General features: G+C 36.5%; 4 pseudogenes across 4 annotated transcripts; 2 read left to right on the forward strand and 2 right to left on the reverse strand.

Annotated features, from left to right (window-relative positions):
- Nucleotides 1–64,801: 64,801 nt before the first annotated feature.
- Nucleotides 64,802–65,665, reverse strand: LOC309959066 (nucleophosmin-like; annotated as a pseudogene). Its single transcript has one exon. The product of its transcript is annotated as a nucleophosmin-like (transcript).
- A 19,622-nt stretch (nucleotides 65,666–85,287) lies between these two features.
- LOC309958927 (cytoskeleton-associated protein 2-like) lies at nucleotides 85,288–96,003 on the forward strand (annotated as a pseudogene). The gene is made up of 2 exons: nucleotides 85,288–85,361; nucleotides 93,955–96,003. The product of its transcript is annotated as a cytoskeleton-associated protein 2-like (transcript).
- A 5,370-nt stretch (nucleotides 96,004–101,373) lies between these two features.
- Nucleotides 101,374–101,632, forward strand: LOC309959028 (bolA-like protein 2; annotated as a pseudogene). Its single transcript has one exon. The product of its transcript is annotated as a bolA-like protein 2 (transcript).
- Nucleotides 101,633–125,250: 23,618 nt separating this feature from the next.
- LOC309959232 (putative large ribosomal subunit protein eL32') lies at nucleotides 125,251–125,683 on the reverse strand (annotated as a pseudogene). Its single transcript has one exon. The product of its transcript is annotated as a putative large ribosomal subunit protein eL32' (transcript).
- Nucleotides 125,684–130,391: the final 4,708 nt, after the last annotated feature.

The following is a 130,391-nucleotide window of genomic DNA, read 5'->3' on the forward strand; positions in this document are numbered from 1 at the left end:
ACAAGAATTTATAATTCAAAAGGGAAATTTACAATATCTACAGGTAGTATAATGGGAAAAGATTTAAATGTGATTAATTCAATATGACATGATAAAGTCATGAAAAAATTTGATCAATGAATGAAATTGTAAAAATATTTAGGAAGACTCTTATTCATTTAGTTAAAGAATAATGACAAAAACTGTAGTGATAAATTAATTCTCTCAAAAATCATTGCAGCATCATGGGTAGGTGATTACTTTTATTACACATTTTCAATGTTCATACAAACGTACACATGTAAGCACACATACACACACTTATTGTTTATTATTTCTAGTTGAATTTCAGCTGGTCAGAGAAAAACTTTGTAGGCTTTGAATTTTTTTTTAATTTATTGAGATTTGTTTAATGGACCAGAATATGGTCTATCTTGGTAAGAGTTTGTGTGCATTTGAAAATAATACACATTCTTTTGTTGTCGGGTAAAGTGTTCTATAAATATAAATTAGGGCAAATTGGTCGATGGGGTTCTACAAATTGTCAATATTCCTGCTGACTTTTTCACTGCTCATATTTTCAATTACTAAGCAAGGAGTTTTGAAGTCCTCAATTATAATTGTACATATATCTTTTTCCTTTTTTAGTTTTGTGATTTCGTTCCATGGAGTTTTAAGTTCTGCTATTTCACTAATAACATTTGGGATTGTTATAGTTCCTTGATGAATTCTTTTTATTACATAATGTTTTTTTTCTCTCTTTTATGATTCGTGTTTATATGGTATAAATTTTTCATCCTTTTACTTTTACTTTGTATGTATTTATAGTATAACTATTTAAAATGGGTTACTGAAGATAGCATATTACTGTTTCTTCCCTTTTATTAGCTTAAATATCTTGGTCTTTTCATTGGAGTGTCTACACCATTGATGTTTAATATAATTATTAATATAGGTGGGTTTATATCTACTATTTTATATCTACCTATATCTACTATATCTATAGTAGATATAGATCTCATCTGGCCTTTGTTCTAATTTGACAAACACTCTCTCCTTGACCAAACTTGAGTCAGGATCCTCTGAAGACTCTTTTTGACCATTTCACCTTTGAACTCTGTCCTTGGTCCATTTAGTCCAGTTTTAGTAAGACCTGGAGAAGACTGCTGTCCCAGCTTGACATTAAGCAGCAAGCAAATTCCCACTCCCTCCACCTCTTTGCTCTATTCAGGTCCTCAGTAAGTTGGATGAGGTTCACCCAAATTGGGGAGGGCAATCTGCTTTACTAAGTCTACTGATTTTACGTGCTAACCTCATCAGAGGCAAACACCCTCACAGACACACCCAGAAATAATGTTTAACCAAAATTCTGGGCACCCTGTGATCCAGTCAAGTTGACAAATAAAATTAACATTGCAACCTCCATTTCAACTCTACTATCCTTTAGTTATACATTTTTTACAAATGTCATTAAACCCCCAATAGAATATTATTTTTATTAAAATTAATTTTGCTTTAGAAAACTAAAAACTTGAAATAATAATTTATATTTGCTGATATGTGTCCCACTTTTGTATCTTTTGTGCAAGTCTATCTGGTATTACTTTCCCAAAATATAAAACACTTCCTTTAACAGATTTTATAAAAGAGATCCTTTGGCAATGAATTCTCTCAGCTTTCATTTTTGCCTTCATTTAAAAAAAATTGTTTTTAACATCTTTATTGGAGTATAACTGCTTTACAAGAAACAAAATTGATTTATTTATAGTGAGGTGGATGGACCTAGAGTCTGTCATACAGAGAGTGAAGTAAGTCAGAAAGAGAAAAACAAATACCATATGCTAACACATATATATATGGAATCTCAAAAAAAAAAAAAAAAGGTTCTGAAGAACCTAGGGGCAGGACAGGAATAAAGACATAGAAGTAGAGAATGGACTTGAGAACACCGGGAGTGGGAAGGGTAAGCTGGGACGAAGTGAGAGAGTGGCATGGACATATACACACTACCAAATGTAAAACAGATAGCTAGTGGGAAGCAGCCTCATAGCACAGGTAGATCAGCTCAGTGCTTTGTGACCACCTAGAGGGGTGGGTTAGGGAGGGTGGGAGGGAGACACAAGAGGGAGGAGAATTGGGGATATATATATATATATGATTCACTTTGTTATAAAGCAGAAACTAAGGCAGGTCTATTTTTAACAGATTTTATCAAAATATTTTACTGTATTCTAGCAGAAATAATGCAGCCAAAACTTATATCATTGGTGAGTACATTTCTGATATTTCTATGCTAGTACTCTCCAAACCTTATTATAAAATCATACCCAAATGCATAACTAATAGCTGCATGTGGAAGAAATGCACTTATCAAGCAAAATTCATACCTATTGGTAACAAAAATAATCAATATTTTCTAACATTATGCAGTTATAAAAATCATACTATTGTGGCTGTCTAAAATATAAACAATGAAAAAGATTTTTAGTATATTTATATTGTCTACCATGTTACATTTTTTACCCTTTGGTCTTCAGGGTTTTTTTTTTTTTTTTTTTTTTTTTTTTGCGGTACTTGGGCCTCTCACCGTTATGGCCTCTCACGTTGCGGAGCACAGGCTCCGGACGCACAGGCTCAGCGGCCATGGCCCACGAGCCCAGCTCCTCTGTGGCATGTGGGATATTCTCGGACTGGGGCACGAACCCGTGTCCCCTGCATCGGCAGGCGGACTCTCAACCACTCTGCCACCAGAGAAGCCCAGTCTTCAGGTTTTAATCAGGAGTCTGTAAAAATTTAGGGTTTCCCAATAACATCTGTTTTTACCTGAACTTCTCATTAAAATCAGCTTGAACTGGTTTTATATTACTTCAACTGGGAAAGTTGTAAATGATAAGTGGCTTATAATGAACAATCTTTAGGGGTTTATAAAAACTCAAATTATTTGCAAATGCTGTGTGTGTGTACATGTATAACAGTGAGGGGATTATTTAGGAGTAAGATCTGCTTTGATGAATGACATATTGGACCACTGATTTTTGTTAATATGATATATTGAAAGCTTCAAAGAAGCTAAGTTAAAAATAATTAAAAATCATTTAACCATTAACACTTTCCAACTTATTATTTGTTGTAAATTAATCCATGAGTGTTTTGTGAAAAGGCAAAGTTCAGTAAAGTTTTTTCTTTACCAGTCAATATCTACGGTTGAATGAAAATGTTTATTACTAAAACTTTATTCTCATAATAGGAATTCTATCACAATTATACAAATAAATACTTTTTACATGTAATTGATTTGAGATATGCAAATATGTCCTAAATTCAATTTATTTAATGTTTAAAAATAAATTCACATTAAAGGATAAACAAAAATCATATGCCTTAGTTCATAAAAGACTATCCAATAGTTTATGAATGTGGCATAATTTTTAAGATTGTCATCTGGAGATAAGAAATTAATAAACCTCTTAAGAATGGTAAATTGGGCTTCCCTGGTGGCACAGTGGTTGAGAGTCCGCCCACCAATGCAGGGGACACGGGTTCATGCCCTGGTCTGGGAAGATCCCACATGCCGTGGAGCGGCTGGGCCCATGAGCCATGGCCGCTGAGCCTGCGCGTCCGGAGCTTGTGCTGCACAACAGGAGAGGCCCGCATACTGCAAAAAAAAAAAAAAAAAAGAATGGTAAATTTTTCTAGTCACTTAAAAAGAAGGTGGCCCGCAAGAGACATTCAATACAAGTCTTAAGGCTGTATTTCTTGAAATTCTGACTAACTTTATACACAGAAAAATTAGGCATTTGTGGAAGCAATAACATATATATAACATTTATAACAGTTATGGAAAAATAAAAGCACACAAGACATGACTCATCCTTTGAAAGTCTTATGAAGTTATTTCCTCATACATATAAATATGTCTCTACAGCTGGACTTAATAATCACTATGTGTATCATGAAAATCAGTTGTGTTCTTGTCTGTTTCCACTTCTGAAGGATAGTTAGTAGAAATATCAAGCTCAAAATAGTTAAAATAAACTATGTTATGGCTCTTTATAATAAGTAATAATTAAAGTGGCCATATAATTTGTTATCCAAAGTGGGACAACTTTGAGAGTGACAGTGGGGTAAAAATTGAACCTGTCCCAGACAAACTGGCATATATGACTACCTTAACTACAATAAACTTTGATTCATTCAAATTTATTTCTTTTTTTCCAGGAAAAAAAAAAACTGTCAGTATATGAAGCTTTGGAACTTTCTCTACAGAAAAGATTCAGATGGCAAATTGGTTTCATTTCAAATGTCCCTTCTCATTAACGCAATGCTTGGCCCACTGGACTGATTGAAAGGCCATGTTGAAACTTAGCAGGAAGGCATGCCATGATCAGTTTTCAGTGGAAGAGGTAATGCTACAGGGGTGGAGTATTTTCTGATTTTGATGGAGGGTGTGTTTTACTAGTTTAACACTTTATTTTTCCTCCTGCTTTATTGGTTTCTTGACTAAAGAAGCAATAACAAAAATGAGCCAGTGTCTTTTCCACATGATCCATATTATTAGTCTTCAAAACAACTCTATATGAGATATTAACACTATTGTTCCCAATTTACCAATAAGAAAGATGAGATACTGAGAGTTTTAAAAACTTTCTAAGGTTGTACAGCTGATAACGAGTAGGTCTGGGATCCAGACGCAGACAGTCTGGCTCCAGATGCCCTACATTTAAGCAGCATGCTAGAATTCCTTTGGAGAGTGCTTGAGAAGCAAAAACAAAACAAAAGGATAGGAAATACTGAAGTATGGATAAGACTAGAAAAGTCAGAATCCACATAGAGCAGGCCTTAAAAATCATCTAAATTTTTTAATCCATTTTGCTTAAAACAATCACTTTGTTCACGTCTGTAACCACAGTAATAGAAGGACATGTTTGGCATTTTATGGTGCTTAATAAATAATTGTAAAATGAGTGACTCAATATTCTATAGTAAACATGTGAGCTTCTTCCTTGTCTTTTATTTCAATTCCTGTCCATAAAGGGCAGGAGAGGGCTTCCCTGGTGGCGCAGTGGTTGAGAGTCCGCCTGCCGATGCAGGGGACACGGGTTCGTGCCCCAGTCCAGGAAGATCCCACATGCCGCGGAGCGGCTGGGCCCATGAGCCATGGCCACTGAGCCTGCGCGTCTGGAGCCTGTGCTCCGCAATGGGAGAGGCCACAATAGTGAGAGGCCCGCGTACCACAAAAAAAAAAAAAAAAAAAGGCAGGAGAGGCAAGTATAAGGTAAAGTGACTCTGTTCAACAACCATAGGTATATTTAGCTGGGAATAGCAAAGTGAAATACCATGGGTGGTGCCTTGTAAAACAGTACTGCCTTGAGATAGGCCGTCAGTTCTTAGACTGCCTCCAACTAGTGGTCTGATCTTAAAATCTGACTTGAAAATATGTAATGTCCCATAAAGTTTTATAATTTTAAGTCCACGTTTTCATTCCTAGACTAGTGATTTATCGTTTCTACATATTAATAAGGACCCTGTCAAAGCGGGGATGGTTAAGGTCTTAAACCTTCTCACGCTGTTTTGTCTTTTTTCAATTATTTCTGCAATCTACTTTTAGAACATTTTGTCAAATTTTTCCCCCAATGGTTGTGATGCTCCTTAATTACTATGAATTCAGAGTATCTAATAATATTTTTAAATCTCTGTTAAAATATTTTTAAGAAAGATGTGCACTTGGCAGAAAGGTCCAAAGGATGTTACTACTTAAGAGGATTTGTGTATGGGTAAGTGACATTAGTGCTATATATCAATGTTAGTAATTTAGAGAGGTTGATCTGGCTGTTGATTATTATCTCCATATTGGTTTAAGGGTATCTCAATTAGCAAACAATGATCCAACTCTAATATTCTAATAGAATGAATAGATTTCCTCAACCTATTAGCTCTTGGAATAAACTCAAAACCCCAGGAAATCATTTCTAATTCACACAAGAGCTCCAATCAAAGATCTCCCATGTGGTCAATTATCAAAATCAAAGTATTTCTTACAGGGTCAGAGGAGGAAATTTTTCCATCTCGTACTGTTTCACATGTCCTAACAAGTATATATTATTTTTGCAATTTAAAAATGAAGTAAAGTTGATTAAAGACAAAATATTTTCTTTTAAGATTACAAACTTACCACTGGTAGATGCAAATTAATTACTCAATTGATTACCTCATACAACACTCCATAATGTAGATTCTCTTAAAAACTCCAATTTACAGGGGAGTTAAGCAAATCACACAGTTTGTATGTAGTTTTAGTGAGTATCCTTTCTGATATCTATTTGCATAATTGAGAGGTAGGAAATCTTAGAGGTGGAATGGCTGAGTCCAACGTTTACATGTTTTAATTTTCCAAGTTATTGGCAATTGGCCCTCCAAAAATTTTAATTCCATTTACACACCGACGATCAAAGACTGCTTGCCTGTTTTCTTACCAACATGCATCATTAGTCTTTTTAATTTACCAAACTTTCAGATGTTTGTTGTCCATTTTTAATTTATTACTGAAGACTAATTTCAAGGGAAGAAACACAAATTATCAAAAGGTACAGGCAAAATTCTTTTATTTTTCCCAATCCTGGAAGGAAATTTCACCAGTGGGATTGTATCTTTGCTAAATGAATAGGGTAAAACATCATAACTGACCCCATGAATTGTATTGCTAAAATTGGCATCTAAATATTTCAGTGATTATTACTGGCTGAGTGCAGTTCATATGATTTGAAGAGAAAATAACCTCCGTAAAATTTGAACATCCTAATCCAAAGATATAGATATTATTTCTGAAAAGAAACCAACAACTAGGTATTTTCTCTTTATTTTTCTCTAAATATTCTAAAACTCGGGTTTGGGTTCCATCTCTGCCTCTGAGGAGCAATATCAGTGTGGGCTCCTTACTCAACCTCTGTAAAACTTGGTCTTCTAAATTGCAAAATACAGGTAATGATAGTTCTTAACTCAGAGTATTAAAATAGTAGAGGAAGATCATGCTTTTAATGTGTTTGTCACATTAAATATTCTGAATAAATTGCTATGATTAAAGTCAGAAAAGCCAAGATCTATAGAAGGATTATAATGAATTACCTATACCCAAGATAAAATTTGTAATGAAAGTTAGAACATGATGAAATTGAAATAAACTAATTAGAATTTAAATGAAAATGGAGACAATGTGTCTCCTTTAAATCATTGTTACTCATTCCAGGTCTTTGAGAGAATGTGATTAAAAGATTATATAGGGAACAAGAAATTATTTGGAGGAAGTATTTCATCACAAAATAAAACATTACATGGTAAGAGCAGATTAATAAAATTCAAAATAAAAAGAAATAATTATAATTTTGTTCATAAAATACATTTTGTTAACTTGATTTCTCGTCCAAAATTTTTTATTGTGCTATGAATACTTCACATGAAATCTAACCTCTGAGATTTTTAAATGTACGATACAGTAATGTTAAGTACAGGCACAACGCTATACAGCAGATCTCTAAACTTACTCATCTTACATAACAAACTTTACCCATTGATGAGAAACTTCCCTTTCCCTCCTTCCCTCAGCCATTCTGCTCTCTGCTTCTGTGGGTTTGACTCTTTTAGATACCTCATATAATTGGAATCAAGCAGTATTTGTCCTTCTTTAATTACCTAATTTCACTTAGTATAATGTCCTCCAGGTCTATCTATGTTGTCAAAGCAAAAGAAGGATTTCCTTCTTTTTAAGGCTGAATACTACTCCATTGTACGTTCATGCTATAATTTCTTTATCCACTCATCTGCCAATGGACATGTAGATTAATTATTTCCATGTCTTGGCTACTGTGAATAATTCTGCAATGAACGCAGGAGTACAGATATCTTTTTGAGGTCCTGACTTCAATTATTTCAGATGTACAATATATCCAGAAGTGGGATTGCTGGTGCATATGGTAGTTCAATTTTTAATTTTTTGAGGAACCTCCATACTGTTTTCCATAACAACCTCATCATTTTACATTCCTAACAACAGTATATACGAGAGTTCCAATTTCTCTACTCTCTACCAACACATGCTATCTTTTGTTGTTGTTGTTTGATAATGTCATCCTAACAGGTATATGATGATAGCTCACTGTGGTTTTATTTGCATTTCCCTGATGATTAGTGATATTGAGCCTCTTCTCATTTATTTGTTGACCCCTTTTATGTCTTCTTTGGAGAAACATCTGTTCAAGTCTTCTGCATATTTTTTTTCTTTTCTTTTCTTTTTTTTTTTTTTTTTTTGCTATTGAGTTATAGGAGTTCCTTATATATTTTGAATATTAACTGTTTATTAAATATGATTTCAAATATTTTCTCTCATTCCATAGGTTGCCTTTTCATTCTGTTGATTGTTTGCTTCACAGTACACAAACTTTAGTTTGATGTACCCCCATTTTCTACTTTGGTTTTGCTGCTTATGATTTTGGTGCCGAGAAATCATTGCCAAGATCAATGTCATGAAGCTTTTCTCCTATGTTTTCTTCTAGGAGTTTTACAGTTCTGAGTCTTATATTTAAGTATAATCCATTTTGAGTTGATGAGTATAAGACAAGGGTTCAATTTAAGAAATAAATGCAACAGAGAATAGAAAAACAATTTTAAAAATCTATGAAACTAAGATTTTTCAAAGAAAAAGCATATTGATAAATCTTTAGACTAAGAACAAAAGAGAACACTCAAATAAGATAATAAATGAAAGAGGAGACATTACAACTGATGCCAGAGAAATAAAAAGAATCATAAGAGGCTACTATGAACAACTATATCCCAAATTGAAAAATCTAGAAGAAATGGATAAATTCTCAGGAACATACAACCTACCCAGGCTGAATCAGGGAGAAATTTAAAAAAAAAATCTGAACAAACCAATAGAGTAAGGAGATTGAATCAGTAATCAAAAACCTCCCACTAAAGAAAAGCCCAGGACCAGATGACTTCATTTATAAATTTTATCAAACACTTAAAGAATAATTAATGTTGATTCTTCTCCTCAAACTGTTCCAAAAAGTTAAACAGCATTGAATACTCCAAAACATGTATTATAAGTCCTCGTTACCCTGTTACCAAAGCCAGACAAAGACACCACAAGAAAATTACAAGCTGATATTCCTGATGAATACTGCTTCAAAATCCTTAAATATTAACAAAGTGAATTCAACAGCACATTAAAAGGATCATATAAAATGGCCAAGTATGGTTTACACCTAGAACACAGGGATGGTTCAACATACACAAATCCACTAATGTGACATACCAACAGAATAAAGAATATAAATCACATGATTTTCTCAACAGATGCAGAAAAAGTTTTTCACAAAATTCAAAACACTTTCATGATAAAAACTCTCAACACATTAGTTTCAGAAGGGATTTACTTCAACATAATAAAGGCCACATATGACAAACCCACAGCTAACATCACACTCAACAGTAAAAAACTTAAAGCTTTTCGTCTAAGATCAGGAACAAGGTAAGGATACCTACACTTGCTACTTCTATTCAATATAGTATCAGTATAGTACTAGAAGTCTTAGGGCAATTAGTTATGAAAAAGAAATAAAAGACATCAAAATCACAAAGGAAGAAGTAAAACTATCTCTATTTGCAGATGACATGACATGATCTTATATGTAGGAAACCCTAAACATGTCACAAAAAAGCTGATAGAACTAATAAACAAGTTTTTAAAAGTTGCAGGACATAAAATCAACATACAAAAATTAGTTGTGTTTCTATATACTAACAACAAACTATCTGAAAAGGAAATAAAGAAAATAATTCCATTTACAATAGCATCCAAAACAAAAATAATAAACTTAATCAAGGATGTGAAAGACTTGTACACAGAAAACTACAAAATATTGATGAAAAATTTTAAAATACACCAAAACTTTTTAAAAAATTAACATTATTAACTAGTAATAATTGACACTCTTGTTGAAAACTAATTTCTATTATTGTATGTGAATATGTTTATTATTTTCATCAATGGCCACTTTAATACTAACAATGAATAACTCAGGGAAAATATAAAATAATGATGAGTTTAAAGATATGGAAACAGAAAAGGAAATCATAAAGAAAACCTTTAATAGACTCTAATTATAAAGTTAATTTAAAATTATCCTTTCTAAAAATCAAAACAAAGTTGAAATATAGAGTATAGCTTATTTGTGAAAACAAAATAAATACACTCTAAAAAACAGACCTCAAAACAGTTTTTCTTTTTGTCACGAGATAAAATAAAATTATACATCTTGAGAGGATTAGTGACAAATTTGAGGAAGTAGGTCATATTGCTAGGAGTATCTTGGCAATGTATATCATACTTGATTTCACAGCAATGTTGGGTATCCAGGGTAAGGAGAAGGTATTTTAAAAGTACTGTGCACCAACTGTGTTTTAGAAACTCACAAATATTATGATTAAACATGAGAGATCAGTATCACAATAATCAAAAAATGCACATTAAAAACTAATCCAAGAAGAAGTTACTCAAGCTAATACAGCAAATTAATAGAAGAGAAAGCATTCAAACCCATCTCTGAGATTAGGAGGTGCTAGAATGTATGTTTCTTTATGTGTGGGCTTTAAAATCAGACACATAAGACATGAAATTTACACCAAAATTTCATTTAATTCTACACAGTTGACTATTGTTCTACTACCCTAATCCTCAATCCCAGTTCTGTTTCCAGACTTTTTCTTGTCAATCTCTAACCCACAGAGATTGTGTGAAGCTTCGAGTTCCCTCCTGAGAAAGGTGATAGTTAAAACATTTAACAACTTGCATAGCTTCATTACTACTCAATCAGAAGTGATATCAGATGCAAACCAGACCTTGTGAACAGACACTTGATGGATGAATTGAATATTGCTCCAAGATATTTTGGTCCTGGCTTTTCCTACTTACTCCATACATACATCTTATTCCAGCTCCTCTGTTTACATACCAGGCTACATCTCATCCAGCATAGATAAACTGGGGAGAGGGAATGTGTGGGCCAAACAAACAGGATTGGCAGGTTTAAAATAACACCTTAAAGTACTAAGACGACAGAAAATTTTCTTGATCTGTATCCCTAATTTAGAAAATTGTTAACAAAAGTAGTCACTTAATTGAGAAAGTAAAATAGAAACAGATTATGATTTAAATACCTTAAATTGGACTCAACTAAAAATATCTAAATATAACTCTGCCTAGCAAAGAAATACATTTATTTTCAATATAGGTTTAAATGACAAATCGTGGCAATTCAAAGAAAGACCAAAGATCAATGTACTTCAAAGTAAATACTGAACTTAGAGATAAAGCTTCAGAAAGAAAAGAAAAAGAAGTCTTACCAAAGGTAATGAAATCATGATATGTTTTTTCTTTTCTTTTTTTTTTTTTTTGTGGTACATGGGCCTCTCACTGTTGTGGCCTCTCCTGTTGCGGACCACGGGCTCCAGATGTGCAGGCTCACGGGCCCAGCTGCTCCACAGCATGTGGGATCTTCCCGGACCGGGACATGAACCCGTGTCGCCTGCATCGGTAGGTGGACTCTCAACCACTGCTCCACCAGGGAAGCCCTGAAATCATGATTTTTACACCAAGAATATAGGAATCGAAATGTGTTTAGGCTAAACTGTGTTCTGTCTATTATACTAGGTGTTTTTCATGTGCTATTTATGTGATTCTCCTAATAACTCTATATTAAAGGAACTACTAGTCTCCATTTTACAGTTGAAGGAACTGAAGCCCAGGGAATCTAAATAACTTTGCTAGGAATTAGCTGGCAGAGATAGTTAAAACAAGCAGGACCCCGTGGGGCTCCCGGGCATGGAAGCCTTTCTGTTCAGCCTCCATGACCTTCCCTGAGCTCCAAAGGGCAGGTTCAAACAGTTGCTAATCAGGGAAGGGAGGGGATGCAGAGACAAGGGAGGAGCAGCCAAGAAAAAATAGTGCAGCCTTGGAGCAGGGTCCTGGTTCTGTGGCAAGGGAAACACAATATCTTCTGAGCTCTTTATACAACTAAAACTCCCAATAAATGAAGATGAAGCAACCCTCATTTCAGAGAGAAGGTCACAGTTTGATAGCTTTGAGAACCAGAGAAGAGAAGCTTATCTGGAGACCACCTGAGGTCGGATTAAAGGAGTGCAGGCCCTGCATACACTCTAATCTTATCAGCAATCCCACCTTTGAACCACTGCTATAAAACTCCTCATCAAATCCTCCCAGGTTGGGACATACAGTGTTTCGGGGCAGGAGCCTGCTGTGTCTCCCTTTGCCTGGCAAAGCAATAAAGCTATTCTTTTCTACTTCACCCAAAACTCTGTCTCTGAGATTCGATTTGGCACTGGTGCACAGAGGACGAGTTTGCCACATCAGTAGGGCATGCTTTTTCTTTACCTTCTGGGGTAGAATTCCTAGGAGAAATGTGCTCTGACAGGAACTACTGTTCATAACCCCAATGGAATGGGAAGAAAAGAACAATTACTACTGGAGGGTATACATGTGGATATATCTAATATCTGAGGGTTTCACCTGGCTAAAAATTGAGTCCCAAAATAAACACAGAAATATACTCACCTGTAGAAAAACTTCCTGCTAAATTATATACTTAATAATTGAACTTTCCTCTTTAGGATCCAAACAACCCTTCCCTGCTTCCCCATCCCCGCATGTTATTGAAATCGCTGGCACTAATATCACTGGATTCCAAGGGTTGTAAAATATAATGACTTGTCATTATGAAATGACACATTTATATGTTGAAACACTGTATTTAACACCATCTCTATGTGTGTTTCAAAAACTCATGGTATCTTTGGGAAACCCAGTGTTTTGCAGTAAGTAGGTGGTTCAACCAAATATTCAGTGTTGCCAGAGCAAAATAGTGAAGTCCTACAGATAAGATTCATCTCTGTCTTATTTCTCTTTTCAAATTTTTCTTTAAGTCACAGAGTTATTAAAAATATTATCAGCATCTTGGGGAAAGGCCTTGAACCAGAACTTTCTTTGGACTCATTCTCTCTGAGCCTAAAAACTCATGAGTCCAGTCAAAGGCCTTTACAGAATACCCTACAATATTTCTGGAATATTTTGGAAAGTAATGGTGTTCCCAGGTTGTACTGATAACAAGTTGTGCATCAGGAAGGAAGGCAGCTTACTCTAACTGTTCTATAACTGGTTGTACTGATAACAAGTTGTACATCAGGAAGGAAGGCAGCCTACTCTAACTGTTCTATAACTGGCATGGCTGGAGCACATCTTTTCTAAGGAAAGCTTTAACTCCAAGTGAAACAATAGCCTACTTCTCACTTGCATCTATCTGTTGCAAATCCAAACAGTTTTTCTCTTGGCCTTCTTAAAGCAAATCACCTTTTGTAAACTGAAATACTAGGAGAGGGCTTTTCAGTTTCAATTTAACTGTAATTCTTAGAAGTATTTGATGTTATTTGTCAAATTTCCTTCTATTCTGCTGAAGCTGGGTGACAGAGCCTGATGCCAACTGAGTGAATGAGCAACCTTGGGTTCTGTCAGTCAAGGTCTGGAGTAAGTAAGCAGTTATCACCTGAGAAGAGCTGGAATGTCAGGATCAGTGTGATAAGCAGAGAGTGGAGAATTGAGAGCAAAGAATTGAGCTTCAACTCCTGGGCAAGGTCTAATTCCAAAGAATTACACCAAAAAATGAAAGTGAAAAATCACAGAGCCAAGAGTTTAGCAACGTAGAAAACAAGTGAAAGCAAAATAGGTTCAGAATTAGCTAATATTGGTTCTGTGTAATTTCACCCAAAACTGACTGAACTCAGCAACTCCTCTTTTAGAATTCCTAGGTGATTTCAGCTGATCTAAACACCCTATTCCTTGGCACCTTTTTCAGAGCCTTCCTGCCTTTCCCTGGAAGAAACGTGAGATATGTGTAGAACTTTTTAAAGCTCTTTGAAGTTATCATGACTGCCTTCCCGACATTCCTCTTTCCAGAGATTGAGATATTATCTCCCCTGTGTATTCTGATTCCCATCATGGGCTATTGGGGGTGAATTCACTAGTATGGAAACATGAAACCACTAGCATTCCAACAGAGATGCTAAGGAAGAGGAAAGATGATACAAGGGCTAGTAGAGGGTACTAGTGATTGGTCTGGTTTCTATGAAACACTCACTGTTTCTCCTGATGGAGTAGGTGATATCCTGGATGGACATATAGGATGTACAGAATCTGGACCCTGTGAATTCAGGGGTTTATCTTTCTCCAAAGCATCCTGATGCTTTCAAATCCACCACAGTGTAAAAGCCCACGATCAAATACCAACCACACAGAATTTCCAAATCACACATCCACTCTTTCTTCCCTTTTACATACACTTGATTTAGAGATGAGGGTTCAATAACTAATGGACCGGACCAAGCCAAGCCTTGGGCCCATTTACTCATAAGTTGACAATGCACCCCACTATTTGCTATTTGTGATCATAATAATCCCTTACAGGTAGTGGCTTCATAATCAGTAATATTTTCACCAATTTCATACATTGTAGAGCAGACTGATTTCTATTAATAGAAATAGAAATCTTGGTTGGGGACAAAAAAGGATCAGGGTAGCCATTTGCCAATTCAAGTTACAATCTGAAAGCCAGAGGGCCTCTCTTCCATCTTTTTGAGGAGATTCTCAGCTCTTGAGGGGCATACTGTGCAGAAAATCAGCCCAAGATATCATTATAATCAGGATAGAATTGCAAAGGAGACTGAATGCACAGTTTCAACAGGTCATTTGTCAAATTCCGATCCTTAATAGGAAATAGGAGTAGAACTAAGAAATATAAGATAGGGATATTAGTTAGATGAACCTGAGAATCTTGAACTCCCCAATTCTCTGAATCTTATGCATTAGTAGGAATAGCCTCACTTCATCCAGTGATCAACAACTTCTTGACTGGAAATTGTACAATGGATTCAGATGAGGCAGATGTCTCTTACAAAAATACTTGCTCTCTTCTAGATCTTCCCCAGTTCTTCTCATTACATTCAGGCAAATAATGTCATGTCTTAACACAGCTGAAGTGGTAATATAAAGTCCCTTCTCCAGTAAGAAATAGCTGGCATACCAAAAATATGTCGGTACTTGGCTAAGTTGTACTGGCAGGAAGCAGGAATACATATACATGAATGGATCTAGAGAGTTGGACTGGAAGGTGAAGTAGAATATGAGACTCAACGACAAAGAATTTATCGTCATGACTCCACTCACCCATAAGTTGATATTCAGTGTTCTGACAACACCTGGAGCAAGTCTTAATCATCTGCTGGCATCACTCTTTGGAGGTGTACATAACAATGATCTTCAAGAAATAAGTGGAGATACTGGACTTCCTTGGTATAGATGTGAGAAACAAGGTCAGAAGACTGGGAGGTGGCAATGTAAAGCTAAACCACCATTTGAATTTGGAGGAAGTAATGTCTCTGATTTTATCTCTCCACATTTGTAAAAGAGATCTAACAATACCCTAGATTAGACTATAAACTCCTAGACAGCAGAGACTATGTTTTAATTCACGATCATACCTTCTATTCCTTACAAGATAGCACAAACATTTGTTGATAGAGCAAATGAAGGAATAGGGTTACTGTGAGGATTCAAGTGACACAATGTACAGATGGAAAAAAATATATATCTGGTATATAAAAAAGCTCACTACCTCAAAGTAGTGAGCTTTCACTTCCTTCTTCACCTTCTTTCTTTTAAATCTGTCTCATAATCTCTCTCCATTCCACTCCCTGCAAAGAGAATCACATGCTCTGCCCTGTTTGGAACAATTATTATCTTCCGCCTTGTCTGTTAGAATGACTTTTTATCTATTAATCCCTGCTCCTCTGCCAATGTCTACAGACCTGTCTGCTGAGATAAGTTTTCTCAGTCTCAGATCTAATCATGCTAATACTTGCTTTCCACTTACTTTAGTACAAAGTCAAACTCCTTTACCCTGGAAATCAATGCTCTTTACTGATATGGTGGAAACAGTATGGGCTGCGAGTTAGCAAATGCCGGGGGCTTGGCCGCTAATTAGCAAACTTTGGCTAGATTTAATCTGTCTTAAATTCATTCCCTTATCTGTACAAGTTGTATACTAGTACATAACACAGAGGTATCACAATAAAAAATAAAGGGTTAAAATATGGGAAGCACCTAGTAATGATAGGCACCAGATTAGCTTTAAATATACATATAATCATCTCTCTAGTTATACCTCCTGTCATTTCCCTTCAACTTAAGATGAGAATGACTCCAAGTATCCCATTTGGGGAGACTGAGTTGTTGGTGAGGCTATCTAAAACAATCTAGTTTATATCTACAAAATAATTGTTTCTTTGCATTGCTCACGCCGCCCTTTTCCCTCTAGAATATACCACATTCCTTCTTTACCCAAAAACTTCTTCTATTGTATCTTAGATTAAATTAACCAGCTGCCCCATGAAATAGTAGTACTTCCTTTTCCTAATTCTATAAAACTTACTGGTTAATTTTGTTACAATACTGATACTACTATAAAGTAATTGCATTTGCCATTGCCACTCATCAGACTGTGTACTCTCTGAAACATCCATTTAGTTATTTCTGCATTCCTCCATATCTTCTGGCGCACACACTCATGCCTGGTAAATATATGAATGTGATTGAGTGAACGAATAAAAAACTTCAAATTTCATCAATTTAGAAAAAATGTTTTAAATATTTAATGACAGAGATCTATTTGGTCAAAACCTATGGGTAAAACACCAAGTATCCTCTATAAAATACTAAAATGAAATCAGTACCATGAAATGGGCGAGATATGGTAAATAAATTGTTACCTAGACATTAGTGAAGGTTTTACCAAAACCCTCATGAAAATTTTAGCATTACATGAAAGTGAAGAAAAGTACAAATGTTAAAAGTGAAGAAAATTATAGTAAATATGAAGTTTTAAAATGATTTACTTTAAAATATTTATGTTTGCCACTTCCTAAAAAGAGTTATTCTCTCTTGCTGTCTCATTGACTCACATCCACATGCTTATATTTTGGTTAACAGACAGGTCCACTGTGAAAGAAGAGAAGAAATTTAAGACTGGGAGTTACTGTCTATACTGAGTCCCATCGAGAAGGAATAGAGAGGAAAAATCAGAATATTAGATATAGAAAATATCAATTGAAGTGATATACATCATCCCTTAAAATTTTGCTGCCACTTGCTCAGCAAGCTTTCTCAAAATTTGACAGTGGTGAAAAGAATTCTTTAAAAAAATATTTCATTTGGCCATGGAATAAATTCTGTTCTTGAAATATTACATGGGGTCATCAATGCAGAGAAAGTACATGGTAAAAAAAGGAACTTAGAAGATTCAGTTAAAGGTGTGCTTATTAAAAGTTATATAAAGGATTTTGACACAGAAACTCAGTGGGCCTCTTCAGATCAATGCATGATAAAGAATTTTCCACATGTAAAGAAAAATTCAGTTCAAAGCAAAGGAAGCAGATTGCAAGTGCTTGGAGCATTATATATTTAACAAAATATACAAATAGAGCCTTTCAGATCTTTTAGATGGTTAACTCCTACAAATGTGGACAATTTGTAAAATAGACTTTAATTGGGCTTTGCATAGCACTTCAAGAAATAGACTTAATGCAATATTTTAAGTGCTAATAATTAAGAGCAGTAGTACAAACAGATTAAATATTCTAAACTTGCTTTCCAGCAAGTTTAGAATAAAAGTCTTTATTTTTGTTTTATTTCCACTGAACTCTATATTACAACTGTACATAGAAATTTCCAAGACAAAATTCTTTCCTGATTGACACTCAGTGATCAATTTTTCCTATAAATCCACTGCTCAGTAAATCCATCGGCCACAGACATTTGCATTCCTTCTTCTTTTATTTCCTGTGTGAACTAATCTCAATCATTTTCTTTAGATCATAAGCCTTTTGGGGAAGGAACATAATTTCTTTGCTTCAAAGCTGTTAAGGCCCAGATACATCTGCAGCTTCACACACAACAAATGACTTAGATCATCATTTGAAGTATGTTTGTAAAGCTAGTAAGACTTGAGGCCTGCATGCTGAAACACAATTTAATCTAAAGCGGGTGAACTGAGCTCTGGAATATTGTGTACCTGACCTTCCTGAATATGCAAACTGAACTACCCTGGGCTATTTAAGTATTTGTAGAAAAGCATTATCTGTAAAAGTAAAAATGATAAGCAGCTCCATTTTAAAGAGAGAAGACTACCAATCACGCTTAGCGATTCTTACCTATTTTGAATCATGTGAGGAGCCTGGTGTTTTGTGTATCAGTTATATGATGAGGGATAATATACCTATTCACTATATAATTCACAACAGTGGGTGCCCATTCTCATTAAACTCTCTCATACTCATTAAACTCTGTGCTGGAATCCCTAAGACATTCTAGGCTCCCTTGAATAACTGTGCAGATACAAAAATCAAACCTAGTTTGCCACAGATCTCTACCCAAACCTATATTTAAACTGTAACTCTGGATAGTTGAGAGAATTGGACTTCCACAGGCTGTGCCCAGGACAGTTAACCCTCATAGACTTCCTTCCTCCTGCTCCACCCCTATCCAGAATGCCTACAAGCATTCTGGGTCTTCCACACTCTAACAGTGATGTTTAAGTGGAATAATTGGTCCACTCCAGTTCTTTAAGGAGATATATAGGCTTCTGTCCCAGCTATAAAGAATTTTGGGGAGATATACCTAAGTTCACAGACATAGAACTGTAGGGTACCAATGATTCAACGGTGTCTTGCAACGTACCTTTACTTCCCTAAGCTTACAAAATTAAAGAACTCACAGATTGGGGTAGTTCAAGATGGTGGCATAGGAAGATCCTGAACCTACCTCCTCCTATGGACACATCAAATATACAGCTACATATGGATCAATTCCCTCTCAAAAGAACTTGAGAACTAGATGAACAACATGTTCCACAACAAAGGATTAAAAAACACATTGAGAGCAGTAGAAGGGACAAAAAACACTCTCACCCAAAACCCTCAGCCCCAGCATGGTGTCACACACTACAGAGGTATCTCACCAAATGAGTGCTTTTCCCAGAGGAAAGAGGGGTTGGAGACCCACATTAGGAACCCTGGCCCCTGGGATCTACACTGGAGAGACAAGCTCTCAAAATGTTGAGTTTAGAAAATCAAAGTACTAACGTCCAAAAGTTCCAAAGTGCTATAGGAAACTGAAACTCCTTCAAGGGCTTACATGTGGTCTCATTCACACCAAGACCCAAAGAATCATAGCAATATGAAAAGCGCCAAGACTATGTAGGAAGGAGAGGCATTTGCAAATCTAAAATCATTGGCTGGAGGGGAGAGAGTCACTGGAAATTCTCCCCTCTGTTCCGCATAGACTAAGGGATTGGCAGACACCACTGTCACATTCCCCCCTAACCTGCTAGCACAGGAGGGTAAGCTCAAACATGGGGATGAGTAATTTCAACACTATCTTGCCACCTTGCTGAAGCCAGAAAGCACTGGTAGTTGCAGCACTCCTCCATTCCCTGGCTGGGGCAGGTGGACACAAATGGTCATGGCATTCTCCTGTTCCCTAGCTAATGTCTGCAAGTATAAGCAGTTACAACAGCACCCTGCCCACTGACTGGAGCTGGGAAACATTAGTGCTCATGGCATTATTCCTCTCCCAGACTAAAGCAGAGTTGACATTCCCCTGTCCCCTGACTAAGGCCGGTGATTGCAAGCAATCTCAGCATTCTCCTGCTCCCGGCCTCAATCCGATGCACATGCACAGACAAGGCACTCTCTTGCTGCACTTCTGAAGCCCACAGGCACAAGTCATATTCCTTTTGTTTTTCTGAAGCAAGAGAGCAAGCCCTTCCCCCTAAAGTCTCCAGGTGCCTAGCTAAAGTCAGCAGCCATGCTTAATCCACACAAAGGATATCCCTTGATCATCTGGCACTGGCGTTCAAGGGTGTTGGTGTTCCTGAGCTCCACAGGATTCTAGAAGTCAGAAAGAGCTCTTCACAGGCCACCTCTGCCAGCACACTGCACAGACAGCAGACTGAAACACAACCCCAGTCTTCCTGGGATAAAGGCTTATTTACTTGATCTGGAATTTCATTGGGAGAGGCAGACTTCAGATTTCTCACACATCTAGAGGCTAAAGAGGCACTCCGGGGAACATAAGCAGGGAGACAACATCCTTGAGCACTGCCTTGGCCTCACTACATCTTGACAAAACTCCTCAAAAAGGAGATTATCTACTTACCAAAAGCCCCAGTTTTGGTAAACATTACCCAGGACACCTCCAGATTTCCTGGTCTGGAGGCCAGAGGGGAATAACACTTTAGACCCACAGGGCTTTGTATAGCTGCATACATCAAAAGCTGCTGTCTGAAGATCTGGCTTCCAGTGAGCCTGAAACTATGGGCTAAATGAGATTCCTTCCTTGGAACACTGACAGGTCTTGGCACACACTCAACCACAGAGGCATATCAAGAACATATCAAGTGATACAGATAGGCACACAGATTTGAGAGACAACCAAGAGGTAGGTCAGGTTAAACAAGAAGGATTATCACCTATATAAGGTCACTCCTTAAAGACTGCGAGAGGTAGCAGTTTTGCCTAATACATAGAAACAAACACAGAGAGACAAGCAAAATTAGGAAATAGAAAAAATATGTTCCAAACACAAGAATAAAACAAAACATCAGAAAAAGTCCTTAATGATATTGAAATAAGTCACCTACCTAGTAAAAAGTTCAAAGTAATGGTCATAAACATGCTCAATGAACCCGGGAGAAGAATGGAGAATTTCAACAGAGTTAGAACACACAAGAAGGAACAAATCAGAGCTGAAGAATACAAAACTAAAATGAAAAATTCACTAGAGGGAATTAATAATAGATTAGATGGTACAGGGTAGTGGGAATCACCCAATTAGAACAGGAAAAAAAGAGAATTTAAAAAATGAGGATAGTTTAAAGGACCTTTGGGACATCAAGCATACTAACATTTACATTATAGAAGTCCAGAAAGAAAAGAAAGAGAGAAAGTGGCAGAAACTTATTTGAAGAAATAATGACTGAACACTTCCCAGACCTGGGGAAGGAAACAGACATTCAGGTCCAGGAAGCACAGGGAACCCCAAACAAGATGAATTCAAGGAGATCTATACCAAGTCACACTATAATGAAAATGCCAAGAGAAAAATAAAGAGAATTTTAAAGGCAGCAAGAGAAAAACAATTACTTACATATAAGGGACCCCACCCATAAGATTATTAGTGGATTTTTCAGGAGAAATTTTCAGGCCAGAAGGGAGTGGCATGATACATTCAAAGTGCTGAAAAGGAAAAAAATCTTACAACCAAGAATATCATTCAGAAATAAAGGAGAAAGAAATTTTCTGAGTCAAGCAAAAATTAAAGGAGTTCTTCACCACTAAACCAGCCTTACAAGAAATGTGAAAGGAACTTCTTTAAGTGGAAAAGAAAAAGTCATAACTAGAATTAAGAAAATACATGAAAGAAAAATGTTTCACTGGTATCAGCAAATATATAATAAATGTAGTAAATCAAACACTTATAAAGTTAATATAAAGATTAAACAACAAAAGCAGTAAAATTCACTTCAACTACAATAAGTAGTTAAGGGACACATGAAATATAAACATGTAAAATATGACATAAACAACCTGTGGGGGGGTGGGTTAAAATGCAGTATTTTTAGAATGTGTTCAAACTTAAGTAACTATCAACTTAAAATTGACTGATTTATACAAATATTTTTATAAATAAATATTGTGGTAACCTCAAACTAAAACCCTATAATAGATACATAAAATAAAGAAATCCAAACATAACACACAAAAAAATCATAAAAACACAAGGGAAGAGAACAAGACAAGAAGAACAGAGAAAAACTACATTAACAACCTGAAACAATGAACAAAATGTCATTAAGTACATACCTATTAATAATTACTCTAAATGTAAATTGACTACATGCTTCAATCAAAGGACACACAGTAGCTGAATAAATAAAAAAACAAGACCTATTTATATGCTGGCTACTAGAGACTCATTTCAGATCTAAAGACACAAACAGGTTGAAAGTGAAAGAATGGAGAAAAATTTCCATTCAAATGGAAATAAAAAGCTATATTAGCAATACTTAGATAAAACAGACTTTAAAACAAAGACTGCAATAAAAGACAAAGAAGGTCTTTACATAATCATAAAGGTGTCAATTCCCAAAGAGAATATAACATTTGTAAATATGTATGCACCAAACATAGGAGCAAATACATATATAAAGCAAATATTAACAGATATCAAGGGAGAAACTGACAGTAAAACAATATTAGAAGACTTTAATACCCCACTTGTATCAATGGACAGATCATCCAGACAGAAAATCAGTAAGAAAACATTGGCCTTAAATGTCACATTACATCAGATGTACTTAATAGATATATACAAAACACTTCATCCCCAAACTGCAGAATATACATTCTTGAATCAAGAGCACGTGGAATATTCTTCAGTATAGGTCACATGTTATGCCATAAAACATGTTTCAATACATTTAATAAGATTGAAATCACTTCCAAGCATGACAGTATGAAACTATAAATTAAGGGAAAAATTGTGAAAAAAAAAAAAAAAACAGATGGAGTCTGAAAAACATGCTACTAAAGAATCAATGGGTTAATGAAGAAATCAAAAAGGAAATCAAAGAAATATACCTTGACATAATGAAAGTGGAAACACAACTTTCTAAAATCTATTAAACACAGCAAAAGCAATTCAAAGATAGAAGTTCATAGTGACACAGGCCTACCTCAAAAAGCAAGGAAAATATCAGATATACCTTTCAAATTTACACCTCAATGAACTAAAAAAAAGAACAAACAGTATTCAAAGTAGTAGAAGGAAAAATAAAAATCAGAGAAGAAATGGGTATAATAGAGACAAAAAAATAGAAAAATCAATGAAACTAAGAGATAAAACTTTAGCCAGACTCAGCAAGAAAAAAAGACAGCACCCAGATATAATGCATCAGAATAAAGAAAGGAAAGAAAGAAATCATAAAGATCACATAAGAAATAAATGAAAAAGAAATGAAGGAAACATTAGCAAAGATCATTAAAACTAGAAGCTGATTCTCTGCAAATTTAAACCAAATTGATAAACCATTAGTCAGACTCAACAGGAAAAAAAGGGAGAAGATTCAAATCAATAGAATTACAAATGAAAAAGGAGAAGTAAAAACTAACACCTCAGAAATACAGAGGATCATGAGAGACTACACAAGCAACTATATGTCAATAAAATGGACAACCTGGAAGAAATGGACAAATTGTTAGATAAGTACAACCTTCAAAGACCAAACCAGGAAGAAACAGAAAATATGAACAGACCAATCACAAACACTGAAGTTGAAACTGTGATTTAAATTCTTCCAAGAAACAAAAGTCCAGGGCCAGATGGCTTCACAGGTGAATTCTACCAAACATTTAGAGAAGAGCTAACACTGATCCTTCTCAAGCTCTTCCAAAATATAGCAGGGGGAGGAACACTCCCAAACTCATTCTACGAGGCCACCATCACCCGGATACCAAAACCAGATAAAGATGTCACAAAGAAAGAAAACTATAGGCCAATATCTCTGATGAACACAGATGCAAAAATCCTCAACAAAATAGTAGCAAACAGAATACAACAGCACACTAAAAGGATCGTACACAGTGATCAAGTGGGATTTATCCCAGGAATGCAAGGATTCTTCAATATAAGCAAATCAATCGATGTGATACACCATATTGACAAATTAAAGGATAAAAACCATATGATAATCTCAATAGATGCAGAAGAAGCTTTCAACAAAATTCAACACCCATTTATGATAAAAACTCTCCAGAAAGTGGGCATAGAGGGAACCTACCTCAACATAATTAAGGTCATATATGACAAACCCACAGCCAACATCATTCTCAATGGTGAAAAACTGAAAGCATTTTCTCTAAAATCAGGATGAAAACAAGGGTGCCCATTCTAACCACTACTATTCAACATAGTTTTGGAAGTTTTAGCCACCAATCAGAGAAGAAAAAGAAATAAAAGGAATCCAAATTGGAAAAGAAGAAGTAAAACTGTCACTGTTTGCAGATGACATGATACTATACATAGAAAAGCCTAAAGATGCCACCAGAAAACTATTAGAGCTCATCAATGAATCTGGTAAAGTAGCAGAATACAAAATTAATGCACAGATATCTCTTGCATTCCTATATACTAACAACAAAATATTAGAAACAGAAATATCAGAAACACTCCCATTTACCATTGCAACAAAAAAATAAAATTCCTAGGAATAAACCTACCTAAGGAGGCAAAAGATCTGTATGCAGAAAACTGTAAGACACTGATCAAAGAAATCAAGGACAATACAAACAGATGGAGAGATATACCACATGCTTGGATTGGAAGAATCAATACTGTGAAAATGACTATACTACCCAAAGCAATCTACAGATTCAATGCAATCCCTATCAAATTACCAATGGCATTTTTCACAGAACTAGAACATAAAATGTTACAATTTGTATGGAAACACAAAAGACACTGATAAGCCAAAGCCATCTTGCAAAAGAAAAATAGAGCTGGAGGAATCAGGCTCCCTGATTTCAGACTATATTACAAAGTTACAGTAATCAAGACAGTATGGTACTGGTGCAAAAAGAGAAATATAGATCAATGGAACAGGACAGAAAGCCCAGAGATAAACTCATGCACATATGGTCACCTTATCTTTGACAAAGGAGGCAAGAATATACAATGGAGAAAAGACTGTCCCTTCAGTAAGTGGTGCTGGGAAAATTGGACAGCTACATGTAAAAGAATGAAATTAGAACACTCCCTAACACCATGCACAAAAATAAACTCGAAATGGATTAAAGACCTAAATATAAGGCCAGACACTATCAAACTCTTAGAGGAAAACATGGCAGAACACTCTATGACATAAATCACAGCAAGATCCTTTTGACCCACCTCCTAGAGTAATGGAAATATAAACAAAAATAAACAAACGGGACCTAATGAAACTTAAAAGCTTTTGCACAGCAATGGAAACTGTAAACACAACAAAAAAGGTAATCTTCAGAATAGGAAAAAAAAAATATTTGCAAACAAATCAACTGACAGAGGATTAATCTCCAAAACATACAAGCAGCTCATGCAGCTCAGTATCAAAAAACAAACAAACAAGCAAACAACACAATCAAAAAATGGGCAGAAGACCTAAATAGACATTTCTTCAAAGAAGACATATGGATGGCCAACAAACACATGAAAAGATGCTCAACATCACTAATTATCAGAGAACTACAAATCAAAACCACAATGAGGTATCACCTCAAACTGATCAGAATGACCATCATCAAAAAATCTACAAACAATAAATGCTGGAGAGGGTGTGGAGAAAAGGGAACCCTCCTGCACTGTTGGTGGGAATGTAAATTGATACAGCCACTATGGAGAACAGTATGGAGGTTCCTTGAAAAACTACAAATAGAACTATCATGACCAACAATCTCACTACTGGGCATATACCCTGAGAAAACCATAATTCAAAAAGAAACATATACCCCAATGTTCACTGCAGCACTACTTACTACAGCCAGGACACGGAAGCAACTTAAATGTCCATCAATAGATGACTGGATAAAGAAGATGTGGTACCCATATACAATGGAATATTACTCAGCCATGAAAAGAAACAAAATTGAGTTATTTGTAGTGAGGTGGATGGACCTAGAGTCTGTCATACAGAGTGAAGTAAGTCGGAAAGAGAAAAAAAAATACCATATGCTAATGCATATATTTGGAATCTAAAAAACACCTAGTGGCAGGGCAGGAATAAAGATGCAGAGGTAGAGAATGGACCTGAGGACACAGGGGGACAGGGGAAGCTGGGACCAAATTAGAGAGTAGCATTGACATATATACACTACCAAACATAAAATAGATAGCTAGTGGGAAGGTGCTGCATAGCACAGGGAGATCAGTTCAGTACACTGTGATGACCTAGATGGGTGGTATAGGGAGGGTAAGAGGGAGGCTCCAGAGGGAGGGGACATGGGGGTATATGTATACATTCAGCTGATTCACTTCATTGTACAGCAGAGACTAGCACAACACTGTAAAGCAATTACACTCCAATAAAGATGTAAAAAATAAATAAAATAAAATCTATTAAACACAGCAAAAGCAATTCAAAAATGGAATTTCATAGTGACACAGGCCTACCTCAAAAAGCAAGAAAAATCTCAGATATACATTTCAAATTTACCTCAATGAACTAAAAAAAGGAAAACAAACATTACCCAAAGTTAGAGGAGGGAAGGAAAAATAAATATCAGAGAAGAAATAAGTGAAATAGAGACAAAAATGTAGAAATATCAATGAAACTAAGAGATAAATCTTTATCCAGACTCATCAAGAAAAAAATAAAGCACCCAGATAAAATGCATCAGAATAAAAGAGAAGTTACAACTGATATCACAGAAATACAAAGGATTATAAGAGACTACTATGTACAATTATACAGCAAAAGATTGGAAATCCTAGAAGAAATGGATAAATTCCTAGAAACCTATAACCTACACAGACTGAATCATGAAGGAATAGAAAACCTGAACACACTGATTACCAGTGAGGTGACTGAATCAGTAATCAAATACCTCCCAACAAATAAAAGGCCAAGACCGGACAAATTTATTGCTATATTCTACCAAACATTTAAAGAAGAAGTAATACCAATCTTTCTCAAACTCTTTCATGAAATAGAAGAGGAGGAAACACTTCCAAACTCACCTTATGAGGTCAGCTTTACCCTGATATCAAAACAGTCAAAGACACCAGGAGAAAAGAAAATTACAAGCCAATATCCCTCATGAACATAGATGTAAAAATCCTTAGCAAACTGAATACAACAATACATTAAAAGAATCATAAATCTTGATTAACTGGGAATTTTTCCTGTGATGCAAGTATAGTTCAATATCCACAAATCAATGTGATACATCACACTAACAAAACAAAGGCTAAAAATAATATGATAATCTCAATACATGCAGAAAAAGCATTTGGCAAAATTCAACTTCCATTTACAATAAGATGTCTCAACAAAGTGGGTATAAAAGGAACATACCTCAACATAATAAAGGCCATATATGATAAGCCCACAGCTAATATCATACTCTATGGTGAGAAGTTAGAAGCTTTTCATCTCCCCACTCTTACTCAACATAATACTGGAAGTCCTAGCTAGACCAATTAGGCAAGAAAAAGGAAAAAAAAAAAAAGCATCAAAATTGGAATGAAAGACATAAAACTATCATTGTTTGCATATGAAATGATATTATACATAGAAAACCCTAAAGACTTCATCAAAAAACTGTTAGGGGCTTCCCTGGTGGCACAGTGGTTGAGAGTCCGCCTGCCGGTGCAGGGGATGTGGGTTCGTGCCCCGATCTGGGAAGATCCCACACGCCGCGGAGCGGCTGGGCCCATGAGCCATGGCCGCTGAGTCTGTGCGTCCGGAGCCTGTGCTCCGCAACGGGAGAGGCCACAACAGTGAGCGGCCCGCATACCGCAAAAAAAAAAAAAAGTAAGTAGGAAGGGAAGAAAATCTTTTGGCAGTTTCTCTATTAAGGTAATGAGCCATGCTCCAGAGAGTATAAGGGCATTGCGATTTCGACCCTCTTTAAACTGATCCTCTGAAGGGACAATTTCTACTGTTGTCATTAAAAGTTTCCACATCTGCTGTCTTCAAAACACTGCTGGACTGGGTTTACTAAAGAGTAAACAAAGGGGTAAGGTTTCCATTCTCTTCTTTCAATCTTGCTTTGGATCCTACTGAAATACACTCCCTATCTGTCTATAGAATCCTAAGAGCCCACCTCTTTCTGGTTAGGTTAAAAAAAGTAGTGTAACTCTATTTAAAACTTCTAATCTCATATCTGAGGAAAAGCTCAATAACATTTATGCTCCCATTTACAAATGTTTACTTTTCTACTAAGTTAAAAACGGAGGATTATAAAGGGTAAAATTCTCTTTACTTGGTTGCAAACCACTGCTTTCAGAAGGTTATTGCCTCTTAGGCCATGCCCTCCGTTCAGCCAGTGTTCAAACACTCTTGAACGATATGTGGTTGGCTTCTCTGGAATGTACTTTGAGAGTTGAGACCCACAAAATTTCCTGTCGTAGGTTATCTGGATCTAGTTCAAACTCTTCCATTCATAGCTGTTCACATATAGCCCTCACTGATGGAGCTGTTTGTCCAGTAAGCGGGCCGTTTCAGTTAGATACTTGCAATATGACTCATCTGAGCTATTTTTAATGATTTCTGTTGCCGAGGGAAACCTCTCACATCCCGGACTCAAATACCAGCAGTGGAACCTGCATTACAGCTACCTCCTGTGCCATATCTCTCCATTCTCCTTCCTTGGTTCTACTCAAGCTGGACCAGTTCTAAGTAGATTTTCAAAGAAGTTGCATCCTAATTTCCCCTTCTTTTAGATGCTCCCCAAATGTTTTTAACTAGTTTTCCTAATGTTCTATTTTTCCCACTTGGCTTCAAGGAGAAGAAAGAACCACTTTCCCTCCTCCTGAGTGGAGGAAAATCTCTCAGCAATAATCCTATCCAGTCCACAAGACTCAAGAATGTTCCCTCAGCTTCTTTTCCCTGCAAGTCAAGCCCCTGTCTCCTCTACACTGATAGAAGTGCTAGGGTAGTGCTTCCCTCCAGGAGTGCCTTTCTGCTGCTCCTTAAGAACTTACACAGAAGTCTTTAAACCCAGTTTCTGACTGCTTTGACTCCATTAGAGTGAAGGAAGACTTGTTTTCAGATGTGGGTCTGGCAGCCAATTCTAGGCATGTAGAAGAGCTCCTAAAAGCCTGTTATTTACATCTAAGAAGAACATTTCTTCCCTCACCCCTTGATTAACCTCTCCAGTGATAAGAGTAGCTGTGTCTCCCCTCATCATGCTGGCAAAGCAGGACAGAACAATTCCTAGCTACTCTGATTTTAAATTAGCATATGCATCAATGAACACAATGCATACACTATTTTATTCCACTTAATTAAAACTCCATTAACTGTATTTCAAGATTATTAAAAATCTCTGTGCTTTAATGCCCCTGGAAGAAATAGCTACAAGGATCATTATGACGCAGAACACCAAGCTTGGGTCTAGAGATCACACAGAGAATCCTGGCAATAACCCTCTGCCTGTGAAGTTGGTCATTCTGTTGTTTTTATTTTTTAAAACTGCAGGTGACAAAGATCTGTTTGAAACTGATTAGACTAACTCCTCACCCCTATTAAAACCTAAGAAAGACTCTAGTTTTAGGTGCCACTATTTGTCTAAGATGGCTCAAACAGAGCCATTCAATGCTTATTTTGTGGCACTTTGTAATAAAACAATCTTAGCCTTAGGAACGAATTGAAATGATTCTTAGCAAAATATCAATGGTTTATTTTTCCTTCAATCAGTAGAATAAAAGCCAAAAAATAGAAAGCATTTTCATTTTTAAGTAATACTAAATTGTGTTGTATAAAAAAATAACAAAAATATAGGAATTACAAAGATGAGTTATCTTGAGAGGAGACTGATTGCAATCACACTAGTGGAAAGAGGGGACTACACCCCTCTCACTCCTGGGAACCCAAGCCACCCCTCTCCACGTCTTCCCTGCAAACTGACACACATTGTTTTAGTTGTGTATTTCATAAGGATGCTACAATTAAGGGCATCAATTCTAGCACAGTCATGTAACTGTATTGACTCACATAATGGTGTATAGATAGCTTCTGGGCATCTCTGATAAAGCCTAGAGCTGGAAGAAGAGGGAGCTTCCTACAAATCCTGCACCTGCACATTCAGCCATGCACACACTCCAACAGAGAATGTGTGCACACGTTCACCAGCACATCTGTGCGTGGGAGTGAGTCCTGTCCCTCCCATAGTCTTTGTAAATGCCGAGGTGGCTTTCTTCTCCCAAACCTGTCCACCCTTGTCTTGTGGGTATAACAGGGCACATGCACAGCCAGTTAAGGAGAAGAATTACATTTTAGAAGCTTTGCCTGATCCTTACAGATCCAATGCATATGCTGTAACGGTGGATTTAAAAAGGGTTTCCTTTGGAAAAATATTTATTTAGATTTTCTGCCCATTTTTAGATTGGGGAGGTTATAAATTAGGAGCTCAGGATTAACATACACACACTACTACTTATAAAATAGATTACCAACAAGGACCTACTGTATAGTACAGGGAACTCTGCTCAATATTCTGTAATAACCTATATGGGAAAAGAATCTGAAAAAGGATGAATATATGTATACATATATGTATAACTGAATCACTATGCTGTACACCTGAAACTAACACATCATTGTAAATCAACTATACTCGAATAAAATTTTTTTAAAAATAATGAAAAGGGTTTTCATATATGGGATCTTTCACATAAATATACACTAAATTTTACCAAGTACCTGAGCTCATGATTCCTCAGCCTCGTAAGTGAGCTGTAGTGTGTGGTTGTTCAGACTTTGCAATAGCATGCAAACTTTTTTTTTTTCTGTGATGGGAAGTTCCTTTCTGTAATTGTCACAGATATAACTTACACAGAGCCTTAACAAAGTCTATGCTTAAGGAAACTTGAGTCTGCAGAATAGGAGAAAGGAAATTGTTCTCAGTTTCCTTCAAGAAATAGGAATACCTTGAGTTTTCTGAGGAAGGAGATTTTTCATACCAAAGATGAGGATGAGAAATATATAAGGGGGAACCAGGGAAAATAGGTCACAGGAGACTGAAATAAAACTGTGAGGTTGTGAGAGCAGGAATATTTCACGCCTTCCAAGGGCCTAAACTCTCCACGCTCCTTCACCACTCCTGACCTCTTTTTGAAGCACATGGGAGTGAGTGAGTTAGGCTGCAACTGGTAATTGTACTCCTTGGTTTAGCTTTGAGATGCTGATGACTGTTCATTTAAAAATAACAACGAAACACACTTCAAATATCTTTCTGGGTTAGCAGTGTGTGTTCTCTTAAGGGAGGCTGAGCAAGAGATAACATCTGTCTCTAGTCACCTAGCTAGGGCCCATTCCCACAGTGTCTGTCCCCCTCATGTGTACTCCCAGCTGAACAAACCAGAGCAGCAGATGGTTCCCCAAGCAGGAGAGACCACAGGCCAGTGGTCTCTGTCTTCCTCTCAGAGCTCACCCAGACACCCCACTCTGGGAAAGACAGGACTGGTCCCAACACATCGATCCTTCACAAAATTAACAAATAGATCACTGAGGAAAGATTTGGAAAAAGTTATGTATTCTTTATAAAGCCACTAAACATAGTAAATAAACCAATCAGGATATGCCATTCAGCATGTAACAAGTCTGATAAAGAAGAGCAACCCTTCTCTCTGCTTCTTCCATCTTTCTATCTGCTGGTTCTTTTTCCAGCATGTGCAAGGTGCATGGCTCCCCAATTCTGGGATTCCTGGGTATGTTTCTCTACTTGGCTCTCATTTTCTTGTCCTCCTGGCTCTTCCATGTTTCTTGAAATAATCATCCATACTCCCCACCTCTTCCTCCTTCAGTCTCCCTCTCTTCAATCCCTTCCCTTTTCCCTACTCACTCTTCTGGCTTAGGCCATCACAGACCTCCATATTATCAAATCCAATAAACTAGGGGGTGAGGGGGACTTTATTTTTGTAATTGGTCCACTATCAAAATTCACCAAGGCCTGAGTTTCCCAGACTTTTTTTCACCTTTATGAATATATGATGCCAGTAACCTTTGTGTTTGCTGTGTTCACAGTGGGACCCCAGAATTAAGCCCTTGGCCTGTGCTTTTTGCTCTGTGGTTTCATCCAGGCTAAGGGTTTCCACTATACCACCCACGTGATGAATCTAAGCTCTAATGTGCACATTCAGTCATTGTCAGATTCACCCATCTGGGATGTCCTAAAGGATCATATATCAACCTGTCCATGTTCTTATTTATCATCTTTCATCCAAAATCTTCCTTTCTTTTATATTATTGTACAGTCTCTGGTTTAGTCCTTAATCCCCAATATTGTCCATAAATATTTTAATGAATGAATTCATAATGTTTAAGAAGAATCAAAGTAGCAGGATACAAAATTAATGCACAGAAATCTCTGGCATTCCTATATAATAATGATGAAAAATCTGAAAGTGAAATCAAGAAAACACTCCCATTTACCATTGCAACAAAAAGAATAAAATATCTAGGAATAAACCTACCTAAGGAGACAAAAGACCTGTATGCAGAAAATTATAAGACACTGATGAAAGAAATTAAAGATGATACAAATAGATGGAGACATATACCATGTTCTTGGATTGGAAGAATCAACATTGTGAAAATGACTCTACTACCCAAAGCAATCTATAGATTCAATGCAATCCCTATCAAACTACCACTCGCATTTTTCCCAGAACGAGAACAAAAAAATTCACAATTTGTATGGAAACACAAAAGACCCCGAATAGCCAAAGCAATCTGGAGAATGAAAGAAGGAACTGGAGGAATCAGGCTCCCTGACTTCAGACTATACTACAAAGCTACAGTAATCAAGACAGAAAGATAGATCAATGGAACAGGATAGAAAGCCCAGAGATAAACCCATGCACATATGGACACTTTATCTTTGATAAAGGTGGCAGGAATGTACAGTGGAGAAAGGACAGCCTCTTCAATAAGTGGTGCTGGGAAAACTGGACAGGTACATGTAGAAGTATGAGATTAGATCACTCCCTAACACCATACATAAAAATAAGCTCAAAATGGATTAAAGACCTAAATGTAAGGCCAGAAACTATCAAACTCTTAGAGGAAAACATAGGCAGAACACTCTATGACATAAATCACCGCAAGATCCTTTCTGACCCACCTCCTAGAGTAATGGAAAGAAAAACAAAAATAAACAAATGGGACCTAACGAAACTTCAAAACTTTTGCACAGCAAAGGAAACCATAAACAAGACCAAAAGACAACCCTCAGAATGGGAGAAAATATTTGCAAATGAAGCAACTGACAAAGGATTAATCTCCAAAATTTATAAGCAGCTCATGCAGCTCAATAACAAAAAAACAAACAACCCAATCCAAAAATGGGCAGAAGACCTAAATAGACATTTCTCCAAAGAAGATATACAGACTGCCAACAAACACATGAAAGAATGCTCAACATCATTAATCATTAGAGAAATGCAAATCAAAACTACAATGAGATATCATCTCACACCAGTCAGAATGGCCATCATCAAAAAATCTAGAAACAGTAAATGCTGGAGAGGGTGTGGAGAAAAGGGAACACTCTTGCACTGCTGGTGGGAATGTGAATTGGTTCAGCCACTATGGAGAACAGTATGGAGGTTCCTTAAAAAACTACAAATAGAACTACCATATGACCCAGCAATCCCACTACTGGGCATATACCCTGAGAAAACCAAAATTCAAAAAGAGTCATGTACCACAATGTTCATTGCAGCTCTATTTACAATAGCCAGATGATGGAAACAACCTAAGTGCCCATCATCGGATGAATGGATAAAGAAGATGTGGCACATATATACAATGGAATATTACTCAGCCTTAAAAAGAAACGAAATTGAGCTATTTGTAATGAGGTGGATAGACCTAGAGTCTGTCATACAGAGTGAAGTAAGTCAGAAAGAAAAAGACAAATACTGTATGCTAACACATATATATGGAATTTAAGGGGAAAAAAATGTCATGAAGAACCTAGGGGTAAGACAGGAATAAAGAGGCAGATCTACTGGAGAACGGACTTGAGGATATGGGGAGGGGGAAGGGTAAGCTGTGACAGGGCGAGAGAGAGTCATGGACATATACACACTAACAAACGTAGTAAGGTAGATAGCTAGTGGGAAGCAGCCGCATGGCACAGGGATATTGGCTCGGTGCTTTGTGACAGCCTGGAGGGGTGGGATAGGGAGGGTGTGAGGGAGGGAGACGCAAGAGGGAAGACACATGGGAACATATGTATATGTATAACTGATTCACTTTGTTATAAAGCAGAAACTAACACACCATTGTAAAGCAATTATACCCCAATAAAGATGTTAAAAAAAAAAAGAAGAATCAGTAATGGCTCATAAAAATTAATCGTATGAACTAAAGTAATTTACATGCTCACCCAAAACAATCAAGTTAACTGAGTGTATAGACATAACTCTTAAAGATTCAAAACATAAAATCACTAACAAGTCTTCTTCTATGAAGCATTTTGTGGCTCCTCTTCCACCCTGCCTCCAACAATCTGTAGAAAGCCAGAGAAAAAATGATGATCTGTGTGTCCTACCATAATACTTCACAAATAAAAATTGTAGAACTGATCACATTATAACCAAGTTATTTAGGTGCATGTCTTACTATAATTTGAGTTTCCTAAAGGCTAACATATCTAATTTTGTCTTATCTGTGACTGACATAGCAGGCACTTGATATTTTTGGACAAATAATAAAGTCCAGTAGACTTATCTTCAGTGTAGGATGTTCTTCTCACTTTAATTTGTATGTAAGATTCTATTTGATGATGAACTATTTGGTTTGAAATATCTTTTAATTAATATTTACTAAGCCACCCACTGTGCTTAAAATACAAAGATAGGTAAATAGTAACAGTACCAGTCTAAAGACAACTCCTTTGTTGATGGACTGTAGGCTACTAAATATTGAAATAAGTGTAGTACAACTCAATTTGAGACACAAGGATACAAATCTCAACTACTTCAGGAGCTTTTTCAATTGCCCACCTCAGACTCTGATGGACAATTCCAGGCAGTTTCTCTTTTACAACCCTCCAAGAGTCATTGCTAAAGGGTGACACTGTTACCAATTGGAGGGTGCTCTCTCAGGTGAATTAGAGTCAAAACACATCAAAACAACAAAAAAGAGAATCTCCATAATGTATTATTTTCATCTGCTATATATATATATATATATATATATATATATATATATATATATGTTATTTTATAGGAATATTCCAAGAATGCATGGTCACCCAAAATAAGTTTTAAACTTATTATAATTATCAGAGTATTTTTACTTAATAAGACTATTTCTATAGATCATATCTTAATCCCTAAATCAGTTTTGTGAATTTTGACCATGATAATGGCAACTGTTTACGAAATGGATCCTATTACCCTTAGTCTACCGTAATCATTTCATGATCAAATGGCACACCTTAAGAACCCTGCCTACATGATTTCTATTTTTACGTTATCTAAAGAAAACCAAGTTAATTATATGGCAACTTAAAAACTTAGTTAGCAATCTGTGATTCCTACAGCTAAAATACCAGACTGACAATTTATTTAGTGAGGGAGTTCAAATGATTTCATACTCTGAAAAGTTTTATTTATTTAAAATTTCTGTTTCATTTGTTGTGGTCAATAACCTGAAAATTGTTTCTGAATGATCGAATAATTTCATAATCTTAAATATAATATTTTATAAAGTGATACAAATACACTCTAGGAGCTTAAAGAAAAGCCAATATTTTGATTAGTAAGTAAAGCTAAAATTTTATTATTACAAAAATATAGCTGTCAGATTATTAAAAATATAACTTCAGAGTCTATCAGCCAAGAGGGTGATTATTTGCTGATAGAAATTTAGTTTTCAATATTTGCTGCCTGGAATAGACATAGGTCAAACTCCTCTGGATTTAAAAAGCAAAAGCAAGCCTTCCACAGAAACAGCAACTCAAGAGAAATGTGAAAGGTACAAACATGGTTTTATAAGAACTCTCTTGGCATGCAGTAAGAACTTATCTTGGATATTCACATAGCTCTACAACATTGTGTAGCTGAGTTACTCGCTGACTTTTAGTGTGAGTTGCTCTACAAAATAAAAACATAAAAAGTCATTATTTGCAATACCTCACATCCAAAATATGTCACATATATTCAGATTATTAATCTCAATTCCATTTGTGAAAAGAAGAGGAAAAATTATTTTCATGGCTGAAAAATGTTTCAGCATACTTGATTACTTAAATAAACCTTATGGCGGTCAAACTTACTGAACAAATTTACTTAATGCTGTATGGAAATATGGGCACATAACAATCTTCTGAGCATTAAAGTCAGAAGCTATGGGTCCTGATTTCAGTAGTATGAAATGTAAATGTACATGGTAAATGTGGTACAAGCTAACTTTATTTTAGCTTTCCATGTAAACATTAAGCAGCTCATGACTACACCATAACAGAGTATGCATAAACAGTATATTTCATGGCATGGGCTGCCAGATTTTCATTTCCTACTGTCTAGACAGCCAGTCTAAACACTGTATTCTGATGCCTACATGGAGTATAATTCTCCAAAGACTTCTTAAAGCTCCTGGTAGAAACTATACTAGACACTCCCATTTTATTGCCTTTGTATGGTACACTTTGTATTCAGAAAAACAAATTACAGGATTCCTTAGGAGTAGGGGGGGAAAAAAGATTCAGTCATTCTTTAACTTATAAAATCAATAAGGCCTTAACAACCAATCACCCACTCTCAGTCCACAATCTTCCTGATGGCTTTTAAACTGTGTTCAGCAGTCATGCTGAGCAGTTTTTAGAAGAGAAAATATTGCATTGTCATGAAATACACAGTGTATAAAATGTTTCCTGAGAGAAAACCCCCTGGAATTAAAATGAATGTTCTCTATAGATTATTATAATCTTCAACGTACTGACAAGCCTAAAATAATGTTTTGTAAAAACAGAATAAAATAACCTTGTCTTCAGTTTTAACTCCACATGGAACAGTCAATTATAATCAATTTTAAACCAAAACTAGAAGAAATGGTTTACATCTGAGGTTGACCAAAGTACAACCAGAGACAGTCAGCCAAATTCATGCAGGGCTCCCAAGGAAGTGCTTAATATCAGAATATAACTTAATAATCAGGCACAGAAACCAACCTGGGATCAAAAGTCACAGAAAAAGACAATGGGTCAGAAAGAATTAGAAAGAATCAGGCCATAGACACTGTCCAAAAACATTCAGAAGAGAATAACAAGACACTGAAACAATGTGAGCAATAGTTTGACATCAGGAGAACTTCTAAAGTTGTATGAGAATAGATTACATGGAAATTATTAGTTTGTGTTGGCTTTCCTACAAAATTATGATCTTTTTACATGCAGCATTTTTTTTCCCCCAAACCCTTATTATAAACCAGAGTTCTTGAAACTTAACAACATCCTCAGAAAAAAGATATTGAATGAAAGGAGGCACAAATGACAGGGAGAAGCACCAAAACGGTGCCTGATGATACCTGGTTCAGCTCACTTGTAAACGTCTAGAGTTTACAACTAAACCTTAGCCTGCACCCTAGAAAGAGAGGTAGGTTTGTAGTAGTGTAGAGCAGAAATGAAACAGGAAATCGTCAACTTAGAGCAGACAGATCCTGATGTAGGTTTTGACAAGTAGAATTAGAAGGACAAAGCACATGTTGCTGGGATTATGGTACATAGTGTAATCCAGCTCTTTACAATGTTGCACAGGCTAATCCCCTACGCAGACTCCCCAGTGGAAGCTGCAGCAGTCTGTCATTGTTTGTGTGATTTCATCCTGCATTCTCTCTGTCAAATACAAGCATGATATTATGCATTTTAAATGTTTAAAATATTTTAATAGTATAGTAATTAAAAATTCACTTGGCTTTAAGAATTCAGCATCATGTATTGCCCCAGGCCCAGAGAACCAAACTTTTTAAAATCTTAGAATTTTTTATATCAGAGGATTAGTGATGAAAATTTGTGTATTATTTATTAAAAGCAATAAGCTGTTAAAAAGTGTCCCTGTGTAACTTTATTTAAACAGACTTCACTGCAATATAATTTACATAAGTAAAATGCATCAGTTTTAAGTATACAACTAAATGGATTTGGTCAAAGGTATAAATCTATGTAATCAAGAAATATTGTCTAGTATTCAGTGTATATATTTTGTTAAACTCATCCCAAAGTATTTTATATTTGGGGATGCTATTATAAATGCAATTGTTTTCTTACTTTCATTTTTAGATTTTCCATTGCCAGTGTATAGAAATAAAATTATTTCAATCATTTATGTATTAAGACCTGTTTTGTTGCCCAGAATATAGCCTATCGTGTTAAATATGTTCCATGAGTGCTTGAGAAGAATATATGTCCTGCTGTTGATGAATGAAATGCTAAACATTTATCAATCAAGTCATGTTAACTGACAGTGTTGCTCAGGTATTCTTTTACCCCTAATTGTTGCATTGCTTTTCTATCAGTTTCTAAAACAGGAATGGTGAATCTCCAATAGTAATTGTTCATTTGTCCTTTTCTCCTTTCACTTCATGTATTCTCAAACAACTATTACTAGGTATCTATTTATCTATGATTTCTATGAATAATTAAACTCACTCTTTTATCATTATGAAATATCTCTATCTCTGGTAATATCCCTTCCCATGAAATCTACTTTGTCTTATATTAATACAGCAATTCCAGTTTTCTTAAGATTAGTGTTCACACGGTTTATCTTTCTCCATCCTCTTAATTCATCTGTTTTTATATTGAAATGAATTTTTGTTGAAAGTACATAGTTATGCCTAGACTTTTACCAACATTTATGCTTTGCTGCCTTTTAATTACAGTTTGTATCATTTACATTTACAATATTACTTAATATGGCTGGTTTAAATCTACCATCTTGCTATTGCTTTACTGTATTTCATATTTGTTCTTTGCTCATTTTTTCCCCTCTTTTCTGCTCTTTTTGGATTACTTGAGTGTTATTTAGCATTTTATTTAATGTCCACTTTTGGCTTATCAGCTAAACTTCTTCCTTTATTGATTTTAGTAGTTTCTCTAGGATTTATAATAGGCATTTTTCCACTTCTCTTGGTTGGAGGGAAAGAATATGTTTATTATCTGGACTATGGTGATGGTTTCATGGTGTATACGTTTATGTCTAAAAAATTATCAAACTGTATACCTTAAAATGTTTCATCTATTTCTTGTCAATTACACCTCACTAAATCTGTCTGAAGAACAGAAGAGAAAGAACATTAGGGTAATTAGCACTTGTAGTTTAATAGGGTTATAAGCCCATTGCATGGTAAGAAGTGTTGTACTAGACAAAATCCTGCCTTGTGTAATAATACCTATATTACAGTAATATTACAGTATTATTACTGTAATTATTACAGTAATATTACTGTATTATTACTATATATACAGTAATGTATATGTAATGTATAATGTATGTATATGTATATGTATGTATATGTATATGTATGTATGTATATGTATGTATGTATGTATATGTATGTATATGTACATACATACATATGCACATATGTATGTATATGTATGTAATGTATATGTATGTAATGTATAATGTAATGTATATGTATTATTACTATATATACAGTAATATTACTGTATTATTACTATATTACAGTAATATTACAGTATTATTACTGTAATTATTACTGTAATTACAGTAATTATTACTGTAATATTACAGTAATATTCCTGAGTTTCTCTTCTGTCTGGGAAATTGGAACATATATTTAAGATCCAAGCTAAATATCGGAAACATCACAAGTAACTTCTGAGCCATCGGTGCCTTTAGCTATCATAACCATAGGGGAAACTGGGGGAAAAAATGACCATAATTTCACAATCTAAAGGAACCAAAAAATTAAACATTCATCTGTGAGTAGTCCATTCCCGAATGTGCTTTCTTATCTACATTAGATTCATCTGTTCCATTTTTCTGTTATTTTGCCTCAATTATGCTTCAGAACATAAGTTGGCAATTTTTTTTCTGTGAAGGGCACAGAGTAAATATTTTAGAATTTGCAGATCACATACATTCTATTTCATATTTTTATTTATTTTCTTAATAAGGCTTTAAAAATGTGAAAACAATTCTTACCTCGAGGGCTGAATAGAAACAAGCCACAGGCCATAGTCTGCAAATCCCTGCTTTAGAATAAACTGTTTATTTACGTTCTTTGGGAACTCATCAATTGTTATGGACATTAAGTACTGCAAAGTCAGACATACAATATTGGGTATGGTAATATACACTCAGCATGTTTCCTTCTTACATTTCACCCAAATACATATGAGGTAAATATTCGAAATCCTTTGCATCTCTTCAGTTGGCAGAGAGTGAGAACTGACATGTTAACATTTTAGAGGCTTACTTGAATTCTAGGCTCTGCTTTTAAGTATTTGTAAGTTAATGGAAACCTTGAGAAACCTTGAACTAAGCTAAAAACAAGTCAGCCATTGTATATGTACATATACATATTTGTAAGCTAAATGGAAATATTAGATTTGCATAGTTTTCTTGTAAATTAAAATCCATTACTTCGTCAATATAAATGAGGTACAGTAAGTCCTCTTTTTTTCAGAAGTTACATGATTTTTTAAAATTTACATTAAGAGTGTATTTGTAAAGGCTAACAAATATATGTAAAACATTTACTCCTATAGTGCGCAAGTATTTTTAAAACTGTCTCACCCAACCTCATCTTATTTGGGTAAATGTGTCAGCGTTATTATTTATACATTCAGCAGATGTTTATTGACCATCTAACTTGTCTAATTAGAAGAGACTGGAAAACAAGATAGGCATGGGTCTTACCATGATCGAGTCTTTTTTTTTGTAAGACTGAGGTGATTAAAAAGATATAAATAACCAAAATAATTACAGACTATGAAAAGTGAAGGAAATAAACACGACAACCTTGCATAGATAGAGTAACCTCCAATATGAAAACAGGGAGGTAAAGTTGGAAGAAAAGGCAAACTTTGAAGACATAACCCTAACCCCAAGACTGAGGAGAGCCAGTAAAACAACATCAAATGGAAATATTTTAGTGTGTTTAAGGAATCATTAAGAGGGCAATTATCTGACGTAGGTGACCAGGAACAAGGGCATGAAATAAGGCTGTGGTAATTGGGAATAAGTCTCACATTGCTACTTGGAGACAAGACTGGAGGAGGAAATAGCGGAAGGACTAGTAAATTGGAAGAACTAGCGAAAGGACTAGTAAAGACTCAATATGCCCCCTTCCCCTTAGGGGAATTATTCCTCAGATGAGAGACAACAGTGGTTTAGAATATGTTAGTGGCAGAGGGATGAAAAGGAGTGAATGGACATATAGACATGGAGCAAAGGAAAGATTGATACTCTAGTCCATTTGCATATCTGTAGCAAAGATCCAACAGAGAGAGAAACTAATGAGGCAAAAAAAAGAAGAAATAAAGATTCAAAGTGCTTTAGAATTTAAATTACACTATCTTATTCAGCATATGATATTAGAATAATGAAAATGAGGGGGAAAGTTGCTAGTTGTTTAAACTCATGAAAAATTTAGAAGTGGTGTTTAAAACTTAAACCATAAACTCATCCTATTCATCAGATATAAGTATTTGCCATGTGCCAGGCCATATGCCAGATACTGAGAATACAAATATAGAGATATATAATCTTGACATCTCTGAGCTTATATTTCTGACATTACTTAGTTATCTTCAGTGAAACTATTTAATATTTTTCCTGTATGTTTTCTACTGTATATTAACCAAGTAAAGAAATAAGATGCTTTAAAACCATGCAAAGACGCTTCCTCTTCTTCCTCTTCCTCTTTCTTTCCGTTCCTGAATTATTCACTTGTCCAACTGTTAAGTGAAGCAGGACAAGGCATATCTGTAGTTGCGGTGGGGTTGCTGTGTTGGTCCAGCACAAGATGTTGGAATTAGAGCAGGATGACAAAGACATCTACCTAAGATTGAGGGTGGAGCTGGGCAGCTTGACATGGGAAGTCAGAGCTGGAGGAGGCAGAGGAGGGTACCCATGCACTGGGGCAGTCCAGTGCAGAGAGTCAGATCTCAAGTAGGATGAAGACAGAGTCCACGCTTGAGAGTAGCCCCATACAGGGTTTTGAAGCCCAAGTGTAGAAGGTGAAGTGACAGAGGTATCCACACAGGGAATAGCCCTGTGTGTGGAATCAGAGCCCAAGCAGAATATGGATGGCATCCATTCCAGGGTCAGCCTAGTTGGGGGTGTCTAAAAAGGGTAAGGAAGGATTCCACGTTTGGGGGCAGCCAGATGTAGAGATTCAGAGCCCAAATGGGGCAAGGCAGTCTGGTATGAGGTTTCAGAGCCTGAGAGGAGTAGGGAAAGCATCTTCATAAGGCAATACAGCCTAATGCAGTGAGGGCCAAAGCCATAGGAAACTAGCCAAAGCCTAGTTCAAATAGGGTTCAGAGGGGATGAAATGACCATGGAGATGGGAGACTCATTATAGACATGGGAACTGACTGACTAAAGGGTAATGGGAGCCAAGATTCTCACTCTTAGAGAAGAAATGGAAAGAGAAAAAAACTAGAACGAACACTGAGGTGTTGAATTAGAAGTAGAAACACCACTGTGAACTCATGCCATACAATCTTTATAGATAGACATGGAATACATATAAAAGTACATATAATTTGCCCCAAGCAAACTGTAGCACAAGAAAAGGAGTGCTTACAAAGTGCATGCACCCATACCCACACATCCACACACCCACACATATACACACACTAGCTTTGTCTACTGAAAGAACCTGGAAGTAGGAACACCGTACACATCTAGCATACCAATTGTGGCTTTTGAATGTATTCTCCTCTAAAAGGAACTAGGGTTCCTTGGAGACATGGCTAATTCCACTGCTGGACCAGGGAAAGTATGAAATAAACTTGGAATCCACCGCTGTGCCAGAAAGCAAACAAGTGCTTCAAGAAAGACACAGTCATGCCAGAAGGACACAGAGCCAATTTCAAGGGGTTTCCATTGGCCAGTTCAACAACCACATGACTATCACTTAAAAAATTAAGCATGGGATTATAAACCACTTAAAATGTCATAAATCTATACAGATATAAACAAAAATGTATAAATTTAAAGTGTGAAAAGGAAAGAGATATTTACATAGTTTCAAAGTACCTCCCCACAAAACTCATACTGTTTTAAAAGGAGGAAAGAGACCCTTTATAATAGAGAAACCAGGCAAATATTCCCTTAATCGATAATCAAGTGTTATTATTTTAAGTAATAGGGCAAATCAAAATTATGCACCATCTGGTAGGTTGAAATAATAAGAGCAAAGCATCACCCCTTGTGATATTCCTCCCAGAAGTACATAATCTGAATCCAGTCATAAGGAAACATCACAGAAACAAAAATTGAAGGACATTCTAAAAAAGAACAAATAAACTGGCCTGTAATCTTCAAAAGGGTCGAAGTCACCAAAGCCAGAGAAATGGTAAGAAACTATTCCAGACTGAAGGAAACTAAAGAAACATTACAACTAAATGCACTACTTGATTCTAAACTGGATCTTTTTTTTTTTGCCATGTGTTTTTATTGAAATAACTGATGAAATTTGAATGGGATTTGTGGGTTGGGTGGAAGTAATGAATCAATGTAGATTTCCCCAATTTTGGTGGTAATGTGGTTTTATAGGAGTATGCTGGGATGGCAGAGCATCAGAACAGTAGTTACTTTCAAATGGTTCAGGAAGCAAATATCCTTGTACAATACTTACAACTTTTCTGTAAGTTTGAGCATATTTCAAAATTAAAAAAAAAAAATAGTACCAAACGCAGTGCTGGGGTTTTGATTTCAAATCATGATCCCAACACTGTACATATACTATTTAAATTTTTTTAATTAAAAACTGAAACAGCCTATTTTGATTAATTCATTTATTCATTTATCTTTATTTTACCTATTAATGCAGTAATTTAACACCTACTCTGTGTGGCACAGTGTGGGATGGACGTTCAGACATTTTATATACATTTTTCATTTAGTAATTATAATATCCCTGCAAGTTATGAACTATTATTATAATTTGTACATGGAAATAATACTCAGAGTTAATTTGACTAATGCCACATACAATATAGGACAGCCTGAGTTTAAGTCCAAGCCTTACATATGCCACTCAACAGTTAACACTTGACTCAGTTAAAGACATTTAAAGACAAATCATTTATCCTTTTGATTAAATAGCCAATTAACTAATAATTGTGGTGTTATATAAACAGACCTTAAAACCATAGAAACGTTAATCTTCTTTACTCAGTATTACTGCTTCACAGTAACTCCCAGCAAAGAAATGTGACCAGGAAAAAACATGGAAGAAGCTGAAATGCTTATTATTATGTGAAAGTATACAATCTGAAAAGTCTACATAGTTTATGATACCAAGTTGATGACACTGTGGAAAATGCAACAATATGGAGACAGTAAAAATGATCAGTTGTTGCCAAGCGTTAGTGGGGAGGGAAGAATGAATAGATGGGGCAAAGAGGATTTTTAGAGTGGTGAAACTACTCTGTATGATACTGTCATCAGAGATACATGTTATTATTCATTTGTCCAAACTCATAAGATGTACAACACCAAGAATGAACCATAATGTAAATGATGGCCTTTGGGTGATAACAATTTGTCAAATGTGGGTTCATCGATTATACTAAAATGTACCACTCTGGTGAGAGATGTTGATATTGGGGGAGGCTACACATGGGGGTGGGCAGAGGGTATATGAGAAATCTCTGTACCTTCCATTCACTTTTACTGTGATCCTAAAACTTCTCTAAAATTAAGTCTCTTAAAAAAACTGTGGGGCTTCCCTGGTGGCGCAGTGGTTGAGAGTCCGCCTGCCGATGCAGGGGACACGGGTTAGTGCCCCGGTCCGGGAAGATCCCACATGCCGCAGAGCTGCTGGGCCCGTGAGCCATGGCCGCTGAGCTTGCGCGTCCGGAGCCTGTGCTCCGCAATGGGAGAGGCCACAGCAGTGAGAGGCCCTCATACCGCAAAAAAAAAAAAAACAAAAAAAAAACAAAAAAAAACTGTGATCGGAAACTCAACACAGAACTTCTGTAAGGTCACCCAAACACTGTTAAATCCTGATACTTTGGCCTCATATCTGCTGCTAGCTGCTAAGTCCCCAAAATTCTGAAAACACTACCAATATGAACCAGGCAAAGACACCGACAGAGATAAAGAAAAGATTCCCAACCAACTTCCCAGGAAAATTAGGAAAGGATCAGGGTGATACTGTGAGCTGAAGGAGACTCAGCTACAACAAATAAATGTCCTTAACGACTTTTTGCCTCTCCTCTGAGAAAGAAGTCATTGTGATACCAACTTTTTTCAGGAGATAAAACGGATTGATTGCCACTGAAAACACCAAGAATATAAGAATGACTACAATTCCCAGGCAGTATATGCAGCAATATGACTGAACTAGGGCTCAGAGACAGAAGGAATAGATGGAGGGCCTGGGGATGAGGGTGAAGTGCTATGTGGGGCTGTGAACAGATCTCTCCCTTGTTACCCACTGACATTCAGTAAGCTGGCAAGAGCGTTCACGGTGCTATTGCTGTTTAAGTTCTTGGGGAAGCTGAAAAGAGACAAAGAATGGTACCAGAGACAAGGGCTATGGCCAGTGACTGTAAGTTTCTGGCTCCAGTTCAGTAATTCAACAAAAGGCAAATCCATCTTGTTTCTTGCAGACAATATCAGAGGGTAAGAGAAAACTCTGCCACTGCAGGTATGCCTACACACACATACAGCCTAAATGTTAGCTGGGGCATTTCAGGCCCTCAAAATCAAGGTAAGATTATTGTGAAACCCTGTGCAGAAAAATTTAAGCCTCATCAAATTTCTGCTAAGCTGTAAGAATAACCCCTATCCCCAATTCCTATGGTTATACATGTGCTTCTCTTTCACATTATGGTTTTTCATTCATCTTAAATATGAGTGTCCTCAAAAAGGATAAATTTTAGTAAACTTTACTAGCAAAGATAAAGCATGGAGAAAGTGGCCTTACAGCCACCTGCCCTCTAAACATATAGACCCCTGTCTCATCTCTCTCTTCCCTATACCCTTCTCCCACTCAGGATTCAAAACAAAAATTCTTATCACCTGGAGCATAGATTCATGCCCTTCCCCATAAATGCAGGTATTATCTGACACTCAGGCTCACAACGACTCAAATTCTATCTCAGTGAGCTTACCAAGAAATCACTCTCAAATAAGTAGTGTGCACCGTAGGGGGAATTATTGTGAGTAGAATGTTCTCCATCTTATTACCTGTAATACATATAGATGTAAAGTCACATGTACTTCGTGCAAGTCTGAAAATCTGTACATGTATGACAACTAACAGGAACATTTTTGGAAAACCAGTTGATCTCACAAAGGGCTGAGCAGAGTCAAGAAATAAGTTTAACTCATGATTTCTGTCTCCAGTGAGCTTACTGACATGTAAGAGTGACAAAAGTGGCCTCAAGTTTGGTGGGCTGCTCTTCACACTGTATCTGTTCATTTTGGAAGCTAAATTTACTCAGTCTTTTATTTCCAGAAATACTGTAGACTAAATAATCCAAGAACATTCTCTTTGGACAACACCAATCAATATTGGTGTTGACACCCAATATTGGTGTCACCAATATTGGTTGTCAACACCAATATTGACAACACATTATCAATATTGTTAATGCCTGGCTGAGTACATGGGATATGAAAGGAAAACCTATAATAGCTATGATGTTCAAACACTCTATTTGACATTCAAGTGTTTATAAAATATGGTTCCAATTTGTCTTAGTGATGACCACTAAATAGAATTAGTGTCATGTTAGAGGGTGATCACCATTACCTTGGAATCATGCTTTCATTAGATTTTTCTAGAATAACACTACTGGCCTCTCTCTGCCCTGTTTCTAGACTCTGCTCCTGATTGGTAAGTTTGGAGAAGGAACTGAGTAAACCCTGAATGCAACTAAGAGCCCCTCTGTTTCTCCACTCTCCTCTGTCTGCTTGGTGCAAATAGCCTGCCCCAGAAAAGACCTGAAATTATCCAGTCAGGCAATAGTTTGAACATGTTTATGAGAGAAGTAAAGCATTAGGTGCCCATCTAATGCTTTTAGTGCCCATCTAAAATTATATTCTCCAGTTGGCTTCATATGTATAAAGTGGATAATGTTACACCTCTCTCCGTCTTTTTTATTGATGTGTTCAAAACTCTGAGAATCAGAGTAGAATATGAAGACAAGCTTATTGCTCTCTCCCAAATACCAGCATGATATAATGTAGATTCACGAAAAAAAAAAAAACACAACAATTTACTGTGACTGTCATCACTGAGCTGATGTCTGGTTTTAAGTATCCCAGAATTTTCGAAGTCTACAGGCTCAGTAAAATATATTTTATTTAAAAGCCAGGCCTAGCTTCCTACGCTCTCTAATCACAAACTACTCCTCTAGTGGATATTTGCCATGTTTAGTCATCCAGGGTACTTAGAAGATCCATTTTGTGTTTAGAGAATTTCCTAAATTCTAAGTTTTCGGGTTAGTAGGCTCCTCTTTGGTGAACCAATACCGTCAGCCTCTAAGCCTGGTTCTTTAACTCTCCTGAAAGGCTGTAACCTTTGCACTATCCTTTAATTGAATCCTTTACTACTTGAACTACAGTAGATTCTGTTAAACACAGCAAGAACCAGAATAAATTCTAACTTTTTCTAGGTAGAGCTGGCCAGAACTACCCTATCCCTGCCAGCTACAGCAGTCTTCATTAACCTGTGGCTTTGCCCCTTATAATATCATTAAATTCAAGAGAGAAGCTTTTAACTAAAGTTCAATATATATTAGATGTTATTTTTACTTTTCAAGTCTTAGAAGAATTTCTCATCTTCAAAAAGTTCTGCTAAATACATTGAACTCTCAAGTTTGTTTCTTATTTGAACTCTGAAAACACAAACTGCCTATACGATGCAATTGCCCTCGCTGAATATAAATTGCTTTTCCAAGGGAACAGAGGGAGCTGATCTTTACTGGGTATGCACTATGGGTTATAAATTGAGATAAATGCTTTATATACATTATGCCATTTGATTTTCCCATTTTAACTCCAGAAATGAGTTTTCTATTTTTATTTTATAGATGAAGCAAGGCTCACAGAAATTATTTAATTTTTCACACAGCCAGGACTCACACACAAGTCTGTGGAATTTCAGCTATTTTCATTCTATACCGCACAATACAGATCTCATTTTTTAGATCCATCTTATAAAATATTGAGTACTATGTCAGATGTAATATGTTATATTTCAGGCAAAGCCTCAGGGCAAGATAGTTCCCATGGAAACATGGGACAGCAGAAAAAGAAAAACTCTGAAGCTTGAATGAGCTCACACATTGGAATAGGATGGGTCTGGTTGGTAGGTCCTTAGCACCTGGCTCCTAGGTGTACTGCCTGACACATAACAGCCTCATTCACAGAGCAGAAAATGGTTTGCATTATTCTAATGATGGCCACGAGAGCAATTTTTTCATTGGGTAGCAGCAAGAAACCAGAATTATAGCAAGCCATAAATAAGCCATAAATGGACCATGAGGTCACTTCTTATTCATTAAACTATTATTAGGTACTGAGGATAGAGAATAATTGATGTTTGGGATTCTGACATCAGTAGCAGAGATCAGCCAATGAGTCTTAAAATCACAGCAGAATAAAATTTCTAAAATAAGGGGAGATATGGAGAATCAGAGTGGAAAACGAGTTGTAACCTAGAGGTAGGAATTTAGGTACAATATAGGCAAGAATTGGGGATGATGGAACAAGTACTTGTAGCACAATGATAAGATTCAGTAGTCACCATCAACATCAGGCTCTACAGCTAGATATACACCTTATGGGAATTTCAGTAATGACCCCTTTACTTAGTTCCATGGTCTTAGATTTTAACAGAATTCCAGAGTCTCAGATTCAAGAAGAGGACATATGGTTCTCTGTAGTGTGTTTCATAACTTTCCACTAAACTCACTATAAAAACATAGTACTGAATAATTTACTGTTCAATTCTGCTTCCAACTCTTAATGTACCTCCTAAGGCCAAGATTGTTCTTAAACAATATATCATAATATTATCTTATCAAACTACTGAATTTGGTCTTTTTTCTTGGTTGGGGAGAGTGAATATTTTATTTTAAATCTTTTGAATATAGGTTTCATATTTGGAAGTGGTCAGTTATCAGCATAGTGATTGGTTATCATTGGATAGAAGAGTAATCTTTTTGAAGACAAACTTTGTGCTTTTTAAAATAAACTTGGACCTACTATATTGATGTTGTGTGTGAAATTTGAGAAGACTGTAGAGCTCCTTATGGGTAATATGTATGCTTCTAATGGATTTTCACATACTTTTAGATTTTCTAAGTAGCTATTAAATTTCCACACAGATAGAGGTGTCAAAAATCTAGGAATCAAATTGAATGTTCAATCATCATCACATCAAATGGTTAAGATTTCTCTTAATTTATTCTTATCATCCCACCCTCAATATGCAGACGCCCCTTATGTAGACAATGCCCAATCACTGATTTTATATTGGTCCCTTTTTTTTCTCTACTCCTTTCTGTAGTGTATAGTGATTTCTGCAAAAATTACCAACATAGATCCCACATCTAAGACACATGCACCTTTCCTCGGTACATACAATACTCTAATTTTATGTTGTACTGAATTATAAAAGTGATAATAATAGTGAGAAATTCAATAACATGCAAAGAGAAATTATTTAGACCAAGGATCAGCAAACTTTGTTTATAGAGGTTCAGAAAAATAAACATATTAGGCTTTGCAAGCCATACAGTCACTGTCACAACTACTCAACTTTGTTGTTGTAGCTCAAAAGCAGCCACATACAATAAACAAACAAGTGTGGCCATGTTCCAATAAAAAGTTGTCAAGCAGATTTAGTCTGTGGGCCACAGTTTGCTGATCTCTGATTTAGACACCATCTACAAGAACATTGCAGTTTATTTAACTGTAAAAACTAAAATTACAGGTTGTTTTGACTAGGGATGAAAGAATGAAATCAAAAGTGCCAATTATTCCACATTTAAAGACTACTAAACATAATCGAGCCAGACACAATCCCTGAGGGTCTAACAAGGGTCAATAAAATCTGCACTACTACAATTATCCACATCTTCCTCTCTCATGGCTCCCTGCCACCACTTTACACTCCACTCCCTGACAAACTTAAGAGGAGGGGAAATAAAAAGGAGAGATATAACATAAATGTAAAAGCTTTCTCCTTTATGGGATCTATGTCAGTGATGAGAAAATGTGTCTCCCTGGATAAAGTAAGGAAGCATTTCCCATCTCCTCAAGTCAAGTTTCATGGTAGGAAGGTCTAGCTTAACCCCTCACAAAGATTTGAGGTACTAAGAAGAAAGGAAAATGATCACTTTATCCCTGGCTGGGTAACTCATGTGCTATAGAATCCTGAGTTCTAACCTGTACCACAGTTAGAGGGAGGTTGATCGTAAGGAGGTAGTTCTTAAGAGCACTTGACATATAACCATTGCAATTTGAGGCAGGATATAAACATTGAGCTCAGTATCCATTTCTAGTCTATAAATTTCTAGCACTTGAAACTTCTTGGAAATGCCTGGGTTAAAAAAAATGAATAAAGGAACCGATTATAGTATTCTTGTGAAAAAGTACAATCTTCCTCCCCATCTCAATCTTAGTTATTGGAAGCCTTCCCTCAAAACCTGCAGAAAAGGAACTTGGAACTTTTGTAAAAAGATCACAAACATCAGAAGAGGTGGCAAGCACTAGAAAACACCCAGGGCCATCAAGTCTATTGAGTAGACAATTTACCCAAGAATAAGCTGGAGACATGTACCTCCAGTGAGACTGAAGGAGAATCAACCAATTCTCTCTGAAAAGTTCCTCAGTAATCAAAGGGAATTGGATGAAATGGAACTCTATTCCCAAAGAAACTTGCCAACTTCCCACACAAAAACAATCACAGGGGGGCTTCCCTGGTGGTCCAGTGGTTAAGAATCCACCTTCCAATGCAGCAGACAAGGGTTCAATCCCTGGTCAGGGAACTAAGATCTCACATGTCATGGGCAAACTAACCCCACGCACTGCAACTACTGGGTCCACACACCACAACTACTGAGCCCACGCGCCACAGCTACTTGAGCCCACGTGCTCTGGAGCCTACGTGCCACAACTAGCGGAGCCCGTATGCCACAATGAAGTGAAGCCCAGCACAGCCAAAATAAAAAACAAACAAAAAAACCAAACAATCACATTGGTGGAGGTAGAATCCACCACAGAAGACGAACTCTGACAAATTGACACCTCCCCATGATCAATACAAATTTTCTTATATTAAGAACAATATTCTCTCATGTCTGTGTGACTCCAAATCTGGTAATAGCTGAAAGATATGAGAGATGTGTTTATCATAGGTGTCCATGCTTTCCCCCTTTACTCCAAGCAGAGATACAACTCAAGCCTATGATCAGGAAGAAAAGGAAGATAAATTTAAATTCAGTTCAAGACTAAACTCTCATAATGACTTAGACTTTTATTACTTAAAGAAGAAATGAAAATTCTTCTGTTAAGGGATATGAAAGGACATACTTTTTATGTCATGCTTGGAAACAAAAAAATTAATATTTCATATTTATTCCTAATAGACCAACTCAGTATAAAACCCACAGAATCATGGTCAGTTCATTCAGAATATTCAAAACAATTATAAGATGATCTACAGAATACTTGTTTCATAACGAGAAAAATTTCAGCTATAGTTAAGCTTAATATATATAATAGACATATATATTTTACCTAGACCACCAACACATAACATGGATCCCAAATATGTACATTGCTTTAGTGTGTTCCTTCAAGAAAGTAAGAAAATTGGGAATGTATTTCTGTTCCACCCATTTATCATGATTTCTAGAATATCCAGGATAAATTCCCCTGAAAATATTTCATTTACATAAGTCACCTAAAACTCAAGTAAGAGTCAAGGAGCAGTCTTTGAGATCTGGACATGCTTGAAGTAGCATTGCATTCTCAAACTATAAAAGTAGCTTAGGGCTTCCCTGGTGGCGCAGTGGTTGAGAGTCCGCCTGCCGATGCAGGGGACACGGGTTCGTGCCCCAGTCTGGGAAGATCCCACATGCCATGGAGCGGCTGGGCCCGTGAGCTGTGGCCGCTGGGCCTGTGCGTCCGGAGCCTGTGCTCCGCAACGGGAGAAGCCGCAACAGTGAGAGGCCCGCGTACCGCAAAAAAAAAAAAAAAAAAAAAAAAAGTAGCTTATTCTGTGACTATATAACTAAGGCAATAATACCATCATCATGTACCAAGGTGATGAGTATACCATAGCCGTTGGTTATTCACTATTTGGTAGTTCACAATGAAGTTTCAATTACTATGGGATCAGTTACTCAATATGAGGGCAGTAAAGGAACCAGACCTTTTAAGTACCATGTGAGTTTTAAGTACCTTGTCTCATAAAATCCTTTAACCAAACAGTTCTGTTTTAAGAGCAATGTTAATTCCAAACACTGCAATTTATTGCCCTTAGAACATGACATAAAAGTTATATATGGTACCCAGCAAGGAAATGAAAGATTTTTATAACACAATTTAATTCTATCAGTCAAGGGAACCATTTTAACATAAAGTATTATCCCGAAGGCATCTAGGAAAAAACAATCCTATGTTAAAAACTGAGAGGTACATAAATGCAAAAATACAACCTTATTTTTCAACATACCTCAATATTGTATGACTGTATGACAAGTATGGGTATTCTAGAGATTTGAGCAAAGATATAAGACTGAGTTCTAAGGTAAGAGTAAAGGACAATAATATATTGAGTAATCTGATAGATGAATGTCTTCTGAATACTTAGCATAGATATACAGAACACAAAGCAAGAAACAAAAAAGCAAACAACTTTAGCTACAAATGTAGATGCCATGTGATACAAAAACATTGTGATGATAATATATGGCCATTAGCATGAAGCTTTCAATAAATGTGATGGGTTAAACTTCTGTTTATTTCTGTTTCTTTCTATATTTAAAGGATATAAAGTTACATAGACAAAACAACAAGAAAGAAGTTGACAAAATGACAGGTTAAAGATATCAAAAAATGATAGCAGATTAAAGTTTTAGAAAACAGGAAGCAGAATAGCTAGAGATAGTTGGCAAACTCATATACATATAAACATCTTAAGATTTTTTCCCCAATTCCACCCAACACAGGACTACTTATCATCCATCCTGGCAGACACTTAGAAAGTCAACCTATGAAAGTCAGATCTAGGAGTTTTCTGGACTTGGGGATACTGGACACAACTGAGTATGAAGCAGCTATACTAAAATATGATAATTCATTGTAAATCTAGATTGTAAAAAGGGAAATGTTCCAATTCCCTATGCAACTCCTAAAACAGATTTATCTCCCAGGCTGGAAAATGAAAGATTTCCAAAATATCAGAGTGACCCATAATAGAATTAAAAAAATTAAAAGTAGTGTGATTATGTTAGGACCTGGCATGAGAAATTGTACCTCGTCCACTGTGACCCTCCCTATACTGTTGATGGCAATACTGACTATGTGATTTGATTTGTTCAGTAAGAAGTAACCAGAGGTAGCACTTCCCAAAGAAGTAGTTAAAGCCATTTCTTGATTGAGCATATTTCTTTTTCCTTTGTTGTGAGATCTGGCAGACTAGGTACCACAGTAAAGACAACATTGAGTAGAGCCACCCAAGAGCAGCTTTGGACAAGTGACAGGAGTGAAAAAATAAGGATATGACTTGCAAAAACAAAAATTAAAATAAAAACAAAAAAAATCCAAAAACACAGAGCCACACCAACTCACAGTACAATGATATTTCAGAATCCAATGAAAAAATGAAAGGTATAAAAATTTCCAGAGAGTAAAAAACGGAAAGAGGTGACTGCTAAATATCATACTAATAATCAGTTTTGTGAAAGGCATCTGATTATTCAACTAACTGGAACATTGAAAGCTAGAAGACAGTGAATCCATGCTTTGAAAATCTTGGTGGGAAATTATTTCCAAACTTGATGTCTATACCCAGTCAAATTATCCATAAAATGTGATAGAGAGATACATTTTCAGACAGTATCTCAGAAAAACTCCATTCTTCGGCTATTGAATAAAGCTTGTGCTGTTCCAGTCTCAGAATCGGTTTTTGTCACTGGCTCCTATGAACCATGGAAAGCTTCTAGAAGATGCATTCCACCAAAATAATATAATAAACCAAGAAAGAGAAAGACATGGTGTTGTATAATAAAGAATTTGACCTTTATCTCTGGTTCCTGAAAGGGAGACTAAATCCTTGGAATTTCTCAAGTAATAGGAATGTCTTTGTTAATCATGAACCCTTAGATCACACCTCAGTTTATGTTAATGAGATGAGTGCTGGGGGCTGGTCAATAAAAAGGCCAACCATGTAATCAGAAGGTTTGGGTTTTGAGACAGCCCAAACTCCCAGGAGGGAAAGAGTACTGGAAAGTGAATTCAACCATGTGGCCAGTGATTCAATCAATTATGCCTACACAATGAAACCAAAAAAAACACTGTACACCAATGCTCACTGGAATTTCCTGGTTGGCGAACACCTTGATGTGCTTGGAGGGTGATGCACACTGATTCCATGGGGAGAAGGCATGAAAGCTCTGGGTTTGGGACTCTCCCAGACCTTGCCCATTTTATCCTCTATAATTGAAATTTAATAGTAAACAAAACAAACAACAAAAAAAAGCACTTTCCTGAGTTCTCTGAGTCATTCTAGCAAATCATTGAAGCTACCGAATTTGTAGACAGTTGGTCAAAGTTGCGAGTGGCCTGGGGACCCCCAAAGTGCAACTGTTGTCTGAAGTGAGGACAATTGAGAACCACGTCCTTTAACTTTGGGGGTCTGTGTTAACTTTGAGTGATTATCAGAATTGTATTATAGTACAACATTTGGTGTCATAATGGCACCATGGCTGTTGCCCCAGAGTAATACCCCTGCCCCTCCCTTGAGTGGAAACCAATTACTCTTATCTAATATTCAGGAGGAAGCTGCAAAGACAATAAAACAAGAATTGGTTAGAACCAACAAGGCCCAAGATGGCAGAAGGTTTGACTTCCAGTAATCTTTGAGCCTCATTAGATGCTCACTATAATACACTGCCCTGCCAGATGACACACCCACCAGTACCACAACAGCTGACAATTGCCACAACAACAATTGGAAAATCCCATACAAGGACTAAAAAGGAGAATTGCATCAGTTCTAGGTTCAAACCACGTCCCTGTTCTCAGATAACTCATGAATATTCCTCCCACTGTTTCCAATTCCCTCCCTTTTACTTTGACCCTCCTATATATTTGGTGTCTCCACCCGAATTGTGTTGAGAAGTTGATTTGTGAACTCACTTCCCACTTCTCCATTCTTCAGCCATTGAATAAAGCTTGTGCTGTTCCAGTCTCAGCATCAATTTTAGTCACTGGTTGCATGCATCTGATTGGAAAGAGAGGCTCCCTGGCCGAGACAAAGGGTCTTGGCCCAGGCTAGAACCTCAGTGCAGGTCTAGTCAACCAATTTGGTAACAAGAATACAAAGGATTCAGAAAATACAAGAGACAACATAAGAATTCCAAGGTTGCTTATATGAGGAAACTCCAGGGTTGGCAGCTTGAAAAAGGTTTAAAGAGAAACCATCCCAGAGCATAGGATGAAGGAGGGCTCCAAGAAAAACCAAACTGATAGATGACCTGATGGTTTGGATTATATATAGAGGATATTCTTGATTCCTTGATAAATTTTGATTGAATTGGTGAAAGTTACATTAAAAAAATTAGCAAATAATAAAGGGCAATTATTTACTCCAGGTAAATCCTAAAATTATAGAGAATAAAAATCATATTATGTGTCTCAGTTCTAAATGATAAAGGCGTTAAATTTAATCATCTCCCAATCTGTTTTAGAAATATGGGGAGTAAAGCTTTGAAATGAGAGAAATAAGTGCCCATCTTCCACCTCTTTATTAGCAAATCAATATGTATTGTCCAAAATTAAAAATTCTATGGTATAAAGTACATTAGTTTGAAATATGAAGGTAAAAACCATAAATACTAAGTAAAAGTGCTGAAAACACCACCTCTGGGAAATGAGTCCCAGAACTGTGCTAGAGTGATTTAGAGCCTAGATCTCTGTAAAGATCCAAAATTCATTGGTGATTCAGAATTCAAAACTTAGAAATTTCCATTTAGAGAAGCAACAAGGTACAAAAATAATAAATATTATGTTACACATCCAAAGGAGTTTTGGGCAGCATCCTATAACCATACATATTCAAACTTCTGAAATAAAACATTTGAATGTTCACAGTTCATGGATTACAAAAAAAAAAGGTTACAAATAGCTTCCTGATTCTTTAAGCAAGGTTTAGGTATGGAATTAATTTTTAAACATCTTGCATTTTTCTAAGTTTTTTTGAAAATTAGAATTGTAGAAAGGAATTTCTTACCTGTTTGGCTGAAACTTTTATTTTTAAAACCATGTATCAATACATCCTATCATTTGCTAACAATTCAGATCTTGAAAGACAAATAGGTAAAGAGTAAATAATGATACAATTAGAAAAAATGAAAATGGTGTGGCTACTCATTTTCAGATAAACATGCAGGCTTATAAAATAGGGTTGGTGAAGAAATGAAAGGAAAGGCAAAGAAAAGGCTTGAGTTTTGTGTCCTTGATGCTAAAGGAGCCAGATAAAGCGTCAGCCCATTTAGTGAGTATAAAGGATAGACAGATAAAAAAATTTGAGTGTGTAAAGGTACATTTTTAGAATAATATAATAAGTTCTATTTGTCTTCAAAGAAAATATTACAATAAGTTAATTGCATTATATATATTAAACTTATAAAAGATTCCAATGATCAATATGTACACACCACTTGAACAACTTTACAGTGGTTGAGAGGAACCTGGTTTCAAAGAATATTTCTTTAATGATTTTAGTGTTCCTACATTAGGATAGCATAGTGTGCAGGAAAGGGTTAACCTAGCAGGCCAGAGTTGCTCAAACCCTGCACATTCTCAAGAAAGGCTTTCTTTTCTCCCCAGGACTGGCCCTTAACTGGCTCATAACTGCTGAGCTTTGGAAGATTTTGCCTGAGAACAGTGTTTTTGTATGCTTGTAGCTTCGGGCTATTCTGTACAAATTTGACCAAAGTGTTTATGCTAACAATGTGATTTATGGTAAACACCTGCCTGACCACTAATAAAAAATGGCTGGGTACCAAGGCTCAGGTGAGCTTCTCTGGTTGGCAACACTTCCCACATGTTGTCATACATCATTGATGGGATATACAACATCTATGGGATGATTAAGTGATCCTGTGAGACTTCACTTGGAGGATACCTAGAAGTTTATACCTGGTTTCTCCCAGACCTTCTCCCATGTGCTTTTTCCCTTTGCTGATTTTCATCTGTATCCTTTTACTGTCATAAACTGTAACTATGAATACAAGAGCTTCCGAATCCTTTGCATCCATCAAGTGAATCATTTAGTCTGAGGGTGGTCTTGGGGGTCCCCGACACTTGGGGTGTTAGAGATTATCCTAAATAACAAAAATTTGGCCATGCTTAAGTGTGTGTTTGATTCCAGAAAACTAGGTTAATATGACCTCTTTTTTTTGTTAAAGTTGCCAGCTACTGTTTCTCTTACTATAAATTTCTTTTAACTTTAGATATATTTTGCTGCTGCCGTACATACTAATAGCCTACTTGGAGTCTAAAGCGCTGTCAGTAGAGTAGGAGTCATCCATGAGCTATACCTCTAAGCAGATCCATTACCTCACCAATCTTCCAGATAAAATTTATTCCCAAGTTTTGCTATGATTCCTGATAAGTAATATGTACCATACAGGAAAAACTATTAAGCCTTCCAGCTGGGTTCGAGCAGAATCTCATTTTTGCTACAAGTAAGGTGAAATTGGTAGCAACCAGTACCAAGAACAAATAGACATTTCTTTTATCTAACTCATAGTGCTATTTAGAAGAGTGACCAAAATGAAGTATATGAGAAGGGCTTTGTAAACTCAATAATGTTGTTAGTTATTATCATTACTATGTGTCTATGGATTAAAGCAGTTGCCAACTTGTTCAATTGATCTCTTTCACTCACATTTGACTCCCTCTTTAGCTCCATAATGAAGAAAGGATCATCTGAGATTTGTGTTTGGATGATGTCCCAGTGACAAGGAAAAGGATTTTCAGAGTAATATCCTGCTTAAGAAGGTAGCATGGGTTTCCACCTTGTGCTAACAAGGTCTGCAACGAGGTTTCCCAGAGTCAGGGTCAATAAATTCCTCCTAAGCTGTGTGTTATCCGATGGTTGGAATGGCCCATGTTCTCAAAGGAATTTCTAATTTGAAGAGTAGTTAGAAAAAGATTCTGACTAATGAGCCTATGTTTTCAAGGTTGAGCCCAGAGTGTGGGGAGACTAAATTCTTATGTGTAAACAAAGCTGCATCTGTGTGATCATTAATTGAAACCCTTCTCCAATACATAATTGATGATTCATAATTTTTGTCTTTGAGCAGTTGTTTCTCCCAAGCATGCCCTGCCCCTTGCTGTGTTGTCTGATCCTTCAACATCTTGTTACAGTAACAAGAAGCAAGCCTGCAGGGAGAGCATCCAGTCTTTCCTTCCTGCTGAGCTTTCAAAGCCAGCTTCTATGAAAATGTATGTTACGTGTAGAAAACGATTATCGTAAACTGTGAAAATCATGCCTTGAAAATAATATTCTAAGTGAAATCACTGTTTTATTTTCCTAGATAAAAATAATAAATTGTAATTTGGAAAGGAAAACAATTCTAAGTTCTCTACAAAGCACCTACTCCTTTCTTTCTTTCTTTTTTTTTTTTTTTTTTGCGGTACGCGGGCCTCTCACTGTTGTGGCCTCTCCCGTTGCGGAGCACAGGCTCCGGACGCGCAGGCTCAGCGGCCATGGCTCATGGGCCTAGACGCTCCGCAGCATGTGGGATCTTCCTGGATCGGGGCATGAACCCGTGTCCCCTGCATCGGCAGGCGGACTCTCAACCACTGCGCCACCAGGGAAGCCCCTCCTTTCTTTCTTTACCTTGTATCTCACATATAGAAGCCTCTTAGCATTAAGGGGAGTAGAGTTCAGCCCACCTTCCTCAGCAGGACATAGAAAGGTATCCCTTATAAAGACAGATAAGAACGTGCTGGCATGAGTAAAATGGAGCAACAGAGCATTTGTCTGATCTTCCTCCTCTTCCCCGTATATTTTCTCCTTTCCTCTTCCTCTCCTCTTCTATTTGCATCCCGCAGGACTTAATTTCAAAAATGAAAGGTATTATTGTGGAAGACACAGAGACTATTACCAATGCAAATTCAGTGAAGAAATATGATCATGGATTGTTTACATCACTTAGGACTATCCTATTACCATGAAGAGTAGCCTAAGAAAAGCAAAACGAAATCAACTTTTTTCAACATGATTATACAAAGGTGAAAATCGAATGCTAAAAGCAATGTTACTGATTTTATTTTCCTCTGCCAATACTCTGTCATAAATTTAAAATCTTATTTTACTTCCAGAACAAATTCCATGTGTCAATTTGCATCCTATTTCGTCATTCAACAGTAGTGTTTTGTGTTGTGTCTACTACATGCCAGACACTCTTCTATGCACTAGGGATACAGCATTTAACAAAACAGACAACACTCTGTCATGGTAGAATCTGTTCTAAGGGAAAGATTAGACAACACACAAAAGGAATAAACAGGTTAGATAGTTTACTTGAAAGTAACAAGTACTTTGCAAAGAAAGAAAGCAGGTTGATGTACTGGAGACAGGAAGCGAAAGAGCAACAGGACCTGAGTCGAAGAAGTAAGGAAGCTCAGCTCACGGTGGGCTTTGCCAAGGAATCCTTATGACTCTGGCTTTTACTGTGAATCAAAGGAGACATCCATTGGGCTATTAAACAGGTGAGTAACATTATCTCAACTAAGAATTTTTAAAAGATCACTGTGACATGAAGTTACAAGAATGAAAATTATTTATAACCACAAGTCGTTTTTCCTTTTAGAAGCCTCAGGATCTAAATTCTTTATGGTGTTAAGTTGAATGTCACGGAATGCATCAGCAGACTGGATTCACAAAATCTGGAGGCAAAAGTTTTGGTCCAAAACTAAAGAAGGCTGAGGCAAACAAGTTATTTAGAAAAGTGTCCCTGCAGTATCAAGAAATTGCTTGAGGAAATAAAACACCAGTGGAATCATTCCATCTCTGCTTTCTTCCTAAAAGAGTCTCCTGTATATTTTATTCCTCTCACCTCACACATCCCCCTGGTGGCTGTCGTTCATCCAGGCTTCATAGTCTGAACACACCTGTTATCAAGAACATTCTGTGGGGGGCTTCCCTGGTGGTGCAGTGGTTGAGAGTCCGCCTGCTGATGCAGCAGACGCGGGTTCGTGCCCCAATCCAGGAGGATCCCACGTGCCGCGGAGCGGCTGGGCCTGTGAGCCATGGCTGCTGAGCCTGCGCGTCCGGAGCCTGTGCTCCGCAACGGGAGAGGCCACAACAGTGAAAGGCCCTCATACCGCAAAAAAAAAAAAAAAAAAAAAGAACATTCTGTGGTCACGCCACCTTAGAAACACATTATCCCCTCACCTCTGCTTCAGAACAACTTAATTCATATATTGCAGTTCTCTTTGATGCAGCCATTTTTCTAAAATGCTGTTTTAGAGACTTCTCTCGCTTCTATTCCACAAGTGTTTTGAAGTACTTATTGTGCCTTAACCTCTTCATAGATACTCTTTAAAATAGAGGATCTTAAGAAGGCACAATCTCAATTGCTAATATCTAGGATAAAGACATGCAGCATGCTTTTCTACCCTTCCTAAAAATGTTATACGAAATAAAACTATTTTATTAATCAACTAATTAGAAAAGCTTTTATGTACTGCTTAATAAATCTACATGCAATCACTGTCCAGAGTTTTAGACTTAAAAATGATGCACTCCTAGCTTTTTAAAAGCTCACAGTCCAGTGAAGTAGAAAGACAATAAACAGACAAATGTGGATCAGAGAGATACAGTCAGAGATGGGAACACATAGGATTAGTACAAGTTCCACGAGACATCAGACAGCTTAAAGAGTCTTTGGATTAAATTGTGCCCCTCTCCAAAATTTATAGATTCAGTTCTAACCTCAAATGTGACTGTAGTTGGAGATAAGGGCTTTTAAGGATGTAATTAAGGTTAAATGAGGTCATAAAGGTGGAACACAAATATAATAGGAGTGGTGTCCTTATAAAAATATGAAGACACCAGGCACATGTGCACAGAGAAAAGACCATGTGAGGACACAGAGAGAATGCATGTCTGCAAGCCGAGGAAAGAAGCCTTAGCAGAAACCTAATGTGACAGCACCCTGACCTCAGACCTCCAGCCTCCCAAACTGTGAGAAAATAAATTTTTCTTCTTTAAGATACAGTTTGTGGTATTTTGTTATGACAGCCAGAGCTGACTAAGACAAGGAGATCAAAGACAGCCAGGACTTCAGTAAATAAGACTAGAGCATAGGATGTGGGGAGACATTTGCAGAATGAGGACTGGCTAGCCTTAAGTCTGGTAAGATTGGCAGTTGTCAAATCATGAAGATAGTCTCTAAGTTTGGGCTGAAGCCTTAGAGAGAAGTCAAACCAAAACAAGTTTAGGAAAAGAGTACTAGTTAGTCGCAACTTGTTATGGATTGCATGCTTGTGTCTCTCCAAAATTCATATGTTGAAACTCTAACCCCCCGTGGCCTATTAGGAGGTGGGGGACTTTAGGAGGTAATTAGGTTTAGATGAGGTCATGAGGGTGAAACCCCATGATGGGATTAGTGTCCTCTAAGAAGAGGAAAAAGAGACTAGAACTTGCTCTCCCAGCCCTGGGAGGAGACAACTAGAAGGCAGCTGTATGCTAGGTAGGAAGGGGGCCCTCACCCAGCACCAGATCTGCTGGCATTTCCATCTTGAATTTCCAGCTTCCAGAACTGCGAGAAATAAAAGTATTTTTTAAGGCCTCCCAATGTGTGGTATTTTTGTTATAGCAGCCCCAAAATGCTATTGTTATGTGACTGAGACACAACTATTTATAAACATAATGTAAAAAAAAAAAAGTAGGCTTATTTTAGATAATTCAGTTCTATAACCTGTGTTCAAATAGACAAGATAATCAATTCCAGTGGCGTTTAACACTATATAATAAATGTAGACTTTCATTTATGAAGCAGGAAAGATACTTCATCTCTTTGAACTTCAATTTCTTCATCTACACTAGTTATCACAAAAGTGTCATTCTTTATTATCTCCATAACAACTAAGCAAATAAATGTATCTGTATACAATGAACAGTATGATTAATATTTTGAAGAACCTGCATAAAGATATAGAAATAAACAACACTCAGACAAGACAGAAACATTAGAGTCATCTGGCTCAACTCTCTCATTTTACAGACAAAAATGAAGTTGATGTAAAATAAAAGGTTAAAGGACCTGCTTAAATGCTGTGAGGCAGCACAGTGATTAGAACTTAAGGGGGCTTATGCTTCCCATATCTGTGATCTGCTTATGGACCCCATAAATGAAAACACATTGCAACAATTCTTATAATTCTTACTGCTAAATACTAAATTATTGCATTTTAGAGACAATATTTTAGGAACTGTGTAATCTGACTCTATGTCACAGATGCAAGAATTGAGACCTATAATATTTAACTGATGAGAGTAATCTCCTTATAAGTGTAGAGCTAGAACTGAGGTATATTGCCTAACAGCCCTGTTGGCTAATACAATGCCTGGTACCCAAACTAGTGGTATAGTAAGGACAGGGTGGTTAGAATAGACAATTGTAGGATGAGTTGTCTGTAGAAAAATTAAGAAAAATTAACTACAATTTGGTTTTTAATTATCACCATGTACCATTAATCCTAAACAATTTCAGTGATTAAAATATATTACCCTGAAAGAAATCTTATTTGTCAACATCCTAAGTAATGTTGAAAATAACAGTTTTTTATAATGTCTATATAAGCTTCAAAATTCCACATATTTATTATTTATCCTTTAGTAGGCATCATGTTCTACATAGAAGGAATTTTGGAGAATTCTCAGTTATACACCTACAGAAGGAGTTTCTGATGCACATGGAATCATTTTATGTATCAAAAGCACTTGAGACTATGTTCAGCTATTAAGATGGTAAAAATGCATCTTGGTTAACAACTCACCTATAAAGATAATTTGAGTATATTCCTTCCTGCTTTTATTTGGCTTTCATTATGTAGCATATATATTATACATAATATATATACATAGTAAGTGAGGTTGGGAAAGGAAATTCAACAAAAAATTCATCAAGCATTTTGGGGGATAGAACATTTTACTATAAAATATTGAAAAAAATACTTGAAAGCTTTCATAAAAAATGGTACCTAGTTTTTTTCTTCTCTGTGTTTACCACAATGGCTTAGTATAGAAACCACAAGGGCTTATCTAAGCTGAGCATGGTGAAAGAAATGCCATGACTAGCAACTTGTCTTCTCCCTTGCATTCTCCATATTCCATCAAAGGATAACCTGACGTAACACACACACACAACAGCCCCACCACATGCCTGCTGTGTATGAATGTTTGTGTATATATATATATACATATGTGTATATATATATACATATATATATACATATATATACATATATATACATGACAGTTTTTCATACCACTTGAAAAATATTTCCAGTTTGACTTCAGGATCAATAACTTACTTTAAAACTTATTTTAAAATTACCCCACTTATTAAAAATCCCTAAGTTTGTATCTAAACAGCCCAGCGGTCTTATGTTAATACGGATTCACCCAAATTTTAACTATCTGTGTCAATGGACATCCCAAAGTCTATTCACAATGGATTATCCAGACTGGCTCTTTATAGTAGGAGTTTTTAACTTAGACTTTTGTTAAAGTCCATAAATGCTCTAACACTGTATATAAAATGTTATATATGTGCAAATCTTTCTGCGAGGCAATCCATAGCTTTCACCAAATTCTCAGATGCTGGCAATCTAGATGAGTTGAGAAGTCAAAACTACATAAGAACCATTTACTCCTAGATTCAAAGAGTAAGGAAAGTTTCATTTATTAAATCTAGGTGTTAGACACATAGGACTTGTATTTTCTCTGGTTGTATGTTCAAAATAGTTCATAAGCAAGTTTCTACAGAATGAATTTCTTAAAGACAAAGGCAATACATCACATTTTCTTTAAATCAAAACCTATCAGTGTTTCAGGGTAAGAGCTTTGTTTGTTTGTTTTACTGTATTAAAATACTGAGTTTATTTCACATGTATATTTTTGCCTCCACACCATTTCCATTTGTCTGACCACCACTAATACTATGTCCTATCATAACATTCCATACATACTTAAAACCAAGCGAAGTGTGGAGTTCTATCTTTAAAAACTAAACAGGTATTTTGGACAATGCATTCTTGGCAATGGAACCTGGATAACATTTATCAGACACGGTAGGGAAAGTTCTCACTCCGTATTATAAAAAGGACAGCCAGATATCAACTGTCACAGAAATGAAATAAGACAGAAAATTTTAACAAACTGTTTAAACTATTTTCTTAAAGAGACTTCCTCCACTGCCAGAGATCTTGAATAGCCTCCTGGTCAGTCATCCAGAAACAATTCTTCACATAATTGATGAATTTGGCTTCCACTTTGGGAAGGGAACCACCTTTTTCTATACTTGCTTGCATTTTTGATTTAATGTCTTCTACAGAGCTCGGTCCTTTTGGTGCTTTAGGAGTTTTTTCCTGTTTTTTTGAAGGATTCTTGACCTTTTGATCTTGGTGTTGATGGTTTGGAGTCTTTTCCATTCTGGTTTGGTTGGCTGGAGTATCTAGTACAGATTTCTTTACTGTAGTTTTTTCTTCAGCTTCCTTATCATCAAAGTCATCATCATCATCATCTTCGTCATCATCTTCATCATCATCTTCATCTTAATCAGCAGCAAGTTTTACTTTTTTCTGTGGAAACTTTCTACCACTCCCAGGGGCAGAACGCTTTCCAGATATACTTAGGAGTTTCACATCCTCCTCCTCCTCTTCATCTTCTGATTCTGCATCTTCCTCCATAGCTACTAAGTGCTGTCCACTAATATTCACAGGCCCTGAACCATACTTCAACTGTAAGACCAAAGGTGATGTTATTTCAAAGCCCCCAAGGGAAAAAAATTGGCTGCACATTTTCCAAGTTGCTAGTGTTACTTTAATTGGACTGCTTTCACAATTCACCACCTCTGCTTCGACAACGTGCAATTCATCCTTTGCGCCAGCCCCTAAACCGACCGTTCTTAAAGATAACTGGTGCTCACTTTCATCATTATCCACCTTAAAGTGATAATATTTGGTGGCCTTTAGTTCACAACTGAAAAGATAGTTCTGGGGCCTCAGGGACCTCATGTCCATGTCCATCGAATCCTCCATGGGTTGGTGGCACGCACTTAGGTGGAAGAGAAGGTGGACGGAGATAAAAGACTACCGTTCCAGGGAACAGTTGCGGCAGGACGGAATCACACCAGGGTGAGGAGCTGTTTATTGTGTAGAGTTAATTAGACAGGCAGACAGACGCAAGTGCAAAAGATTTGTACTAAATTAAGTCCTGATCTGTATGTTAACCCCTTAAGAAAACAAAAGACAAGTGAAAAAGCTTTGACGATTTTATCACAGCAAGAGCTGTCATTAACCCCTGAGACACTGAGTGTGGCTTTTGAGATCATTGTGAAGACTCCATTTCAACCCAGGGTAGAATTTGTGTTCTAGAGGCAGTGCTGACTGAGAGTCAGTTCAAACTCTTCAAATTAAAGATATGTTTTTTTCATAATTAATAAAAATTAGAACCATTCTTCCTCTTGTTTGAGTAAATATGCTACTGTTATTTACTTAGTACCTGGACAATTTCATTTGGTTTCTCTGAATGACTGGAAGTCAAAATAAAAGAAAGAAGGAAAGAAGGAAGACTATCACATGATGTTTTGATTAAGGGAAGCAAAATTAAATACCCTACACAATACAATCACCCTTACTGTTCTATATTTAATCTAATCAGCATAAGTCAATTTACCAATGACTAGGTTCATACCAATTAGAGAAATATAAAAAGGTTTCCCAAATGTCAAAATCACTTAAGTTATTATAAATCTCAAATCCACAACTTAAGGACCTTCCAATTCAATAGAGAGAGGAGTTAACAGCATCCTACACATGAAAATCTCTGGTTTAAACAAGGGGAATAATGCAAAAGTGAATAAGGCATCATCTCTTCCCCTTGAAAGATTATGTTCTAGTGAGAAAAAGCAACAGGCAAGATAAAAGTTTGGTTTTTTTTTTTTGAACATGGACAAAATGCAAATAATACAGTATTCAATCTATCACTCAGATTTAACAGAGGTTAACTTCTTTCTATATGTAATTTATTTTTAAGAAATAAGATGTTAGATATTTTTAAGTCTCCCCCTCCACCCTCTGCTTCCTCCAACTCAATGCCTTCCCACCAAATCATCATCCTGAAGTTGTGCATATCCTTCTATAAATACCTATAGCAATATATAGTATTGCTTTCTGCAGATTTAAATGTACAATGAAAAGCATAGCTCTATTTATTTTCTAGAGAAAGCATTCTAGCCTTCTGTTTCAGCCATTATCATTTACCTATTATCAAAATTTCAGTATTTGTTAAAATTTTCTATTTTAGAAAATGAGTTCTTTATTGTCTGAATAATTGATATGGATAAAAGTTAATCCACATAGAGAAAAATGATTAAATAGTGAACAAAAAGATCGATTAGGATATTACCTTTACAAATCAAACTAAAATTATAAAAATTATGAATTTTAAGTTGTGATTATGATTCTTTAGAGTAATTATTTTGTGATTATGTTTTAGAGTAATTATGGTTCAAATGTTTCCAGGATGTATTTTTCTGACAAATTTTATGATAAGGTAAATCTACACTCATCATTTTGCATTTGAATTTATCCTCGTTATGATTTTGTTATTGACTTTTTATCAAATTTTCAATAAGTCTTCCTTAATCTATTGATATGCAAATCATTCTCTGTTGAAACTCAGTTATATCAATACCCATGCAGATTTTCTTTTTCAATTGTTAATTGCCCCATCTCTGCTATAATTTTATCAGTTTTGTTTGCAATTTACACTTAATACCACTTTCATTAATTTTCTAAAACTTTTCAATTTACAATTAGTTCCCATTGTTTTTCCTGTTCTACACAAAGTATTACCATGCCAAATTATGAGGAAATGAATCAACGCAGATTATGACAGAATATATGATTGAAATTACTTACTTTATAATCATCAAATTCATCATTAAATAATTTCACAAAATTTTAAGTTATCAAATACCAAGACAGCCGAATGCTCCCCTCAGCTTGACTAAATTTTAGACAAATTTCTTCCTGACCATAGGTCCCCTGACCTTCCTTTTATTAGAGCATTTACTTTTAAAAACTCACCATAGCAAATATTTACTCTGCCACCTCTGTAATGTAACACCTCCTTCAAAAGTCTCTAGCCAGCTTTAAGACTGGGAAAAGTCTTTTGCAAGTACCTGGAAACTATCTCTTTAAAATGTAATCATCCAGGAAGATAACACCTCTATCTAACAGTCTTTGGGGGGGCGGGTAGGAGCCTAACCTCAAGGGACACCTTGCTCCAGTTTGTAAAACTCCTGCTACCATGAAGATACCAGAAAGTACAGCTTACCTATGGTCAAGGCCAATTAGCAAACTCAGGTGGCCTGTATTCTCCACACCCCACTCCAGCTCTTAAAAAGTCTCCAGCCCTCAATGGAGTTAAGTTCAAACTCTCCCCTACTGTAACAGTTTTGAACAAAGCCTTCCTTGCCTGTTTAACTTGTGTGGTCCAATTTTTCTCTGACAATGTTTTTTTCTATTTCATTCTCTCAATTGCTAGAACTCATATACATAATGAATACTCAACTAACCACAAATTTCTCTCTTTCAGTATTAGGCAATTTGGGTTGGTCCCACTGTTTTATTTTTTTGTTTTTCTTTTTTTACAAGGCAGTCAAGAAACTTTGAAATGAGCAAGGCCTCTTTATTAACATATTTACTGCTTAACTTTAGTAGATATGGTGCATTTTGATCAAATTGCAATGTTGGATTTTTAAGAGCAAGGGCCCTGCTTTACATTTTTGTTCTCCATAATGCCTAACACAATACTGACTGTGTAAAATGTATCTCAAAAATGTGGTGATGTTATATGATTATGGCCATTCGATTCCTAAATTTCTATCTCTGAAAAATAGCTAAAATGTAATCACAAGTTATATTAAATTCAGTGTATTTACTTGTGTTTCAGACAACACAGCTGCACAAGAAGTGAAAAAACCTAAATGGCCAATTGCAGAGAACCTAAATGCCCAATTGTAGAGAACTGTTCAGTAAATCATAATAACAAATATATATTCAGTGGGATAACCTGCAATATGTATGTCAATATATTTGATTGGAGAAATGGTAATTACAGACCTGGGGTAGGAAATATACAAGATGAGAATGTGTTATCTTATTACAACTGAAAACAGAAGCCACCAATGAATTTGGGTCTTATCCAAATGGCACAGAGCCAAGATAAAGGGGCCAAAGATGGAACAACTTGAGTACACAAATAATATGTTAATTAATGCAAATGATCCAACACACTAGTATTAAAACAAACTTATTAGCTCATAGTGATTTTTCTAAAAAGGATAAGGAAAGACAGAAATCCAAAACTCCCAACTAATTTTACAAAGAGTAAACAGCACCAACTCCTTATTCTGAAAATTGACATGTAAAAGGAAATAAACACTTATCCTGACTTTCTTGCACAAATTATTTCAGTGTAACCAAATCACCTTAGTTTATAAAAGAAAATGATTCATGGGCTTCCCTGGTGACGCAGTGATTGAGAGTCCGCCTGCCAATGCAGGGGACACGGGTTCCTGACCCGGTCTGGGAAAACCCCACATGCCGCGGAGCGGCTGGGCCCGTGAGCCATGGCCGCTGAGCCTGTGCGTCTGGAGCCTGTGCTCCGCAATGGGAGAGGCCACAGCAGTGAGAGGCCCGCGTACCGCAAAAAAAAAAAAAAAAAAAAAAAAAAAGAAAATGATTCTGTACAGATAAATTCCAACCAATAAATGTGCAATGATCAAAGTTTTAAAATCATAATTTTATAACCACTAATGGAATAATTGATCCAGGCAACGTTTATCAATAGATTATACTAGTACATTATACCAATAGATGTTAGCTGGGATCAAGACACCACCACCTGAACCCAATGATGAATCTTCGTTATAACAAGCAGGCATTGCACGTTGGATGACTACACACAATATGAAGTTTAAAACACCACCACTGAAGTATTTTGCCACAGAGAAAAAAGTCTAACCTAAATGTAGTTAAGACTCTAGCTGAATTATATTACAATAAATACAAAGGATAGGAAAAGTTAACTTATACCACAAAGAATCAAACAAACCCAGAATGTAAATTCTCTGCAAGACAACTATATTAATTTTCTATGGCTGGTGTAACAAGCTATGAAAAAAAAAAAATGAGTGGCTTAAAACAACACAAAATTCTTACCTTACAGTTCTGTAGAAGCCCCACACAGGTCTCACCAGGATAAAACCTAAGTATGGTCAGAGCTGAATTTCTCTTTGGAGGCTCGGGGGAGAATCCATTTCTTTGTCTCTTTCAGCTCACAGAAGTCATCCACCTTCCTTGGTTTGTGGTCCCCTGCCTCTCTCTTGCAACCACATTTCCCTCTGAACCTCCTCTCCCGTCTTTCTTCCATCTTAAGTACCCTTGTGATTACATTGGTCACACCTGGATAACCTAGGCAACTCTTCCCATCTCAATGTACTTAACGTAATCACATCAGCAAATACCCTTTTTCCCCTGAGGTAACATTCACAGGTTCTGGGGATTAGGGTGTGATCATCTCTGGGGGCCATTATTCTGTCTACCTCAACAACTGACTCATTTGCTTTATCGGGTCAATGGCATTAAAAAAACATGACAGTGGAAATTGCTCTAAGTATATTTAAGAGACATAATAAAATATTATGTATGGTCCTTTTAATACTAATTCAAATTTTAAAAGATAATTTTGGTAGGTGTGTTGTTTGCATTGTGCTAATATGAGAAAATGTCCCTATATTTTAGAAATATATACTTTATATACAATACAGATACTGAAGTATATAGGAGATTATACAATGTCTAGATTGGCTTCAAAAATACCTCCACAACAAGCCCCTCCACCCCAAAAAAGTGAGAGGTTGATACCCTGATCTCCATAAGGTAAAGGTAAGGTAAATTCCTCAGCATCATACTGTGAGTAAATAATAAATTGAGATTTAAATCCATATCTGTCAGGTTTTGAATCCAATTGTTTTTTGAAATGCCGTGCTAACACTACTCCTTTTTCCCCAGGCTTAGCACAAACAGGCTTATGTATAGATCGAACAGAAAGAGTTCAAGTCACTTGTTCCAGCTGTTTGTTGATCTGGAAAACTGGGTCGCTTCACTTTGAACCCCACTTGTGCTACGGCTCTCATAAGCTTTAACAAAATTGCCATCCACGTGAGAAATAACTATTATTTAAATGAGATTGCCAAACTTGCTCCTTTTTATTCTAGAGCAACTGCACTCCTGGGATTACTCACAATTCCCTCAGCCCTGCTTAATCTCTGCGGCTGCATTCTATACAGCTGTAGACGCTAAGAGAAATGGACAGCAAAAGCCCTCTGCTCCCTACAAGGCATCACACCTGGTTCCCTAAAGGTCTTTTTGGATGCAGAGCATCTAGGTCAATTTCATTTGTCATCATATTGCTCAAAAGAAAAAATGGCGTCCAGTCCATTTTACATAATCATAAGAGAAAGGATGGACACTGCATGAAAAAGAAATGTTAATTACAGAAAGAAAGCAGGTTGCTTCTACTTATTTCAATGAAGCTGACCATCCTGCCTTACAAAAGCAGCTCCTATCCCCAGATTTCCATGACATGGCCCCTCCACATATCAATACCTTTTAAAAATTGAGTCTATCAACATAAAGCAAGCATCAAGCCCTATCCATTAAAAGCTAAAATTTAATAGGTGGATGAAAAAAATTAATAGCAGTGGTGTACTCTGATTTAAAGATCTATTACAGAATTTATTTGAAGTGTTCTTGATCTCTTAAAATATAATAAATTCATGCCATTTGAAATCCAAATTTTCAATGAGCCTGATGTCTTTCACACTGATTGTACAACAGGAGACCATTTCCATAGCAATGAACACATTTAGCACACACACAAATTTCTAACCTATTAGTCTCTAAGCTCTCTTTTTTCTTTTTTTGGCATCACAACATTTCCTGAATCCACCCACCTCCTTTGCAACCCTCCTACCAGAATTCCAGTCTCATCATTTCTCACTAGGGCTATCAAATTAGATCCCTGACTTGTCCACCTGCTTCCAGTCTTACCCTCCTTCAAATCACCTTCCACAGTAAAACCAGAGTGGTATTCCCAAAAACAAAACTGCCCATAAACTTTTCATTAACCAACAGATATGATCTCAGTGATTTAGCATGACATCTACGGTCCTTTATGATTTTAGCTTTGCCAACTTTTCAATTTCACCTACTACTCCTCAACTTGTACTCTGCATTGCAATTATCCAAAACCCCTTCTATTTTCCTGAGAAAATTAGGTTGTCTAAAGTCTCATAAATTACTCCTTTCTGCCCACTTTTGCAGCTTTCTCCCTACCCATAGACACAAAAACTGATCTGTTTCCACTTAGCAATGCCCCTTGGGACTCTCTCTAGACACCACTACATTCTGTTTGTTCTCCCAAATCCACCACTGTTAATGAGACTGAAATAGGTATTTGATTCTCATCCTACTTTGCTTCTCTATTCTACCTTGTTTCTTCAAATGAGACCCTGCCTTATTCACAGATTCTGTCAAAGTTAAAGTGTGATCTAGTTAAAAGAGAGAGACATTCCCCAAAGAAAACTGTTATTGCCTGTCCCAAGAATTCTCACCCCTTTCCACCATCATTGTAAGGTACAGGAACTCCTACAACACATTAAGTCTCGACCCAGATATCATCTTCTCTGGAGCAAAACCCTTGATTCTCTCTGCCTCCAAAGCACTGTTTTTATACTTTTATAATTTAGGTATGTGTTTTCCTGTCTGTCCTTGCTAGACTGTGAACACCTAGAGGTCGAAGGCCCTCTTTTATACTTGCAGAGAGTGGAACATAAGTGGTGCTTTCCAAGTATTTCTGGAATTAACTTGAAAAAAATTATGACCATCTTTTGCTCACCATTCTCGTTCTCCTCTTCACCGCAAGTCCTGTGTTAGTAGTACCTTTGGTTCCAACATGAAGAACTATATTTAAATGAAAAGATATATTGAAGAAATCTCTCTGGACTGAGAGGAAGTCAGATTGGACAGTATTTGTTTTATAAATGACAATAAAGAGATGATTTCAGTAACTTCTATCATCATAAAAAAAATATTACATTAGCATAAACGAAGTTTCCCTGTCTATGTCTCATATATGACAGAAGCTGTCCAAAATGTGGGTATTACCAATATGGAAATGTAAGAAGCATTACATTGAACTACACACAGTTAACTCAATCCTATAAATGCATAGCCCTGAACTGACGCATTATAATATTTGCACAAGAGGTTTTTGTTGTTGTGTTGTTGTTGCATGTTCAAACCTTGCCTCCTTAAAATGTATATGCTGGTAATGTGAGAAACAAATATTTACACAATCAGTTAGCAATTTTTAAATTGCTAGACTCCAGCTGAAGAATGTTTTTCATCTGTGGCATCTGTAAATTAGAGCCTGATTCTTTACCAAAGGAAAACACTTGGGAAAGAAACATGTAAGAGCACACACCATGAAAGCTGAAAGTTTCTCCCATTGCAGAGCACAGGCTCCGGACACGCAGGCCCAGCGGCCATGGCTCACGGGCCCAGCCGCTCCGCGGCACGTGGGATCTTCCCGGACCGGGGCACAAACCTGTGTCCCCTGCATCGGCAGGCGGACTCTCAACCACTGCGCCACCACGGAAGCCCAGCTGAAAGTTTTAAAGGGCTACTAATAACATCTTCACCACTTTGTTTCTAGTCATTCTATATCCCAAACAAAGCAACATAAAAGTTATCAACATTCTGTCAAATAAAGCAGCGGTCCAACCTTTTTGGCACCCGGGACCAGTTTCATGGAAGACAATTTTTCCACGGACAGGTGGTGGGGGGATGGTTCAGGCGGTAATGTGAGCGATGGGGAGCGGCAGATGAAGCTTCACTCGCCTGCCACTCACCCCTCCTGCTGTGCGGCCAGGATCCTAACAGGCCGGTCCACAGCCCTGGGGTTGGGGACCCCTGAAATAAAGGGCTTAACTTTGAATTCAAACATTGGTTTGAAATTTAGTATAATTAACAAGACTTTTAAATTCCCAAAAGCCAAGCCAATAGGCTAACTTGTTAAAGTTTCCTTAGATTAAATGATCTCTCCTTTTTTTTTTCGGACCTCTCACTGTTGTGGCCTCTCCTGTTGCGGAGCACAGGCTACGGACGCGCAGGCTCAGCGGCCATGGCTCACGGGCCCAGCCACTCCTGCAGCATGTGGGATCTTCCCGGACCTGGGCACTAACCAGTGTCCCCTGCATCGGCAGGTGGACTCTCAACCACTGCGCCATCAGGGAAGCCCTGATCTCTCCCTTTTATTCACTGATATGCTTTTTCCACTCTAAGTAAAATTGTTATCTACCTCTGGAACTCTTGGGAAACACGTGCTGTATACTCTCAAATTGACAATAATGGGTTTTGATCTTCTGATGAAACAGGCCAAGTGAAAGTGCGCTCTGGAAGCAAAATGCTCCCATATGTGAGGATCACCTATACTGGGGTTATAGAGGTAGATGAGACCCAGACAGACGGAAGCATCTCTTTTCACACTCCTGACATTTTTCTGCTCTGGTAGTTTTACTCATGATGTTATTTCTACCAATTCCATTTCTGTGATTTCTGGGTTCCTAAGTCTCATCCATTCTACAAAATGCATCATAAATGTCACCTTCATGGGTATGCCACTCCCAGAAATGTTTCACACCTTTCACAGGACTGGAATCTAAATTTAGTAGATATGATCAAAGTATTCATGGTCAAAATTATACTTAAGATACCTCAGGAGGGCACCACTTTAGAGAATGAGATCATCTTTCACAAGTCTTCTCCCACGGGAACTCGAGCTGAGCATGAGTGTAGGGGTTTCTAGTACCCCTGCCCAATACAGGAGTCACTAGTCACATGTGATTACTGAGCACTTAAAATGAGGCGAGTGGTCCAGGTTGAAATGATAATGTCTTGGATACATTTGATTCAATGAAATAAATTATTAAACTTAATTGTACCACTTCCAGTTTCCAGCCTGGCATGGAAGGAGCTCAGAAGTCACAAATCTGTCCCAACAAGTAAAAATCTGTTCAACTAAAATATCAACAACTCTTCTTAGATTTGTCAGAGAATTGAGTTCACAGAACAAACCACTGCCTTCCAAATTGGAGAGACAAACAGGCAAATATAGAGAATCACACCTATTTGAACGGAAACCCCTGAGCAGTAACCTTTGCAGGAATCAGCACCGGATAGGAAAACCTAAACTGTAATTGATGAAACGTTGAAGCTCACTGTGGATAAACCTGAGTTAAAAGCTTCAGGAGCAACAGTCATGGGGAGGCCCTCACACTTTGAGTTTGACCTTGCCGAGTTGACCAGGTTCTCACAGTGAATATCTGAGAAAAATCTCCTCATGCTTCCAGCAAGGAGAGGGGGAAAAGGAACCATTTTAAAATACTCCAGAGCATTCTGTTCTTATAAGCCCTGTCCTTAGGAGAGATTATTCTACCAGAACCTAACCTACTAGGGTTTTATTAGAACCTAACCTACCTGGAAGGAAGGAGATAGCCAATTCCAGACAGCTCTAGCTTTCCACATATGGGTAAAAGGAAATATCCAACTCCTTGCTCCTTCTAGCCATCCTGTCCCACCTAAAGTAGTGTGTGTGTGTTGGGGGTGGGGGAGGGTGGTATAGAGAAGTACTGATGAAGTTCACAGTCCAGAAGCACAGACTTATCAAAAACCTAAGACCTAATCATAGGACTACAGAATGTTTTCCCTACACCCACATCTTACCACTAAATACCAAAGGCCAATTACCCTTTCACTCAGTACATTATGTCCACCTTTCCACAAAAGTTACAAGGCACATTAAAAGGCAAAAACAGTTTAAAGAGACTGAACAAGCATGAGACCCAGAGTCAAATATGGCAAGAATGTTTTAATTACCAAACCAGAAATTTAAAAAAATATATTATTAATATGCTAAGGGTTTTAATGGAAAAAGTAGTTAATGTGCAAGATAAATGATGTAATAAGAGAGATGGGAATTCTAAGAAAGAACAAAAATGAAATGCTGGAGAGCAAAAAACAGAGTGGAGCCATGAAGGATACTTTTGATGGGCTCAATAGTAGACTGGATATGGCTAAAGAGAGAATCTCTGAGTTTCTGGATGTAACATTAGAAACTTCCAAAACTGAAAAACATATTAATTATCATTTTTTTAAAAAGTATAAATTCCTGGTTTAGAATGGCTATTATCAAAATAAAAAATGCTGGGAAGGATGTGGAGAAAAGAGAACCCTTGTGTACTGTTGGTAGGAATGTAAAACCTGCATCGGTAAAACCAGTGTGGAAAACAGTATGGAGGTTTCAGAAAAATTAAAAGTAGAATTACTATATGATCCAGCAATCCCATTTCTGGGTATATATCCAAAGGAAATGAAATCACTATCTCAAAGAGATAGTACACCCCCAAAACACTCTCATAGCATTACTCACAAAAGCCAAAACATGGCTATCAAGCAAGAAATGGTTAAAGAGTGTGATATAATATAATATTTTATATATATATATATATATATATATATATAACTCAAATATTATTCAGGTATAAAAAAGAAGGAAATTCTGCCATTTGCAGCAACATGGATGAAGCTTTAGGACACTACTCTAGGTGAAAGAAGTCAGACAAAAATAAATACTGTATGATCTCACCTATAAGTAGAATCTAAAAATGTCAAACTCATAGAAACAGAGAGTAGATTGATGGTTACCAGAGGCTGGGAGCTAGGGGAAATGTGGAGATTTGGGTCAAAAGGTGCAAACTTCCAGATATATGATGAATAAGTTCTGAGGATCTAATGTATAGCATGGTGACTACAGTTAAAAATATTTTATAATATACTTGAAATTTGCCAAGAGAGATCTTAAAATGTCTCCCCCATCACACAAAACAGGATAATTATGAGAAGTGATAAAGGTGTTAACTAGCCCTATTTTGGTTACTATTTCACAATATATACTTGTATCAAATCATCATGTTGTAAATCTTAAACTTACAAGATAATGTATATCAATACAAGATAATGTATGTCAATTATATCTCAGTAAAGCTGGGTAAAATGTTACATTTAATATTTAAAAAATAAAAAGGTATGTCCAAGATTCAGAACATGGACAACACTAAAACCGGGCAAGAATGTGGAGGAACAAACCTCTCAATACTGTTGGTGGGAATGCAAAATTGTACAATCTCTTTGGAAGACAGTGTGTTAGTTTCTTACAAAAATAAACGTACTTTTATCATAAGATTTTTGTGTGTCACTGGATTTTTTTAAATACATATATTATTTATATTTTAACAGCCCATATTAAGATTGTATTATACCACAACAAAACAATAATTTTTGTGTAATAATTGGAGGAAAAAAATTTTGCCACTGTGTTCTGGAAGTCCTTTGTAAAACCTAGTAACCTGTTTGAAAGCAGAACAGTTATAAGTGTAAACATATATACATTTGATATGTTAGTGGGTTGATTAATATTCTTATTAAAATAATATTTGTTCATTTATTATTTCAGTGTATAAATTAATTGAATTGAACTGTATCTGATAACAGTGAAGTAACTTGTTACAAACATACTTATAATCAAAAACAAGTAGAAAACAGCTACCAAGGGAACTAGGACTTGAGGGGGTTAGAATTCTGGAGAGAACAAAATCTCACTGAAGTGAGCTTGGCATAGAAGTAAACTATACTTTTCCCACAAGGCATGTGCCAATTCTTAAGTTACATACAGCAGAGAGGCTAAGAAACCAAGAGGAAAGCATCTACTAGAAGGATTAGAACATTAGATAAGCTTCTGGCAGCCTTATGGGGTTGGAGAACCAAAAGTTGAGTTCAGGGCTACTAATCAACCAGAATTCTGGGGCAATAATTTCTGAGAGAAAGAAAGTACACTAAGATAAACAAACAGAGCCTATGGTGTTGTTAAGGCATTCACTGATTTATAAGCAGCTTTGTGGTCAAGAGGCCAAGAAGGTAAGGAGAATGCTGGCTAAGAACGGAACTTTGGGAAGTTTCATGCAGCAGGGTTAACTCAAATTAGAAATTAGAGCCTGTCAAGGGAGAGTGACCTCGGCATACACCCAAAACTTCCACATAGGACTCTGGAAATGTTACAGCTTAGGCATAAGAAGAGACCTGAACACAGATCTACCCTAACAAAAGGCTTGACCCTAACTGCACAAGTTCAATCTCAAGCTGAACTAAAGTAACTTACCTCTACTCTAGCTACATGTCAGAAAACAACTGGAACTCCATTCTGGTAAGAAATAACATTGTCAAGTGTTTCTAACAATCTCTGCAAAGTTTCATAAACAATGTCTGGCATTCAGTCATAGATTACCAGCTATATAAAGTAAAAAAACCAAATGAATGAAAACCAAGGGGAAAAAATAAGATCCAAAGGTGATCCAGGCATTAGAACTTCTTACACATGTATTTTAAAATAATAGTGATTGGGCTTCCCTGGTGGTGCAGTGGTTGAGAGTCTGCCTGCCAATGCAGGAGACACGGGTTGGTGCCCCGGTCGGGGAAGATCCCACATGCAGCGGAGTGGCTGGGCCCGTGAGCCATGGCCACTGAGCCTGCGTGTCCAGAGCCTGTGCTCCGCAACAGGAGAGGCCACAACAGTTAGAGGCCCGCGTACCGCAAAAAACAAAATAAATAAAATAAAATAATAGTGATTAATATATTTTTAAAAGATGAAAAGACTGAAATTTAACCCAAAAACTAAGCCTATTTTTAAACAGAACTACATGGAAATTAAAAAACTAAAAATATTATACCTAAAGATAACATACTGAAAAATTTGTTAATAGAAGATTAAACACTGTAGAAGAGAGGTGACAAAGAAGACGAGTAAATAAAAAATATTCAGATTGATGCATGGAGAGTAGTAAAGGATAGAAAATATATGTTATAGCTGAGAGACATGGGGTAATAAAAATGTCTAACTTGAGACCCAGTAGGAGAGGAGTGGTGGGGTGGAGAAAGAAGAAATATTTGGAGATACAGGTTAAAATATTTTTTAAGTGATAAAATATGTAAATCACAGATATAAAACTCTCTAGAAACAAAGCAGGATAAATATAAAGAAAACAACACCTAGGCACAGCACAGCAAAACTTTTCAAATCCAAATACCACGAGAGAATCTTAAAAACAGCCAGAAAAAAACTTACATCCTACTGTCAAAGGAATAACAAATAAGACTGACAGTTCTTTTTTTCAACAGAAACAATGGAAGCCAGAGACAATTAAATGACATTTTTAAAGTGCTAAAAGAAAATAATTGTCAGCTTAGAATTCTGTATCTAGCAAAATTAGATGAAGTAAAGATGTTTTCAGGTAAAAATATATATATATTAGAATTTGTCACTAACAGATTAACACTAAAAGAAATACTTAAAGGAGACTTTTATGCAGAAGGAAAATATTCCAGCTAAAAACAAACAAAAAAATTGCAGGAAGTAATGAACAGTATATAAAGCACATCCTTGTCTAAAATGATGGTCATAATGATAATGGTAATGCTGATGATATTGATTTGGGGAATTTAAGGTGTAGAATTATAATAATTCATGTCAACAGTAACACAAAAGGATAGTGTGCTAAAAGGAGACAAAATGGCATGTTGTACAGGAAGTGGTAAAAGTACTAATTCGTCTTAGATTCTATTAAGTCAAAATTCAAACTGTAATCTCCTGGGTAATCATTAAAGATGTGTTTATTTTACAAAAAAAAAAGCTAATAAAGGGCAAAAATGGAATGATTAAAAACAACAACCCAAAGGTAAGAAAGAAAAAAAAAAAAAAACAAGAGCACAGAACATTAAGGAATGCAGGGGGAAATTTTTGGATGGTAGATGTATACCCAAATATAAGAGTACTTTTTTCATTTAAGGGCTAAGGTTTCCAATTATTTGGCAGTCCCTGCTAAAGCTGAACATAAGGATATTTTACAAACTAGTAATTATTCTCATAGTCATAGTCACACATAGCCCACAGAAATCTATATATGTACCCTTGTCAAAAGACACAAAAATGAAGCTTTATAACAGCATTATTTGCAATAGCTGAAAACTGGAAACAATCCAAATAGTCATCAACAATGAAATAGATAAACTGTGTATAAAAATCTTAAATGAATTACTATGCTATGCAGGTAAAATGAACAAGCCACTGCTAGAGGAATCACACAGCTGAATCTCATAAATAAAATGCTAACTAAAAAAAAACAGACATAAAAGAGAATATAATGTATAATTATACTTACTTCAAAAAAAGAGTTGAAACTAATATAAGGTGTTTAAAATCAGGATAATGGTTAATTTGTGGAGGAAGGAATGGTATTAATGGAGAAAGTTACCAGGAATTTTTTGGTGTGCGGTAATGCTCGTTCTTGATCTGGGTGGTGGTCATGTGGGGATCCCTTTATGAAAATCTGTTGATCCCTTTATGAAAATACATATGATTTATGTTCTTTTCTGAATGATGTTATACTTGAATATATGAATTCATCTTTCAATGTAAATAGGTAATGAGAGGCTCTCAATGTAAAGCCAATTTCAATATGTGGAATTTCAGAAGTTTAATAAAATGAATTTAAAACTTTTAGCCAATATGTGAACCTCCTTATTCCTAAAATATTATTTTCTTACTTGTCATCAAAACAATAAAAAAATTAGTCAGGTCTAGTTTTCTAACATGGATGTTTTCCACCAAAATAAATGTGTAAATAACTTTCTTTTCATCTATTCCTTTAGCAAATATTCATTATGTTTTCTGTGGGAAACTTTAGGGGCTTCAAAGAATACAAAAATGTAGATAGCATAACGACACTCCAGTTTATATGAAATGGACATGAGAGAAAAATGTGCTCCCAGGTTTTCTGTTCCAGTCTAGTTTAATATCTTATCAAACATCTCCTCCAAGGATGATACATCATGTCAGTCTAGGAACTTATATTCAAAGGGGTCAGCAAATTTTATGTTAGCTGTTCTTGAGTTATAAAATCACTTTTGGAGGTGTAAAAAAAGTATAAAATTCAAAATTTATTTTCTATGTTTTAAATGAATTTACTGAACCAAATCTATTATGTCTCCCTGCTAATAACATTTGAGAAGAAGAAATAAAACAAATTCATATGGTGAAGAGCTCACATGTCAGGAGAACAATCCAGAACATTCTTCATGAACTGCTTGGCCAGATTTCATCTCAGACTTCAGGGGCTGGTTCACATTTGAGTTCAAGACTAACACCTGGATGACTATTTAATGGCAGCCTGCAGGGTCTCCTGAGAGGTTGGAAGAAGTGAGGCTGCACTTCGATTGCACCGTCTTTCACAGCAGATGTTAAATCCAAAATATCCTAGGGAAACATTAAGGTCACTTGTTCCACAGTTGGTAAAGAGAAAAGGTGTACGTTCCATCTCTTTCCAAAGCTCAAGTTCAACTTTTAACCCTCACTAAGTATTAAAGTACAGCTATATCTGCTTTCAATCCCTCCAATCATATAATGTGCCTCTTTATAGAGTGAGGAAAGCACTATGGGTTTGTAGAAGAGAAAACGTGCTGGCTTGAAACCTAAAATCTTTTTGAAATTGATTTGAAATGCTTACCAAATGATTCCTGAAGTGAACTCAAATCTGGAAATGGGTATTTATGAAAATTTGAGGATTCATTTAGAACAGAGGTTCTGTTACATTTAGAAAAGCATATGCTCTCACATCCTACACTATACTCTGCAAAAGTTGTTACATTTCATACCTAAAGTTACTATCTTATTTTCAATAAGTCAATTGAACAACATTGGTTGAAGGTCCATTCTGTGCTGCCTCCTGGCTGTTGTATCATTTAAGAAGCTCACAAAATTTGTGGAAGTTATAAAACAATAAAGGCATTAAAGCATCTTAATACCAGTACAATCAATATAGAACCAAATGCTAGACAATAATCACCAAGGGAACCTTGGTTAAGGTAAATTCTTGGCAAGATAAAGAGAACACCAAAAGATCAAAAAATAAAAACTTATCTGTAGTATTTGGGAGATAGTGATATAAAAGGCTGTTGGGAGTGAAAGTTATATGTTTGGGAACTAAGTTGTAAAGTATAATGAAAGCATTAAGGTACAAGGGATGGCAAACCTTGAATGCCGGAATAAGCATCATGGACTCACTCTGCACTCATTCTTTGGACAAGGCTGGCAGCAAAGTATTACACAGACTAACAAGAAATGAAAGAAGCTGAAAATGGATGAGCCAGCTGGAGTTGTTGAGTTGATTCAGGCATGCAGTCTAGAATACTATTAATAAGAATGAAGAATAGAGACCCGTGGAAACTTTAAGACAAACTGCCCAGCAACTGAAAGGAAAGACAGGGATCACAGCCAAATTTACTAAAAATGCATAATTGCCCTTCATTTCTGTTCAATAATATGAATATAATTCATAATATCACAAAGGGTAATTTTTAATTCTAATGATTAATTCAAAGCATTTAACTGAGAAGACTTAGCTGTTCATGTAATTCTGTCTCTATGACCGGACATTCTAAATTACACAGATCAATAGGAAATCTCAACAGTGATAAGAAAGCAGAGAGAAACTAAATGTCTTAACTTCAGTTCTTTCACAGTGATAAATGATTTTTAAAGGCACCCATTGAAATTTCAGAATGGTCTGATGATAAACAATAATAAAAAATAACAAATAATATTTATGCTGTACTTACCATGTGTCTATCACATGTTAAGCATTTGCATAAGTCATTTCATCTATTCTTCAAAAAATCCATTTGGGATAAAATCTGTAATTATCTCCATATTATAGGATACACAATTGACACTAACAGAGGAAACTACCATAGTCATAGAGTTACTAAGTGGCAAAACCTGAAGAGACAGAAACGGGTCTGCCTATTGACAAACTCTGCCCTTAACTATAGACATGGTCCTGAAACAATCTTTTGTTGCACTCCTTGCTTGGTAGACTTCAAAGACCACATGACAGGATTTAAGGTACCTGAGTATTAAACTCTTGTCTTTACTACTGTTTCTGTGACTTTGGGCAAGTCAATTCATCTTGATGGCTCACAATCTCCCCGTGTATAAAATGAAGAGATTGGGGGAACTCAGATTCCTTTAAGCAATAAAATTAGATGATTAAATGATATTTACCATATAATTAAGTTTTCAGAACTGCAAAGATTTATAAATTGTTCTTATTCTAATATTGGTATTCAGATCAATAATGATTCCTTGTTTCCATTTAGTCAGAGAGTTAAGGATACTTGCTGCTTGATGGCAACCTCAATTTTAATTACTCAGCTTTGTAGTTGTAGAAAAGTACTTATTTGTTTTTAAAGCATATTATTTTGCCCTGCTCATTCTGTCTGTTGTATTTTTATTCTGGATGGCATTATGTAGAAGAGCTTAGCATCTTTACTTCAGCATTAATACTGAATCATGAGTTATCAGTGAAGCTTCTGTTATTACAACAGTAAACCCATTTAGTGCATATATACATTTAGAAAGAACACATTTAGCCTGGATTACACTTGCACTCTACAATTAAGATTCAATCCCTTCCAGAAAATTATAACTATGAGAAAAGTGCATGGTAAGGTTGGAAAAAGAGTTTAAATTATGGTTTTTAGTTTTAAAATCACAGATATGCATACATACACACATATATAAAAGATATTTTTGCTACTCCACTTCTGGTAGTAATCTGAGTCACAACTTGCACTTGTTTGAATTTGGCAGTAACTGTTTTCTTAAAATGTTAAGCATAAGCTCTCTGGATATATTCTAAAAGCTAATAGCAAATATACTTAGATAAATTAATGTATAAATAAATTACTAAGATTAAAGCAAATCTCATGGGATTCTGTTAGTTATAATAAAAGTAAGAACTAATATATTTTACATGTACTGATTTTTCTTTTAAGAAGAAAACAAATGCAACAACATAAAAACATACATCTGGTTCAGGTTTTTCCAAAATATCAGGAATAACAATATTTGATTCTTTCCAAAATATGAATATCCAACTGGTCTCATTATGATACCCCACAACACTTGTATATCTTCTTCTATTACATATAAGTTGATAGAAAGAATTTTTTTAACCTCCTTTGAAACATGGGAAGCAAAGTGACATCAAGTTGAACATACATTTCACTGGCACTAATTCAACTCTGTGTGTTTCAAAAAGTTACTAGCAAGCTAAAAACTATCTATTTCAATAGTTGGAACAACTAATCTCTACCTAAGCTTAGGCATGAGAGGGGGGACCCAAATTTTCTGTTTTTCCTGAGTCTTCATCCCACTGTGTGTCTCAGTAGGAGCACCTCACTGGGTTTAATGTATTGTGCATGTATAAAGGTATATACTGTACAACATGTGTTCAAATAGTAGCCTAATGACTTCAACATAGTGTCAACCAAAAGAAACAAACACAGTAATCTGATCCCCAGGTGAAGAAATAACTAGCTTTGTTGGAGTCACTAAAACTCTTTGTATCTCCAATGTAGTGCTCTCCCAAGGAGGTTTCAGTGGTAAGCTTGCTAATATGCCATTTTCTGGTTTTGTCTACTGGACTTTAGTATAAAATTTGTACTAATGTAACTCACCTAGATTGTGTTCTTCAATTAGGCATGCATTTCAATTGCCACTTTATACAGCAATCTGAGCACACATTGCTGTTGATTTTTTCTCCCATTCTTTGCTACAATTCCATACAACTAAAATAATCTTTCTGATAAATTCTGAAGATAATATGTATAGATCTGAAGACATGAATTCTCCAGGATACAGGTGCCAGACTATCTGGTCCATTTGGATGGAGGAATATGAAATGTGGATTCGATCCTGAGGTGAAGACCACAGACTCTGTGGTTGCCTGTGAATTCCCAGCCTGTGCATGCCAGAAGACATCTTATGTGTACAGAAAATTAAAGAACTAGTCTCTCTCCTGCATTCAGTCCTTTGGAAGGCTTTGGGGAGACCTACTGGGTGTCAGGAGCTCTGATGGGCAAAATTTCCACCAGATCAAGTGGTTGAGAAAGAGTGGACTCTCCTCTTGCTTTCACCCAGAAACCTGTACAACAAAGATCTCCATGTCTCTCCACCACTTTCACAACCAACCCACCTCTAGCCTTTGCTTCTATGTAACTGAAAATTAACCAAATGGACATCAAAACTCTTCCAAGTAACTCATGACTGAAGATGAAATCAAAACAAACTGCAGATTACTTAAAATTAACACAAATAAACCTATTTCATATCAAAACATAAGAACACTTTGCCCTATGTATTTATTAAGAACTTTGTTCTATGTATTTATTAAGAACTTTGGAACTCAGCAACTGGAGCCAATGGGTACCTCTAAAGACAAGCATCCAGAAGAGAGGTCAAAGGTGAAGATTTTCATAGTCCTGAATCTGGAACATTTTAACCCCTCTTGGACTCCAAAGGAATTCTAGAACAAAGTTTGCTCTCTCTAGAGATGCTGACCAAAAGAGCTTTGAACATGGGGATACCAGGCAAAGCTGATGGGGAAGGTGGAGTGCACTATGGAAGAAGATTAGGTCTGCATATCGAATGGTAGTCACCAAACAAGACAAGAAAAATAAATTACATACAATATGTTATGTATTATAATACATATGTGAATTTTACATTTTATATTTTTTACTAATATGGTTAGATCATCAACATGCTAAATAATATTTCAATACAGTCATCTTTGGCATTGTGCTGACTCTTAGTCATATAAAATTAGACTTTACATATAGTGTTCATTTTGTCAGTATAAAGGTATTTTTGTTGAGAGAAAATATAACTTTTTAATTTAGCAATTTATTAGCTAGATCTGTAATTTTTAAATATTTAGATTTTGAAATGTGGGCCTCTGTTTGTGTTTTTGTAGCAGGCCTTGCAAATATGAGTGGCAGGCTTGTTTTTCTTATGTTATTTTTCAATCAAAATGTATTCAGAGAAAAGAAAAATACATGTGCTTTACACATGTATTTAAACTTAAGTAAGAACTTTTTTGATCCAGCACCATTACCAGAACACAACACAGGATGTAAAGCCAGTAACAGATATAATAATGAAAAGAGTAGAAATCAGTACTTCATCTTTACTTTTATTTAAATATCTATTTTTAGAGTTTGTTCATATTGATGAGCTTTATCCTCTAGTTATGAATGCAGGAGGAATATTTTTAACTTAAACATGTGTTTCTTCAAAAGAGAATTTATATGAATGAAACTTAATATTGGCAAATGGGCTTTATTCAATATAGATTTCTAAAATGAGATAGTAATGTTACGTATTACTCATAAAAACAATTTTACATCTACAAATAGTGTTTAAAGAAGCTGTTGTTATAATTGCACAGTAATTTTACTGTAATTGTGATATTGGTAACTTTTTAGGAAGCTGAAGGCACGCTATAAAACTGTGTAATGCCCTCTGTGAAAATGTGTGTGGTAGATCCCCTTGATATATAATTAAATGTGTCCATAAAAATAAAATCATAAAAACCTTCCTCTCCTTTAAAATCAGAACAGGCCCATATGTCAGAAGTACAATGCTTTTCTAAGCCACGTGTGGAAATACCATCTGCCCCACAAATTGTTTAACATTTCTTAAGACATCAGAAATTGCCTATGGTAAGGAGTTCAATACACCAGCACCCATATGCACAGAGAACATTTCAGAAGGTGTAGTGACCAAGCAAATATTATATATGTTCAACAATTCTACTCTTAGAAACTTCAACTAAACTCATAATTTAGGGATGAGACAAATTCAAATCAATTTGTGTATAATTCAACTATTAATGGATATATTAAAAAAAAGACTTTGGTTTCTTTTCATCATCACTCACTTGAGAAGAAAGAATGTGGCTCAGAATTAAGTGACATGATGAATATCAAATGTTAGTTCAGGAATTTGCCTAATCACAGATTCCTTTGTGGAACACAAATATTACCTTAGGATTTTGCCCATAATTGAATGGCAATTTTTTAATAGCTACTTCATTAAAAATACTCTTTTCTTTAAAATGTTTTAGTCAAACTGGAAGTTGCATTGTTCCACTATCTAACTGTAGTATCTCTGTAATAGCATAAGGTTGAGAGAATACAGCACGCCTGGTGCACCTAAACAATAACTTTCTGTTTCTGTATTTATAGAGAGAAAGTCTCTTCAGTAACTCCTTGCTGAAAAACAATTTGAAAGATAAATAATGGTTACCTGTTTTGGGAGAGATGGCTTTCCAGCAATATATTTATATGAAATTCTAGAAAATGAATGTGACCAATATATAATTATATACATATAGCAATTGGAAAGAACTATGAGTAAAGACACATACAGGGACATATCTCATATTGAAATAGTGAAAAGCAACATGAAGTCCAATGTGAACACATCATACTTCTGGAGAAGCTGATTTAATTTGAATTAACTCTTAATATCTAAAAAGTGTTTGTTCTCTTCCCAACCAGTTTCCTAGAGGCCGCAAAATGATGAGTGCTATGCTCGTGTAAATGTGCACACAGTTCATTCTGCCTTCACTAAGTTCATTCTTATATTCCTGTAAATTGCTGGTAGTGTCTTTATTCTTGGTATATTTAGTTAAGGGAATAACATATAGTTAGAGTTTTATGTGTGCCATTGTTGCAGGTTATAGCACTGTATGTTTAAAAAAAAAGAAAAAGACTGAATATACTTGGATACTTGGATATGTGAACAAATATTTAAACACAGAATGAAAACATCCTTGATTTGAATCTATTTTTTAATGTAACAGAAATAAAATGGACAAATATCACATACAAATTATAGCTCAGGCCACACTCATGATTCTGCCTGAGAAGAGCCTGTGCCTCTGGCACGAAAGATGCAACTACACAGTGAAAGGGCTCGTGGCTGTTAAATTAATACTCTTGCCACAGATAACCTGCGAGACCCAGGAAGAGAGTGAAGCCAGGACAGGACACCACAGTCAATCCTGTGAGCCTTTCCGTGAGAGGAAAATATTGGCAAGAATTTTAGAAATTGTTCAAAATAACTGGGGTTGATAGAAAAAGAAAACCGAGTGAGCTGAGACAATGTAGTATGGTTGAAAGGAAGTATTTGTATGGGGTGTGGAGCATTTATGTATGTGTTTGGGTCTGTGCCTCTGTTTATGGGCATGGTATGTGAATCCGTCAGATGTGTATTTTCTGTGAATTTTCTACCTTACTGTTAAATACACATTGGGAATTTGTGGCCATGATGCTTTTGGTAATACCAAATTAGTCTTAATGTTTAAGCACATATTTTTGAAGTCATTCATTATGACTACATGCTACCTGGAAATGAATTTCTTTCAAAAGTATTTATAAAGAAAACAGTCAACAAAATCACACATGCTTTCTTCAAACATCTGGAACAAATTTTTTCCTTTCAATTTGTTCCATTTCAATTAAAAAAAAACTAAACTAAAAGTACTGTGTTCAGGATTTTCGTTTTTAGGGTTGGCATTTTCTTAGAATGGACATGAATATTCTTCAATTAAAGTTCATGCAATTAAAGTATGCGCAAAAAAAAAAGACCTGAATCAATGCATTTCCAAAGTGAAACTAAAGGAAGAAAAAGAAATGGAATTTTGTGTGGTTATGCAATTTGGAAGGCAGGAACTGGATCAGAGTAGCCTAACAGAGAAAGAGGCCAGAAAGGCATTCTGGGAAGAAATGGAGACAGACCATGTGGCTGGGCACTGTGTAGAAACTGAGCTAACATAAGGAAGTGCCTGGGGACAGCAGAGGCAAAAAGGAATACAGGAAAGTAAAATGTCTCATACAATTTTTAAGTCGATATATAAATTTCTCCCCCATTTCCTCTGTGAAACAAGTAACACTTACACACCACTCTGATGCTTTTAGAGTGAACTCACTGGGGGAAACTTAAACTGGTCCTAAATTTGAAATATGAGTTTGTAGAGGATGAAAGGCAGAAAAAGGACAAGCAAATAGCAAATATCTAGAATACATATGTTCTACAATGTTCTTTCCAGGTTTATTGTGGTATAATTGACTTAAAATATTATGTAAGTTTAAGGTATACAATGAGATGATTTATACATGCACATATATATATATATATATATATATATATATATATATATATATATATATATATAGCAAAATGTTACCACAATAAGGTTAGTTAGCACACCCTTAAACTCACAAGACTTCCATTTTGTGATTTCAATTGTTATGGTGGGAACATTTAAATTTGACACTCATAGCAACTTTCAAAGATGTTACCAGAAAACTACTAGAGCTCATCAATAAATTTGGTAAAGTTGCAGGATACAAAATTAATAAAGAAATCTCTTGCATTCCCATACACTAACAACAAAAGATCAGAAAAAGTAATTAAGGAAACAATCCCAGTGACCACTGTATCAAAAAGAATAAAATACCTAGGAATAAACCTACCTAAGGAGACAAAAGACCTGTACTCAAAAAACTATAAGATACTGATGAAAGAAATCAAAGATGACACAAACAGATGGAGAGAAATACCATGTTATTGGATTAGAAGAATCAATATTGTCAAAATGACTATACTACCAAAAGCAATCTACAGATTCAATGTAATCCCTATCAAATTACCAATGATATTTTTCATAGGACTAGAACAAATAACTTAAAAATTTGTATGGAAACACAAAAGAACCTGAATAGCCAAAGCAATCTTGAGAAAGAAAAATGGAGCTGGAGGAGTCAGGCACCCTGGCTTCAGACTATACTATAAAGCTACAATCATCAAAACAGTATGGTACTGGCACAAAAAGAGATATATAAATCAATGGACCAGGATAGAAAGCCCAGAAATAAAACCATGCACTTATGGTCAATTAATCTATGAAAAAAGAGGCAAGAATGTACAATGGAGAAAAGATAGTCTCTTCAATAAGTGGTGCTGGGAAAACTGTACAGCTATATGTAAAAGAATGAAATTAGAACACTCCCTGACACCGTACACAAAAATAAACTCAAAATGCATTAAAGACCTAAATGAAACACCAGATACTATAAAACTCCTAGAGGAAAACACAGGCAGAACACTCTTTGACATAAATCACAGCAATACTTTTTTGGATCCCTCTCCTAGAGTAATGGAAACAAAACCAAAAATAAACAAATGGGACCAAATTAACTTAAAAGCTTTTCCACAACAAAGAAAACCATAAACAAAATAAAAGACAACCCACAGAATGGGAGAAAATATTTGCAAATGATGCTACTGACAAGGGATTAAATTTCAAAATATACAAACAGTTCATACAGCTTAATAAAATTTTTTAAAAAATCAAAAAATTGGCAGAAGACCTAAATAGAAAAAGAAGACATACAGATGGCCAACAGGCACATGAAAAGATGCTTAATGTCACTAATTATTAGAGAAATGCAAACTTCTTTATTCATTTTATCTATAGATGTACACCTTAGGTTGTTTCCATCTCTGGGCTATTGTAAATAATGCCGCTATGAATATGGGAGTAAAGATATCTTTTGAGTTAGAGTTTTTATTTTCTTCATATATATTCTCAGAAGTGGAATTGCTGGATAATATGACAATTATATTTTTAATTTTTTGAGGATCATCCATATTGTTTTGCAGTGGCTATACCAATCTATAATCCCACCAAACCCTTTTCTCCTCATCCATACCAGCACTTGTTATCTCTTTTATTTTTTATGATGGCTGTTCTAACAAGTGTGAGGTGATGTCCTATTGTGCTTTTAATATGCATTTCCTTACTTACTAGTAATGTTGAGCATTTTTCCATGTGCCTGCTGGCCTTTCTTATATCTTCTTTGGAGAAATGTCTATTCAGGTTCTTTGCCCATTTTTTAATTGTTTGGTTTATTTGCTACTGATTTGTATGAGTTCTCTATATATTTGGGGTATTATTCTCTAATCAGATATATGGTTTACATATAATTTTTTCCCATTCCATAGGTTGTCTTTTCACTTTGTTGATGATTTGCTGTGCAGAAGCTTTCTAGTTTGAAACTTCTAGGGAAGTTTTCAACTATAATCTCTTCAAATATTTTCTCAGTCCATTTCTTTTTCTCTTCTTCTTCTGGGACCCCTATAATTCGAATGTTAGTGCGTTTAATGTTGTCCCAGAGGTCTCTGAGACTGTCCTCAGTTCTTTTCATTCTTTTTTCTTTATTCTTCTCTGCAGTAGGTATTTCCACTATTTTATCTTCCAGGTCACTTATCCATTCTTCTGCCTCAGTTATTCTGCTATTGATCTCTTCTAGAGTATTTTTAATTTCATTTATTGTGTTGTTCATCATTGCTTGTTTCATCTTTAGTTCTTCTAGGTCCTTGTTAAATGTTTCTTGCATTTTGTCTATTCTATTTCCAAGATTTTGGATCATCTTTACTATCATTATTCTGAATTCTTTTTCAGGTAGACTGCCTATTTCCTCTTCATTTGTTAGGTCTGGTGGGTTTTTATCTTGCTCCTTCATCTGCTGTGTGTTTTTCTTTATTCTTATTTTGCTTATCTTACTGTGTTTGGGGTCTCCTTTTTGCAGGTTGAAGGTTCATAGTTCCCAGGTTTTTTTTGGTGTCTGTCCCCAGTGGCTAAAGTTGGTTCAGTGGGTTGTGTAGGCTTCCTGGTGGAGAGGACTAGTGCCTGTGTTCTGGTGGATGAGGCTGGATCTTGTCTTTCTGGTGGGCAGGTCCACATCTGGTGGTGTGTTTTGGGGTGTCTGTGGCCTTATTATGATTTTAGACAGCCTCTCTACTAATGAGTGGGGTTGTGGTCCTGTCTTGCTAGTTGTCTGGCATAGTGTGTCCAGCACTGTAGCTTGCTGGTCATTAAGTGAAGTTGGGTGTTGGTGTTGAAATGGAGATCTCTGGGAGATTTTCGCCATTTGATATTACATGGAGCTGGGAGGTCTCTTGTGGACCAGTGTCCTGAAGTTGGCTCTCCCACGTCAGAGGCACAGCACTGACTCCTGGTTGCAGCACCAAGAGTCTTTCATCCACACGGCTCAGAATAAAAGGAGAAAAAGAAGAAAGAAAGAAAGAAAGAAAGAAAGAAAGAAAGAAAGAAAGAAAGAAAGAAAGAGAGAGGGAGGGAGGGAGGGAGGAAGGAAGGAAGAGGATAAAATAAAGTAAGGTAAAATAAAATAAAGTTATTAAAATAAAAAATAATTATTAAGAAAAAAATGTTTTTTAAGTTAAAAAATAAATAAAATGGACAGATAGGACCCTAAGACAAATGGTGAAAGCAAAGCTATATATACAAAATCTCACACATCAAGTTGATTGCGGAGATTTAATTCACTGCTCCTGAGGCTGCTGGGAGAGATTTCCCTTCTCTTCTTTGTTCGCACAGCTCCCAGGGCTCAGCTTTGGATTTGGCCCCGCCTCTGCGTGTAGGTCACCAGAGGGCGTCTGTTCTTCGCTCAGACAGGAAGGGGTTAAAGGAGCCGCTGATTCGGGGGCTCTGGCGCACTCAGGCCGGGGGGAGGGAGGGGCACGGAGTGCGGGGCGAGCCTGCGGCGGCAGAAGACGTTGCACCAGGCTGAGGCGTGCCATGTGTTTTCCCGGGGAAGTTGTCCCTGGATCCTGGGACCCTGGCAGTGGCGGGCTGTACAGGCTCCCCAGGAGGGAGGTGTGTAGAGTGACCTGTGCTTGCACACAGGCTTCTTGGTGGTGGCAGCAGCAGCCTTAGCGTGTCATGCCCGTCTCTGGGGTCCGCGCTGTTAGCTGCGGCTTGCGCCCGTCTCTGGAGCTCCTTTAAGCAGTGTTCTTAATCCCCTCTCCTCGCGCACCAGGAAACAAAGAGGGAAGAAAAAGTCTCTTGCCTCTTCGGCAGCTCCAGACTTTTCCCCGGACTCCCTCCCGGCTAGCCGTGGCGCACTAAACCCCTGCAGGCTGTGTTCACGCCACCAACCCCAGTCCTCTCCCTGCACTCCAACCGAAGCCCAAGCCTCAGCTCCCAGCCCCCGCCCGCCCCGGCAGGTGAGCAGACAAGCTTCTCGGGCTGGTGAGTGCCGGTCGGCACCGATCCTCTGTGCGGGAATCTCTCCGCTTTGCCTTCAGCACCTCTGTTGCTGTGTTCTCCTCCACGGCTTCAAAGCTTCCCCCTCCGCCACCCGCAGTCTCCGCCCGCGAAGGGGCTTCCTAGTGTGTGGAAACCTTTCCTCCTTCACAGTTCCCTCCCACTGGTGCAGGTCCTGTCCCTATCCTTTTGTCTCTGTTTATTCTTTTTTCTTTTGCCCTACCCAGGTATGTGGGGAGTTTCTTGCCTTTTGGGAGGTCTGAGGTCTTCTGCCAGCGTTCAGTAGGTGTTCTGTAGGAGTTGTTCCACGTGTAGATGTATTTCTGATGTATCTGTGGGGAGGAAGGTGATCTCCGCGTCTTACTCTTCCACCATCTTCCCCCTCTCGGCTACTGATTTTTGTATGTTATTTTGTATCCTGAAAATGTACTGAATTCATTGATTAGATCTAACAGTTTTTTGGTTGAGTCTTTAGGATTTTTTTATCTATAAAATCATGCCATCTGCAAATAGAGACTATTCTATTTCTTCCTTTCCAATTCTGATACTTTTTTTATTTTTTTCTTGCCTGATTGCTTTAGCTAGGACTTCCAATATTATGTTGAATAAGAGTGGTGAGAGTGGTTTCCCTACCTTAGTGGAAAATTTTTCAACCTTTCACCACTGAGTATGACGTTAACTGTGGGCCTGTTATAGACAGCTTTTATTATGTTAAGATATGTCCTTTCTATGCCTAATTTGTTAAGAGTTTTTATTGTGACTGGATGTTGAATTTTGTCAAATGCTTTCCCTGTATCTATTAAGATGATCATATAATTTTTGTATCAAGTTCAATATCAGGTCAGAGGAGATTGGACATAGACATAGAATGAGAACATTTGTAGTATCTACTCCACATAAAAATATCAGCTGGAGAATGGATAAATAACTTGTGGTATAGTCATATGCTACAATAATATACAGTACTGATATAAATAAATCATGCCTTAACATCAAAGTGGATGAATCTCAGGAACAGAATGGTGAGAGAAAAAAAGCAAGTTAGAAGATACAATATGGGCAGCGTGCAGCTGCGCTGGCTTGAGGGAGTCTGTGGTGGTTGAGCTGGAGACGCATCCCCCTGCCTGGAGCTGCGATAAGCACCCCAGCCGTTCCCCAGGACCTGCAGCTGCCCCCGAGTCAGAGGGCCCAGTCTGCTGTTCAGAGAGCAAAGAAGACAAAAACTCAAGGAGCATCTGTTAAAAAGAAAAACTTTTTGCATACAAACAGGAAAATCAGATATTGTCCAGTGGTAGAGACCAGAGAGTGAAGACATCTGAAGGCCAGATCGAAGAAGAGACAAAAGTTCTGAAACTTAAGGCAAAAGTGGTTGATAAAGAGAATGTCGGTAGACTTACAGGGATCAAGAATAATATAACAATGGAAAAAAACTGTATTCCTTTAAAAGCTTCTAATGAATTAACCAATTCAACTATAGCAATTGATACACCTAATTTTGAGGATAATAATCAAACTCTGCCATTGTTACCAATTAAAGATGACCCCCAAAGTCAACATATGATGTTAAGCCAAGCATTTCACCTTAAAAACAACAGTAAAAAGAAACAAATGACTACAGAGAAACCAAAGCAAGGTGCTGACATGCCCAAATGCCCAAGAAACCTGTGCTTGGATCTTATCATAGCCAAATTGTTCAGTCTAAGATCAATTCCTTTAGAAAACCTCTACAAGTCAAAGATGAGAGTTCTGCAACAATGAAGAAACTTTCAGCTACTGTCTCTAAAGCCACAAAGTCTCAGCCTGTACATGCCAGCAGTGTACCAGTGAAAAGTGATAGAGCCTCACATATGACGACTGCCACTAAATTTGTGAGCACTACATCTCAGAGCAGTCAACTTGTACAACCTTCTATTAGCAGTCACCAAAGTAATAACCAGGATGCCATGAAACAAGGCATCAGTCTGCCAGTGTTACAGTTTGGCAAGGGCCTCGAGAGAAAGAATTATTACAGTTAAATACATTTTCGTCTATTATCAAAACCAGTTCTTCTCAGGACATAAAAAGAAATAAGACACTATCAAGAAGCATGACATCTGAAATGGTAGCCAGACCTGCTTTGTCTTCTAATACTAAACTGACAGAAAAGTCAAAAAGCATTGACCACCACAGACCTACCATGGTGAAAGCAGCTATTGATAGTAGATGGACTCAGCCCAGAGAAACTGCAGAGGAGAGAAAGGCTCGTCTGAGTGAGTGGAAAGCTGGCAAAGGAAGAGTGATGAAAAGGCCTCCGAGCTCAGTGGTTACCCAGCCTGAGCCCGAAGCACAAAATGAAAAACTAGTTGGTCCTTCTGGACTACCATGGCAGAAGAAGATGAACAACGATTGTTTACTGGAAAAGTAAACAAGACATTTTCTGAATGCCTACACCTGATTAATGAGGGATGTCCAAAAGAAGAAGTAATGGTTACACTGAATGACCTGATTAAAAATATTCCAGATGCCAAAAAACATGTTAAATATTGGATATGCCTAGCGCATATTGAACCACTTACAAGTCTATTGAAAATATTTTTGCAATCTATGAGAAGGCCATTCTGGCAGGAGCTCAGCCTACTGAAGATATGCGACATGCCATTGTTGACATTCTGACAATGAAGAGTCAAGAAAAAGTTAAATTTGGAGAAAATATTTAGGAGGCTTGTGCAACCAAGGAACAAATCCAAGAAAACACCATTGATGATATAAGTGTTAATCTGGGGTCAGAAAAACCAGAAATAGAAAATAAGCATCCTAGGAATGTGGTATTTCAAGGTTGTGAAAAAGAGCAAGATGACAAAACAAAAGATCCAACCAGTGATATTAAAACCCCCAATACAGAAACTAGGGCAGGTTGCTTAATTAAATATAATGTGTCTACTTCTCCATACTTGCAAATTGTGAAAAAAAGATGCAGTTTAACAAAACCAATTCTGCATTTAAAGAGCTAAAGTTTCTCACACCAGTTAGACGTTCACAACGTCTTCAAGAGAAGACTTCTAAATTGCCAGATATGTTAAAAGACCATTATCCTTGTGTGTCTTCACTGGAACAGTTAACAGAGTTGGGAAGTGAAACTGAAGTTTTGTGTGCCGCATGTACTCAGAGAAGTGAAGCTCTGATAGGAGTGGGGTTGTATTATTCCGAGGGCGTTTGGTTGGTTGGTTGGTTTGTTGTGTCTTTGCATGTCCCTTAGGTCAGGAGTTGCCGAGTACCTAAGTATTCACAACAGTCAGAACTCTTACTAATGTCCACTCTAAAGCAGGTGTTGCCTTCTGTGAGTCGGAAAGCTAATCCTACCTTGTCAATCTCAATAGACTGACTTTTTCTCTAACACAGGTAAATTTTGTGAAGACAGAGTTAGCTTGTTTTGTCACCCAATTCTAGTAGCCCAAACTGCTGTGGGCTCCTGTGTCCCTGGGACTCTGCCCCTGGTTCTTCATTGTCACTCTCCAGCAAAGCCAGTGAGTCTGCATCTGTGGTCTCTTGGCCTCTTTTTTATTGTAGCCGAGGTCCCCGAGAGGGATAGTTAACTAAATACTCCATTTCTAAGAGAAGATACTTTGTTGGAAGAAAGAAAAGGTGCCAAACCTAGTGGGCATTCAGAACTTTAAATCTGAGTTCCTTTCTTTAGGTCCTTTTCTAACTTGACTATCTAAAATGTTAAAAATTTTAACTTCCATTGCTTCGCTTGATATAGTTTATAGACTAATAGAAGGGAGTTAGAGAAGGAATATATAATATTTCATAAATGTCATCCTAGTTTAGGTAGTATTTCTAAAATAACTAATACTTAAACTTGATCTCTTCCTTGTAATATAAAAACTTCATCATGTTTCCTAAAACATGATAGTCATACACAGTAAGTAGGTCTCTGCTCCCCACAATAAATACCACCAGTAAAATTGTTTTGTTAAGTCTCTGAACTAATACTTAAATGACATACATCCTTTACCAGCTCTACAGTTTCAAGTAAGGATTTAGTCATTGTAAAAGATTAGATAGTTTTAAAACTGAATAATATGAATGTGGTTGAAAATCACATACTTATTTATGTTCACTAATTCCATTTGTATAATAGTGCCAATCTTTGTTCTATTTATTGTCTTATGTTCTAGAGAGTAGGGTTTTTATTCCTTTTAACTGTGTACCTAATACGTATACAATAAATGAAAAGATCTATATAACAATAAAAAAAAGAAGATACAACATGATTCCATTTTTGTGAACTTCAAAACTGTGCAAAACCAAAGAATATTCTGTTTAGATGTACAACCCTATGTGGTAAATGTTTCAAAAAGTATTAGTTAATACTCTTAGTGATTTTTTTTCACTGTGAGTAGAGGAGAAGGATGGGATCTGGAATGAACCCTCAGAAACCTCAACGTATTGGATTATTTTCTGTGTTTTTTTTTTCCTTAAGGTAGGTAGTGAATAAAAGGGTGTTTGTATTTTTATTCTTTATACTGAATCATATGTTATAAATACTATTTTGTATTTCAACTTTCATACTAGCAATTTTGAAAAAAGAAAAAATTAAGGATAATCATAACTAGAAAATAATTAATATGTAGATTTAAAAAATATCATTGGAGAAGGGAGGAAGGTCAAAGGAAGAACTCAATCCAAATTCAAGAAAAGGAAAGCTAAAGGATGAATAGATAAATAAGATCTCAGCAAGTAGAAAAGGAAAATATACAAAGTTCCCTTTGGAGAAGGGAACAGCTGCCAGGGAATGGCAAGGAAACTGGTGGCTTTACTGTGAAACTGAGAAAGCCAAAATGTGAGACAAGCCTGAAAATAGAGATAGTAACCCGAAAGGACTTCAGTGCTCAGTGGATAAGTTTGTGAGGTTTGTTTTTGTTTTCTTTTGTTTTATGTATAAGAAACATTGGAAGTCTGTTAAGATTTTTAAAATAGTATATCCTCAATATATTATGTTTGAAAGCCAATTGGTTGTCCTGTGGAAGAAGAATTGGAAAGAGAAGTTCAGAAACAGGAAGAACTGTGAGGGACTCAAAAGCATTGTGACTTGACTTACTTTTCACATTTAATGTAAGCACTGTTTTCTAGCATTTATGCTTAGACCTTCTGCAGAAAATGCACTTCTGCAATGTGACTTGCTCAATACCCTGGGCTCTATGGCTCGAGGCATTTCCTCTGCATTTGAAATTCTTGCAGTCTAAATGTTTACTGTAGTAAACATTGTTGGTTTCTTTCCTCAGAAAATACAGAGGAAAAAGCTAAGATGGAGAAACAAACAAACAAAAAAATCAGGTAAGAAAAAGAAGAAGAGTGAGTGATAGATAGCCCGGTAGGGAGGGCAAGAACAGGAGGAGACTGGGAACTACAAAACATAGCTCAGAGAGTCTGGCTGGCCTTAAGTAAAGCACTTAACCTCTGCTCCCTTCAGTTTCTTCACCTGTAAAAAGAGAAGTTCAGCTAGATGACCCAAAGTCCCTCCAGAAAAATAAATGGATGATTTATTCTGTAATAGCATGATTCTATTACATCATATGATTCTACTGAAAAGGTCCAAATTCATTCTTGAAGAGCTTTCCTTGTGTTTAAGATATTAAAACAAGTATTAAAATAATGCTAAAAATATATTATATGATTATATGTCTGAATTTCAACTTTAGCTTCATAGTTTTATATTTTTCAGGGGTTTAATTTGGATCTAGGAACAAAATGAAACATTAATAACTGCCACAGCCTCCTGGCAAGTTATTATTTTGTGATAGAGAGCAAGAGGAGGAATGCAACGATCTGCTCAGCACTGCTCATCATCACATTTTCGAGACCAGAATTCAATGATATATTTTTCCCTTTGCTGCATTAAAATGATGGCATTTTTCTTAAAACATACAGGGCTTTTAATTCTGTAAAGATTGGCCTATTTAAGGTGCCAACTATTTCAAAAAGAACAGTCATTTTAAAAAGCAGCAGAGCAACTGGAAGATTTTATGAATAAAAAATACAAATGAATCAAAATGAATACCATTAATAAAATGGTAATGGAAAGAATTACTATTATAGTCATCACAATTATAAAGGCTTGTGGAGTAAGAAAGCTATACTTGGGAAGTATCTATTAAATTAATTTATTTTTATCTTTTCTTTTCAACTCAAAAACAGAAAAATATTTGTCAATTGGCCTAGTGTGTTTTTGTTTTTATATTTTATGTGTCCTTACTGTAGTAAAGTCTTCTTTTGTACTGTGTCTTGTTAATAAAATTAAAACTTAAAATTGCTTTTAATTGAAATTTTAATTGCTTATAATTGCAAAAAAACCTTAAAATTACAAAATAAAATTTAATTGCTAGTAAAGTAAAAATGGCAAGTGTGATTTAAAATAGCTAATATTTGAGGTAGCTTATCTGTGTCAGACATTTAGGTACATTATTCTCTCCTTGAACAAACTCTAGCTAGGCTCCTCTGACCCCTTTCTCAACTAGATCTCAACCTTGATCTGACCTTTGAACCTTGATCAAAGACTTGAATACCAGCATAGTTTCTAACAGCTGAAGGCCACATCCTTAGGATGATTCTGGTTCCACTAATAGTTCATGCCTGCCAAAACTCAAAGGTGCCAACAGAATTTAGTTTGTTCCAGCCAATACCTGAAGATAGGGCCCCTGTCTCCCAGTCTCCATGGGAGGATAGGAGCCTAACTTCTATAAACTCTAGTTAGCAAAACCATATCGGTTTCATATAGACCAACCCCTGCTTCCTGCTTCTTGTAATTTTACACTTCCCTGGCTCTACTGAACTCTGCCCACCTCCCTCCTTATTCCCTCATTCTCCCTTTAGAATGCTGGGTCACCTCTGTACAAATCAAAGTTGAGTTCAATTCATACCAGTCTCTTTTCCATATTCCCCTATTGCTGATTAAAATCTGTCCTTACCACTTTAGTATCTAACATTTTTTATTTTTGACCCTAATAAATTCTTAGGGCCAAAAATAAACAACTTAGAAGAAATTAGGCCAGAAAAGTAACTTACCTGGCAAGACAACATAATTAGTAAGCGATAACATCGTAATTTCAATCCAGCCCTGTTTGATAATCACTGTTAATTACCTTGCTTCTCATTTGGACAAATATAGTCAACTTTTCTTAAAAATTGAGAATAAATCTTATATTGAAGATTAATCAACTATATAATACTTAAAGTATGAGATATAGGCTTTCGAAAGACCATTGCCATTAGAATTCACAATTGAGAAAGCTACCTTCTGTTAAAAATTGCATTAAAATAATTAATTCATAAAGGAAACTATAAAAGCCTAAAAATAGATCTATGTAAGATAAAAAAGACAATATGTTAAATAAAAAGAATATTGACATGTTTTATTTCTGGATTTATTAATGGAATTGATAATTATAGGAAATGTTTCTTTATAAAAGTTCAGCTAGATGTTTACAAATTCCTTCAGCAGAAGCTACAAACAGAAAGAATATAGGCTTGAGAATCAGAGAGACTGAAGTTCTAATCATAGTCCTGCATTTACTGATTATGTAACTTGAGCAAATTACTTAATTCTCTGAGCCTCAGTTTCTTCAGCTACATAATAAAGACAACATTGTGGTAGACAGAATTCTAAGATGGTCTCCAAGATTTCTGGTTCATTCTGCACATGCCTTATATGGTTTTGTGGTTGAATGTGCATGAGACCTATAAACACGATGCATTCCCATAGTTAGGTTCCATTATATGGTAAAATGATCATATTTTGGGCTTCCCTGGTGGCACAGTGGTTGAGAGTCCGCCTGCCGATGCAGGGGACACGGGTTTGTGCCCTGGTCCAGGAAGATCCCACATGCCACAGAGCAGCTGGGCCCGTGAGCCATGGCCGCTGAACCTGCGTGTCCAGAGCCTGTGCTCTGCAACGGGAAAGGCCACAACAGTGAGAGGCCCGCACACCGCAAAAAAAAAAAAAAAAAGATCATATTTTACAGATGTAATTAAGTGCCCTAATCAGCTGATTTTTATTTAAGCAAAGGGGATATTATCCTAAGTAAGCAGGCAAGCTCTTAAAAGAGGGTATAGATGTCAGAGAGATGTACTTCTGTTGGCTTTGAAAAAGTAAATTGCTATGTTGTGCAAGGATAATATGTAGGTGATCTCTTGGAGTTGACTGCAACTTCCAGCTGTCAGCCAGGAAGAAAATGAAAACCTCACCCATACAACCACAAGGAAATGAATTCTGCCAATATCTGACTCATCTTGTAAGAGGAACTCTAGCTTCTAAAGAGATCACATCAGCGGCTGACAACTTGATTTTAGCCCGATGATACTATAAACACAAGACCCATTTAACTCATACCCATTGCCCTTTGCATTGCTGAATCACTCCTCTGGTATAAATGCAATTCCAGGTTAAAAAGCATGAATTTTTTAAAAATGTCTCAGCTAGTAAGGGTGGAAGCAGTGTGGCAGAGGTCCGAGCTGGGCTGCACTCCCCCACCCCAGGCTACCACGATGGAACTCAGCATTGAGTACCTCCCGGAGAAGCTGCAGTGGGACCTGGAGGTGGAGCTCATGGAAGTGGAGGACACAACTACCACGTTGCATGTCCAGCTTCCGAGTCCTCGTGGTGTCAGCCAAGTTCAAGAGGAAGCCACTGCTTCAGAGATACTGGCTTGTGAACACTTGCCTAGCAGAAGAGCTCCTGCACATCCATGCCTTTGAGCAGAAAACCCTGACCCCAGAGCAGTGGGCCTGTGAGCAGCAGAAATAAGGGACCCAGACCAGCACACCTATTAAATTATGAATCAGGCCCCCCAAAATATAAATAAAGTAAAATAAAATAAAATGCTTCAACTATTTCTCTTATAACAGAGGCAAGAAGGAAATAATAAGGTACCACTTGACTCACTATCACTTCCTTTATTATTTTCAAGACTATTTGGGGAAAAATAAACCTTCACAATTGCTCTAAATTCCTCATTTTCTTTTTTTCTTCTACTCCAAATTTTCAAATCCAGTTCCTAAATATGGGATAAAGGCTCCTATACAGTAATCTTTTTTCTAAAACTGTAGTCACTGGGTGGGTCATCTTTGTTGTAAGGCAGCTATTTCAGTTCGAGTCTCTCAGTTACAAGTGAAAGGATATTTGACTAAGGTGGTTTAAGCAAGAATCATATTTCTTTATTCCGTATAAAAAAAGAAGTCCACAATAAACTTTGGTTTAGTGGTTGAACAACTGGAACCTAGATTCTTTCCAGTTTCTATTTTACCATTATCAGGTGTTAGTGATGGGTTTTCTGGGCAAAGCATAGCTGGTGTAGTACCAACTATCATATTCTTAACAGCACACCAAGCAGGAAAGAAGTAGATGATGCCATATAGGGCCTTTACCTTATACCATCCTTTCTTTTATTCATAAGATAAACCTTAATAAAAAGCACTCCAGTGAGACTCCTTTTTAGCTACCATGAGCTTCCATGACTGTTAGCAAAGGATCATGGAATTGCTATGGTTGGCACAGACCAATACAGCTCATTCCCTGGTGATGGACACATCACCATCCAAACACACTAAGAAGTCTCTTAACACAAAAAGCCAGAGAAATGGCTAACAGATAGCCTAGCAATGATGACTACCTTACTAGGGATCTTTTCTCAATATTGTGCAAAATGCTGCTGCTTTTAGTGACCATTTGTCTTACACTAGGGCTTGGGGTAAATTCCATAAATGCTACAGTATGGATTAAGAAATGACTTAACTGGGAAAAGGGGAAATGTACAAAGCTATAGAGCTTATAAGAGAAGGCAATCATCCTCCATCTTCCAATTATTCCACAAAGAACAGTGCTGGGGCCTGGGAGATTTGCTGGAACAAAGTGTGTGTTTCTATTTCAGTGAAGGGACCCCAATCCTCCAATACTTTTCATTCTTGCTTATCAGTTAAAGGATACACAAACTGCACGGACACCAAGATTTTAGTGCTTGGTTTTTATAGGAGCTTTATGGGAATGATAGCCGACTAACACCTGAAAACAATGGGTTCTATAAGAAGTTGCAATCTTCTTGCAAAGAAATGAAGGTTACTATTACCATGGAAACTTTTGGATACAGCCCTTCCACTAGAAAGCGTTGAGTGGACTTGTTCCAGCTGGCTTATTTCCCCAGCAATCCAGAATGAAAACATAATCATTTTCAGAGAAGTCTTCCCCATGGTCTCATCAAGTAAAAATGTTCCATCTTGCGAATTAGCCTGTCCACATGCTGAATAGGAAAAGAGTGATATTATTTGTCATTCCTTCATTCTAATCTATTCCCTGTTTGACTTTGGCATCCAAATTGAAGTCTATCATTCTCCTTGGAGGCATGTCAAATTGCTCTATTTTAAAATTTTGTTCTGGCATTGCATAATAAGCTCTGTGAAGATAGAAAAGTTGAATTTTTTTTTTTATCACCATTGACCTCTCTAAGAACAGGGGAAGTGAGAACCACCCAATGCAATCCTAATTTCTACTTGGGTCCATTCAGATACAACCTACCATTTTCCCACTAAGGTTAAAGCAATAAAAAGAGATTTATCGTGTCTTCTTATCCCTTATTCACAGATTTCCAAGTATCTGGGAGCCTTACAAAGACAGTTTTAGCTCCTCCCTCAATGGGCCCTCCCTTCAATTTATCAACTGGCAGAAATCATTAATTTGATCCACCTCAAAGTTTCACTTGTTGGTGACTACTGATACAGGGGGTGATTTTCTCAAGTCACAATTAGTGCTGGTAGTTTCAAACATTGGCGACAGTGCTGTGTCTGGATCACCCCTAAGCTCCTCAAGCATTGTAAGTACTGTGAGTATGGATGGTGATCCCAGCTCCTGAGATGCCAATGGCCACATTGTAGCTATACATGCAAGGTTCAGGTACTGATTTCTACACAAAAGCCAGTGACTCCACTTGCTACTGAACTTCCCCACACAAATTCTACAAATTCACTGATGCCTTAAACTCTAAGTCTCTTTAGTTCTTGCTCTTCTTTTTTCCTACAATTCTACTGCCTTATGATTTTGTCATGTTGGGCAGGAAGCTAATGTGAGAGAAATTACTTTACTATAATTGTAGTACTTTCTCTATATCACTGACCTGTCTGCTTCAGTTAGCTGGCCTTATAATTAATTCTTTATTAGAAGTTTCCTCATTCTCCCACATAAATTGATAAATACCTGCCCTAAACCATTAGTTTTCCAGACATGCCTGAATGCTGGGATGAATACAGCATAGGCTCAAGCTAGTGACCTCCCCCCCACTTCCTCCAACTCCCAACATTGGAATCTTAAATATTTATGCCTTTCCAATATTTGCTATTTTTCATCTGTTTCCCTACGTAGGTTGTCAGTAAATTTCCTTAAAAGTAAATAAGCCCAAGTGACTATTTCTAACAACATCAATCAAAGAATAAATTTACTACTCTCCCATATGTATTTCTGCATTGCTCAAAGGTTTTTGAAGAGTACACTGTATTTCTATACTTTTAAAAAATATAAAAAATAAACAAAAGCTCAAAGATAGAATAGTTAGAAATAGGGAGGAAATGTATCTTCAGAAGATAGGCAGATTGATGACAGATGCTGAGTGAAAAGAAAGGAGGCTGAACTTTGGAACTGAATATGGCAATCCCTATGGATCTGAGCAGAAGTCTGCAGTGATTGACGGAAATGAGCCTGCACCTTCCCCCACATCTCCTTCCCCCCACCCATAACCTCTTCACATTCTTTTCAGATCAAAATCCCTATATTCTGCATCTAGAAAGGATTAATTATTTCGTTCTTTTCTGTTTAAACAAAAGGCCTGCATCTGTGTGAACCCTGAAACCATATTTACAATGAAGAGAATGTAGTGCTCCAACCTCCTATGAGATTGTCCTTTAATATCTCCTTCTGGAACAATATGTTCAGGGAGCAGCAAGATTAACATATAAAAAAACACAGAATGGCAAGATGACCTGAGTTTTCTGCCTTTCCATGAAATCCTATTTGCCTTAGGCAACTTTTAAAACATTAAGAAAGTAAATGAGGAAAGAGTAAACATAAATTGGAGGAAAAATCACAACATGCTAGAGCTAAAAGCAATCTTAGCAGTTGAAGTAGATGGCATTAATGTCCTCAGTTCTTTACCCTGCCCTTATCCACATCCTTCACATATGACCTGGCAGTACCTTCTCCCAGGAAAGAGACAGAAGATACTTCCTTACCCCTTGCTTTTGGGTTTGCCACATGATCTGCTTGGGTTAATGGAATGTTAATAGAAAATAGTTTGTGCTATTGTGCCTGCTCTCCTTCACATCTGTCAGAGCAGGAGAGTAAGCCTGGGCTAGCTGAGGAGAAGGATTAGAGACCTACAGGGCTGAGCCAGCCAGGGATGTACCCAGCCAAGAACAGGAGACCCTCAGGTGACCTACAGATCTGTGAACCAGGTAAATGCCTATTGCTGTGGGATACTGAGACTATGTGGTTGATTGTGCCATATATTAGTTGATACCATACCCAACAACTTCAACTCCTTCAATTTATAGAGGAGAAAACCAGACCCCAAAAGTGGAAGCAGATGGATAGTAGTGGAAACAGGGCTGGAAATTAGGCCCTGAAACAACCTTGAAGATCTGAATATTTACTCAAGGTTCAGATATGAACTTGCCACATGGACACTGGAAAGCCAATTAGTTTCTCTGAATCTCAGTGCTTTGTTTGAAAATGAAGGTAACATGTACCCTAAATAAAAACTGGAAATTGTCTGGTCTAAATAAGGTATTTGATGTGAAGACACTTTGTGAAAAAGAAAGAAAGAAGCTCAAGTGGTTAGTGCTTAATGAATGCCAAGTGCATGATGTAACCTTTGCTTATACGATGTCATTTTATCTCACTTTATCTTTTAAATACCTACCTATTGGGACTTCCCTGGTGGTGCAGTGGTTAAGAATCTGCCTGCCAATGCAGGGGACACAGGTTTGATCCCTGGTCCAGGAAGATCCCACAAGCCATAGAGCAACTAAGCCTGTGAGCCACAACTACTGAACCTGCATGCCACAACTACTGAAGCCTGCGCACCTAGAGCCCATGCTCCGCAACGAGAAGCCACCGTAATGAGAAGCCCACACACCACAACGAAGAGTAGCCCCTGCTTGCCGCAACTAGCGAAAGCCCGTGCACAGCAACGAAGACCCAACACAGCCAAAAATAAATAAATAAATTAATTAATTAAAAAAAATAAAAACCCTACCTATTAATAAGGTAGGTGTGCACTTACTTGTTGAAAAACAGGTGATTACTGTGTGCTTATAGAGCCAGGTCTTATATACATTTAATGAATAAACAAATTCAGGCTGAGGGAACTTAAGTAACTTACCAAAATAACCTCAAAGAACTTGGCATGTTTTTATTAGTCAGTAGGGACTCTGCTGATTGTAGCTCAGGAAAACTGTTAACTACTGAAAAATAACTTTCTGCTACTGGTCACCCAGAAACATGTTACAAAGTTATTCAAATTAGAGTATCTGCTTTTAGAGCTTTGATATGAAAATTTTATTAGAAACACCTTTGTTTTTACTAACCAAATGTCATGATATATTTGACATGCCACCTGCCATTAACAGTCACCCTGGTCTCTAATTACAACAACATTCCATCTGCTCTGGAAGATGACTACCAAGGCCTTGTCACTGGCCACTGGTCCCTGGTGGTCTAGTGGCTAGGATTCAGTGCTCTCACTGTTCCGGCCTGACTTCAATCTCTGGCCAGGAACCAAAATCCTGCTTCAAGCGGCTGCAGGCCTGAGACCATACCCATTTGCATTTTGTAAACTCTATGAAGTACGTGCTTATCCCCTGCCTGTATTTCAAACAACACGTAACAGTCACTGTGCCAGATTTAAATCATAATTTACATTCACCAATACAAAAGTGCTCCTGAAAAACAAATCATATTTTTCAGCATAACTGAGGTATAATTGAGAGATGAAACTGTAAGGTATTTCAAGTGTATAATGGGATGATTTGATAAAAAATATTTCCTTTAAATGGAACCCATTTATGGGTAGGAAAGTATTTATTATGTTTAATCTCCACCCAAATCAACTTCCATTTTATTTGAGGTTAAGGAACATAAAAAGTAAAGCATGGGATTTTATATCTTCTAAGTGGGTTTCTACTTAAAGATAATAAAAGATAACATCTACACCAAAACACCTTGTTCAGTCAGTATTTATGTCAATATGTATATGGTGGCACAATATTTTGAAATATCAGCAGAAGTTTCCATCTTTTAAGCTTTTTCTTTCTTTTTCTTTTGTAAGACTGTGGCCTTTTCACCATTCATGCACACATTGTGAGACATTCATTGCTCAATGAAAATAATTTTACAGCAAAAAAAGCCACTTGGGATTCTAAAGGCAAAAACCTGAGTCTGAATGGATTTGAAAACAGAGAGTTAGAGATAGATTTCCTACCATGACACCATGACAGCCAAAGATTCTCCTGATTTGATGGTGGCAGGCAGGGGACAGGAAGGGCAGTAAAGAGCCCAAATGGAGAGGAAATAGGGAATAAGTAGAACTTACAGTTCCCTAAGAAAGGTGAGTCCTGGTCTCTGGCCACAGTAAGCTGAATAATTGAAATCCAGATTGTCTGCGGATGGTTATAGATGCACCTAGAGATCATTAAATCTATTTCTAGTTACCATTAAAGGCAGGTGGGAAAGCAGCAAAGTATTCTAAGGAGCCTCTATTCCCAAGGCCAGCATGATATTGAGATCTACTTAGGTGAAACCTGAAGAAAGAAGCACACTAAGGCTTGGCTGTTAGCCTGCACTGCTCCAGAAATAGTTCTCAGCCACAGAGACCACAGCAAATAAAAAAGGAGAGGACACGGGGTAGAAAGGTTTTCAGTTCTAAGGTTCTTGGAAACTGGTCTGCAATCCACAGAGACCCACCTTGGTGTTGGGGTGGGTGGAGGGATAATTTAACGAGAAAGGAAGAAGCAGGCATTAATCATCAAATATTAAAAGAGATATTTGCATTTTAAAGTGATACATAGGGCAGCAAGCACAGAACTGAAATAGGTGGAAGCACTATAGGCTGGTCTGTGTCATGCCTCCTTTGAGGGTGACTTGGAGACTCAAAAGTGCCTGACAATCGGGAATGTGATGGTTACTTATGCTAATTCTTGACAAGAGCTCAGAGTTCACTGCCCCAGAGAAGCTGCTGAATAAATACAGTTCCTTGCCTCTCATAAAGCACAGTTGTGTGAGATAACCTGCAGAACCTGATAAAAGTTTAGGGAACTAAAAGGGAACAACTTTTTATTTTTCAATCTGCCCTTTGATAATACTGTTTGTATATTTAAAAAAGAATCCACTGACTAAGCACACTTTAAATGATGCCAATAAGCAGAGAGCAGACAGCAGAAGCAAGAAGAACTACAATCCCGCAGGATGTGGAATGAAAACCACATTCACAGAAAGACAGACAAAATGAAAAGGCAGAGGATTATGTACCAGATGAAGGAACAAGATAAAACCCCAGAAAAACAACAAAATTAAGTGGAGATAGGCAACCTTCCAGAAAAAGAATTCAGAATAATGAGAGTGAAGATGATCCAGGACCTTGGAAAAAGAATGGAGGTAAAGATTGAGAAGATGCAAGAAATGATTAATAAAGACCTAGAAGAATTAAAGAACAAACAAACAGACATGAACAATACAAAAAATGAGATGAAAAATACACTTGAAGGAATCAAAAGCAGAAAAAAATGAGGCAGAAGAACGGATGAGTGACCTGCAAGACAGAATGGTGGAATTCACTGCCGTGCAACACAATAAAGATAAAAGAATGAAAAGAAATGAAGAAAGCCTAAGAGACCTCTGGGACAACATTAAATACACCAACATTTGCATTATAGGGGTCCCAGAAGGAGAAGAGAGAAAGGGCCAAGAAAATATTTGAAGAGATTATAGTCAAAAACTTCCCTAACGTGGGAAAGGAAATAGCCACCCAAGGCCAGGAAGCAAAGAGAGTCTGAGGCAGGATAAACCCAAGGAGAAATGCGCTGAGACACAGAGTAATCAAACTGACAAAAATTAAAGATAAAGAAAAATTTTGAAAAGCAGCAAGGGAAAACTGACAAATAACATACAAGGGAACTCCCATAAGGTTAACAGCTGATTTCTCAGCAGAAACTCCACATCCAGAAATGAATGCCATGTTATATTTAAAGTGATGAAAGGGAAGAAACTACAACCAAGATTACTCTGCCCAGAAAGGATCTCATTCTGATTTGACAGAGAAATCAAAAGCTTTACAGACAAACAAAAGCTAGGAGAACTCAGCACCACCAAACCAGCTCTAAAACGAGTGCTAAAGGAACTTCTCTAAGTGAGAAACACAAAAAAAGGACCTACAGGAACAATCCCAAAACAATTAAGAAAATGGTAACAGGAATATACATATCAATAATTACCTTAAATGTGAATGGATTAAATATTCTAACCAAAATACACAGGCTCGCAGAATGAATACAAAAACAAGACCCATATATATGCTGTCTACAAGAGACCCACTTCAGACCAAGGGACACATACAGACTGAAAGTGAGGGGATAGAAAAAGATATTCCATGCAAATGGAAATCTAAAGAAAGAGCTGGAGTAACAATTCTCATATCAGATAAAATAGACTTTAATATAAAGAACGTTACAAGAGATGAGGAAGGACACTACATAATGATCCAGGGATCAATCCAAGAAGATATAACAATTATAAATGTTTATGAACCCAACATAGGCACACCCGAATACATAAGGCAAATGCTAACAACCATGAAAAGGGAAATCAACAGTAACACAATAATAGTAGGTGACTTTAACACCCCATTTACACAAATGGACAGATCATCCAGACAAAAGAATTAATAAGGAAACACAACCTTTAAATGATACAATAGACCAGATAGATTTAATTGATAATTATAGGACATTCTATCTGAAAACAACAGATTACACTTTCTTCTCAAGTGCGCACGGAACATTCTCCAGGATAGATCACATCTTGGGTCATAAAGCAAGCCTTGGTAAATTTAAGAAAATTGAAATCATATCAAGCGTCTTTCCTGACAACAACACTATGAGATTAGATATAAATTAAAGGGAAAAAAATGTAAAAAAACACAAATACATGGAGGCTAAACAATATGTTACTAAATAACCAAGAGATCACTGAAGAAATCAAAGAGGAAATCAAAAAATAGAGACAAATGACAATGAAAACATGATGATCCAAAACCTATGGGATACAGCAAAAGCAGTTCTAAGAGAGAAGTTTATAGCAATACAATCCTATCTCAAGAAACAAGAAAAATCTCAAATAAACAATCTAACCTTATACCTAAAGGAACTAGAGAAAGAAAAACAAACAAAATACAAAGTTAGTAGAAGGAAGGAAATCATAAAGATTAGAGCAGAAATAAATGAAACAGAAACAAAGAAAACAATAACACAGATCAATAAAACTAAAAGCTGGTTCTTTGAGAAGATAAACAAAATTGATAAACCTTTAGCCAGACTCATCAAGAAAAAAAGGGATATTACTCAAATCAATAAAATTAGAAATGAAAAAGGAGAAGTTACAACAGAGACCACAAAAATACAAAGCATCATAAGAGATTACTACAAGCAACTCTGGATAACCTGGAAGAAATTGACAAATACTTAGAAAGGTATAACCATCCAAAACTGAATCAGAAAGAAATAGAAAATATGAACAGAACAATCACAAGTAATGAAATTCAAACTGTGATTAAAAATCTTCCAACAAACAAAAGTCCAGAACAAGATAGCTTCTATCAAATTGAATTCTATCAAACATTTGGAGAAGAGCTAACACCCATCCTTCTCAAACTCTTCCAAAAATTTCAGAGGAAGGAACAATCCCAAACTCACTCTATGAGGCCACCATCACCCTGATACCAAAACCAGACAAAGATACTCCCAAAATGAAAATTATAGACGAACATCACAGATGAATATAGATGTAAAAATCCTCAACAATATACTAGCAAACAGAATCCAACAACACATTAAAAGGATCATACAGCAGGCTCAAGTGGGATTTATCCCAGGGATGCAAGGATTCTTCAATATGCACAATATGCACAAATCAATCAAGATACACCACATTAACAAATTGGTGTTAAAATTTGTTAAAATACACCACATTAACAAAAAATAAAAACCATATGATCATCTTGATAGATACAGAGCAAGTTTTGACAAAATTCAACACCCATTTATGAGGAAGACTCTCCAGAAAGTATGCACAGAGGGAACCTACCTCAACATAATAAAGACCATATATGACAAACCCACAGCAAACATCATTCTCAGTGGTGAAAAACTGAAAGCATTTCCTCTAAGATCAGGAAAAAAACAAGGTTGTCCACTCTCACCATTATTATTCAACATAGTTTTGGAAGTCCTAGCCACAGCAACCAGAGAAGAAAAAGAAATAAAAGGAATCCAAATTGGAAAAGAGAAGTAAAACTGTCACTGTTTGCAGATGACATGATACTATACATAGAGAATCGTAAAGAGGCCACCAGAAAACTACGAGAGCTAATCAATGAATTTGGTAAAGTTGCAGGATACAAAATTAATGACCAGAAATCTCTGGCATTCCTATACACTAACAACGAAAGATCAGAAAGAGAAATTAAGAAAAAAATTCCATTCACCACTGCAACAAAAAGAATAAAATACCTAGGAATAAACCTACCTAAGGAGGTAAAAGACCTGTACTCAGAAAACTATAAGACACTGATGAAAGAAATCAAAGATGACACAAACAAATGGAGAGATAGATCATGTTCTTGGATTAGAAGAATCAATATTGTGAAAATGACTATACTAATCAAAGCAATCTACAGATTCAATGCAATCCCTATCAAATTACCAATGGTGTTTTTTACAGAATTAGAACAAAAAAAAAATCTTAAAATTTGTATGGAGACACAAATGACTCCAAATAGCCAAAGCAATCTTGAGGGGAAAAAAAATGGAGCTGGAGGAATCAGGCTCCCTGATTTCAGACTATACTACAAAGCTACAGTAATCAAGACAGTATGGTACTGGCACAAAAACAGAAATCCAGATCAATGGAACAGGATAGAAAGCCCGGAGATAAATCCACACACCTATGGTCAACTAATCTATGACAAAGGAGGCAAGGATATACAATGGAGAAAAGACTGTCCCTTCAATAAGTGTTGCTGGGAAAACTGGACAGCTATATGTAAAACAATGAAATTAGAATACTCCTTAACACCATACAAAAAAATAAACTCAAAATGGATTAAAGACCTAAGTGTAAGGCCATACACTATAATACTCTTAGAGGAAAACATAGGAAGAACACTCTTTGACATAAATCACAGCAGGGTCTTTTTGACCCACCTCCTAGAGTAATGGAAATAAAAACAAAAATAAACAAATGGGACCTAATGAATGTTAAAAGCTTTTGCACAGCAAAGAAAACTATAAACAAGACGAAAAGACAACCTTCAGAATGGGAGAAAATATTTGCAAATGAATCAACAGACAAAGGATTAATCTCCAAAATAAACAGCTCATGCAGCTCAATATTAAAAAAACAAACAACTCAATCAAAAAATGGGCAGAAGACCTAAATAGACATTTCTCCAAAGAAGACATAGAGATGGCCAAGAGGCACATGAAAAGCTGCTCAACATCACTAATTATTAGAGAAATGCAAATCAAAACTACAATGGGGTATCACCTCACACCGGTTAGAATGGTCATCATCAAAAAATCTACAAACAACAAATACTGGAGAGGGTGTGGAGGAAAGGGAACCCTCTTGCACTGTTGGTGGGAATGTGAATTGGTTCAGCCACTATGGAGAACAGTATGGAGGTTCCTTAAAAAACTAAAAATAGAATTACCATATGACCCAGCAATCCCACTATTGGACATATACCCAAAGAAAACCATAATTCAAAAAGACACATGCACCCCAATGTTCGTTGCAGCCCTATTTACAATAGACAACTCACAGAGCCAACCTAAATGCCCATTAACAGATGAATGGATAAAGAAGATGTGGTAAATATATACAATGGAATATTACTCAGCCATAAAAAGAACGAAATTGGGTCATTTGAAGTGACGTGGATGGACCTAGAGACTGTCATACAGAGTGAAGTAAGTCAGAAAGAGTAAAACAAGTATTTTATATTAATGCATATATGTGGAATGTAGAAAAATGGTACAGATGAACCAGTTTGCAAGGCAGAAATAGAGACACAGATGTAGAGAACAAATATATGGACACCAAGGGGGAAAGCAGAGGGGCGGGGGGCAGTGATGGTGGTGGGATGAATTGGGAGATTGGGATTGACATATATACACTAACATGTATAAAATAGATAACTAATGAGAACCTGCTGTATAAAAATAAAATAATATAAAATTCAGAACAAAGAAATAAATAGAAAGAGAATATTTTAAAAAATAAAATAAAATAAATGATGTCAATAAAATTTACCTGGGATTCTCTGTAAATATCAGACAAGTTGCCTATTTTTCTATCATAGAGACAAGATAAGGCAGACTACCTAATAAATGGTCAAAGAATTTGACAGCTCAGAGCCACCTAATGTTTGGAGCATTAAATACATACTTTAAGAGGGGTGTGAATACAGATTGATATTGCCAAAAAATTGGAATTGGGGCAGTGTCAAAGAAAAACTGCACTGATGGAGTTAAACAAGCAAGGAAGACTTCATTCAAGACTACTGCTTAAGGGTCAAGACTACTGCAGTCATGGAGAGAAATCGAATTCAACTGTGGAAACAAAAGGCAGGAGAGAACATTAAGGCCACCTTGGTCAGAAGGTAGAGCTGGGTTTGGAGAGAATTAGGAAATATGTTCCCCTCCTAGCGGAAGCACAGTCATAGGGGAATGAGAACTCAGAACATGTAGTATCCTATTTTGTTATTGGGAAAAGAAAAAAGGCTTTTCTCTCAATCTCTGCCTGGGCTCTTGGCACTAATGTGCTAGTAAAGGGTTAACAATTTTTTTTTTCCCCTTCAGAAGAAAACAGAGCCTTTTTTTGTAGGGTTTGTTCATTTCCATGCTGTAAATTTTCCCAGTATGACCTACTTCAAGCTATCAATTTAATAATACTGCAATGTGAATTTGGGAAAAAAGGTTCACAATCAGGTTTTCAGAGGTAGAATCAGCCAACTTAAGCACATCACACTGCTTTTACACCATACACACAGACAAAATATGAGAAGCATCTAGAAATAATAATATATGCTAAGGATCCAACTCCTCATTAATGAGACTTTAGACAAGTATATAAAGAGAAGAAGTTTAGGGTAGGAATAGCTTAAGAATTATAACACAGACATCAACTCATAACACCTTACAAATTGCATCTGACTTAATTCCCATTACTGAATTATGATGATAAAAACCAAGGGTCTCAGCTTCACATAAATAGTAAATGGCCAAGCTGGGAATGGATCAGAGGACTAACTGCTTCCCAAACCCTCTCTCTCCATGAGCTCAACTCTGAACAACATTCACAAATCCTTTTCTCAAGACCTACATCTTCAAAAATATGTCTCACCTAGAGCCCACAATTCTTACAGGTTGATACACCTTTTAAGCACAAACACACCCCAGGATGTTGAAAATATGAAAATTTGTGAGGGAAATCCTTAGTCCATTAGCATCCCTTGCATATAAATGGGAGATATTCTGACATGATCCAATGGAAGAAGAAAGGAGTAACTTTTTGATTTGGAAGGAGACAGTTACAGAAACTTCAATAGTTTGAAGCCCTATTGTGATATATGGGAAAGCAAATGTTAAGTCTAAAATGAGAAGAGAGGCAAAAATCAAGGCCCCTGGAAACAATAATCGGCTGACTTATTCATCTTTGTATCACTCCGGGTCAGAATGTGGCTGAACTCAGAGCAGGTGCTGGATACTAGTTTCAAGAAACGAGAGAGAATTGGAGGGAAAGCCAGATGGAAGGAAAGGTAGAAAGAAAGACAAAAGGGAAAGAGAAAATTCAGAAGGGAGCGAGGGGCACCTGGTGGGTGTACTTTTAAAAATGTGAAGTGTCCAAAAATGGAGTAAAAAGGCTGTCACAGCTAGGAAATGTGGCCTGACTTTGACATTCACCTAAGCACTGGCTTCTGCAGGCCCACAATTGATTAAATGTTATTTGTAATCGTCACCTTTTCCACCTTGTCACAACATGGAACTCTCTTGGTCACACCCATTTATAGGACATAGTTATTAAATATTGTGCAGGACAACAATGCTACCCTCACTTTGCCCCAGCTTCGCCCTCCCACCCCATGTCCTCAAGTCCATTCTCTATGTCTACCTCTTTATTCCTGCCCTCCAACTAGGTTCATCAGTACCTTTTTTTTTTCTTTTAGATTCCATATATATGTGTTAGTATATGGTATTTGTTTTTCTCTTTCTGACTTACTTCACTCTGTATGACAGACTCTAGGTCCATCCACCTCACTACAAATAATTCCGTTTCCTTTCTTTTTATGGCTGAGTAATATTCCATTGTATATATGTGCCATATCTTCTTTATCCATTCTTCTGTCAATGGACACTTAGGTTGCTTCCATGTGCTGGGTACTGTAAATAGTGCTGCAGTGAACATTGTGGTACATGTCTCTTTTTGAATTATGGTTTTCTCAGGGTTTATGCCCAGTAGTGGGTTTGCTGGGTCATATGGTAGTTCTATTTTTAGTTTTTAAAAGAATCTCCATACTGTTTTCCATAGTGGTTGTATCAATTTACATTCCCACCAACAGTGCATGAGGATTCCCATTTCACCACACCCTTTCCAGCATTTATTGTTTCTAGATTTTTTGGTAATGGCCATTCTGACCAGTGTGAGGTGATTCCTATACACCAACAACAAAAAATCAGAAAGAGAAATTAAGGAAACACTCCCATTTACCATTGCAATAAAAAGAATAAAATACCTAGGAATAAACCTGTCTAAGAAGGCAAAAGACTTGTACTCAGAAAACTATGAAACACTGATGAAAGAAATCAAAGATGACATAAACTGATGGAGAAATATACCATGTTCTTGGATTGGAAGAATCAATATTGTGAAAATGACTATACTATGCAAAGCAATCTACAGATTCAATGCAATCCCTGAAACTACCAATAGCATTCTTCACAGAATTAGAATAAAAAAATCTTACAATTTGTATGGAAACACAAAAGACTCCAAATAACCAAAGCAATCTTGAGAAAGAAAAACTGAGTTGGAGGAATCAGGCTCCCTGACTTCAAACTATACCACAAAGCTACAGTAATCAAGACAGTATAGCACTGGCACAAAACAGAAATATAGATCAGTGGTACAGGATAGAATGCCCAGAGATAAACCCACACATATATGGGCACCTAATTTATGACAAAGGAGGCAAGAAAATACAATGGAGAAAAGACAGCCTCTTCAATAAGTGGTGATGGGAAAACTGGACAGCTACATGTAAAACAATGAAATTAGAACACTACCTAACACCATACACAAAAATAAACTCCAAATGGATTAAAGACCTTAAATGTAAGATGAGACACTTTCAAGCTTTTAGAGGAAGACATAGGAAAAACACCCTTTGACATAAACCACAGCAAGATCTTTTTTGACCCACCTCCTAGAGTAATGGAAATAAAAACAAAAATAAACAAATGGGACTTAATTAGTCTTAAAAGCTTTTGCACAGCAAAGGAAACCATAAACAAGACAAAAAGACAACCCTCAGAATGGGAGAAAATATTTGCAAATGAAACAACTGACAAAGGATTAATCTCCAAAATATACAAACAGCTCATGGAGCTCAATATCAAAAAACAAACAATCCAGTTAAACGTGGGTGGAAGACCTAAAGAGACATTTCACCAAGGAAGACGTACAGATGGCCAAGACGCACATGAATAGATGCTCAACATCACTAATTATTAGATAAACACAAATCATGTCATGTCTTTATATATGTATATTTAACAATTAAAAAAATGAAATCAATAAAATATGTATTTATTTGTATTGCATAGGTAATGTACATGTTTTTATTTTCTATGAAAAATAAGGGAGATTGTTTTATTCAAAACACACAGCAATAAGAAGTGAAATAAAAATGCTAGATAATTCTCCCTTTTTGTTCAGTTAAGTAAATGAACTTTCTACCTGGAAGATGATGCTCTCATTGGCATCAGTGTCATAGATTAATGGCAGCTTTTTGGATGCAACCATTGATAAGAGATTTTTTCTGGTCTTTAATAAAGTACTATTCCATGAAGGATATTATAATCTCCCAACATGGTTCTTTTGTAGAGTGGTTCAATTTTTTTCCACTTGCATAATTTTCTTTTGTTATCCAAACAATAATATTCTCTGAAGTACACCTAGATAGCAGTGTAGACTTAGGATTGTTAATGGATTTTTAATTGTCAAAGTTTTTTTTTTAACTTAGTAAATATCAAGGGTTAAGTATTTCTCCATTAGTAAGTATTCCTTGACCAGAGAAAAACATTTATGCTATGAACACTTTTATTATAAAAGAATGTAATACCTCCCAATTCCCTGTATGACTTAATGTTATTAGTTGATCATTTTTCCAAACCCTCAGTAAACCATGCTCTACTACAATTGAAATCATCAGAATCAGCTGCTCATCAAGTTTGAGAAACTTTTAAATGCAGAGCTATTTTGATTGTATAAGGTGGACACTGTCATTTGTTCTTTAGTTTAAAATCAGTAAAAAGTACTTTTCATGCTCTTTTGCCTTCTTTCTCTCTTTATCTGTTCAGAAGAAAAATGATTATTGTCAGTAGGTGCTAAGTACCTCAGGAAAAGTAGAATCCCTTGACAGAATGTGCTTCAGCCAGATAAGGGGAGATGATGGACTAAACTCATTTTACAGGGTGAAGCTCCCAAAATAAACCAGAGGAAGACATCTGGGATCTGTTGAATGAGCTGCTGTGAAGATAAGGCCACAGCCCTGTGCCTTAAAGGAATGAGACCTGGTAGCAGCAGGCAGTTGCCAAGAGAATTTAACGAATTTAATCACCTCCTACTTTAGTAACCCTGAATTCACTGAAAGGACACTAAAATAGATTTATTCTATTAAAATTTAATTTAATAAAATTTCTGAGGCTTTTGCTGCTTACGGAGAGAAGCTATGTTTAAACATTCATGCATATCAGAGGTGATGATCAGTATGACACTCATCCATCAGGAAGAACACTAGTGACGGCATTAATTCAGGGTCCTGGAGGTGCCCTGAATTATAGGCACTAATCCTTCAGATACTGAATCATGGAGACTTGGGAGATCCCGGATAGAAAAGGTTAGTGAATATCTACCAAGTTCAGTGTTTATTATCAGTGTCTTCTAAATGAATATAAGCCCCATACAGCTTTTAATTTTGTGCATATTTATTCCTTCTAATAGATAGTATTCCTATTCTTTTTGACTAATGCCTATTCCTTCCTATCCTCCTAACCTTGATACATTTTTAATCAGGCAATATTTCATCCTGCTATCCAATCACAGTTTTTAGATACTGTGCCCTTATGTTTTCCTCTCACTTCATATTTTGAGAGTAACTCGCACAATGACACAGTTGTCATGGAATATAAAGTGATCCCCCTGTACGTTGCATTTTCATCCCTCATTTCACTTTTTCTCACCATGGAGTTTGCAGATCACCCCCATTCTTCCTCCTGCAAATGCTGATCATTAAACTCGCAGGAAATGTTTAATCAACTTACTTCACAAACCAGAAATTGACTGTCATATGCAGAAGTACATACAATGGCCACAAAAAATCAATATGAATATTTACACTCCCATCCTCTTCCCACACTCACCTTCATCTTACCTCATGAAATATTTTGCTCAGAATATTTCTCCCCTCATCTGCTTAATTGCAAGTAAAATTAATGGGGATAGTATTTGGGGGCAGGGAAGAGAACCAGAATGTGAATACTCATATCATAATTCCTGTTACACACATACATCTTGAATGTGATTATCTAAACTGACTGAGATAGTAATACCTGAGGGGTCTTGCATGTCATAGATGTTGAACGTGGGCTTGTGGGAAAAAAAAAGAACAGAAAATAGCTCTGTCTAGGAAGAGTTCTCCATTCACTGGATACCTCTGCCCTTCCCAAGTTATCGGTGCTACGTCGCATTATGTAGTCAGCCACGAGTACAGCCAGCTATCAGAACTGGAAAAGAAACATTAATGAACCAAATTCCTTTAGACTCACAGCTGTTTGTTGCAATACATTCGAGCACTATTTTTTCCTCTTTTAACTCAATCTCCTAGGATGACAGAGTCAGTGCAAAGCTGGAGGAAAAAAGAGCATTATTAAATTCATTCAGTAAATGCTTTTCAGTACCTACTATGTGCTGACACTGAATCATTCAAAACCCTTTTGAGAAGTAGGTAAAGAAAGATGTACCAGGCACTGATCAGCCATTAGAGATGCTAGATAGGCAAAGATGATTATAATACAGTCTTGATAGGCACCAAGATGTGGATAAATGTTTGGGGTATTAGCTATCAGAGCAACACAGGATGACAGCCATGCAAGGATAGGGGATAACTTTGGAAGTTTTTTGGAGGTACTGATGCTGACCTAAGTGAGTACCAGTGAGCCCCTCAAAGGGAAGAGGGAAAGGGTGCTCCAGGCAGTGGTGGTTTAAACTAGTTATAAAAGTAACAGGCTGTAAAGTTATAAAGGGCAAAGGAGGATCGGAGAACTTCCTGGTTTAATAACTATTGGGTCTGGGCAGATGATTTTTCTCCTAAGCACCTATCTACTCATGGGCAGCCTTAGAGAGAATGAGAGAGTGGAAAAGAAAAACAAAACAAAAAAGAGCACTTAAGTACTTAATAAATTGCATTCTATCTGCAAAATTTTGGTGATACACTGAGGGAACTCTATTTCTATAAATCTGGAGTGAAAAATATTCAAGTTAGGTAACGATCTTTGATGCAGAAAAAAGAGTTGAGGGTTAAAGGACTTTCTGCTAGAAATTACTAGTTGTTGCAGATTGTATTGTCCAGAAGCAGATACCACGTAGAGTATGGGGTACAAGATGTTCATAAAGGACCAAAACGTATGAAAGAAATGGTGAAACAAGATAGAGGAAGAAGTCAACTGTGAAGCAAGCACAAGGAAGGCCTGGCCACTCCAGCAGGGAGTCCTCGAGTGAGCAGTGCCTCTTGGAGTTATGTGCATGGGCCAAAATGGCCATGTCTTTATCCCCCTGCCTCACTCAGTTACAACTGGGCTACCCCAGGAAAGGTGTGACCTCAGACAAGGCAGCTCTCACCTGCTGAAACAGACAAATTCTCTGCAGTTGGGCAGCAAGACCTTCCTTGAAGGAGGATCTGGGAGGCACATCTCTGGATCTATTACAATAGTGTTCCCTAGAAGTATGTCCTCCTCCCCTTCTGGGTGAATGCAAGACGGTGCTTCTCAGCCCCTTATAGATGGGCTGGGCACCTCACTCTTCATGGACAATGGAGACCCTACTTGGGAGTCTTCTGTTTCTCTCCTCCTGCACCAAGGGGACTGCATGTTCCATATGGTGCAGATGAAGGACAGAGGAGCCTCCCTCCACCTGCATTGAAGAACAACTACATGGACATGATTCTGAAGAGTTCAACCTTCAGATGTAATGCAATGAGGAATTGTGATAAGCTCTTAAGGAAGATGGTGACATGATTAGATCTGCCTTTAGAAAGATCAGTCTGGCTACAATATGCAAAGTTTTTGAAAATCGATGAGGCTGGAGGCAGACAACTCATTAGCTACTACTTTTTGAGACAAACAGGATGACAAGGGAAAAGGATTTATAGTCAAGGAAAGAAAGTAAAGCTACAGCTAAGTGTTAACTGTACTATTTGATGACAGGTTGGATGGCGGTCAGAATACGTAGTCTGGGGTGTGAGGCTGGGCTCTTCTATTGTATTTCCCATAAGAGCGGCTTGATAGGAATAATAGCAGCTAATATTTATTAAGTGTATTTGGGCACCAGTCACTCTGCTAATCACTGTGCAATGCATTGCCCCCTCTTCTCAGTGGTCACAGTTATCCTTTCTACTCTGCTGACAGAAACCCAGCTTTATTTAGGAACTAGTTTTTTGTGTATCTTTAAGGGGCTTCCCTACCCCCAGGGATAGAGGCTCATCAGTCTATGCCAGCCATTATAATTTCATTTCCCTTATCAGTGGTTTGTTACACATGGTCATGTATTAGAAAAACAAGACAAAGAGGAAAGTCTAGTGAGAGGCCTCTGGGATTGTTTTCCTCATAATTAAAAAAGGAGAAATAAAATAGGGACTCAATTGTTCCTTCCTTTGGCACTGCCGTGTGAGGCCTCTATGTTAGGAGCTACTTGTATCCTTTTAGTGCCCCACAGGGGAAAGTCAAGAGACTCCCAGAGAGAGTGACAGGAGCCCTCACATCATGGAGCTGAGCAGGTAACCAACTCTGATACAGCTGACCTTGGGACTTCCTGTTATGCGAGGTAGCGAATTATTCTCGTTGTTTAAGCCACTTTTAGTTTATTCAGTGACTTGCACCTAAAGGATCCTCGCTGATACACCTGTTTTAGTGTTATTATCTATGTTTGAAGGAGGTAGGAGAAGGAGTGAGGGGATAGCCCAAGCTCTGCAGATCTACCAGCAAGAGTACAAGATCCTCTCACGATCTTGGTGGTCACCCCCGTGGAAGTAGTGGAAGTACTAGAAGCTTAAATGCCAGTATTGGGGAAAATAATTTGCTTTTCTCACTTTCTTTTTCCCTGAGATCTGACCTTAGGCTTTCACAATCTCAAGTTTTCTTCTCTTTTGTAAGACAGCCTTTGTTTCCAGGGATTTTGAAGCCACAGCTTTTTTCTTCACTTCTTGCTCTGGCCCTTAAATATTTCAATGGCTCTATTCACCACATTAGATGATGAATGTCATTAGCTCCGAATGATTGTTAGTGGCTGTTCAAGAACTGACTATAGAAATTCAACCTTTCCCTAGTGACTGGTGTGCAATTTTGTGACACCTAACAGGGTCCTATGCTCTGTAGATCACAGGACTGGGAATGGCTGTTACTGTGGCTACAGATTTTTCAAGAACTGTATTCTTTTGAACAGAAGACCCTGTAACCAAATTCTCAGATTCTGTCTTTTGTTTCCACAGTCTTATTTGTGGCTCAGGTGAAACTATGTTTTCCAACAGGATAAAATTGTTTATATTTTTTCTTCCTTCAATAAATACAACCTCAAATAGTATAACCTTTAAAAAATGCATTCTTTTCATTTTAACTTTATAGTAGTTATCTAATGAAGGCAAGATATTCCTGAAGGATAGACAAAACAGGGAAAATTGTGTGTTCCAAACCAAAAAAGAAATCAGAGAATGTTAACCAAATCTTAACTTGATTGAAATCTTATTTTGCTGAGTTTTATTTTATTTTTTTTAGTTCTAAATTGAGTATTAAAGCATAGAGAACAATGATATCAATACATTCTCTTAACATAATATTATGTATCCCAAAATGAAGTACGGTATTAAATATGTATTATATTCCTCCACTTGGGGTTTGCATCCCATGTCTTCTCAAAGACTTTCCTCAAACACTCCCTCTCTTGCATCAACCAATTCTCAGTTCTTGATGGAATATTACCACCAGCATACAAACAAGCACTAATATTGGGTTTTTAAAACAAGTCAAATAAAACCTTCCATGACCTTGACCTGAATCATCTTCCTACCACTGTTCCATTCCTTCCCAGTTCATTGTAAATTTTCTTGACAAATAAAGAGTCATGTCATATGATCTTCTACATTAGTCCAATCAAGTTTCCATCCCTTCTTTCTCAGAGAAAAATCTTGTCAGGGTCACAAAAAAAGTATGCAGTGGTCACCGTTCTTTCCTTAACTAGACCTTTCCATTGCTTTCAACATAGCTGCTCACTTTTCTTCCTAAAACTCTCTCATCTCTTAATGTCTACGACCCCATGTGCTTGTACCTGAGTGCCTGCATTGTTAGCTGCTTCATCGCAGTCTCCTTTGCTGGTTCCTTTTCTCCTCCACCACTAAATGTCCTGGGCTCTCTAGGTGACATTTTTTTAAGCCTCAGCTTTAAATAGAACTTGTCTGCTATGACTTCCACATCTGTACCTTAAGATCCAAACATGCCCTGCAACTCCAGAATCATATATCTAACACCCTGCTGGATATTTGTCTTCAGGTGTTTTAAAAAGCATCTTAAAATTAACACAGCCAAGATAGAACTCTTGATTCTCATAGAACTCAACTACCAAACTAGCTCCTTTCAGATTAACTTTTTTGAATAAATAACTCCATCCAATTTCTTAAGCCAAACTTTCAGGGATTTTCCTTATTTCTCATCGTCCATCAGAATCCCCACTCCCAAATGTACACATATAAATTATCCACATATCATGTAAAATTTGCCTTCAAAACATATCCTAAATCTGTCTTCTTCTTTTCCATTTCTACTGTTTAAACCATCATTGCTCAGATTATTCATGGCACTTTAGCTAGTCCCCTATTTCCATTCTTCTCCCAACACAATAGTTTTTTTGTTTTGTTTTGTTTTTACTTATTAAGTTTATTGAAGTGTGATTTACATGCAATAAAACAGCATCTATTTTAAATTTACAATTTGGTGAGTTTGTCAAATGTATACACCCATATGATCATCAACCCTATCAAGATACAGAATATTTCCATCACACCCCCACCCCAAATTTTCCTTGTATCCATTTGTATTTTACCCACCCTCACCTCTGGCCTAGGCAACAACTGACATCCCATTACTATAGATTAGGTTTACCTATTCTATGATAGTATATACATGGGTTCATATAGCATATGTTCTTTTGTGTCCTAGGTAGCTCAGCACATTTTTTGAGATTCACAAACATTGTGTCTAGTAGTTTGTTTCATTTTATTGTTTGGATATACCACAATTTGTTTAAGAAAATATCAGAGAAAATCTTTGTGATCTTAGAGGATAAAACTACTAAATAGGCTATAATAAAAAATTAACACCATCACAATGAACTGCCCCAAATTAATGTTAACTTACAGCCCAGGGAGATGTTGCTAGGGAGTATACCAAACAAACCATCCATTCTAAAAATCACATAATCAAGAGGATGTATATGTCTAAGCCTGTTCTTCAGTGGGGAAGTAGTAAGGTATAGTAATTAGTTTAAACATAATTAGTAGATAAACAGTGAGTTTTGGGGAAAAGAGATTATGTTTTCTGGGGTAATCACACACAGGTGACAAGCTAAACATGGCATAAAATCCCTTGAAATTCTTACATAAAATTACAAGGTATCTGAGGCATCCACAGTGGAGACAATATTCTCCTCCAGTTAAGGAATGGAAAATTAATTATAGGGCATTTCCAAGTAATGTACTCAATACTGCTGTAGTATTAAGTAGACAGAAAGTCCTGCTTTCAAACTGAAATTGCTTTCTATTATCTTTAATAAGTGATGTGTGTACTTGATAGTATGGATAACCACTAAGGAGTCATTTATACAATATGCCTCCATTTAATGTGAAATCATATGGAAGGTGTCCCAAACAACTGTTCAGTTTCTTTTTATCACTTAAGCCTTAATTAATTTTATTTTATGTTCCACTTGTTGAATGTGCTCTTGGAACTTTGTTCCGTTGTTGGGTGAATTATTCTATGATTTCAGTTATGTCCTGCTGATTGATATTTTATTCAAGTCTTTGATCTCCTTAGTAATTTTCTGCAGAAATTTCACCTATAATTGTAGATTTGTCTAATTTTGTTTACAGTATTTTTCAGTTTTTGCTTCACAGATTTATGAATGTTATTAGATACATATTCAGAATTATTATATTTTCATGTTGAACTTACACTTTTATTATGAAATGCTTCTTCTCATCTTTGTTAATATTCCTGGTTGTGAGGACTTCTCTGTATATTTTCCCATCATTTTACTGTTAGACAATCCGTAACTTCATATTTAAATTGTACTTCCTCTAGATGACATACAATTGGGTTTAGCTTTTAAATCCAGTATAATATTCTTTGGCTTTTATTTGGAAAGTTTAGAGCATTTATAATTAATCTAATAATTTACATGGTTGTTTTAAAGTATGATTTGGCTATTTGTTTTCAATTTGTCCCATATACATTTTTTTTTTAGTTTTATGGTTTTATTAAAACAAATACAATGTGCACACAAGCTGTCTATTCATTTTCTTTGCTGTGCAGCCTGGCGTTGGGATTGGTGACTCTGATGACCAGCTAGGCTGCTCTTTCCACAATGGCTTTGTGGTTCTTAGAGGAGACGTTGTGAGCAATCTCAGCACAGTAAGATTTGTTGCACATCAGCAGCATTTCAATTTTCTTTACATTGTGGACCGGGAACTCCCAGAAGCCACTGGACAGCATGTGCTTTGTTTTCTTATTTCTCCGATAATCAATGCTGGGCATCAAGATCTGGCCCCTGAATCTTCTGCAAGTCCTATTGTCAATGCCCCTGGGTTTCTGCCAGTTCCATATAACTTTGACATATCGGTCTGACTGGTGTTAGATGGACTTCTTGGTCCTCTTTTTGATTATCTTTGGCTTCGTGAGAGGTCTGAGGGCGGCCATGATGCCAAGGAAATGGCTGCCACCTTCGTAGGCAGCACCAAGAAAGAGAGTGTCCCATATTTTTTGTTCTTTGTCCCTGCATTCTTTTTGACTATTTAAATACTTTCATTATTCAGTTTTTCTCTACCATGGTCTTACTTGCTATAACTTTTAAGTTTATACAGTAAGAGCTCTAGGATTTGCAATATGCATCTTATCACAGTCTTTCTTCAAGTACTATTATGCCTCTTCAGTTTTAATGTAAGAAATGTATAACAGTACATTTCTATTATACCCTCCTCTTCTTTATACTTTTATTGTCAAATAATCTACATCTATGTATGTCATAAACCTCACAAATATATTATTTTTTATTTTAAACAATAAAATATATTTTAAAGAAATTTAAAAATGAAAGAATTTATTTTATTTACCCACAGTTACTATTCACAGTTATTTTTTATTAGTGAAACTCTGGTTTACTCTTTCTTCAGCCTGAAGAATCTTTGGTTTCTTCAGATATTTGGGTGATGAATTCTCCAAGTTTTTATTTTCCTCAACATATTTTAGCTTCATTTCTGAGGGATTTTTCTGGATATAGAATTCTAGGCTGACAGATTTTTCAACTTTGTAAAGGTATTGTTCCAATATATTTTGGTTTGCATTGTTTCTGATACAAAGCCAACAACTATCTTATATTTATTCCCCTGAATTTAATCTTTTCTCTGACTGCTTTTAAAATTTTCATTATAACAATGATTTTATAAAATTTGAACTACATGTTTTTGCTTTGCTTTTTTCCTTATTGGAACTTTTTGAGCTTCTAGGGCATGTGGGCTTATAGTTTTGAACAAATTTGGAAAATGTTAGTCCATTATATCTTCGATTTCCCTCTACCTCCTTTCTGGAACTCTAATAACACTATTGTTAGAGTTCTTAGGGTCATCCTACTGTTCACCAAAGCTAGATATGTATTTGTTTCAGTATCTTTTTTCCCTCTGCGCTTCTGTATGATTAAGTTCTATTATGTCTGTAAGCTCACTGATATTTTTTCTGTGGTGTTTGATCTGCAGAAAAGTTTGTCAATACACATAATGTATTTTGGGTTCTAGACATTCTATTTGGCTCCTTTTAATATACTGTATTTCACTCTTCTCTATGTTCACATTTACATCAACTCTTGAATGACCTGGATATTTCCTACTTCCCAGTGCTGAGGTACCTAAATTAAAGGTCAGGAGTCATTTAGGTAAAGTACTGAGGAATTACTGTTGTACATTTGTCACCATAAAAAATGATCCTTCATCATAGGCCTCTCTTTTAGTCAGTGGGTTCATGGTCTGAGAATTGGATCACATCTGGAATCTAGGGAAAAAATTGTGACTTTCTTTTTTACTGTCATTTTTTTTAATTTTTTTTTATTAGAATATAGTTGCTTTACAATATTGTGTTAGTTTATACTGTAAATGCCAGAGTGTTAAATTTTGTTTCACAGGATAATGCTCTCATACTGATAAACTCACTCAACTCCAACTTTCTTTTTGGTTCTGTTCCCCTTCATTCAGCATCCTCAACATCCGATCCTGTGCATCTACTCTTGTCACCTCATGGATATTGGTATGTTTTAGCCAAATCCTGCAGCAACGGCAGCACATAATTTTCCTCATTCTTTAGCAAGGCTAATAGTTCTCCATATGGATGTTCTGGTATTGGTGCTGGTACTATCTTAGATCGGGTTTCCTGAAAATGGAATTTTTAATGGGAAAGTTGATGGACAATGTTCTTAGGAAGTTCACCTGTAAGAATGTGAGAAAGGCAGAATCTGGCAGAATGAGAAGTTGAATCACAATGTACAGTTGACCGTTGAACAATGAGAGAGTTGTTGAACAACCCTCCACACAGTTGAAAGTCTGAGTATAACTTCAGTTGGCCCTCCCTCTATGTGGTTCCTCCTCATATGCGGTTCTGCATCCATGGATTTAACAACCACAGATCATGTAGTACTGTAGTATTTATGACTGAAACGTATTTAAATATAAGTGGAACCATGCAGTTCAAACACACATTGTTCACAGGTCAACAGTAGTTGCAATTGAGCCTTCAGGTGATTTACAGAAATCCTGGAACTTGGTGGGCCCTTTAGAGTTGTCCCAAAAAAAGATAAGGATTCCAGGTGTTTGAATCTCTGCATTTATAATCACTGTCCACAAGCTTCCTTTATCCACTGCTTACCCAACCATAGGAAGGAATGTAATTTGAAGAAATCAGCTCCTTGGTACCAAAGAAAAATCCCACTGAATGACTTAGCTTTAACTTTTCCATCAGCAGTTGGTCGATAGATGCTTTGGTCCTAAAGAGGTGACCTGGGCAGAAAACCCAATATCCACTATAGACACAAAATGTTGAAAGCAGTTCCTTCGTTCTTTCTGATTTACACACTTATATTTTCAATTGCTTAGTGCTAACTTACACAGCCATCTTGGTCAAACTTAGCATTGTGCTCCTTCATTCTATTTAGTAAAATCCACCTTTTTTTTTTTCTATTTCTTATCTCAGTTTTTAGCATCACTATTTACCTTGTTAAATAAAATGGAACTCTGGAATTCATCCTTAGACCCTCTCCCCCTTTTTTCTGCCTTTAAATTTTTTTCTGATTAAAATACCCTTTCATCCTCTTCTCTACATAATGAAATTTTATGTATCCTTTAAGATTGAGCTCAAATATCACTTTCTTTGGAGTCACCTATGTTGCTCTAAGCAAAATTAATTATTCTTTCCTCTAAACCATCAATTTACTTTGTACATTCTATTAGTCCTCTAGGCTGCCACACAAAATACCACAGACTAAGTGACTTAAACAACAGGTATTTCTCCCAGTTCTAGAGTCTAGAAATTCAAGACCAGGATGCTGGCATGGTCAGGTTCTGGTGAAAGCTCTCTTCCTGGCTTGCAGATGGCTACCTACTTGCTGTGTCCTCACATGACAGAAAGAAAGCATCTAAGCAAGCTCTCTGATGTCTCTTCTTATAAGGGCACTGATCCCATCATGAGAGCCCCACCCTCATTACCTCATCTTATCCTAATTACCTCCCAAAGGTCTCATCTCTAAATACTATCACACTGGGGTTTCAAGTTTAAACATACAAATTGAGGGGGAGGTAACATACTTTTAGTCCATAGCATACATTATTCTATCAGAGGACTTACCACATTGTAATAGTATAATCAATGTATATGTATAACTTCTCTTTATACCATGAATTTCTAAAAGGCAGGCTCATTTCCTTTTGATTTTCAGTTACTAGCACAGGGACAGCTATCAGGTTATGTTTAAGACTTATTTGCTGAACTTTGAATAAATCTGTGTTATTCATTTGCCACATTTAATATAAAATGACAAATCTGGGTTTCTAATCCTATGTTTTTTATATGCTGGTAGCTTGCCAATATCAAGATTCTGGTAGTGATGAATTAGTCATTCTTAGATGGCAGACCCTATTTTGCACTCACAGAACAATAGAACTTTATAGCACATTCCACAAATGTAATGAATTAGATGTATATTTAGCTCCTTACTATTTTTTACTCTAGTTCCACAAGGATAGAGACTATGTATATTCTATCGATCACTACATATCTTATGCCTAATACAATGCCTTGCATTAAGAAGACAGTCAATAAATTTTTAAGAAATTATAGACATGAATACATTGCACTTGCAGATCTGGAAAACACTGCTATGGAAAAAATACAACATTTCAAATATTCACCAAGGAAGAATTTTAGGCAGATTAGCTTGAGTATTAACTGCTGATAAAAAACCAAAAAAACAACAAAAAACCATCAGTGATTCACATAGAAGTAGCACTTCAAAAAGATAGAACCAGCCTTCTCTGAGAAAAAGCATGTAAATTTTGAGGGTAAAATCCTGAGCTAAAAGAACAGCCTTTGTGAGGACTAGCTGTAGTTACTGACCAGTTATTAAAACTTCTAAATATTCCAGAGATATTGAAAGCCCTGAATGCCTTAAGTCAGAGTTTAGTCACATACAAGCACGTGCCTAGAAAACATTAGATCCCAAGGAAATAAATGTGACCTTGATAAGCATGGTATTTTATGAAACAAATACCAACTCTGTCCACACTGAAGAAAAGAGGCAAAGCCCTGTGGAGGATTTTTAAGGAAACATATTTGGTGAAAAGGAAACAAGAGTTGCTTACTAACTTACACAGTGAATGATAAAAATGTTAAAATGTCAGTGGGTAAGAGAGTGGTAAGGATTATTATATATATTAATATGTTACATTAAATATTTTATATTTACATGTATCTTCAAAAATGCAAAAGAAAAATTTTTAATGAATTAATTTCAAAGATGTAGTAAACTTTTTATTGTTAATCATGAAAATCAGCTGAGCTCAGAATTGTCCATTCACCCATCTCTGTTCATCCCTCGGTTGAGTCTCTCCTTCAGTTGACTACTAATGAAGCTATGTAATATTGGTTCCTATGAAGAGTGTATTTGATGGAGGAAACTGGGACTTATAAACTAAAATCAATGTTTGACTTAAATTATGATAGGAACTCAAATCCGCATTAGCCAAAGGACAGTTATACATACAACAAGCCCATCAGTGCCTCTGAAAATTGATGACTCAATAGGCTGATTTAAATAGGGATGACTCACATTCCAGTAAATCATCATTACTGTGAGTAAACCAGGTTGTAACCTTTCAGTGATCTTAGAAGAAACT

The sequence above is a fragment of the Leucopleurus acutus genome, assembly GCF_964270905.1.
Source record: "Leucopleurus acutus genome assembly, chromosome: 3".
Classification (NCBI taxonomy): domain Eukaryota; kingdom Metazoa; phylum Chordata; class Mammalia; order Artiodactyla; family Delphinidae; genus Leucopleurus; species Leucopleurus acutus.